Source organism: Mustela lutreola, chromosome 12 (assembly GCF_030435805.1).
Source record: "Mustela lutreola isolate mMusLut2 chromosome 12, mMusLut2.pri, whole genome shotgun sequence".
NCBI lineage: Eukaryota > Metazoa > Chordata > Mammalia > Carnivora > Mustelidae > Mustela > Mustela lutreola.
In genome coordinates this window covers 94,656,447-94,773,579 of record NC_081301.1, presented here as the reverse complement: position 1 = coordinate 94,773,579, position 117,133 = coordinate 94,656,447, and the positions used below count along the sequence as shown (strand labels likewise).

The window sequence follows — 117,133 nt, the reverse complement described above, 5'->3', positions numbered from 1 at the left end:
TCAGCTCAGCCCCACCGGAAACTTGTTTGTATCTGTCTATAAAAATCCTGCACCGACCCAGCTCTGGACCTCTCGGCGTTATCGGCAACGAGTGGCGCAGAGGTCCAGGTTCGAACCTGCAATAAACGACCCTTGCTGCTTGGCTTTGACTCACGTCTCTGGTGGTCTTTTAAGGTGGGGGTAATATTCAGTTGGCATTACAATGTGAACTGATTTGCCAATGAGGTACAAGCAAAGGTACAAGCAAAGGCTTGAATTTGGTGCATTTCAGGTTTATTCCTCCTCTTCTGCCTTGGCTACTTTAAGTTACCCTAGTCACCCCAGTAACCCGAAATGAAACCACCCTAGATCAGCCAACAGCCAGCCAGCTCCCAAATGTCATGCCCAACCTAGATCAGCAGAGGCACCGAGCCGACTCGCAGTTACCACAGATGTATAAGCATGCCTAGGCGAGATCAGGGGGACCCAGTCCAGGTCAGCTTAGCGCCACTGATTCCAAGCTAAGAAAAGATTTATTATTGTGTCAGTCCACTAGGTTTCTGTGATACAGATTCTTCACAGAAAGACTCAGGAGTGGGGCACCTGAGTGGCTCAGTTGGTTAAACACATGGCTCTTGGTTTTGGCTCAGGTCATGATCTCAGGGTCGTGAGATCAAGCCCTGTGTCACGCTGCCTGCTCAGCGTGGAGTCTGTTTGGGATTCTCTCTCTTCCTCCTCCTTCCTCCAACTCATGCCCCCCCCCCAAATAAATAAATAGATAGATAGATTTTTTTTTTTTTTTAAGAGAAAGACTCAGAAGCAACTGGTAAGTTTCTAAAATCAAATATATCGAGTCATTTACTTTAAGGAACATTTTACTTTCCTTCTTTTGTCATTTCTCATTGTCAGGAAAAGGCTCATTTATCTCTTGTAATAAAGTTACCCATGGGGGAGGCTATCAAGATTTGGGTAATTTTAGAACAAGTTAGTATTTTGCATCAGTTTTTCTGGAATTTGGGGCTAGACTCCACTCCATCTTGGGTGTGTATTAGAAAGGAATGCAGAGTTTGCCTTTTAACTACACCATGGTCGCATACAACCTTCTGCTGACATGGTGATTAATTCTGAGGTTCTCATCTTAGTAAAAGACATCACCTGGGATAGAGGATGAATCCAAGGCATTAAAAGCCCTTCTCGATGGGCTTGGGAGGGAGACAAACCATAAGTGACTCAATCTCACAAAACAAACTGAGGGTTGCTGGGGGGAGGGGGCTTGGGAGAAGGGGGGTGGGGTTATGGACATTGGCGGGGGGTGCTGTGGGGTGTGTGGACCTGGCGATGCACGGACCTGTACCCCTGGGGATAAAAATATATGTTTATAAAAAATAAAAAATTTTTAAATTAAAAAAAAAAAAGCACTTCTCTGTCTTTGTTCAAGCTCCTCCCTCTAACTCAAGAGATCATCACCAGCATCAACATCGTTACTACCACAACAACTCTCTATGTGTTTAGTACGTCCAGAGCACTCCGCTAAGAGGGCTTTACATACATATTGTATGCCCTGAGCGTCCTATCAGGCAGGCAGTATCAATCCTTTTGTGAAGAAGGAAACTGAGGCTCCATTTCCACCCTCCCACACACCGTCACCAATTCAAATTCTTCCCTTCAAGTTCGCCTCAGGCATCACTTCTGGAGTCATGCTCGGTCTCCAGCTGGAGTTCGTGGCACCTCTCAGTTCCATCTGATGGTGATACTCACCACACCGTAAAATCTGGGCGACATCTCTCTATGTCTAATGGCTGTTCCTACACTCAAAACTCCTTGAGGGGCTGGAGCACATCTTACTCATCTTAACATCCCCCCGGTGGCACACAGATCCTGGTCTAAAGTAGGTGCCGTACAGATGTAGAACTTGACGGAAAGAGATGACACGGAGACCCAGCAGGTCCAGAGCGGGGATGCACACATGCACAAAGCCACAAAATCCACGAAGGACCAACTTACACCTGCAGTCTGATGGCCTTTGGTTCTAGCAGCACAGCACAGACCTCCAGGGGCTGACCACTTCTGATCAGAAGCATCTAGATTTTATCAGAGTCAGTCTCTCTTGGTACCTGGCCATCACCTTACCCCCAGAAAACCGAAGGACACTACACTCCTCTAAAGAGACCCCCTTCACTGTACTTTGTAAATTCAAGAGCTCTTAATATCATGAGAAGTGGCCAGACTGTCCCTTTGTCACTGGAAAGGGGAAGGAATTTGAAGGCTGATTCTGCACCAGGCACTGTTTGACATATTTTGAACTCACTTAAAGACAAGAATTGCTATACTTCCTTGGAGGAAAAGCTGACTTCACTAATTGTAGAGAAAAGGAGTATGTTCAAATTTCTTATTAAAGCAATAGCTTGTTGAGCTTATAACAATGATAGTTCATGGGACAGGAATTCTTCCTCTGACTTCACTCTCATACTCAGTTTGTTTTTAATTCTATTTTTTTAAAAGATTTTATTTATTTATTTGAGAGAGAGAGAGAGCATGATCAGGAAGGGAGAAGCAGAACCCCGCTGAGCAGGGAGCACAACACGGAGCTCAATTCTGGGACTCCGGGATCATGACCCGATCTAAAGGCAGATCCTTAACCAACTGAACTACCCGGGTGCCCCTACATATTTTTTGAAATCAATATATTCTGTGCCAGTTTTTTCCAAATCTAAGTCATGGATAGCTTTACTTTGTATTTTAATTTGGGAAAAAGAGACTTTATGTATAGAAAAAGTCTAAATGACACAGATTTTTAGGATGACTTATCTGTATATCATTTTATGCTTCCTGGTTTAATTTCTCAAGGGCAAATTTACTTGGAACTAGTTGCACTTCCCAGATTGAAGTATTTCCCAATATCTCTCTGGTCCTTTAAAGTTTGTTTTTTCCTATAATCTTAGATCTTAGGTAACCTTCTCTTTTAGTTACCAAATCGGCACAAGAAAGTTCCGAAGTTGGGATCTTAAGTATATTAGGATCTAGCTAATTCCTTTGGCTAACTGGGTCCAAAGGTACCTTGACTCTTCCCTTTGTAACAGGAAACCACATGGTGTTAGACAAGACCAGTGATAATTCAATGGGAAATTAACCAAGAATATCTTCTGTTCTTTTCCTTAATATTTTTTCCCCTGGGATTTCTACATTTTCACTGTTTAGTAGATACGTAAAGATTGTGTGTCATGTTGGAGGAAGGGTGGTAATATCCAAAGAAATATGCCAAATTCATTATCCCTTCCCTCAGATGAAGAACTTAATCTTTTTTATTTTTAAGTTTTATTTGTTTATTTGAGTGAGAGACAGAGGGAGTGAGAACACAAGCACAAGGGAGGGGCAGAGGGAGACGCAGACTCCCCACTGCACACTCCCCATGTCCCCAGGATCATGACCTCAGCCAAAGGCAAACATTTATCCAACTTAGGCACCAGGCATCCCAGCTGAAAGAACTGTAAAAATTTAAAGTATCTGGCCATTACCAGGAATGAAGGTTAAACAGGGACAGATATCTGACGTCATCAATTTTCTTCCAAAGCAACACAAGAAAAGTCATCTTATCAAAAAATATAGAGAGAAAACAAATGAAACAAAGTTTTTTTTTTTTTTTTTTTTTTTTTAAAGATTTTTATTTATTGATTTGACAGAGAGAAATCACAAGTAGACGGAGAGGCATCCAGAGAGAGAGAGAGAGGGAAGCAGGCTCCCTGCTGAGCAGAGAGCCCGATGCGGGACTCGATCCCAGGACCCTGAGATCATGACCTGAGCCGAAGGCAGCGGCTTAACCCACTGAGCCACCCAGGCGCCCCTGAAACAAAGTTTTTATCTTCAAAAACTTCTAGTGAGATTCTCTATCACAGGCTATTTTTGTAAGCACAACAGTTAGAATTCTCAAGCAACGTAATCAGGGATAAAGAACCGATATTAGCCATGAAATGAGTAAGTAAAAGGGTTCTTTAATTAATTAATTAATTAATTAATTATAGAAAGTGGGGAAGTTTCAATGCTGGCTATATCCTACGGGTCAATACCAAGATTGACTACTTAACATTTTATATATTAATTACATATAACTCTTCCAAAGTGATGAGTGCTAACTGGATGTGGATACACTACAGAAAGAGCTCTCCAAGCTATGGATCAAAGTATGTTTATAAGATGGTGACCTCAAAGGTACCAGTTAGAACTTCAAACAGAATCTGACTCTTTTATTCTTTTTAAAAAAGATTTAAGGTAAAGGAGGGGCAGAGGGAGAGAGAGAATCTCCAGCAGATCCCCTGCTGAGCACAGAGCCAATCACAGGGCTCAATCCCACAACCCTGAGACGGTAACCTGAGCCGAATTAAGGAGTCTCCTACTTAACCGACTGAGCCACCAGGCAGCCCCGCCTCTTTGATTCTTAGAAAATTCAGCTGAAGTTTTTGCTTCTTGGGACAAAGAGACCAATACAATCCCCCCCACCAAAAAAAGACTATTAGATATTTTCACATAGGTACTGAAAATAAAGCTGAGAGTATAATCTTATTTTTCACAAAAAACATGGTGCATTTGCCAAACCTGAACAGAACGCTCTCCACCTCTGGATTCTCAAACTGTCTGGATTCAAACCCTACCTCTGCCACTTCCAAGCTGTCTCTCACCCTGCATGGTCCCGTGAAAAAAAATAAGACATCTACCTTGGAGGGAGGTAGTATGTGTCAAGCAGCTAGCATAAAGCTTTGTACATAGGAGGTTTGCAATAAATATTATTTTACAGTTGCCTGGTTCCAGGTGGGAGAAAAAGGAGCCATAGCTGTGGTTCAGAAAAAGGACAATTATGTAGTGTGCTCAGAGAGAAAAAAGAAGTAGTCGAAGATTCCAAGGGAAGAGGTCGAAACAAAGTGAGAACTCCGGGTCAGTTCTGGGTAACCTCGAGGAGAGACAGGAAAGCAGAACAGGAAATGTGACTTTGGGAAGGGCCGGGTGGACGAGCTGGAGCCCCTGCTGCAGGCTGAGGGCAGAGACGAAGGGGGATGGCGAGATAACAGTAAGTCACGTCTCAGGAGCCCCCGCGCAGTCAAGAGTGAAAGCTACGAGAAGGTGCCTAGAGAGACACCTGGGTGGCTCAGTGGGTTAAAGCCTCTGCCTTCGGCTCAGGTCATGATCCCAGAATCCTGGGATCGAGCCCCACGTTGGGCTCTCTGCTCTGCAGGGAGCCTGCTTCCTCCTCTCTCTCTCTCTGCCTGCCTCTCTGCCTACCTGTGATCTCTGTCTGTTAAATAAATAAAATCTTAATAAATAAATAAATAAATAAATAAATAAATAAAGAGAAGGTGCCTAGACAGCCTCCCCTCTGAGGCAGGTGCACTTTCTGCTGTTGAGAACACCAGACCCCCAGGGTGCCTGCCTGCGTAGCTCAGACAGTTGAGCGTCTGACTCTTGGTTTCGGCTCATATTATGATCTCAGGGTCATGTGATAGAGCCCCGTGTCCGGTTCCACACTCAGTGAGGAGTCTGCTTGGGATTTTCTCTGCCTCTGCCTCTGCCCCTCCCCGCTGCTCTCTCTTTCTCTCCAAAATAAATAAAACTTTAAAAAAATTTTAAAAACAAAGAAACAAACAAAAGCCACCAAACTCCACAAGCTCTGAGGACCTAATGATTTTTTACATTGAGGCATTTCTTTCATTGAAATGGCATAACTGGGTCAGAAAACATTTAGGGGAAAAAACCACCAAAATGAATCACAGCAAAATGATTAGACATCTTCAGTCTGCGTAAGAGATGAGAAAAATATAGCCATGTAGGTACCTATGAACAGGGTAAATAAACTTATTTACCAAATTGAGGATATCTGTATTGTGTCGATCAGGCTTCTCAAACTTTCTGTGACAAGGAGTCAGATTTCGTTTATCTGTGTGAGGCTTTGCTTTTCTCATCAGTTCTGGACTATGATGTAGCCCGACCATATGTGACCAGTAGGCTGGTCAGGCTTCATGCAAGTCACCAAGAGAATTCAGTAACTCTGAAAATAGTCTCCACTCTGTTCAAAAAGAAGAGTCCAGGGGCACCTGGGTGGCTCAGTTGGTTAAGTGCCTGCCTTCAGCTTAGTTCAAGGTCCGGGGGTCCTGGGGTTGAGCTCAGCATCGGGCTCCCTGCTCGGTAGGGAGCCTCTTTATCCCTCTGACTGCCACTCCCCCTAATTGTGCTCTCCCTCTCTCTGTCAGATAAATAAATAAAATCTTTAAAAATTTTGGGAAAAAATCATGTGCTTGATGCCTCAAACATGCCACATTCTAAATAACATTTTCTAAATGCTCATTCCAATCTTCCATATTTGCCTTGTGGTGGACTAGCAACCAATAGTGAACAGACCAGCAACAGTCTACAGACAACATGTCAATAAGCCCTACTATGGAGGGTTTGAAGTCAAATAATTGGGTGGGTAAGAGATAGGAAAATCTCAATAATTTAGAGGCATTTTGACCTCCAATATGGCTTGGGTTTCTTCTCACTCTAAATATCCTGTTAGAGGGGCACCTGGGTGGCTCAGTGGGTTAAGCCTCTGCCTTCGGCTCATGTCATGGTCTCAGGGTCCTGGGATCGAGCCCCGCATCTGGCTCTCTGCTCAGCAGGGAGCCTGCTTCCCCCCCCTTCTCTCTCTGCCTTTAAATAAAATCTTTAAAAAAATAAATATCCTGTTGAATGATAGAAGGAATGTAAACAGAAAAATAACTTCATGCAAACATGGAATGGAAAAGAAGGTATTGCAAGAGCCTCTGAAGAGTGAAAAATTATTGGAAATTATAGACACCCCCTCTCCCCCAAATGAGTTCCCCAGAAGAACTCTGGAATTACTCAAGATCAGAAAGAACAGGATGGGGGAGAAAACATGGACTCAGAGCCACCAGCTTGGACATTTCTTAACAGTCCAACATGAATCATACCGATTGCCAACCAGCACTCAGGTGCTCCTCCTTCCTGATGGAATCACAGTTCTGTTTCCCTCCTCCCCTAAGTAGAGCACAAGTATCTGGGAAGACTGATCCTCTCAGCTTCGAGGATGGGAGACGGCCTAAGTGCAACCCCATGTCCCTTGCTGGTGATTTGTTGAGGAAGAGGGATGTGACTCAGGACTTGCCAATAAGAAAGGTGAATATTTGCTGGGCAGAAATGAGAAAGTATGCAGGCCTGCTGTCAAAAACAGCCAACCTCCAATAGAGGGGAGCCAGCCAGAGGATGAAACCAACACCACCTACAGAAAATCTGAGAAACCAGCAGAATCTGGGCCTTTGACATGGTTGGACCTCTCAACCAGCCAGTTCTGGGGCACATCCTCTAGTTGCATTCACTCTTAGTGAGACAAGATACTTCTTTATTCTTTAAGCTGGTTTCATTTCCATGCTGCGTACTTGCAGCTAACATCATCTTAACCGATGTAGATGGGAATAGCTATCTCTTTTCTCTCAGAGTAATTATGGGCTTTGCTCCAGAGTTAAAGACTCAGAGTAGAGTGCCTGAAGATAGAAACTCCCAGAGAAGACACTGACTCCTGAGAAGTGAATGTACGACTCCAGTCAACCAATGGCGCCCACCTCTGCACCCAGAAGGGAAGGTATTACAAACCCCAGAGTGGAATATTGCCCTAATCAGGAGGAACTGGAAGAAATGCCTGCAAATCATAGATCTGATAAGGGATTCATATCCAGAGTATGTTTAAAAAAAAAAAAAAAAAAAAGCTTCTACAACTCAACCACAACAACAAAAACTGGCAAAGGACTTGAACAGACATTTCCCCAAAGATACACAAGTGGCCAATAAACAAATGAAAAGATGCTCAACATTACTAGTCACTGGGGAAATGCAAATCAAAAACACAATGAAACACTACTCACACACATGACGACTATAATGAAGACAATAAATTTAATGGGAAAGAACAAGTGTCAGTAAGGATGTGGAGAAACAGAAACTCTAGTGCATTGTAAAAGGGAATGTCAAATGGTCCAGCCCCTATAGAAGACAGTACAGCTGTTCTTTGAAAATTCAACCCGGAACTGTATGATCCAGCAATCCGACTTCTGTGTATACAGCCACAGGAAGTAAAAGCAGGAACTTGAACAAATACACACCAGTACGAACAACAGCATTACTCACAACAGCCAAAGATTGAAACAACCTCATGTCCATCAACAGATAAATGAATAAACAAAATGTGACCTACCCATATGACGGGATATTACTCAGCCTTAAAAAGGAACAAAATTCGGATATGTGCTATATCCTGGACAAATACTGGAAACATTACATTAAATGAAATGATCCAGGGGCTCCTGGGTGGCTCAGTGGGTTAAAGCCTCTGCCTTCAGCTCAGGTCATAATCCCAGGGTCCTGGGATCGAGCCCCACATCGGGCTCTCTGCTCGGCAGTGAGCCTGCTTCCCCCTCTCTCTGCCTGCCTCTCTGCCTACTTGTGATCTCTCTCTCTGTCAAATAAATAAATAAAATCTTTAAAAAAAAAAAAAAAGGACCTGAGCTGAAGTCAAGAGTCAGACGCTTAATCGACTGAGCCACCCAGGTGCCTGCTATAGGCTTCTTATTTCTTCCTTTCCCAGCTTCACAAATTCTCCAATACCCTTCACTCTTCCTTTGACCTCATCTAAGACCAGAAGGTTCTCTTTTCTCTTCCATGAAGCCCGGCGCAGAGGGAGGATGAGGAAGCCCTGGGTTTCATGTCTAACTCGGCTGTGTCCTCTGGAGTGTGGGAGTGAAGGGAGTCACAAGGATCAAACAGTGAACACTGAGGCACTAAAAAATATGTAGAGCATTTATTCCTAATGGTAAGTAACTGCAGCTCACTTGGAAAGGATCTTCAGTGAAGGCAGACACATTTTTTTCAGAACAGATATTCATTGTATCACTATTGCTATACTTATCCTCATTCTTCTGGTTTATAAAGGGGAGTGGGGAGCAAGCTGTACCATAGTGCTCTAAGAAAATGCTTTGCTTCCCTCTGTCCTCGTTCAGCCTTGATCATATCCAGTTTCAATGTTGGTGACCCTACTGCACTTTTAAGTAATAAAGAACACATTCTGGTCACTGCTGAGATATGTCATCAGTCTTCCTGTTAGTGTGAGTCATAACAGAGGAGAATTTGATGATTTGCAAGAAGAAACCACAGTTCACTAACAAGCACTCCAAGTCTTTAGGCCACAAAAGAATGGAATTAGCAACAAATTTTACTCTGGATTTTTTTTTTTTTTTTTGAGCACCTACTGTGTACTAGCACTGTCCCACGGTTTGTGAGTAGGTTCTTAAAAAAGAAAATGCAGGAGCACCTAGGTGGTTCAGTAGGTTTCGTGTCCAACTCTTGATCTCAGCTCAGGTCTTGATCTCAGGGTTAGGAGTTCAAGCCCTTTGCTGGGGTCCAGTTGGGCATGGAGCCTACTTAAAAACAAATAAGCAAAAGTCAGCACCTGGCTTTCTCATAGGAATCACCTGAGCCCCAGCTCTAGCCTAGCCCAGATGCTCTGTTACACCAACACTGGAACCATCACTACCATGTGAGTGATCATACATGATGGACCAATGTCATGGTAAGCACCATGAAAATGTAAAAAGCCTTCTTGGTGCAAATTGATATTTTCACCTAGCAGTTCCCCAGTTCAAGGCTATTAAAAGTGTTAGCTAGAAGCTTATTTAAACTGCCTAGAGCAAGAGAAATTAATATTAAATCCACAGAAAAATGTTTTAGATGCAGATTTCTTTTCTCAAAAACATTTAAAACCTTTTATTTCAGAATATTATGTGCTCAGGGATGCCTGGGGTGGCTCAGTCAGTTAAGCATCACGCTCTTGATTTTGGCTTAGGTCAGGATCTCAGGGTCATGAGATAGAGCCCCCCACATCAGGCTCCATGCTGAGTGTGGATTCTCTCTCCCTTTCCCTCCGACCCCACCCCCCAACCCTGCTCAGGCATATACATGCTCACTTTCTCCCTCTAAAAATAAGAAAAAGAGAATTTTCTGTGCCCAGGACCAGAAAGCAAGCTTGCAGCAACACATTTGAAATGATCTGCTTAAGGGATCTTAGAGATGGAGCATAGCAACTTGGACATAGTTCAGTTTCCAAAGCCTCGGAAAAAAGGTTGCCTTTCCTATGTGTCAAACATTGTGCTGAGTTATTTTCAGGCACTGTCTCATGTGGTCAATGCTTTGGGGTAGCTGCTATTATGATTTCCACCCTACAGAGAGGGAAACCAAGATTAAGAAAATGTTCCAAGATCCTGAACTACTAAGAGATACAACTGGTAAATGAACACCAGACATCTACCTCAGCCACCTGCGTGCTCCTGGCCCCCCGTTGGGCTCCACCAGGGGGTCTGGAGTCTGCGAAGTCTGGCTTCTAACCCCATTTGTCCTTCTAATGGGTCACTTACCCTCGCCACCTTGACTTTCAAATGGGGGAATAAAGTCTGGTGTGCAGGATGTGGTGAAGATTCTCTGAGCTAACATTACAAAGATCCCATGCACGGAGAGCAGAATTTGGCCCTCATGATAAGGATGGGGACACAGAGAACCCCGTCAGCTATGCGTAGGTGCATGTGAAGAGGGGGTGGCACGGTGGGGTGATGATGCAATTTGAGGCATGAAGAGAACTGGGGCACTCTAGTCACACTGCGGACCTCGCCATCACAACTTCTGAGAAAGGAGGTTCACACACACTGGTCTCATTTTAATTCCTACCCAGGCTATTTTTGCCTTTGTCCCAAACTGCTCCTGCTGGGAACACTGGAATTATCCGCTTCTATGATTGTCATGAAATGTGTGTCAGTGACCAAGGCGGAGCATTTTCCGCAGATGCAATCACGCTTCCCACCTCAGTGGGTCAGAGTGCTCTCGTCTGTACGGCCTGTCTTTTCTGGGCTCGCATTCTGCTTCCAGTGATAGAGATGCAGTGGGTCTGTGAAGCACCTATTCTGCCCCTGGACTTAAATCCTTACAGAAGGCTTGTGATTAGGTTGTCGATCTAGGTGTCCAGGTAGCCACTGGTGCAGTTTTGTGCTTGTCACGCCATGTCATGAGGTAAGGGGAAGAGAGGAAAGGACTGAGCCTTCCAGCCAGCTGATGTCCTGCTGTCGTTTGCACTGGAAGGCGACTACAACAGGAGAGACATCGGCTACCAGCTGCCTGTTTAAGAAAGCCCAATCTCTCTCTATATCCAGTCCATTCGGAGTTAAACACTGATACTGAAATTTGATCCCTGAGACCTTATATGCCAGCTCATAATTAAATCGATCCTTTATTAATTGAATGCTATTTTTCATTTCTATTATCAATTAGCATAGGAAATTTTCAGGTAAGGGTTTGTCAGTATCTTATACATGGGACCTGGAAATTGGTGGAAACCAAGTAGACTCCCCTCTTTTCATATCTAATTGCAGGCAGTCTCCATTGGTGTCTCCTGGGTCTTCAAGGTTCTGTCCACAGGACTGCCTCATGGTCCCTTGGACTAGACTTCCCTAATGGCCACCATCTTCATTATGTCAAAGTATATTGAATCCTTACCACGCCTGAGACGCTGTGTAACTAACACACACATACTTCATGTTTGATCTCTCCCAATCCATGCAACTCTGTACTTGGTACCCCATTTTACAGTTGAGGAAGTGGAGTCATAGGAAGGCTTCTTTCCCATAAATCACAAAACTAGACCGGGTTGGAGCTGAGATTTACAACCATGTCTACGTGCCTCCAAATCCTGGGCCCTCAACCATTCTGCCATACATACTCTCCCCTAACTACGACTTGAAAAAAAACTTCATTCCCATTGGTTTCATTAAATATGTGGGCCAAAAAATGGCAAGTTACAGACTATGCACCAAATTATAAGAACATGAATTCAGGGACGCCTGGGTGGCTCAGTTGGTTAAGCAGCTGCCTTCGGCTCAGGTCATGATCCCAGCGTCCTGGGATCGGGTCCCACTTCAGGCTCCTTGCTCCACGGGGAGCCTGCTTCTCCCTCTGACTCTGCCTGCCACTCTGTCTGCCTGTGCTCGCTCTCGCTCGCTCTCTCTCTGACAAATAAATAAATAAAATCTTAAAAAAAAAAAAAAAGAACATAAATTCAGTCTAAATGACAACTGTCTGAATGTGGTGAGTCCAAACTTCCTAATTAATCAGGTTCAGAAATAACTGAGCTGCATTTTGATGGAAGGCGGTAGGTGTAAGGGAATAGGGGTCTCCCTTTTTTTATTCTTTTCTGTGTGCCTTTAGGTAAGTAGCAGAGAAGCTTCTCTGTGCCTCTGTGCTTCTGGAGTTGTACCAGATACAATTTAAGGCGGTGTTTTTCAAAGTGCATCTCACAGGTCATTAATGGGTAATAAAATCAATTTAGTGAATCATAATAATTAAACTTTAAGAAATTAAATAGGATGTGGGATGACTGGGTGGCTCAGCTGATTAAGTGTCTGCCTTGGGCTCAGGTCGTGATCCCTGGGTCCTGGGATTGAGTCCCAGGACCTTGCTCAGCCAGGAGCCTGCTTCTCCCTCTGCTCCCCCTGCTTGTGCTTGCTTTCTCTCTCTCTTTTTTTCTCTCTTTCTGGCAAATAAATAAATAAAATCTTTTTTTAAAAAAAAATTAAATAGGATAGTAGAACATAAATATAAAGAATAAAAAAGTTACTCACATATAGTAAGAAGTATCTTTGATCAGTCTTTTGTTTCAGGGGTGTGTGTGTGTGTGTGTGTGTGTGTGTGTGTTAGATCATAATGTAAAATATATTTTCTTTTTTCTTTAGATTTATTTATTTGAGAGAGAGCACACAGAAGTGTGGGGAGGGCAGAGGGAGAGGGAGAGAGAGAATCTCAAGTAGACTCCCTGCTGAGTGCAGAGCCTGACTCAGGGCTTGATCCCAGGACTCTGAGATCATGACCTGAGCTGAAATCAAGAGTTGGACACCTAACCGACTGAGCCAACAGGCGCCCCTAAAATGTATTTCTTATGAAGGATCAGAGTCAAAAAAGTTTGAGTAACACTTGACTTCAAACTGAAGGATTTTATCTAAGAGTTATGTACTTTAGTCACACTCATATTTGCAGACATTAATTCTCTGTAGTTAGTGACCATCTCAATGGCAAAATTCAGCAGAAAAAAGAACGAGGGGAAAAAGAGAGTCAAATGGAATCTAATCATGTTCAGTGTCATCAGTAGGAAGTTAAACATACTCTGACTGTGAAATAGTTTTTCTTCTTTAATTCATGACTACTGTTGTGTTTCCACTGCTTTAACATATTCACAGAAAGACTTCTGTTCCTTTCTTTGCTCAGGAGGATTCCAAGGGTGATGAGAAACCAGAGTAACACAACTAATCTAATACTGGCTCTGCAGGTCATTTGTCAATAGGTAGGGAAAATCCTCATGAGACACTGGTATAGTCTTCTAATTCCAATGGCTTCACAACCGCACTCCTCTTGTTTGATCCGATACGACAGTTTGTTTTTTTTTAATATTTTATTTATTTATTTGACAGAGAGATATCACAAGTAGGCAGAGAGGCAGGCAGAGGCGGAGGGGGAATCAGGTTCCCTGCTGAGCAGAGAGCCCGATGTGGGGCTCGATCCGAGGACCCTGAGATCATGACCTGGGCTGAAGGCAGAGGCTTTAACCCACTGAGCCACCCAGGCGCCCCCCGTTATGACAATTTAATGTAAAAACATGGCAGTCTAGTCTCCTAAGTAAACTGGGCAACACCCACCTCTTGAGATCCATCCATGTCGTTACAGAGCTGAGAAGGGTCTGCTTTTTCTGAGCAGGTGCCAGATCAGGCCCAGGTGGTCAATGTTAGGAGGCTGCCAAGGAGCTCTCAGAGGCTCTCCATAATGAATCCCTAGGAAAATACCGGTCTCTGCAGAGATCCCTCCCCAGTACAAAGGAGATACAAGGTCTTGGGAAGGAGAATAAAATGCCTTCATAAAAGCAGTTCTCCAAAACTCAAATCTAAACACACCAGAATCCTCATGGAGCCTTTCAAACATAAATTCCTAAGCACCTTACATAGATAGGTTCATTAGGGCCATATTCTAATTTGATAAGCCTGAGATAAGGCTTAGAAATACATTTGTTTTTTTGTTTGTTTTTTGTTTTTTTAAGATTATTTATTTATTTATTTGTCAGAGAGAGACAGAGAGCACAGGCAGACAGAGTGGCAGGCAGAGGCAGAGGGAGAAGCAGGCTCCCCGCAGAGCAAGGAGCCCGATGCGGGACTCCATCCCAGGACGCTGGGATCATGACCTGAGCCGAAGGCAGCTGCTTAACCAACTGAGCCACCCAGGCGTCCCACATTTGTTTGTTTGTTTGTTTGTTTTTTAAGGATGAGCAGCACATATATGGAAAAATGTAAAAATCCTAACAGTGTGGTCTGAAGAGTTCTTTTATATAATGAACATACTGAGGTTCCTGATCATATCAAGAAACAGAACACTCGAGCATATTAGTGTCCCTTTCATGTTCTTTCTTGAGACTCTGCCTCTTGCCCTCAAGGTTGGCCAGTATCTTGACTTCCAACAGCATAAATTGTTCGGCTGGTTTTGACTTTTTTTGAACGTGCTATAAATGGAACTATACAACATTTACTTTTCTGTGCCTGGATTTCTTTGCCCAACCTTACACGAGTCTGTGAAATTTACGTTGTCAATGTATCTGTGGGTTGTTCATTGTCATCGCTGTTCTGATGGGAGACACTTAGGTTCTTTCCAATAGGAGCTGTTCCAAGCAGAGCTGCAATGAACATTCTCATATGTGGCCTTTGTTGCATGTACACAAGCACTTCTGTTGGCTCATATGTGGGTGGAAGATGAGCCATATGTTTACCTTTCACAGATACTGACAAACAGGTTTTCAATATGGTTGTATTGAATGTGAATATTTTAAACTATTTCCCAGTTGATTTAATGCCAGGTTTGGTAACCACTGAACAAAAGCACGAGTATTTGAAGGCAGCCACTACCCTGACTTCTTTCTACTGCCGCCAATGTACTGCACAGTACTTCACACACGGTAAGAGATCAACAAATACTGATTTAAATTGATTGAATTACATTTCCCCCAAGTATTAATCAATACATGAGGAATGACAACACTCTCGCTTCACTTTATAGTCTGGTCATCTTTTCTTAGAGTTTTACAGATTAGTGTTCCAGATAGAACAGTGAAAGGAGACATAAGCCCAGCCTGAGGTGTCATCTGTTTTCACTTTCCAGAGCCCCCCACCCCCGACCACCCTGAAACAACAGGGTCAAACTCCCTCAGATCTGTCTAGAAAAAAATCTTTAGGGCTACTCCTGGCTTAACTACAGATACATGCTGTTACGGACTGAATGTCTGTGTTCCCCTAGAACTCGTATGCTGAGGCTTTCACCTACAGTAAGCCATATTTGGAGAAAGCATCACTAAGGAAGTAACTAAGGTTAAATGAGGTCAGAAGGGGAGGGCCTGAACTGATAAGATTAGAGTCTTAATAAAGCCATTCCCTCCTGCCAGCCCACTCCCACCACACACACTGGCGCTTGACAAAGAGGTCACGTGAGGGCACAGTGAGAAGGCAGCCAACCGCCACCCGCAGGAGAGCTCTGAACAGAGACCGACCACCCAGACACCCTCATCACGGACGTCCTCCCCCAGGACTGTGAGAAAATCCATTTCTGCTATTGTGTCAGCCCCAGTTTGTGATATTTTGTTACGGGAGCCTGAGCAGACTAAGACACACCCCCATGCAATTTCACAAGCATTCAGTGAGCCTCCTGGGTTGTTAGGATGTCACCTGAAAATTTTAACTAGGTTCCAAAAGAAAAATGGAAGTTAACTTTCAGAGGCACTCTTTAGCAAAAAAATTCCAAAGCCGCCATCTCTTCACTGATTTCCAGGGAAACGGCATTCTCATTTCAGCCTCCATCCAGGAGACAGACCCTTCAGGGGCTGGTTTAGGTTGGTTCAACCAAATCCCCAAGTTGCAATACCCACCCAGAGTTGGCAATAAGAACAGATGATGCTGGCAAGAGCTCCCCAAAAGAACGATTCTATACAGAAAGTCTGAAAATGAGGACCAAATATGCTTATGTCTAAAATACTAACAGGTGATTTCAAAACAATACTCACAGTACAATCCCAGTTTTTTAAAGCCTATTATCTGTTGATGTAATTCCATACACTCATACCTGTAAATAGGGAGCAGAGAGATTCCTGTAGGTCAATAAGCCTGGAGATTGGTTAACCCTTTATGGAAGACAATTTGACCAGCAACTTTCAAATTTTAAAATATGCCCTTTGACCTAGTAATTCTGATTCTGGGATTCTTCTTACAGATGTATTAGCATCTAAGCTAACCCCAAATGTACAAAGATGCTTATTGCAGTACTACTGTTAATATATTTTTAAAAAAGAATGTAAATATTCATTGATAATGGGATGCTAAAAATAAATCAGGACAGACTCACACAGTGGAAGACTGCACAGTCTTCCGTGAGAATGCAGGAGGACACAGGACTGTGGAAAGCTGTCTATGATCTATTGTTCCATGAAAAAAGCAAGTAGCAGAGCAATATTTATAGTATGATCCCATTTGTATAAACCGTACAAACAAACTTCCTGTGGATGACTCTGTGTGGGCCAAAGCACAGGCTCTAAATCTGGAAGAACAGCGCCAGTCATGGTTACCTCTGGAGAGAACAGAGGGTTAAAGGGCAAAGGGCGTGTGTTAGCTGCCTGGAGCCACGGTCACGAAATACTGCAGGCTGGTGGCTGAACCAACAGTGACACACGTTCTCAGCTTCCGCAGCTGAAGGTCCAAGATCAAAGGGTCCAGGGGTTTCTTCTGAGACTCCTCTGCTTGGCGTGCAGATAGCTACCTCTTGCTGGGTCCTCACGTGGCTTTTTCTCTGTGCGTGTACCCCTGGGGTGCCTCTACTTTTCAAATCTCCGCTTCTTCTAGGGACACCAGTCAGACTGGATTAGGGCCCACTCTAACAGCCTCATTTTCACTCAGTCACCTTTTTAATAGACCCTATGTCCAAAGAGTCTCATTTTCACTCAGTCACCTTTTTAATAGACCCTATGTCCAAAGAGTCCCAGTCTGAGATACTGGGGGGTGAGGACTTCAACATAAGAATTCTGAGGGAGACAAAATTCAGCCCACAATAGGGAGATTGTCGATATTTTTGTCTATATTGTCTTCGATTTTGTTTTTGTTTTATGGTGAACACGTATTTCGTTGTAATTTTTTAAACAATAAAAAAGAAAAAAGCACCTGGGTAGCTCAGTGGGTTGGGGCCTCTGCCTTCGGCTCCGGTCATGATCTCAGGGTCCTGGGATCGAGCCCCTTGTCAGGGTCTCTGCTCCGCAGGGAGCCTGCTTCCTCCCCCCTCTCTCTCTGTCTGCCTCTCTGACTACTTGTGATCTCTCTCTGTCAAATAAATAAAATCTTAAAAAAAAAAAAAAGAAAGAAAGAAAGAAAAAAAATTGGCTGGAAGACAAACGTTAACAGCACGCTAATAATAGAAATTACCTCTAAGGATTGTGGGTAATCTTTATTTCTCCTGCCTGTGGTTTTTAACATTTCTCTTCTAACATTCTTCAATGAACATGTATGACTTTTTAATTAGGAAGTAGAATTAATGTTCTGTTTTATGAAATATCTTAATGAAATAAATAAACCCAACACCTTCCCCTTTGAAAGCCTGGAAATCAGACATACTCAGAGAAAATAACTACCTTTAGAACTGGCTAGTGATCTTTAATAATTTACAATGATGGTTTGGTTGAAATAAACTATTTGAAACACAGGTTCATTCAGGAATAGCGGGTTTTTAGGCTGTGCAAAGTGGCACACCCTCTCTCAATTTCCTTGGTCACAGAAGCAAGGTGAATCTTGTCTTCAGTTAGCCTTTTCAAGCAGTTATTCAAATCACTGATTTTCCAAGTGAGTACAGCATTCTGCTTAAGGTGGGAACTGCACACTCTTAAAAAAATTTTATTAAATTTCATTCAGTAATGAGTCTTAATCCCAACACCAACGACGGTCTCTTTTTTTCCCAAGACGTGTACAACACAGTCACAAATTAAATAACCCCATCCTGCTGTGAGATCACCTGTGGAGAAATGTGTCAAGAGTAAGAATACATAGCTGGTGGGTGCCTGGGTGGCTCAGTGGGTTGAACTGCTGCCTTCAGCTCAGGTCATGATCTCAGGGTCCTGGGATCGAGTCCCACATCGGGCTCTCTGCTCCGCGGGGAGTCTGCTTCCTCCTCTCTCTCTCTCTGCCTGCCTCTCTGCCTACTTGTGATCTCTCTCTGTCAAATAAATAAATAAAATCTTTAAAAAAAAAAAAAAGAATACATAGCTGGTAACTCCAGGACTAGCCGCTTAGCCTAAGGGCTTCGAGCTCCATCAGAAACACCCGTGGGATGTGCGGCCTTCTGAGTTCTGCTGCTTTTCCTCCTGGCCTACAGGAGCAACCTACCATCAGGTGATGGATCTGTCAGTCCAGCTCTCAGGGAGTTCCAGTCTTCAGGTAGAGAATCACAGGAGGCTTTGAACAGAATTTCCTAACAAGGAAATTGCTGCATGTCCCGTGTGGTTATCTGAAGGATGAAGCAATGATGTCTTCCAAAGTGGAGTCTGCTTTTTTTTTTTCTCATTTTTTCCTTAGAAGCCACCTCTAGTCCTGGTAAGAGTGGATTTCCCAGAGGTGGAAAGCAAGTCAAGGAACAAGTAACTGGAAATTTTGATATTTTTCTTTTTGTGGTCAGAAATACCAACAATTTCTTTCCCACTGGGGAACCACTCAGAATTCCCGACTATTCATTCATCCACTGGAATGGAGCAGAGTTGGAAATTCCCACCCTCCAGTGTTGTCTGGGATCAATCTGGAACCTTTCAGGATCAATATGGTCTTGTCAGCCACAGTGGTTCACAGCTACTCGAGCTTTTGGAAATGGGCAGGGTTTCCTTTCCCTTCACATTTTCAGGAGTGGTAAAGTCAAAACAAACATTTTGGAGAATTACTGTGGATGGAAGATGGAGTGAATAGCTTCCAGGATTACATCAGTGACTATGATGTTCCACAAACTCTTTGGCAATAGCAACATTATATTTACAAATACTTTCTTCCTGTAAAACGAAGCCAAAAAGTTGGCTTACATTAGCCACCTCCTAAAAGCCTATTCCAACCCTATCCCAACTCTATGCAAGCTGTGAAAATTAACCACGTTTGTCTACCTGCTGGGTAAAAAGAGTGGGACTGAGAGAAAAATGGCAGATAGCCAAGAGATTAAGAGCTACTGTTTGTGTGTTCTCTTTCATCTTTCAGGTGTAGAACTTGTGCCACTTTGTTCCTAGAGAATAAGAAGCAGACTCTGCTTCTTGGCTTCTTGCTTCTTGGCTGAGTTCTCTGACACTGGGAAGGTACCTTGTGCTTCTGGATTAGCAGAGCAGGTTCCATGTGGGGAGCTGTGCACCACAGTTCAAATGAAAGAAGACAAAGAGAGAGAAAGGAGAGAGGAGGCTGCTGAACAGGTGTGGACTAGACCTCGGATGCTCTTCCTTGTCCCAGGTTGGCAAGCAACGAGGTGAGCCCCTGCTCAGCAACACTAGTAGTTCTTTATAGTCTTCCAAGCACTTGCACATATAAGAACTCATCTGGTTTTCTCAACACCCCTGTGTTGAAGCGATGGCCAGTCCATTACAGTCAATACGATTTTGTATCCTATCCTATTAGGTTGTTAGGCTTTGGAGCCCCACCATTGGGCTTCAAATCTTAACTCAGCCACTCCCTGGCTATGTGAACTTAAGGAAGGTAATTAACTTTCCTGTGCCTGTTTTTGCTCATTCATAAAAGGGTGATAGCAACCATACCTACTTCAAAGGGTGAGGTGAGAATTAAATGAGATAACAGCCCATTTTGAAGATGGCAGAGGAGTAGGAGACTGAAATATCATTGGGTCCCAGGAGTTCAGCTAGATAGTTATCAAACCATTCTGAACACCTAGAAGAGAAAAAGAGCAGCAATTCTAGGAAAAGAAAATCGATCACTTTCTGGAAGGTGGGACTTGCGCAGAAGTGAATGCAAAGCTATGGGAAGATAGACTGTGTGGGGGAGGGGCTGGCTTCCAGCAAGTGGTAAAGAAGCAGAGCATAAAATCAGAACTTTTAGAAGCCTGCTCCCCTGAGGGACATCACTCCAGAGGGTAAGCGGGGGTGGGGTGGGGGGAGGTGAAGCCCTTGCAGGGACACTGTGGTCTCAGGACATGCAGGGTCACAGAAAGACCAGGGGTGTCTGAGTGTGGCAGAGCTCCCAGGTGTCAGGGCAAGAAAGCCAGCTGCAGAGACAGAGCTGAGGAGTGAGCATTCAGCTCAGAGTTACCTTAAACTGTGATCTGAGGCACAGTCAAGACACTGCTCATCGAGCAGGGATCCCACAAGTTGCAGACCCGGGAAGGCTCACCTTCCTCCTCTGGGAGAAGTGGCACGGGAGTGTGTGGCAGGAATCTGCTGGGTTTGAAGACTCCAAAGGGGGATGTACACCAGAGATAGAAATTCTGGGTCACAGGCTGGGTGAGTTCGGAGCTCGGCCGGAGACCAGGGAGAGGGAGGGATTGTCTACTTTTCTCCGATGGCGCACTGAGGAGTGGGGCCCCAAACTCTTGGCTCCTCTGGGTAGGGACTGGGAGGACACCACATTCACTCCCATCCTGCAAAGTGGTACAGAAAGCTTCAGGTAACAAAAGCGCCAGAGACTGAACCCAAGCAGATTTCTTAGCCTGGCCCCTGGCAAGATCAGTGCAATTCCTCCTTGGGAAAAGACATTTCAGAATCACAGGAACAGGCCCCTCCCCCAGAAGATCAGCAAGAACATCCATCAGGACCAAGTTCTGCTGTCACTGAGAACTGTGGAACTCTAGAGCTGGGGGAAAGCAAAACATAGAATTCATGGCTTTTTTCCCCATGATGCTTTAGCCTTGCAAAGTTAAATTTTTTGAATTTTATTTTTTTCTTATTCTAGTTTTATAAAATTTTCCTCTTTTAACCTTTTTAAACTATTTTATATTATGAATACCATTTTAAAAAATCATTTTAAGTTTTCATAGTTATGGATATATTTTAGCCCTTCATTGTATTTAACCTTATTTTTTGTATACATATAGTTTTTTTCTTCTTTAAAATTTTGGGATACAATTTCTGCTAATAGATCAAAATATACCCTAAGTCTGGGACGCCTGGGTGGCTCAGTTGGTTAAGCAGCTGCCTTCGGCTCAGGTCATGATCCCAGCATGCTGGGATCGAGTTCCACATCGGGTTCCTTGCTCGGCAGGGAGCCTGCTTCTCCCTCTGCCTCTAGCCTACCACTCTGTCTTCCTGTGCTTGCGCTCTGTATCTCTAACAAATAAATAAAAATCTTTAAAAAAAAAAAAAAAATATATATATATATATATATATATATATATATATACCCTAAGTCTAACTCCAGCCTGATCACATTCTCTCATCTTTTTTTTTTTCATTTTCCCAACCAACTTATCGATTCATTTTTTAGAATCTTTTTAAATTTTCATCTTTACAGTCATATTCCATCCCTTCATCGTGTTTACTTTTATTTTTGTATACATATATTTTTTCTTTCTTTAAAATTTTGGGAGGTAGTTTCCTCTAAGAGACCAGAATACACCCAAAATCAAGTGGGTGGCTCTGTTTTACTAATCAGTCTAATATATGTATTTTTTTTCTTCTTTCTTTTTTTGTTTTTTCCCCCCTTTCTTCTCATCCTGGTTTCAGGTCTCTTCTGATTTGTTAGCGTATATTTTTCTGGGGTCTTTGCCACACTTTTAGTATTTTGTTCTCTCACATTTGTTCTTATCTGAATAAAATGACAAGGCAGAAAAACACACCACAAAAAAAGAACAAGACGCAATACCAATGGCTAGGGACCTAATCAATATGGACATTGGTAATATGTCATAACTAGAGCTCATAATGACAATTAAGGTGCTAGCTGGGCATAAAAAAAGGCATGGAAGATATCAGAGAATCCCCTTCCAGAGAAATAAAATCCTGTCCCAAAGAAATAAAGGAACTAAAATTTAACCAAGTTGAAATTTTAAAAAGGTTATTAATGAGGTACAATACTGAGGTTCTTACTGCTAGGATAAATGAGGCAGAAGAGAGAATTATTGACAGAGAAGATTAAATGACAGAGAATAAAGAAGCTGAGCAAAAGAGACAAACTACTGGACCACAAGGGGGAAATCTGAGAGATAAGTGATACCATAAGATGAAAAAATATTAGAATAATTGAGACCCGAGAAGAAGAAGGAAGAGAGAGGGGGGCAGAAGGTATATTGGAGCAAATTATAATAGAGAATTTCCCTAATATGGCAAAGGAAACAAGCATCAAAATCCAGGAGGCACAGAGAACCCCTCTCAAAATCAATAAAATTAGGTCTACACCCCGTCATCTAATAGTAAACCTTACAAGTCTTAGTGACAAAGAGAAAATCCTGAAAGCAGCTGGGAATAAGAGGTCTATAACATACAATTGTAGAAATATTAGATTGGCAGCAGGCCTATCCACAGAGACCTGGGAGGCCAGAAAAGACTGGCATGATATATTCAGAGCACTAAACAAGAAAAATATGCAGCCAAGAATACTATATTCAGCTAGGCTGTCATTGAAAACAGAAAGAAAGATAAAAAGCTTCCAAGATAAACAAAAACTAAAAGAATTTGCAAACACCAAAATAGCCGTACAGGAAATATTGAAAGGTATTGAAAGGGGTCTTCCAAGTAAAGAGAGAGCCTAAAAATAATAGACCAGAAAGCAACAGAGACAATATACAGTAAAAGTCACCTTACAGGCAATAAACGGAACTAAATTCATATCTGTCAATACTTACCCTGAATCTGTCAATACTTACCCAATCAAAAGGGGCATTTAGCCCATTTACATCAAAAGACATGGGGTATAAGAATGGATTAAAAAAAAAAAAAACCAAGACCATCAATATGCTGTCTATAAGAAACTCATCTTAGCCCAAACACCTCCAGATTTAAAGAGAGGGGGCTGAAAACAACTTGCCATCCTAATGGACATCAAAAGAAAGCTGGGGTGGCAATCCTTCTATCAGATCAATTAGATTTTTAAGCCAAAGACTATAATAAGAAATGAAAAAGGACACTACATTCTACTCAAAAGGATACAAAAAGATCTAACAATTTTAAATATCTATACCCCTAACATGGAAGCAGCCAAACTATATAAACAAAATCAAAGAAACACATCGATAATAATACAATAATAGAAGAGGATTTTAACACCCCCTTCACTGAAATGGACAAATCATACAAACAAAAGATCAATAAGGAAATAAAGGCTTTAAATGACACACTGGACCAGATATATTCAGAATGTTCTATCCCAAAGCAACAGAATACACATTCTTTTTTATTTTTTAATTCTTTTTTATTTTTTTACTTGACACAGAGACCACAAGTAGGCTGAGAGGCAGGCAGAGAGAGAGAAGGAAGCAGGCTCGCCACTGAGCAGAGAGTCCAACATGGGGCTTGATCCCAGGACCCTGGGATCATGACCTAAGCCGAAGGCAGAGGCTTTAACCCACTAAGCAACCAGGTGCCCCTGAATACACATTCTTCTCTAGTGAACATGGAACATTCTCCAGAATAGATCATATCCTGGGTCACAAATCAGGTCTCAACTGGTACCAAAAGACTGAGATCATTCCCTGCATATTTCCAGACCACAATGCTCTGAACATAGAACTCAATCACAAGAGAAAAGTTGGAAAGAACTCAAATACATGGAGGCTAAAGAGCATCTTACTAAAGAATGAACAAGTCAACCAGGAAATTAAAGAAGAATTGAAAAAATTCATGGAAACAAATGATAATGAAAACACAATGGTTCAAACTCTGTGGAACACAACAAAGGCGGTCCTGAGAGGAAAGTATATAGCGATACAAGCATTTTTCAAGAAACAAGAAAGGTCTCAAATACACAACCTAACCTTATACTGAAAGGAGGTGGAGAAAGAAAAGCAATGAAAGCCTAAATCCAGTAGTAGAAGAGAAATAATAAAGACCAGAGCAGAAATCAATGAAATGCAAACCAAAAGAAGAGTAGAACAAATCAACAAAACTAGGAATAGGCTCTTTGGAAAAATTAATAAGATTGATAAATCCCTGGCCAGACTTATCAAAAAGAATTGAGAAAGGACCTACATTAATAAAATCACGAATGAAAGAAGAGCAATCACAACCAACACTAAAGAAATACAAACAATTTTAAGAACATATAATGAGCAACTATACGCCAGCAAATTTGACAATCTGGAAGAAATGAATGCATTCCTAGAGACACATACATTACCAAAACTGAACCACAAAGACACAGAAAACCTGAACAGAACCATAAACAGGAAGGAGATTAAAGCAGTCATCAAAAATCTCCCAACAGGGGCACCTGGGTGGCTCAGTGGGTTAAGCCGCTGCCTTCGGCTCAGGTCATGATCTCAGGGTCCTGGGATCGAGTCCCGCATCGGGCTCTCTGCTCAGCAGGGAGCTTGCTTCCTTCTCTCTCTCTCTCTCTCTGCCTGCCTCTCAGTGTACTTGTAATTTCTCTCTGTCAAATAAATAAATAAAATCTTTAAAAAAAAAAAAAAAATCTCCCAACAAACAAGAGCCCAGGGCCAGAGAGTTTCCCAGGTGAATTCTACCAAGCATTTAAAGAAGAATTAATTCCTATTCTCCCGAAACTGTTCCAAAATATAGAAATGGAAGGAAACTTCCATTTTTATGAGGCCAGCATCACCTTGATCCCAAAACAAGACAAAGACCCCATCAAAAATGAGAATTACAGGTCAATATCCTTGATGAATACGGATGTAAAAATTCTCACCAAAATACTATCCAATAGGATCCAACAGTACATTAAAAGGATTATTCACCAGAACTAAGTGTGATTTATTCCAGGGCTGCAAGGTTGGTTCAACATCTGCAAATCAATTAATGTGATACAATACATTAATAAAAGAAAGAACAAGAACCATATGATGCTCTCAATAAATGCTGAAAAAGTACAGCATCCCTTCTTGATCAAAACTCTTCAGAGTGTAGGGATAGAGGGCACATACCTCAATATTATCAAAGCCATCTATGAAAAACCCACTGCAAATATCATTCTCAATGGAGAAAAACAGAGAGCTTTTCCCCTAAGGTCAGGAACATGTTAGGGATGTCCATTATCACCACTGCTATTCAACATAGTACTGGAAGTCCTAGCCTCAGCAATCAGACAACAAAAAGAAATTAAATGCATCCAAATTGGTAAGAAAGTCAAACTATCACTCTTTGCAGATGATATGATACTTTATGTGGAAAACCCAAAGGACTCCACTCCAAATCTCCTAGAACTTATACAGGAATCCAGTAAAGTGTCAGGATATAAAATCAATGCACAGAAATCAGTTGCATTTGTATACACCAACAACAAGACAGAAGAAAGAGAAATTAAGGAGTTGATCCCACTTACAATTGTACCCAAAACCATAAGATACCTAGGAATAAACCTAACCAAAGAGGCAAAGAATCTGTACTCAGAAAACTATACTCATGAAAGAAATTGAGGAAGACAAAAAGAAATGGAAAAACATTCCATGCTCATGGATTGGAAGAACAAATATTGTGAAAATGTCTATGCTACCTAAAGCAATCTACACATTTAATGCAATCCCTATCAAAGTACCATCATTTTTTTTCAAAGAAATGGAACAAATAATCCTAAAATTTATATTTTAGGATATAAGGATATTTTAGGATTTTAGGATATTCGAAAAGACTTCAAATAGCCAGAGGAATATTGAAAAAGAAAGCCAAAGTTGGTAGCATCACAATTCCAGACTTCAATCTCTATTGCAACGCTATCATCAAGACAGTATGGTACTGGCACAAAAACAGACACATAGATCAATGGAACAGAATAGAGAGCCCAGAAATAGACCCTCAACTCTTTGGTCAACTAATTTTTGACAAGGCAGGAAAGAATGTTCAATGGATAAAGACAGCCTCTTCAACAAATGGTGTTGGGAAAACTGGACAGCCACATGCAAAAAATGAAATTGGACCATTTCCTTACATCACACATGAAAATAGACTCAAATGGATGAAGGACCTCAATGTGAAAAAGGAATCCATCAAAACCCTTGAGGAGAACACAGGCAGCAACCTCTTCGACCTCAGCTGCACAACTTCTTCCTAGGAACATTGACAAAGGCAAGGGAAGCAAGGGCAAAAATGAACTATTGGGACTTCATCATGATCAAAACCTTTCACGCAGCAAAGGAAACAGTCAACAAAGCCAAAAGACAATTGACAGAATGGGAGAAGACATTCGCAAACGACATATCAAATAAAGAGCTAGTATCCAAAATCTAGAAAGAACTTATCAAACTCAACACCCAAAGAATAAATCCAATCAAGAAATGGGCAGAAGACATGAACAGACATTTCTGCAAAGAAGACATCCAGATGGCTAAGAGAAACATGGAAAAGTGCTCCACATCACTCGTCATCAGGGAAATACAAATCAAAACCACAATGAGACACCACCTCACGCTAGTCAGAATGGCTAAAATTAACAAGTCAGGAAACGACAGTTGCTGGCGAGGATGCGGAGAAAGAGGAACCCTCCTACAGTGTTGGTGGGAATGCAAGCTGGTGCAACCACTCTGGAAAACAGTATGGAGGTTCCTCAAAAAGTTGAAAATAGAGCTACCTTACAAGCCAGCAATTTCACTACTGGGTATTTACCCTAAAGCTATAAATGTAGTGATCCAAAGGGGCATGTGCACCCGAATGTTTATAGCAGCAATGTCCACAATAGGCAAACTATGGAAAGAACCTAGATGTCCATCAACAGATGAATGGATAAAGATGATGTGGTATTCATCTACAATGGAATACTATGCAGCCATCAAAATAACTGACAAAGTGGATGGAACTAGAGGGTATTATGCTGAGCGAAATAAGTCAATTGGAGAAAGACAACTATCATATGATCTCCCTGATATGAGGAAGTGGAGATGCAACGTGGGGGTTTTAGGGGTAGGAAAACAATAAATGAAATAAGATGGGATCAGGAGGGAGACAAACAGTAAGAGACTCTTAGTGTCACAAAACAAACTGAGGGGGGCCAGGGGGAAGGGGTAGGGAGAGGGGGATGGGGTTATGGACACTGTGGACGGTATATGCTATTGTGAGTGCTGTGAAGTGTGTAAACCTGGTGATTCACAGACCTGTACCCCTGGGGCTAATAATACATTATATGTTTATAAAAAAATTTAAAAATTTTAAAAATTCAAAACAGTATTTAATCTCCTGTGTCTGGCTTCCTTCACTTAGTATAAAGTTCTTGACATTCATCCCTGTTGGTACATGGGTCAGGAACTCATTCCTTTTTATCACTGACTATTATTCCAGTTGTATGAATATTGCTATTTATTTTGTGTTTACCCTGTCTGTTGTACCTCTTTTCCTCTATTCTTGCCCTCTTTTATGTTCATTGAATACTTTCTAGAATTCCATTATGATTCATCTGTTGGCTTCTTACATATACTTCCTTGCATCACTTCCTAGTGATTGCCCTAGAAATCAGACTCTCAAACTTCTCTGAACTCTACTGAGACTGTGTGATTCTTATAACTCTACATTTCCACTTACCTCCTTTGTTCTTAATGTTATAGTTTTAATTTGTATACATCTATGTTGACTTCTCTTTTTCTTTCAGCACTTTACGAACACTGGCCCCCATGATTTCTAAGGATGTGTCCACAGTCACTGGAATCTTTGTTTCTCTGTATATAATGTATCATATTCTACTGAATGCTTTCAATATTTCCTTTTTATTTTTAGTTTTCACAAGTCTGACTATGATATAGCTAGACATGATTTTCTTCGTTTATCCTGATTGGAGTTCTTCTTGAATAAAGTCTTTTAGCAAATTTGGGGACATTTTTGCTATTTATTTCTTTAAATAAAAGTTAGGTCCTGTTTTCTTCTTATTCTCCTTCTGGGGCTCCAATCACCTATGTCAGACCTTTGGATATTGTTCCACAGATACCTGTGGACTAAATCATTTTAAAAATATTTTTCCTGGAGTGCTTGGGTGGCTCAGTGGGTTAGGCCTTCAGCAGAGGCCTAACCCACTCAGGGTCCTGGGATCAAGCCCCATATCAGGCTCTCTGCTTGGCAGGGAGCCTGCTTCCCCCTCTCTCTCCTTCTGCCTCTCTGCCTACTTGTGATCTCTCTCTGTCAAATAAATAAATAAAATCTTTTTAAAAATATATTTTTCCTTTCTTTCCTTCAAATTAGATAGTTTTGATTGCTGTGTCATCAAATCGATTTTTCAGCCATTTCTATTCTATTCAAGTTGTCCAATACATTTTAATTTACAGTAACATATTTTTTAGTTCAAGAAGTTCTATTTTATTTCATAATTTCTTATTTCTGCTGAGATTTTCCATCTACTGTTCTAAAGCGATGAGAACCTTTCCTTATCTCCATGAGTTACTACAATAGTTCTAATAGGTGTTTTAAATATTTATCAGCTAAATCCAACATGAGTCACTTTAAGGTTGGTGTATATTGATTCTCTTTTTTTCATAGTACAGAATCACATTTTCCTATTTCTTTGGAAGTCTAGAAATTTTTGATTTTATGTGGACACTATGAACCTTGTAGAAGCTCTTGATTTTGTTATATTCCTCTAGAGAGTGTTGATCTTTTTTGTTTGATCAGGCAATTAACTTAGCTGAGCTCCATGTCTAAACTCTGCCTTTCCTGCAAGGACAACAGCTAAAGTCTCTCTTCAATACTTCTAGACTCAGCTAGTCTTCTTGGAGTCTACCTCAAGTGAAGATGTCAAGTATGTGGTTAGTTAAATACATGGATCTAGATCTCAGAAGCAAAATTTGGACAAGAGATGAAATATTGAGAGGAATAAACGTATAGATGGTAGGTGAAGTCAAGAGCTGTCATAACACAGACTGGGTATCTTAAACCACAGAAATTTGTTTTCTCACAATTCTGGAGGCTAACAGTCTGACAGCAAGGTATTGAAAGCTTTGGTTTCTTCTGAAGTCTTTCTCCCTGTCTTGTAGATAGTCATCTGTGTCAAAATTTCCTCTTCTTATAAGGACACTAAATTTCCAGAGTCAGCATCAGACACCAGAGCTTAGGTCCGTCTGCCACCATTTCAGACACTAATCAAAGTCCTAGAGCTCCCATACCTCTGAGCTACCTGCTACAAATTGGTAGTTCCCACAACCCCTCCCTTGATAATTTGCTAGAATGGCTCACAGAACTCAAGAAAGCACTTTTCTCACTATCACTAATTTCTTATAAGGGATACAAATGGCCAACCAGATGAAGAGGTACACAGGGCAGGGTCCAAAAGGATCATAAGAAGAGGAATCTCTGTCCCCAGGGAGTTGGAAATAGAGCACACTCCTGAAATATATATGTGTTCACTAATCTGAAAGTTCTCCAAACACCATAGGTAGGGGATTTTATGGAGGCTTCATTACATAGGCATGATTGATTAAATCATAATCCATTGTTTATTAACTCAATCTCTATTCCCTCTCGCCTCCCTGGATGTCAGATGTAGACGGAGGGAGGCTGAAATTTCCAACCCTCTAATCATGCCTTGATCTTTCTGGCAACACATTCCCATTCTGAAGCTCTCCTAGGGTCCCTTGCCATCAATCATCTCACTGGCATACAAAAAGATACTCTTAGGACTCGGATAAGTTCTTATGGCAGGAACCAGCATGGACAAAGACCAAATAAATATTCATTATATCATAATAGCAAAACCATGTTCATAGATTGGAAAACTCAGCATTGTTAAGGCATTGGTCCTCAGCCAACAGATTCAGTGTAATCAGAATAGAAAAATCCGTTTAACAGGAGAATTTTTGTAGAAATTGACAATCTGGTTTTTAAAGTTTATATGCAAATGAAAAAGTTGTAGAATAGCCAAAATTATCTTGGGGGGGGGAAAAGCGAAACAAAGTTGTAAGACATGAAGTACTGCATTTTGAAACTGGCTGTAAAGAAACAGAACTATTTCCCTTATGTGCACCTGAGACTTGATATCGGTTCCCCACAAACCAAGGCATCTTTCGTGCAGGAAGAAAACAAACATCATTGAAACAACTTAAATCAAAGCCTTCCCAGAAATGCAAGCTGTGATGTTATTCTGTCATCCATAGCAGAGAGCGTAGCCAAAGCAATAAAAAGTTCTTGATCTCAGAAGAAAATAACTGGCCTATTGTAGATTGAGTTTCCAATTCTGTTTACTTTAATCCATTATTTCTCAAAGCCTATTACGTGGTAATGGTGTCTCACCAAAAAAAAAAAAAAAAAAAAAGGAAAAGAAAAGGGGAATTCTTTTTTAATTTTTAAGATTTTTTAAAAATTTATTTGTTTGATAGAGAAAGAGAGAGCACACAGTTGAGGGGGAGGGGCAGAGGAAGAAAGAGAAGCAGGCTCCCCACTCAGCGTGGAGCCTGACTAGGGACTTGATCCCAGGACTCCGGGATCATGACCTCAGCCAAAGGCAGATGCTTAACCGAATGAACCACCCAGGCGCCCCATAAAGAAGGGAATTCTTCTTCTTCTTCTTTTTTAAGATTTTATTTATTTATTTGAGGGAGAAAGCGAATGCAAGCACGAGCAGGGGAGAGACGGAGGGAGAAGAGTGCCCAGTGAGCAGGGACTCTGACTTGGGGGCTGCATCTCAGGACCCGAGCCCGGCAGACACTTAACCAGACTGCCACCCACGTGCCCCAAGAAGGGAATTCTTAACCAGATGAATTTGGAGAGTGCTGAGTGCAACAAATTTTGATTTACTGCCACAAAACTTCCCAGAACCTTTAATATGCTAATGTGAACTGTAAGTCTCCAAGATGACAGAGAGTGAGTAGACCTTTGTGTTTGAAACCCTTTTAAAAATTCACTAGTGTTCAGTGGAACAACATACTTTGACAAATGCTATCTCAGGTCAATGGGAAAATGCTGCAAATATAAATTTATTATTTATTTTCTGCCTCGAAAAGGAAGAGCTAATCCTCAAGCTTATTAAAGCAAGCCTTATATTTTAGGTGATATGAAGCATCTACTTTTTAACAACAACAATAAAAATCTATAGACTGAGCAGCAAGGAGACGTGCTTTCTTCTAAATATCTGTGTGAAGTTGAGCCAGTATTGCTTTAATCCCTTCTATAATCCAATTTGTTTCCTAATGTCGTAAAAGCAGAATTCCCCTAGGCACAGAGTTCTTTGTGGTGGCCAAACAGACGATAGTTGAATAACACAGAATTAAAGCGAATACAAATGTTAGGATGGAAATCCCCAGACTGTCTGGTTAGAAATTCCCTGCAACAGTCGTGGTTCCTGCTCTTTGAGTACTAACCACAGTATGACCTTGGGTCTGGCTCCAGCATCCGCTCAGGCAGAACAAGCTCAAAAGTGCATGTTGCTGGGCAAAGCCACCAGGGATGGGGCAAACCAGCAAAGCCAAAGAAGGGTCCGCTTCGCGGGCTTCCCACCCCCAGATGCACTCCCTCACATGTCCCCTCCTCAACCAGGCCTACAGGAAAAGCTGTGTGGAAAAAGAAGCAGGGAAGGATCTTTTAAGCACCTACAGTTATAAAACCACAAATAATCTAGATGGTTAGAGGGAGAATTTGAAGGAAGGCTGAAGAGTTGGTGAGAGTACACGTTCCAAAATCCCTTTCAAAATCTTTCACCATTTTTTTCATTTTATCTTGTTACCGTGACCCCCACTAATTAAAGACTCATTTAATGTACATTCGTTTTAGAACATAGGAAATATCTCTAGTAAGGCTAAACAGCTATTAAACATCTATCTGAAGTGTGAATTCACTCAACCGGGGCACTTCCCTCTTCACACTTGAAATCGCGTGCACTGGGACTAGGGCCGGGAATGGCAGTATCAAGAGGGTAAGACCCTGCATGTCGCTGGAGGACGGCGCGGTGAAGACCAGGTATGGAAGAGACACACAGGGACAGAGACGTACCAGAATGGAAGTGTGAAAAAGGAAGATGTGAAAGACAAATTATCCAATTCCCAAGGCCTCCTGAGGCCCATCTTTCTCCCATTTCTTCTTCCTCTCTCCTTCCTCTTATGCTGTCCTGCTCAAGGGAACCAGGCAACCTGGGACCATGGTTAGGCTAGATCCACGAGTTTAGTTTTTATAAGCTAGTCTGACAAGCCAAGAAGCACCTATGTTACGATGGCTAAGCACACTCCAAATTCCCAAAGGCCTCTTCATAAGAGAAACCTTCTGGAATATAATCCGTCCATGCGCTGGGAATCTCCAGTGACATCCTGTCAGTAAATACTGATGAGGTGCCTACGATATGCAGGCCTTGCTAAGTGCTGAAGGTACAATAGACAGTAAAAGACACCATCCCGATTCTCACAAAGTTAATCATCCTATTCCTATTTCAAAGGTTCCTCTGAGGGGCAGTGAGTAGGCTGGCGGGAAACAAGACTGGAGCCAGAAGATTAGTTAGGAGGCCCCTTCAGAAATGAAGAAAGGACTTGATCCTCAGCCTTCCTCGGGGTGGAAGGCATCAGCCAGACAGTAGGCTTATATATTTTTTAGTGGAATTTACACTTTGATGAGTGGAATAATGGGGACTCTGTGCCTCTAGGATTACAATGAATTATTGGTTTTACTATTCTGCACCAACACCTGTCAGTCTTTGGTTGAGGGCTGTTCCGTCTCTAGCCTTCAGGCAGAACGTCCAGGTGCTAGCCGTTGGAGGCCCTGCCCTGTAACCGCAGTGGCAAGGGCAGGACAGTATGGTTAGGGCATAGGTATCTGCTACGCTCCCCCAGTAGGGGTGGGCAGTGACTTCTAGATCCCTCCATAGGTTACAGGAAGACCACAAAACCAGGGACAGTGTCTTGGGCCCATCTACTTAGACACCTCTCTCCGCCATTTCTCACCACCTACACGGGTATTCCACATGCTCTGGTGACCCACATTTTGAGAAACAGTCCTTTGCATAGCACCTAGGGAAAGTAAAAACCAGCTGAAAGAACAGATGTAGAGTTCATTTGTGGAACAGCATATGCTCATATTCTCCATCATGTCAGTCTTTGTTTCAGTTCTTAATTTTCTCTCCTCTTAATCAAAGGACTTGGTTTCGGCCAATGGACATTAGCAAACATGATGCAAGTGGAGACCTGGTAAGGGCTTGAGCACTGCAGCTTTCTCTCTTGGAAAACTGCCACGGTCATGTGGGAAAGCCTGGTCCAAACTCCTCAAGGATGAGAGATCATGGAGAGAGCAGCCCAGCTAGCTGTCCCGGTCATCCCAGCTGAGGCCAGCATGCAGGAGACCTGCCAGCTGAGTGCAGCCTTATGAAAGAGCCCAGGCAAGACCAACAGAAGAATCACCCAGACCTGCCACAGGATCATAAGGAATAACTGTTGCGTAAGCCGAAGCTGGGCATGTTTTGTTATGCAGCAACTGGTAACTGAAAGGTATGACTTGTTTTCAAGGCCCTCCTCTGAATATCCTAGAAGAGCTCCATTCTAGTCCTGAAGGTCTTGGGCCAACTCTTCACACTGCCATGCTACCACGCGAGAAGGAAGAGCACCAGCTCTTGAATCCACCTTCTGCAACCAGAGCCTTCTGGACTATGTAGCTTTGGAAATTTACTTGACCTTTTCGGGCATCAGTTTTCAGCCTTAGAGCAGTTTCTCAAATTGGGGTCTGCTTGCATCACAATTACCTGGGGTTTTGTTAAACAGTCGGTTAAGCAGCTATTCTTATAAAAGCCCCGATCTGGAAATAATGTCAACATCCATGAACAGGTGAAAGGATATATATATTCATAGAGTGAAATACTTCCCAGCGATTAAAAAACCCACTATGAGGGGCGCCTGGGTGGCTCAGTGGGTTGGGCCTCTGCCTTCAGCTTGGATCATGATCTCAGGGTCCTGGGATCAAGCCCCAAATCCGGCTCTCTGCTCGGCAGGGAGCCTGCTTCCTCCTCTCTCTCTGTCTGCCTCTCTGCCTACTTGTGATCTCTGTCTGTAAAATAAATAAATAAAAACCTTAAAAAAAAACCCACTATGATATACTGAGCATGGTTAATTAATTGCTTGCGAATTTTAAACTGGGCTAGTTCCTTGAATGACGAAGATTAAAAACTGGGAGGGTGTAGGGAAACCACTTTCTTCCCACAGGGTAGACTAAGAAGCAAAGAAAGGGGGCTTTCAGAGAGAGGAGAACATAGCATCTCAGCAGAAAGAAGCTGCCTGGGCTTTGATTGCTTCAGGTTCCCTCCAGAGGCCCAGCTATAAGCCTGCCTTGCATTCTGTGAGACACCCCTGAATCCTTCTAATTCCCCTTTCTTCTTTAAACTGACTTGACTTATATAGGGGAGTGTAGCGTTATCGTGTCTAACACAGTGCTTCTCCACTCCCTTCTGCAGATTTCCCTGAGAAATCCTTGCTCCAATTTTCATGAGGTTCCAGTAGGACAACCCACCACGGACACTCCTCCCAAGGGTGAACACACAATCCAGGCTGGCCGAGCGGGGCACCCTAATTCCCTGGCCACAATGACTGGCTTGTGTATGGGCACAAGACCAAAGCAAGGCCAATCAGTGTCTTCCCCAAAAATGATACAGGGAGCTGGAAAGAAGTTTTTTCTGCTAACGTGGCTAAACTGAGACAATGTGAGCTTGGGACGCTGAACCACCATTTTACCCCCTTGTGAGGAGAGCTTGCCAGGAGGAAGAGAGTTAGAGAGAGACCGAGACAGAGACACCTCTGAAGACATGAAGACTTAGATTCCATCTTGCCTAAAGGCAGATCCATCCATTCCCAGAGTATCCTGTTATGTCAACCAATAGATTTCTCTTATGTCTTTGTTTAACTCAGCTGGAACTGGGTTTCCATTCCCTGCAACCAAAACGGCCCTGGCTTAAATAAGTTCATTTGTATTATTAGTCCACACCAAAATCCCCATGATGGAACAATAGTATACACATATGGGATCTTACAAAGTCTCAGAGTTTGGACAACTGTCCCTGTAGAATTAACAAGCCCACTGTTCTGGCAGGTCCTTCCAAGTAGCCCTCATAACCCCTCCGGGTCCACCTGGCTGAAGGTCCTTCAGTCTTTGGTCTCTCTTATGGGTTGAACTATGTCTCCTCCACCCCCAAAAAGAGAGAGATTAAAGTCGTCCTCTAGAACCTCAGAAGGTAAGCTTATTTGGAAATACGATTACTAAAGATGTGATCAGTTAAGATGAGGGTGGGTCCCTCATCCAATATGAGTCATGTCCCTCCACAAAGACAGCCACAGGAAGAAAGAGACCCAGGGACAATAGCATGTGAAGATGGAGGAAGCACCTCCAAGTGGGGAAAACCAAGGACCACCAAAGAGAGAGCTTTGTCTTGCAAAGGAGAGAGGCATCTGGAAGCGATTCTCCCTCAGAAGGAACCAAATCTGCCAAAACCTTGATTTTGGACTTCAGCCTCCAGAACTGTGAGTAAAGAATTTCCTGTTATCTGAAGCCACCCAGAGTGTAATATTTTGTTATGGCAGCCCGAGGCCACTAATACAGTCCCCAAACTGGGAAGTGCTGTCCGGGTGAAGGCTGCTGGTACAGAAGGTGCTGCCTTCGCTGCCTGAGAAGAGGGTTGTAGTTCTCTTTAGGTCAGAAAAACTCTCGTTAGACCACCTTCCTACTCCACTACTCCCCTTTCAGTTTGCTTTTTTCCTGCTCTAGGGTAACTGGAGACCTAGACGGAAACTCTGATAGGGTGGCCATAGTCAACCACAATGGAATTGAGCTCAGAGGCCAGTTTCCAAAGGACTCAAACATCTGAGGAAGAGCCATTCACGAGAAGCACATGCGTCAGCAGAGCCTGGGGCAAGATAGGAGCCCCAAGCCTGGCCTGGTGCCGAGGCCTTATTCCGCACCTGTGTTCAGGCAGTGTGTATGCTAACCACCCTGGAGAACGTGGGGCCCTCCTTCTCTCGGTCCCAACAGCCAGCTCCACAAACCCAACACTACCTCTGCACAGGAAAGGGAGGGACACGGTGGGCTGGACGAGAAGTGAAGCACGCACGGAGCACAGAGCCTGGTATCTCCGTCCCAAGGACAGACACACAGAAGACCCCAGGTGGGCTACCTGTTCTCTGCAGCAAACTCCCAGACGATGGGGATGACTCCGCTCAGAACTAGCACAGACGTAACCAGGCTAAGACTACACAGTCCTGCTGACAATGGAGTCTCAACGAGCTATAAGAGATTCAGAGGATGAGCTGGTAATTGTTACCCAATTATTCTCTCCTCTAGAGAGTTTCTTCTGCAAAGACCATAATCCCCTTTCAGCCAGCTCCTCACTCTGCCGGCTGGGAGACCCTTCCGCCCTGGACGCTCCTGCCCTCCAGCTAACCGTGGGAAGGGCTGCCCAGTGCATCTTCAGGCTCTGTCAAACGGTGGGGGAGGGGAGATGTTGGGGAGCCGTTTTCCTACAGACAAAGGATAACCTAAAGAGCAACAAGGAGCGAAGTGTGGTTTTAGGGGGAAAAAAAAAAAAAAAAAACTCCTCCCAGGAGATGTTAGATACCTGATTCCCAGCAATGGCTCCATTAAATTGGCATTTATTGATTCAATGTGCAAGTGAAGTCCGTGCCAAGGAGTCGAGCAAACTGTTCTTAACCTTTAGTCCACACGGGTTTTAGTCACCGAAAATCCACCGGCAAGCGAATCGAAGTCAGGCTTCTCGGTATGAGGCAAGCCTCGCCCAACCAGTAGCTTCATCGCCCCTCCCCCAAGCACGCCCCTCGCCCTGCCCCTGCCTCAGTGTCCTGCCTAGCCCCGACTCTTCCCTTCACTCACCTCAAGCCCAACCTGAGCTCTCAACTTCTGGCTATCTCTGGGTATCTGGATCTGGGGAAGCTGTGGAGTAGGATCAAACCACATCAAATTCCTCCCCAGCTTAAGAAAGGTTAGTATATGCGAGGCCATCAAAGATGGTTCTTCAGGGGAGACCATCATGGAGGAGAGAAATGAAATCCTGGGTTTGGAGCTGTTGGGTTTGTTGGGCTGTTTTGTTTTATTTTGTTTTGTTTTTGCATTGCTTTCAGCTTTGGACATGGCGCTTAAAAATGTGTCAGGCCTTGAGACTGGAATTATCCTTAAGGACAACCCACTCCCACACCATGCACATGCCAACATTGCTGTAGGCCCAGTGGAAATTCAGTCAAAAAACCCCAGGGGAACATACCACGGTTTTTGCCAGATGCTCTGTCCCCAGCTTTCTTCCGCACTCCTGTCCCCACTCCCTGACCCTCTGGGCTTCTCCTCCTAGAGTCCATCTTTTAATGGTTTAGAGTCTCGTCTTATTCCCAATACATCTCTTTTGCACTTTTCTAAAGGAAATAAGAAATAGGCAAGAAAAAAAGGACTCCAGTTCATCCCTCTCACTATCTCTTTTTTTCTTGCAGACTCTGTAAGAAAAAGCTCAGTGGCCCAGAACCTTCAGTGTCTTTAGTGGCCCAGGACTATAGTGGCCAGGTATGAACGATTCCGAAGTACACATCCACGGCCACGGTCAGTCTGCTCACTGTACATCTCACTCAGCACAAGAGAAAGAGAAAAAGGAAAGGAACCGCAGGACTAGAACCAGGCCCCTTCCGGGAAGCATCAGCAGAGAGAGAAAAGCAAGAATGGGAATTGCAAGAACGGGGGCCACCGGACATTCTCAGGTAAGTGCGGTGAAGGTCATCCCTGCTTATGCAAATGAACAGCATTGTCTTCCAAGTAATCACCTGGGAGGGCGATAACCTTATTTCAATAGAGAAACTCTTTGTCATAAATATTAGGAAGCTCTCTGTTGCCTTGAGAATTTACACGTCGTTATTTTAGACATTCTCAGCAACTACGAATACTTTCAGGTCATATTTGATGACAGGAACACGTCTCAAGTCATTTGGAGCAAAGCCTAACTAATAAGCTGGGCAATGACCTTTTAGGTCAACATCTAGGTGTGGCTGGTTTCGTCATTATTTTTCTCCTGTGCCCTGCAAAACTGTTCAGAAGGGAGGCCAAGCTGGTAGGTCAGCGATTACCATAGCCACTGCTAATGCGGCACTGACAGTGTTCAATCTGGTGTACTAAGTACTACTGACTAGCAGGGTCAGTGCCACTGGGAGGAAAAAGTCCTTATCCTCTGAAGACCTTGACTTTTCTGGGTGTGTGACAGCCCTGTGCTTGGGTCCTGAGTCTTTTCCTCCAATGCCCATCTGCCACCCAGTTCCCTCCCCATCAGAGGTACTTTGCCAGTCTCCTCAAACCTTGCAATCAACCACAAGAGTAATCCCCCCCAGATACCCCCTAGTGCCCCCTGCAGCTCAGAAACCCACCCCACCTTAAACCACTCCAACAACAGAAAACAGATAAAGCAAAAAATGAACATCCCCTCCCCAATCTCACATGCCTAGGCTACTCCTGTTAATGGCTTAGTGTTCCTTCTAGACGGTTTCTCTTGGGGGACTCTAGAGCATGCTCTTTTACCTAAATCAGTATACAGATCTGGAATGCTCGAGGGAGTCCCTTGCAGTAGCTCCCCTGGCACACCTCTGCAGAGACATAAGCAGGCTGGGAATGCCTCGGGCCAAACTGCCTTCAATCCAACATCTGGAGATCTCTCAGTCCAGCTCTAACCCAAACCAATCTCAGTTCTGGTGGGACCCGGGTGGGCTGTGGGACAAGCAAAGCTGTGCTGCTGGGCTTGCCCAAGAGCTAAGTGACAGAGTCAGCAGAGGTTGCTGGCTATCAGCCAGGAGTGCAGGGCCACGTTCTGTTCTGAACTCTGTCCTGGGCTGAGTCCCTCTGCTCTCCTACCTACTCACCTGGTGAAGACAGAGTTGGAGTAGGAGGGAGCCAGTTGGGAAGGTGCCCAGGGAACCAGTGCATAATGTAATGAAATGGGGAAAACTGTATGGATCAGCACTCTGCTCAGGGAGTGGCCTGAATGTTGTTTAAAGCAATATTTTGATTAACTGCAAGGTACCAGGGGGACACAAGGACATTTCTACAGTATGTCTCTGTTGGCTTGGTCTGCCCAGCATCCATTTCCTTATCTTTTGGCACATGAAATCAGTTTCCTTGGGGAGCCACCTCCCCATGTTCAGTGCATGTGGTTTGGGAGTGGGACTCTTCCAGGCTCTAGGTGTTGGGATGTGACCAAAGCATGGCCAATCACAGCAATCAATCTCTCTGGTTATAGTAATTGATTACTGTTTGGGCAAATAACCAAAGTCAATTCTATGATACTCAACTCTTTGGGGCGACAATTGAGAACTGTTAAGACTCTTTCCACCAGGGCAGCCAAGAACTCCTAACAGCCTCTCGCCACCAACAGTGAGGAAATCTTGGTAAGGAACAGGGCAGGAGAAGGACCAGAGATACAGGACAAAAGTGATGAGTCTGGATGACATCAGTTAAGCCTCAGGACCCAGAGAAGCCCAAAGAGAGATGTAGTAGCCCTGGCCTTTTCCTTTAAGACAGTCAATACATCCTCATTTTTGCTTAAGTCTGATTGTTTCCAGTCAATTATACTCAGGAAACACAAAACACCCTAGCTAGTATGACTACCGAAGTCGACAAAGATAATAAGCTTGGGCTCTAGTTCCATTGAGATGTGGAAATCTGGGGTGCTCCTTTTCTACCCTCCCCTCACAGAAGGTTCATCTGCCCATGTCTAAATAAATATTAAACAAATACTTAAATAATACTCATTTGAAAGAGCACCAAAGTACGGCCTGCTAGCGACCTTCACATATCATGGTTCAGAGCTAGGAACCGCAAGTTGTGTGTACACATTCCATCTCTCTACTCATTGCGTGGCCCTGAGGCCATCTCACAGCTTCCATAAGTCTGAATGTAAGTCCTGAGAGGCTGACATAATTTGAGGAAGTGTTTAGAAATCCGTATGGCAGTGACAACTGCAAATCAGGGCAAATCTGAACACTTGCCACCTTGGAAGGCTGAGGCTTTTGCAGAGGAAGACATCCTGAGGGAAGAAAGTAGCACCTGATCTCAGAGTGAGGAGGCTCAGCTTGGATAACATTTCAGCAGATCAGTGATGCCGAATGGAACTTCACCTGTTTGAATGACAACTGAGAATGACCCAATAACTGAACTGACCTCCAGTCTCCCCCACTTCTCTCTCTCCTCACCTACCCCAACACAAGCAAACATTCTGGAACATTCCAGAATAATCACATAATCAAAGTAGATAACCAATAAGAGACCACTACTGAAGATAATTATACAATGTAACAGTCTTTCCAGACTTCTCAAGAAAATATGGGAACCTCAGTTCTTTTAAACATCTAAAATTTTCACATACCTGTTTCTCCACAATATAATCTGTTGGTTGAGAAGGTATTCAATGGAACAAGAATGACTTCAGTAGGGACACCTGGGGGGTTCAGTGGGTTGAGCGTCTTGACTCTTGGTTTTAGCCGGGTCAGTCCGGGTCCTGGGATCTGGCCCCAAGTCATGTTTGCGCTCCCTGACAAATCTGCTGGGGAGTCACTCTCTCTCCCTTTCGATCTCCCTCAGCACCTCCCTGTCCCCCATCCCCAACTCTTGCGCATCTGCACCCAGGTGAGCTCGAGTCCCCGCTTCTCCCCCATGCGCTGGCGCTCTCTCAAAATAAATAAATAAAATCTTAAAAAAAAAAAAAAAAAAGAGTGAATTCAGGGGCACCTGGGTGGCTCAGTCATTAGGCATCTATCTGCCTTCCACTCAAGCCATGATCCCGGGGTCCTGGGATGGAACCCCACAACCGGCTCCCTGCTCCACGGGAAGCCTGCTTCTCCTTCTCCCACTCCCCCTGCTTGTGTTCCCCCCCGCCTCGCTGTCTCTGTGTCAAATAAATTTTTTAAGTCTTAAAAAAAAAAAAAATGAATTCAGTGATCCTTTACACAATGAATCTGTATATTACCCGTAACAACAGTAGTGCTTAACATGTGGAAAGAGAGTCAGACAGGCCTGCGCCAGTCCTATTATGTTCAGTGTTCAGGCTCCTCTTGGGGCCAAGGATTCCTGGGAAACGAATAAGACAAGTAGGACACCCCCTGAGGCACGGGGCCGCCTGCCCACTGCTGTCCTCCTGGTAGCCCCCCTGGTTTTGCCAAAGCTGTTTTCTTGGTATTGTTAAGAGGCGCTGGCCTCATGCTCCTTCAGTCTGAGGTTAGGCTGTCTGCCACTTCCCCTGGCACTCTGCTTCTTCAGGTAGGTGGACAGGAAGTTCAAGTGCTCTTCACTACCTCCTACTCTGTCAAATTCAGGGCTCTGATTGAAACTTCGCTGCTCTTTCTCCTTCAGTAAACCCCCAAAAGACAAAACTTGGGGCTGCGAACAGCACCCACTCAGGATGTCGGGAGCTGCAAAAGTTTATTGCTGACATATAGGACCAGCAGCTTCAGCAGGCACCCGCCTAAGTTCCTCACTTTAGAGAAGACCCTCAGGGAATACCTGTGCAGGCTCTTTCCTGGAGAGCCCACTAGCAGAGGAGCAGGGCTGGTGGGGCTTGTTTTAAGTGCGAGAGACTCCTTTTAATTTTCTTTTCTTTTTCTTTCTTTTTTTTTTTTGAAGAGTCTCCTTTTACAAACCCACTTAAAAAGCCCAAGACTTCTTCCACTTCCTAGGGCCTCCGCCTCAAAAACACGATCTTCACATCTGCTGGTAGGTGCTGCCACCATCAGAGTTCTTTGAATATCCAGATGTTTGGGAGCTCAGGCTGGCCTAAGAGTATAGTCAACCTCTTCTCTACCATCTCTGCTCCCTCACCAATGACCAAGACTTGAGCTAATCAGCCACAAGCCTCTGGTACTCTTCCTGGACCCCCAGTCAGAACTTCTACGCACATCTGCTGACCTCTTCTTCCTGAGAGCTCACGAGCTCTACTGCCATGTTATATGCCAAGGTTCTGAGCCAAGAAGTAAGGAACCGTCAATGCAAAGCTCAAGAAACCAGGGGCACCGTAATGATGCCATGATAGGAAAAGAATCTCCTCCTCTCCCCATACCCGACCCTTCTAATTCTTCGACCCCAGACAGGAAGAAAAGCTGGTACAGGGATGCGTGGGGCTGGTGGCCACTGCTTCGAAGCTCACGTGTGTGGGTGACTGACACAGTGAGGCTGGGGCAAGGGTTACACAGGACTCTATTCCCCACCAGGGACCCCAAACTGCTCAGCTTCTCACAAATACTCCAATCAAGAATGGAAGAGTTGGGGCGCCTGGGTGGCTCAGTGGGTTAAAGCCTCTGCCTTCGGCTCGGGTCATGATCTCAGGGTCCTGGGATCGAGCCCCATGTCGGGCTCTCTACTCAGCGGGGAGCCTGCTTCCCTTCCTCTCTCTCTGCCTACTTGTGATCTCTGTCTATCAAATAAATAAATAAAAATCTTTAAAAAAAAAAAAATGGAAGAGTTGATTTTTTCCTAAAAAATATCCCTAAAAATGTTCTACAATAATACCAGAAGACCAGGAACAGCCAAAGTATGATCTGCAGAATAAAAGCACTATATGTAATGCTCTCTCTCTCTTTTTTTTTTTTTTTGGCAGGTATGGAGTCCTGTGGTCAAGTCAGCTTGAAGAGTGGTAGCACGAACAAAGAGTTCCAACTGCAGGACTTCACAGAGCCTTTGCTAAATTAATGCACATTGTAATGCTTCAAACCCAGGATGGAGATTATAGCAATGTCTACACCTCTAATAATCCTTCCCAGGGGAAGCATGTCAGGATGCCAGTGTGCCACAGCAGACCAGTGGTCAGTCAAAGCATTCTTTAGTCAGCAGAGGGAAACAACTCTGAGGGAATTTTTTTTTTTAAATATTGGGCAGGGACAGTCTCTCTGTCCGTGAGAATGTGCAGCTCGGGGTGCATCATGGGATGGGGACCCTCTCGGCAACTGCTGAGGCTTTCGGTCTGAGGCGGCGGCTCAGGACAGGGGAGGGCTCCCTTAACTTTTACTTTATCGGCCTCTTAGGACAGCATTATCAAACCACACATATTAAAATGTAGCCGCATCCTAAATTTCTGAAGCTTTTTATAATTTTGTCTTTTAAGTTGCTTCGGAGCCCGGCAACTCACTTACTAGATGATTAGCTATGGTTCCTTGGCAGTCTTGAGTGCCTGTGAAGAAAGAAACTCTTGTCTATACAACATACATCTCAATATTTTAACAATTAAGGAAGGAAACGTTTCATTTTGTGGATATTTAATAATTCTTGCTCTTTTCCTTGCATAATTTGGAGCGAGGATTTTCTTTTTCCTGGCATTTTGCAAACATTTCCATTGGTTCTTCAAAGCTTACGGATCTTAGGCAAGAGGACTTTAGCTGCCAGCAGGTAGAAATAGCAGGAAGGTCAAATCAAAGCACGAGAACAAGAGAGGTCCAAACCAGAAGGTCTGAAACCAAGTGAATTCAGCATTTAAAACAGCCGGAGGTAAGCTGTCACAGCCTGAAGTTGGATCTGTCCCCACAGTATGCCAGGCACCATCTGAAAATATATAGTCCCCACCAGTGTCTTTCCTAAATGACATATGAAGATCCCTCTTCTTTTAGGGCATCATCTGCTCCCAAGACCAATTGCCCAAGGGGACAACACCAGCGAGTCCAGCAGCAAGGCCAATGTTTCTCATGGCCCCGGTGATAGGGTATTCAAGGAGTAGACATCCAGAGCTGTCCTGTGTCTCCTTGCTGGGCTGGTTCCTTATCCTTAAGCCAGTCTTTAGGCTGGCCTCTGATTTCCAGAAATTCATAGGCTTAAATATAATATTGCCCAAATGGTAGCAGAAATTATTAACAAATGAATCAATCTGAATATTTGGGGGTACAAGGCTCTTTAGAAGATTGGGAATAGGAAGGAAACAGAGTGTCCTGAGACCTCGGGGGAAAATATCTTGCTATTTATAAAACAAAAACAAAAACTCATGCCAACTCACCCAAATAAACATATATGAGAATGGGGGAGGGCTGGCGGGACAAGTTCATAATGGTGGGCATCTTTCTGATTTTTTTTTCTTGCACCATCTCACACATCGACTTCGGTTCCACAGAGGAAACCCAAGTGTGGGGAGGTAAATTAGTTCATGTCCTAACAGCTGGTCAGCAGCCAAGATGACCCAGAAAGCAAGCTGCACCACACTTACCTCCCGAGACGACCGTCGCTTCCCCTGCAGACCCAATGCAAGGGTCTCAGCAGAGTGGGATCCACATCGGCTACCACCAGCATCAAAAGGACCAGGAAGAGAGGGAGCAGCCCATCAGCCCAAATTCTGACCTGGGCTGGTCAAAAGGGCTGACCCCAAGCCTGTTCTCAGGCTTGGGGTCAGACTGTCTCACAGGTGTGGGCCAAATATGACAAGGAATCGGAGCAGCCCCAGACAAAATGAAGGCTTTTATTTGTTTGAGAAAATGAGCGATGTGGCTTGGCTTCTGTAAGAGGCCGAACACTGATAAATTATTCCACTCAAATGGCCTCTTAGATCTAGTCAACTCGAGTCCCAAAAGACCCCACTTGTCCGCTGACATTCCCATTAGCCATTAGTCCTTCTGAAGAACACGCTAGTGTGGTCTGACCGTGGATGCTCTGACTGAGCGGAAGCTGCTTCTTGTCCCCCCCAGAGTCCGTGAAGAACAACGGAGACGTGGGTGGGGCACCAGCCCGTGGGGATGCCTCCCTGTTCATCACGGACGGGCTCACATTGCCCACACTGGTCCAGACACAGCTCTCCAATGCAACCGGCAGAGCCAATGGGACCCCACATCCTCCTCCTCACGCCGTGACCAAAGCCCCCAGTAAACCCATTTCATCGGCCAGGCTTAGTCCCCGACCTCACCCGGGGGAATTTCCCCCCACTGTAGGCATGGCCAACCCTGTGAAATTCCTTACTTCCCTGGTGTTTCCTTCTCTCCATCTACCTTTGATCCTACCCACTTCTTCCAGGCTCCTCTACTCCAGCCAGCCTACTTCCGAAGGTTTCACTCAGCATACAACTATCTGCCAGCAGAGGCCCCGCTGAGGAGGCTCCCAAAACAAAAGACCTAGCAGGAAATGACCACCTCACGGGGTTTTGTGTTCCTGTAACAGTGAAAAGACAGGCACCATAATGCAAGATAAGCTTTTGGGTTTTCTTATTGGGTATGCAATAAGTTCTTACCAGAAAAGATTAAAAATAAATAAACCATGAGGTTTAGCTGGCCTCTGAGGGCAATTTGGACTTCCGCGGAGCCTCCTGCTGCTCTTTCCCCATCAGCACTCTATGCTGCAATATCCTGGCTTCCTCCCACCTCCTGTCAACTACCTTGACGAACATGGCAATACAATTATGACCAAGGAGGCTGGCTGGTGTTTACACAGAATGTAGTCTGAATGGTGCTGAAAGCTCTGCCAAAACCCCCAAAAAGGTCACAGGTGTATAGGTCCTTAAAATAAAAATCACCACCCTCAATGAATTCAGGATGCTCTGTTTCTGTCTGACAGACAGGAAACAGAAAAACTAAGAAAACCAAGGCTAAAAATGCTAGAATTTCTCTTCAAACTACCCCAGGGGCAGCTGGACCAACCAGGAGCAAATCTAAGAACAAGGAAGACACTGGAGGGGCCAGTGTCAAAGACGGACCAGCTACTGCACAGAATGGCTCCTGCTCAGTGAACGGTACTGCTTCTCTTGGGCATTTGAGAAGGGGCTGGGAGCGCGCAGTATGCATAAACACTACATTTCCCCTCCTTTGGCTGTATCTACACCACTACCAGATATTCCCACTGCAGAAGGAGCTACTCCAGGAGGAGGGCTGGAAACACTAGACGCTCCCATGTTCACAGCAGAGAGAAGCACACACCCTTCTACTGTTTGTAATGATCTGCCTGCAGTCCACACGCCACCAGTTTACTGGCCAACAGTACCATTTCTGGAGCTTGCTACAACACACAGAAAGCCCCTGAGGATAATATCTGTTGTGTCCAAAGCAACATGGCCCCTTAGTTCTAAATTTACTCATGGGCCGTTCTGGGTTCAAATAGCAGCAGCAGTAAACAGAGAGCAGCAGGTGTGGTAGGCAGAATTCTCAGACAACTGACCCTGATTCAAGCCCCTAGCTATTCAAACACAAATGTAGGTATTGTTGTGATCAGGGGACCTTAAAATAGAGAGATTATCCAGGTAAGACAGGAGACATTTAAAAGCAACTAAAGTAATGAGTCTTCTTCGGCTGGTGCCAGAAGAAAAAGACAGAGACAAAGCACGAGAAAGGCTGGATGCAACAGGATTCAATGTACCATCGCTGGCTTGAAGACAGAGAGAAGCAAGGTACAAGGAATCCAGGCCACCTCTCGAAGCTGAAAGATGTCCCCAGCTGACAGCCAGCCAGAAATAGGAATTCTAGTCCTAGAACCTGAATTCTGCCAACAATCTGAATGAGCTGGCTCATTCTTTGCCAGAGCCCAGCGGGCATCGGCCTTGTGAGACTCTAAGCAGAGAATCCAGCCAAGCCTATCAGCACCTCCAACCTAGTGAATGGAGAGGATACATGGGTATTGTTCTCAACGGCTAAGTTTGTGTTCTTTCTTTTTTTTTTTTTTTTTAAGACTTTATTTATTTATTTGACAGAGAGAGAGATCACAAGTAGGCAGAGAGGTAGGCAAAGACAGAGAGGGGGAAGCAGGCTCCCCACTGAGCAGAGAGCTCAATGTCGGGCTTGATCCCGGGACCCTGAGATCATGACCTGAGCCAAAGGCAAAAGCTTAACCCACTGAGCCACCCAGGTGCCCGTTTGTGTTCATTTCTTCTGCATAACAAAACCTAAGAGCTATGTAAAGTTCTCAGTAAGTGGAATGCCATCATTCCAAACGGCCTGGCTTTCTCCCATGTGAGGCTTACATCTCCCCATGTTCCCACACCCCCAGTCATGACAGCGCAGACTTTCTCTAGTCCCTTTCCCCCGAAAAAGAAAGGGTACAAAGATTGGGGAGAGAAAGATCTTTCCTTCCTTCGAACCACCTGCAGCCCCCAGGTGGAGAATACCACTTGGAATCCTCGTAGAAAGAATTAGATCTTTTCTTTCCTACCAACTGTGGCCCATACACCTACCAAATGTAGACTCTGTTAGTTGTCCGAGCGTTCCTGCATGTCCTTGCTCGGGAGGCCTTCCCCTGGGCCCTTTGTCCTAATGGTGCTCCCAGCAAGCAGTCCTGAGGGATGCAGTAATGTCCCCACCTGGAAGAAAGAGCAGGCCTGCTGGAAGAGGACGAGTCCCCGAGCGTGCAGACTCCCCTCGGCTGCGAGGCAAGCCCACTGCGGGCAGGGCATCACCCTGCTCCCCACCCCTGCCTCACGTCGTCACTGTGGGACTTCGGGGACAGGGGAATCCGATCCAAACGTGAGGTTCATGCTGCTTGCTGTGCTCCAGTTACAAAGTTCTCTATCTTGGACCTACGATCCGCAGGTCTTCCGCTGGCATCCATGGGGCAGTAACCATCGGACTTGGGAGCTTGCAAGTCGGGCCCAATTCCAGACTCTGACACTATTACATGCAGCACTTTAAAATCAGTACATCTACTGTCTTTACATTGTTAACTTCAAAGGGATAAAATACGCTCCGTGGGTTTTCTTAAGAATTTAATAAAATCCATATTGCAGAGCTACCATAAGGATAAAATAAGAAAATGTACCACACACCTTAGATAGAGAAAATATCCAATAACTTTAATGGACCCCTGCCCTCCCCAGGCACCCTTCACCCCACACACACATACAATGAGCCAGATGGGGGGGGGGGGGCGACACCTGCCTCCAAGATGTCAGTCCATTCAGAAGACGAGGCACCAATGAGCTTCACAGACCGATCCTGACACGCGCGAGCAGCGCACGTCGCCCTGTTATCTCAGTAACCCCTACCCGGAAACCAAGGCTCAGCACATCAGCCCTTGCAGGAAGAACGGTGACAGGCTCCACAGGCCGGAAGCCCAGGAATGCAGTGGGAGGTTGTTCTAGCGGCACAACTGTGTCCTGAAGGCATACTTGTCATCAGGTGAGCCAAGGGTGCACTTGCTGTGACTGGGCCTCCTGAGGAATGTCAGCGCCACCGCAAAAACAGCAAGAAGCCACATGATACAGAGATGTCTTTTCTTCGAATATACTGATTTTTTTTTTTTTTAAATGGAAAGTTAAGAAATCCTTAATGTAAGAGCATAACCTGTCCTGGATGAATTTGGACTTGGTCCTGATGGGTGTCCGTGGCAGTTTCTGCTTTGCTTGTAGGCGCTGGGGCCTTTTATCTGGTGAGAGTATCACTTGAGGGTCTTGCTAAGGTTGGAGAAACCGATGCCAACACAGGTCATCAGCACTTTATCCCCACCCTTGAGTTCTTCACCACATGGCTTGGTTTCAATTTTAAACATAATCTGGAAAAAGCTCTTCAAATGCCGCAAAAATTCTATCCTAAAAAGGAAAAAACAAACAAACAAAATACAAAAACAAAAAACGAGGGAGGGGTGAAAAAGGAATTCCATTTTCAAAAAAAAGTTCTCCTTCTCCCATCTAGAACCCAAGCCTTTACTTTTCACAGATCAAGAATATCTAAAATTAAGAACGTCTCAATCAAAGCTCATTAAACAGTATTTATTCACAGCCCGCCATTTTCCCAAAGTAGATTTGGACAGCCTATGGAGATGCAAACAATACAAGATAAACTATATTTTTAAAGGTCTGAGGTTAGTACACGACACGTAAGTCATCTGGCCCCGTGCCGTTCGAGCGGACATAAATACAGTGTTAGTCTTTGAGACTAACATCCAGAGAGATACACATGCACTCCCGTGACTCACAGCATCGCGCCGGACAACCACACAGAGGCCAAAACTGACAGTGTCTCTCTTCACTCCTCAACTTCAATATAACCCTTCCATTCACTCCACACACATTTACTGAGTGTGTATGTTGTACCAAGAACAGTCCTTGGTGCTAGGGATGTTGCAGTCAACAAAAAAGTCCCTTCTCTCAGGGAGTTGTCAATGTAGTGGGGTAGACAAGTTAAATACTCTCTAACTGTGGAAACTTAAAGAAAGGAAACAAGGCAAGCGGGTGGGAAGAAATGTGGGACAACATGTTTGCGTGTATACGGCTGGCCATATTAAACTAGGTGGCCAGGGAGGAGCTCACAGTAAATGTAACGCAGAGTTTCATAGGGCTGTTTCTTGTCATCTCCTTTAAGACAGAATGATGGCCGGGGAGCCTGGCTCAGTGGGTTAAGCCTCTACCTTCAGCTCGGGTCATGATCCCGGGTCCTGGGATTGAGCCTCACATCGGGCTGTCTGCTCAGCAGGGAGCCTGCCTCCTCCTCCTCTCTCTCTCTGCCTGCCTCTCTGCCTACTTGTGATCTGTCAAATAAATAAAAATCTTTTTTTTTTTTCTTCTAAAGATTTTATTTATTTATTTGTCAGAGAGAGAGGGAGAGAGAGCAAGCGCAGGCAGACAGAATGGCAGGCCGAGACAGAGGGAGAGGCACGCTCCCTGCCGAGCAAGGAGCTCGATATGGGACTCAATCCCAGGACGCCGGGATCATGACCTGAGCCGAAGGCAGCTACTTAACCAACTGAGCCACTCAGGTGTCCCAAATAAATAAAAATCTTAAAAAAAAAAAAAGAAAAGAAAAGAAAAGAAAAAAGACAGAATGATGGCCTCATCTCAACAGTACCCTGGGAACAGCAATCCCATGGAAAGGCCATGGGACAGGGAAGCAGGCTTCTACCGGTCTGCCCTAGCAGATGCAGCATCTTCCCAGCTGGCCTGACCATAAGACTCACCTGGAGGGTTCATTAAACACACAAGTTCCCGAAGGTTCTACTCAACTAACAACTGGTAGGGAGCAAGGGCCCACGTAGTAGAGCCTGGAAGCTCTACAACGACGTCAGCCCTTCGCCAACACGAAGTCAGCCCTTTCCCACCCCTTACAAGCCTTGTCTCCCTAATGCACAAGGGCCAGAAATCTCTGCTTAACAAGGACCCTGGTGATTTTTTTTTTAAAAAGATTTTATTTATTTATTTGACAGAAAAAGAGAAAGTGAACAAAAGCAGGGAGAGTGACAGAGGGAGAAGTAGGCAGGTAGCCTAATGCGGGGCCCCTTCCCAGGATCCCAGGATCATGACCTGAGCTGAAGGCAGATGCTTCACTGACGGAGCCAACCAGGTGCCCCTCCCTGGTGATTCTTAATCAGGCAGGTTTGGGGACACCGGTTTAGTTAAGAAGATATGGTCTGCATCTCAGTGATGAAGTATCCAGCAACCATGTGTCCTATGGCCTCCCGACGGAACCATCCAAACTCCTGAGCCGAGCCAGGTGGCTCTAACCCTGCCTGCACATGGAATTACCTGGGAAGCTTCCAAAGTACTGACTCTAGACATAAAGACCAACGGGAAAGAGTTGAGAGTCAAGAAATAAACCCACACATTTATGGTGAACTGATTTTCAAAAGGGATACGAAGATAATTCAAAGGTGAAATAATAGTGTTTCCAACAAATGCTGCTGGGACAGCCCCGCATGCAGAAAGATGAAGCTGGGCCCCTTCCTCACATCATACACAAAAATTAACTCAGGATGGATTTAGGGCCTCAATTTAACAGCTAACACATCAAACTCACAGAAGAAAACACAGGAGAAAATCCTCATGATCTTGGGCTGGACACTGGTTTCTTTCTTTTTTTTTTTTTTTTTTTTTTTTTTAAAGATTTATTTATTTATTTGACAGAGAGAGATCACAAGCAGGCAGAGAGGCAGGCAGAGAGAGAGAGGAGGAAGCAGGCTCCCTGCCGAGCAGAGAGCCCGATGCGGGACTCGATCCCAGGACCCTGAGATCATGACCTGAGCCGAAGGCAGCGGCTTAACCCACTGAGCCACCCAGGCGCCCTCTTTTTTTTTTTTTAAGATTATATTTATTTATTTGACACACAGAGATCACAGGTAGGCAGAGAGGCAGGCAGAGAGAGAAGAAAGCAGGCTCCCTGCTGAGCAGAGAGCCCGATGCGGGGCTTGATCCCAGGACCCTGGTATCATGACCTGAGCCGAAGGCAGATGCTTTAACCCACTGAGCCACCCAGGCGCCCCAGACACTGGTTTCTTACATACAACACCAAAAGCAGAGTGATAAAAGTAAAAACATAAATTGCACTTGATAAAAATTAAAATCTTATTTTTTTTTAAGATTTTATTTATTTATTTGACAGAGAGAGACACAGTGAGAGAGGGAATGCAAGCTAGGGGAGTGGGAGAGGGAGAAGTAGGCTTCCAGCAGAGCAGGGAGCCTGATGCTGGGCTCCATCCCAGCACCCTGGGACCATGACCTGAGCTGAAGGCAAACACTTAATGACTGAGCCACCCAGGCATCCCTTTCAAAATTAAAATCTTTTGTGCATCCAAGGACATTATCAAGAAAGTAAAAAGACAATTCCCAGGATGGAAAAAAATAGTATTTGCAAATCATGTATCTGATAAGGGTCTGGTATTGAGAATATAAAGAAATCTTACAACTCAGTAATAAAAAAAAACCCAAATAATCCAAGATGGGCAAAGGATCTGAAGAGACATTTCTCCAAAGACATACAAATAGCTAATAAGCACGTGAAAAGATGCTCAACATTGTTAGTCATTTTAGGGAAATGAAAACCAAAACGACCAGAAGATCCTATTTCACACCCCACAGGACGGCCACAATCAGAGAGCCCTCCCGTGTCTGGGTGAGGATGTGAAGCAGTCAGTCGCCTCGGCACTGCTGGCTGGAATGTTAATCCGGCGTGGCCCTGTGGACAACCGTCCGGCCGTCAAGTCTTCAGTAAGGACTTCCCACATGATCCAGTGACCCCCCCCTTGCAGATACAACCACAGAGAAGTGGAACACACCCACACAAGAGCTTGACAAGAATGCTGGTGATAGCATTATTCGTAACAGCCAAAACAGCAGGAACAACCCAAATGCCTGTCAACTGATAAATGGATGAACAAGAGGCGGGGTGTCTCTACAAGGGAGTATTATTTGGCCTTGAAAAGGAGCACAGTCCGGACACACGTCCCAGCATGGATGAACTCTGAAAACATCGTGCTCAAAGAAGCCAGTCACGAAAGACCACATATTGTATGAAATGGCCAGAGCAGGCAAACAACAGAGGCAAAAAGCAGATTAGTGGTTGCCCAGGGCTTGGGGGGAGCAGGAAGGATGGGGAACAACCGTGAATGGGCGAAGAGTTTCTTTCTGCGGTGGTACACATGTTCTAAAATTAGGGCTGTTCTGAAACTGTGGTTATGGTTACACAACTTTGGGAGTATATAGAAAGCCACTGAATTGTACACTTTAATTTTTTTTAGGATTTACTTATTTGTTTTAGAGAGAGAGCACACACGGACACGTGCACGCACCTGTGGGGGAGGGGCAGAGGAAGACAATCTTGAGCAGACTCCCTGCTAAGCGGGGAGCCCAATGTGGTGCTCAATCTCATGACCCTGAGATCACGACCTGAGCTAAAACCATGAGTCAGACACCTAACTGACTGAGCCATCTAGGCACCCCTGAACTGTGTACTTTAAATGGGTAAACTGTGTGGTAGGTGAATTATATCTCAGTATAGCTGTTCAAGGAGCACCTGGGTGGCTCAGTTGGTTAAGCGACTGCTTTTGGCTCAGGTCATGATCCTGGAGTCCCAGGATCAAGTCCTGTATCGGGCTCCCTGCTCAGCAGGGGAGTCTGCTTCTCCCTCTGACCCTCACTCCCATGCTCTCTCTCTCTCTCACTCATTCTCTATCTCAAATAAATAAAATCTTAAAAAAAAAAAAAAAAAAAAAAAAGCAGCTCTAAAAAAAAAAATACAGCTGTTCAAAAAAAAAAAAAAAAATACAATATTCATGAAATTCAGAAGTACTAGCCCAGTACTAGGCCCGGCTAACAGCCTCACACAGTATATATCCAAGTGAGCACAAACCCTACTGTGGTGAATTTCGCACTCCTCCTGTCTGTCTGTCCTTCAGTCTACAAACGAGGGAAAGGGGGTGGGACAACTCCTCAGCCAGTCTGGCCGACACGACCGGCACCTCAGGGACTAAGAGAAGAAACAGTTAAGTGCGCTGGGAAGCAGTTCCGGCGCGTGCGGCAAGTCCCCTGCTTCTCTGCTCTCTCTTCACCCCCATCTTGAAAGTAACCTCCCGTTTGGCAACTCTCCTACGAAAGCCTCCTCCAGCAGGCTCTCTGGTTTCCACGGTATGCCTGGCTCCACTCGTGGTGTCTAATTAATGCTTCTGCAGAGCTGTGTCGCCAGTGCCCGCTGAGCCTCTGGTAAAGCGGCCCCAGGGCACAGCCCGCATCTGTGGCGCCCTACCGGCTGCGTGAGGCCCGGAAGGGGGCTCGGGGGCCACGGCTGCCTTTGCCCGGCGGCGTCCTCGCTCTCAGCTTGAAGGGAAGCCTGGTTCTCCCCTGCGGGCGACCCCGTCCTCCTCACCAACTGCAATGGCCAGTTTCTTGCTCTCTGTCCCGGCCCCACCACGTCCCCCACCCTGTCCCAGGAGAGAAAACAAACACATCGAACCCACAGATAAACACGCGACATCTGCAGGCAGCAAGGCAAACAGCGGTAGCCAACTCACCACTTGTCTGTGTTCCGAGGAGCGCACGGCCTGTTCGGTTGCAGCCTGAGCCCCTGCTCCGGCCCAGTGCGCCCTCTGCTCCCACCGCCTCCCCAGCCTGCGGTGCGGTGAATTGCTGGACGGTGCTGGAAAACCCAGACACCCTCGGCAGCTGGCAGGACCCCCGAGGGGCCTCTGCGTGCCCCTGAGCTGCTGGTACAGGCCGGGGAAACACAGGCCAACATATTTGCAGCCTCAGGTGTTTGTAGCAAAAGCAAAGTCGGGTCCACGTCCTACAAGATGTTCCGCCAGCCCCTCTGCCTGTCTGAGGAGGCCTGCATGAAGGGGCCGCGGGGAGGCTTCAGAATGGCTTCCCCAGAAGCCGAGAAATAACCAGATGGTGTTAAATGCTAACCATCTCCTGTGGGAATTTAGCAAGTCACGTCCTCACAGACCTGCGCCCTTCACCACCCGTAGCTCTATGCAGTATGGCTGTGCCTCCCGGGGCAGGACACCCCCCCTCCCCTCTCTCCCCAGCAACACCCGGCAGACTCACACCTCTTGGACACAAGCAGACTCACACCCTTGGACACCTCTTGGGCCACACACAAGAGGGGCTGTGGCCCGCTGACAGCAGCTCGGCCGCTCGGTGAGGCACTGGGACCACCTGCAGTGTGTACCGGGCGGCTCTGCAGACCCACCGTTTTAGACAACTGGAATTCTCTCTACACGACTCCTTGTGTAAAGGTTTTGAACTCCTGACTTAGACAACTGTACAGCGGGCTTTTTGGTTGTTGCTCAGGAAAAAGTGAAGATTTATTTTCAGGAAAAAACAAAACCAAAAACAATAATACTTTTGTAGAAAAATGCTTTCCTATGAAAGCCTTTAGTCCATCTGACAAATACGTTTCAGAGACTACTGGTGCACAGAGATCATTTTTCCTGTGTATTTTCAAAGGGTGGCTTCCCACCACCTCTGTTGGTCAACAGGTGAAGTCCACTGGGCTCACGGGCACCTGCCCGTTGAACCCCAACTGCCTGCGACTTGCCACGCGGCCCACCCGACCCCTTAAACACCAACCCCCCTCACCAGGTCACCCTTCTGAAGACTGACACGGCGGGGGTGCCAGGATCCTGAGAGAGGCCTCTCTGTGGCAGCTCCACAGACACAAAACCTGACAGAGTCCTGCCTCCTGCATCACCAAGTCACTTAGAAATTAGGGTTACCTGCTTCTCAGGCCTAAGGTGTTGCTCTGGAAGTTGAGGGGAAAATTTCAGGGGTAGGAAGAGGATCTGTTCAATGGGACCCCACAGTCATGACAGACCAGCTTTTAAAAATATACACAGGTGGTGCTTTTTCTGCCCAACCGTGGCTTTCCCGAAACCTGTTGACCTCTATTTCAAGAACAAATGTTCAGAGCGAGTTCTCCGCCAAACACGGCGACCTCACATCTCCCCCAGCCCAACTCTCTGCTTCCTGCCACCTTTACAACTGAATTTAACTACTTCACTCTTTTCATCTGAAAAGTAAGGATATCCCTGGTTTTCCCCCTTGCCAAATACATTCTGGGGTACAAAGAGCATAAGAGAAGGGACGGGGCTTTGCAGGACTTCCTGCACTCCCCAGAGGTAAGGTCCAGCAGGCCGCACTAGCCTGCAGAGAGCAGCTAAGCAAATGAGCCCAGACCACCGGGGGCTCCCTCATTTGGTCTCCCGCAGCCGTGGGGCAGACTGGGGGAGCCGACGGCCCCAGTCAGCCGGTGTGAACAAGGACACTGGGCTCTCTCTCCCCAGCACTTCACAAGCAGAGGAAAGAGGTCATTTATTAAAGCGAGGGGGGGGGGGGAAACAAAGTGGCCTGGTTTATTTTAGACTTCTAACTAAAGATAGAAGGAGATCGTTTTACAGCAGAATTTGAAGCGAGGTCTCTGACAAGATGCAGCAGGGAGGTGCCTGGGGCCCAGCGATGTGGACGGAATCCCACTCTTACACAAGAGCACAGTGCGTCAGGGAAGCAGGGACTCTGGACGAGACTGTCTGGGTCAGAACCCCACTGATCCGTGCGTCCCAGGGCACAGGACTTGACCTCTCCAGCCTCAACCCCCTCACCCGGAAAATGGGAGCACGAGTTCCTTCCTGCCTTTATAGCCCCCACAGGGTCGATATGGGTCATGAAAACTGCATGAGTTCGTATTTTTAAAGCACCTAAACATCTGGACAACAGTACACACTGTAAGTGTTCATTAAATAAACCGAGCCTGCAGAATTCTTGGGAATCACATACACACACACAAAAAATGTGCAGTGTGTTTAGTAACATAACTGCAGGAGGCTTGTCACAATGAATACAGATTTAGAGGGAGCTGAGCAATTTACAGTGACTTCAGGTCCGAGAACACCCGAAACAAGTTTGCTAGGCCTCCTGGTGTCCACAGTGACCTTACCAGGAGGAGGCTGGACTTCCCAGGCTGAGGGGACGCCCAGGCACAGACCTTGGCTCCTGGCATCAACTGAGCTCCGTGAGGTCCACTGCACGGCTGGGAGTGCTGAGTGCTCAACCTCTTTCGAGCCTCCCTGTATCTCCACCAACCCATGACTTCAGGACCATCACCGTCTCTACTGAAGAGACAGAAGCTCAGGGTGCGCAGGGCCTGGTCCACACTGTGTCCCGAGCTCTGGGGCAGAGCTGCCCCTGAAACCCAGAGGACTGGATGCGTACACACAAGCAGAATGCAGCACGCTCTGGGACCGCAGCCTCTAGCTGTGAACAATTTCCCCAAGAGCTAATTAAGATGCTCATTAGTATTTATTCTTCTTGTTCACCCTGCCTTTAAATAAAGTGTAAATCCTTCCCTGAACTCTGAAGTTAAGCTTTTTGAAGGGAAGGCAGAACCACTTTCACCAACTATAACAATCTAAAACTCAATAAATTCAACAAAAAGAGATTATACACATACTAGCATGCCATTTAATATTATTTTATTCTACTGAAAAAAAAAAAATTCTCTGACCTTCCTGAAGAACTTCACAGAGATAGACTTACTTTCTCAAGGAACACAGAAAACCACCAACAGCAATCTCCTGAAATTAAACAGAGAGAGGAGGAAAGAAGGGAAGAACATAGAGACCCTTATTTTCCGGAAGGATCTGAAAGCAACACTGTACGGGGAAAAAAAAATCCTTAATCCCAGTGCTCTGTAAACAGATATTGGAAAAGCTATTTATAACACTCAAAATGTGCCAAGTGCCAGAATACACTTCTTTAAACCAAGGTTCTGGTTTTTGTCAGAAATCAGGTTTCAGAAAATAAATTTTTATGACTTTAATGGCTCATTAAAGTAAGCGTGACAGTTTGAACTCCAAAGCTCCTGAATCTGATTGCAATCAACTGCTCCCCCCAAGTATGATTGTCCTGATTATGGATTCTGTCCCTTTTCACCCTTAACTGTTCACAAATCCTATGTCAACTTCGCTTACCAGGTCCCTCAATAACATATACTTTGTCCTGCCTTTGCTTCTTCATCACTTGGGGCCACTGGAGCCTTTCCACGATGACAAAGGAAAGAGGGTCCCAATGAGATCCAGCTTCAAAAATAAACTCCCTGGCCCCCACCCTTGTGCTAGCTTACCAAAAAGAAGGTAGGCTGTCCCCTCCCTCACACGAAGCCTGGGAGGCAGGTAATCCAGAGGATCAATGTCCTGTAAAGCCCAGCCCCAAGCCTCAAAACACATAATTTTGCAATGTGTCCTACTCTTCTAAAGCTCCAGTCAGAGCAGACCACTTTGTTTTCCCAAGACATATTATAATTTAGGCCAGGTCTCTGGAGGCAGGACACTGTGATGAATGCTTGGTGTGGAGAGTCAAGGACCCAGAAACTTTTAAAAATGTTCAGTTACATCTTGACCGTCTCCACAGGGGCGGCTGACTTGAAAAGGTTACAAAGGCCTTGGAGCCAAACTGGGGAAAAAAAAATTATCTCCTAAAGCAAAAATGAAAAAAAAAAATGTCAAGGAAAAATAAAAATACACATTCCATTTTTCACATAATGTTCTGCCAAACCCCATGCCCCACGACCACACAGGTTTCTAGACACAGCCTCATGCTGTCGAGCAGTCAGGCCCTCGGAGGCCCCAGAGCAGAGGCCGGGAAGCCGCCGCCACGAGAGCCACTAACCAGCTAAAGAGGCCGCGGCGGGCCCAGACTATCGGCCACAGCCCGCAAACTCTCCACAGGAAGCCAGTCTCTGCACTCAGGGTGCTGTGCTCCCAGCCTTGGCCTCCCTCTCTAACTGCCCAAGTTACAAAGTCTATCTTAGCAGAGTTGACTCCTGGTGCCATTTACTCAATTTCCCGTCTCCCGTACTGTGAAATACTTTACACGAGCTATCAGGAGACAGTGTGGTCCTCACCACTCTCCTGCTTATCAGCCCTCCCCCTGTTAACAAACTGTACTCTCTTCCAGTTCCTTGTTCCAAAACAATATCCCACCACCAATCCAAAAAAAAAAAAACAAAAAAACGCCTCCATTACACTGTCCCCCAGTCCCCTGGTCTCCCAGCCATGGCGGGGCGCGCCCCTCTCCCAAGGTGATGGCACCACCATTCTTCAGTTATCACAGTACTGTACCTTTCAGATAGACAGCATCGGTACCATGATAACCGAAAAAGGACAGTTCAGTCTCAGATCTACCTGAAGATCGCCGCCCACACAAGGTCCACCCAGCCCACTCCCACCCACAGATGACCACGTAAGGGTGTTAGGTAAATACGCACGCACGCACATACACGCAGAGGTCAGTGCTCAGAGGCTGCTGCTATCAATGGGAAATGCTGCTTCTACTCGGCTGTGTGTCATTTAAGTCTAGTTTATCACTAGGTCGGAGCTGCTCTTTTCACAGAATGCTTGCTCTCATGCCTCAGCGGTCAACTTCGGACAACACCTTGACCTCAAACTCACCTCTCTAATTTCCCCGCTAGTCCAGCAGCAGGACTACGAACTTTGCCTCCTCCTTCATCTTTCCAGCCAGCTCACACCCTCTCATGTCGGACAAAAAGACAGTCCTCTTTGTCACAGTGAAGGAAAAGGGGGATTTAAAAAACTAACAACAAAATCCAACCTAGAACAGAACCAGGAGTTTACCTCCAAAATGGAAACAAAATCTAAAGCATACACAGGAGAACTGCCCAGTATTTGTCACGTAACAGATGACATGAGAATGACAATGACAGACGGGAATGGTGAAGCTACAAGAAAGAACGGAAGCAAAATCCTTGCTGAACACCAGGTTTAGGGTGACAGCCTCCGACTCTCTAACTATCAGGACAAGCAGAGACTAGCTATGTGAGGCCCAACACCTGGGTCGTTCTGAGCACCTGAAGTTTAAAGCGGACAGCGCGGTGAGGCTGGGGGAACCACTCACGTGTAGGGAGAGAGCGGTCCGAGGAGGACTTTGGAGACATCCTGCTGTCCAAGGGTCATAAGCAGCAGAGCGAGGCTCTGATTGGTCGAGTCCACACATCCACCCTGTAAACACAAACACTTGAAAGATTAATTGTTGTACCAACCAGAAAATGGAAAAGCCAACAAAACAGAGGGAAGGAACTAACTGCAGGGCCCAGAGCATCAGAACCACAGAAACACAGACTACAAAGTTCAAGCGGAAATAAAACAGAGGGCCGGTCCTTTAGCAGTAACCCTTATACCAACTAGCGTTAGGGCATGAAAGGAACAGCTTAATAAAAACACCGGTGGGGCGCCTGGGTGGCTCAGTGGGTTAAGCCGCTGCCTTCGGCTCAGGTCATGATCTCAGGGTCCTGGGATCGAGTCCCGCATCGGGCTCTCTGCTCAGCAGGGAGCCTGCTTCCTCCTCTCTCTCTGCCTTCCTCTCTGCCTACTTGTGATCTCTCTCTGTCGAATAAATAAATAAAATCTTAAAAAAAAAAAAAATAAAAAAATAAAAACACCGGTAATCACGGAGCCCATGCGTTTACTGAGCTGTATCCAGTGAAAAATGAGACGTTGTCTTTGTAAGGAAAGCAGTGGCAGGACATACAAGCAGAACCATGTAATCAGCTCTAGGCAGGGCTACGTGAATGCTGCCTGTCTTTATATGACCAGTCCTGGAGCTGATTTGGCATGAACGGACCATCACCTTCCAGGGGTCTCACCAACGCACACATTCTGTTACACTCAGAAACTGCTGGCCTCTTCCAGGAGCTTCTCATCTCTCTCCCCGTGCGCTTTAACACTGGAGAACTGCCACGCTCAGCCCCTCCGTGCGTACTGTTTGGCCATGCATTACTGCCCCCGCCTCCCCTTCCTTTTCCTTCTTATCAGAACACGACTGCTTTGACTGCCTTTCTTCTTTCGTTCCTGAATTTCTCCACCGCTTCTGCCATTTTGCTTCCACAGATGCATGCGTTATGGCTGTTGGCATTTGTGCCCTTCAAAGTGTCTTTATTTCTCATCACCCTTCCAGGGAGAACTTGACGGAAAACAATTCAAACATCGTGCACAGCGAAAGCAGGATGACCTCGGGTCTTCATGTATTTTGGAAGCATCACGGTGAGACACCCTGTTTCCGGACTGTGAGCGAACAGGTAGCCCCCCATTGCTGCTTCTGTGGCCATGCCTCGGTCCTTTGGGGTGCGTGCGAGGTAGAGAATAAGTCAGTGCTCAGGTGCAGACACCCCTTCTCTGCTGTTGGACTTCATTTGTGACAATGGAGTCAGAAAATGAGGGGGTTTACGCTACTGCCAGCCTTTATGAAAACCCACTGCTCCTCCCAAACTCCCGGAGATACTGCAGGACAATATTTATCTCATTTAGCAAATCTTAAGAAGAGTTACAGCTTATATATCTCCACCCTGACCCATGGAGAAGAGGAGGCTCCACAACACTAAGCCTGCCTTACACAACGTGCTTCCTTCCTCTCCTAACCGCCTAAAATCAAACTGTTCGCCTCCATCTCTCCTTCTTATCACTGGGGGCTTTTCTAGCATCCTCACTGCTTTCTCGTTTGTGCTGGGCCAGTATTTCAGTGCCATCGATTTGTTGGGGTCCGTGTACAGGCTGCCACAGAGGGAGCAGCGGAGGCACCGCCAAGGCACTGGGTGCAGTCCCTGTTCTAAGTGGCTTGGCTCTTACTGCGAAGATGAGACAGGAGCAGGCACAGAGACAATTCGGGAAGAACCAGCACGACACGGTCGTTGGGGGACATGGGCCCTGGGGCTGCCAAGGCGGCAGGAGCAGCCGGTCATTCAGCTGGCACCAGAGGGAGACTCTGGGGATGGTGGCCTGAGGGGTCCCCAGAGGGAAGGGCAGGAGGACGGGGTACACAGGGCCCAGGGCCAGCAAGGAGCAGCCAGGGCTCGTCGAAAACTGGCCGCATGCTGTGTGTGGAGGAGACGGATGAGAAACTGTCGGGAGAAAGAAGGACAGACTGAGGCAGGCATTTTCTAACCGGGCCACGGGTTTTGCCTTTGTCTTGGGGAAGTGAGAAGCCGGAGGTCTCTGAGCAGAGATCAGTGTCTCGGGGAGATCGGAACGGAAGAGATGTCCGAGAGGAGGGGGGGAGGGAGGAGCAGCAGACGGGGCAGCAGCAGACGGGGCAGCAGCAGACGGGTGAGAAAGGCAGCTGGAGAGAAGCTGCCGCAGAATCCAGGGGGCTCGGTAACTGGGGAGACGCCGATGGAACGAGGGGTCAGAGAAGACGACGAACCTTTGATAAAAAATAAGCCGTACCCTCAGAGGGACGGATCTTTATTACTCATTTAAACCGTGTCACATCGCACACCTAGGAAAAACGATTCACAGGGCTGCCTGGGGGGCTCAGTCGGTTGCGCATCTGACTCTATTTCAGCTCAGGTCGTGAGCTCAGGGTCGTGAGATCCAGCCCCACATGCGGGCTCCGTGCCCAGCAGGGGTCTGCTTGTCCCTCCCTCGCTCTCCCAGCCCTGCTTGCACACGCACTCGCTCTCTAATAAATAAAGCTTAAAAATAATTACTCATAAAAGCATAAAGCATTTTCATCCTTTTACAACTTAAAGATCATAGACATACAAAGGATGTTTTCTTAGTGATTAAAAACAAAGGCAGAAAAGCTGGTCCAGGCACAAGAAAATGGTATAAAACAGAACTTAACTGGAGTGTAAACAAAAATAAAACAACCTAATCCAGACTGCATGTTTTCTCTCTTGGGGATTGATGGGCCGTGGCTGCACTTTCACCCGGAGGCTTTTCATCCCCTCTTTACAGGGAGACCAAACTTGCACACCCCAGCTGTGCCCGTGGACTCCCACGGGGCTGTTCTGTGACGCAATGCTCCCAATGCCCCCAGGTCCGCTGGAAAGAGATAGAAGCACCCCCCAGTCAGGGAGAGGGCCTGCCAGCCACCACAGGACCTAGGAAGGGACACCTGCACACGTCAACAGGGACTGAGGGGTGCGCGTAAAACACGCAATCTTTCCTCATACAAACCTAGATGACTAACTTCCTGAACTGAGCAACGGGCAGCACGAGCTCTTGATCATTTACTCCCAGCTTCCGGTTACTGCCCGTCTTTCAAAAACCACCGAGTTTAGCACCATCGGGCTGACTGAGCACCCAAAGAGCTGAGGCCAGACAGGAGTGCACGCCTCTGACACGGTGGATTCTTCCTCACTAGTTCCCAGTTGAACGGGGAGTACAGCGGCTGAGGCACTCCGAGGAAGACACACCTACAGGTTCTCTGTCTTCATCTTTTTTTTTAAATTTTTTTATTTTTTATAAACATATATTTTTATTCTCTGTCTTCATCTTAATGAGAGGGACGTGAAATAAAGCCACTTAGGACCTGCAAATCCCAAGTAACTTGAAAACAGTTCATTCTTACTTGTTCCACCTTGAGACCAATCACAGGTTTTCAAGAATGCTGACTTGGACCAGGCGAGTAGACTGTTTACAAGCTGTCTTCCCCAGTACGGCCCGTCCAGGGATCCCATGACCCAGCCATCATCCTACCACAGTGATCAATGACAGTGGCAAAAGAAAGTGAATGAAAAAAAAAAAAAAATCACCACTGTACCCACCTTACTGGTTTATTTCACTGGGCTCCCATGTGATTTTTGTTGCCTTCACCAGGGCAAAACTTCCCTGGGGGACTCCAAGAAGGACCCACAGAATGGTCTATTAACCCAAAATGCACACAGAGACAAACGTGGAGATGAAAGGCTCTTGAGCTAGACAGAAAACAAATACCGTACACCATCCAGTAGCAAACCACCCAGAGGACAGCTCTCACCGGTACTCAGTTCGAGAACATGGGGCTGCATCTACACGGCAGAGAAGTGAACATCCCACAAAGCCTAAACTGGATTCTGCATGCCAAGGGCAAAGTTTCAGCTTCCAGATGTGGAGCCAAAGCAAAAGACAGTGCAGAATAACAGAAACCTTGGAGCTGCATCCGTGACGCTCATCTCTCCAAGCTTATGGACCTTAAAGAGTATTTTCAGGAAGCTTCCTCTTCTTTTCCCCAGCCATCATTTTACTTCCCTTCCAATTTCTTCCTTGCTTCTTTTAGGCCAGCTCAACTGCCTTTAGGACACAGTAAGCGTATGTGTGCGCACACACATGCTGCTTGCACGGACCAACAGAGAGAAGACCCTGGCAACTGGAAGATCAGGCTGGTCTAAGCAGGTCTAAGCCATTTCCCACAGCAGAGCTGCAGAAGCAAAATGGCAAGTGGTGAAGTCCTGTCTCTTACTGCTTTCAGATCTTCCCAAGACTCTACCGTGTGCCAATGCAGGACTGCCTTCCCCAGATGTTGTTCACTGCTCCAGAGCACATTGCAAAACCTAGCCTAGCAATATGCTTTTCTACAGTTCAAGTAGAAAAGCCATTTTTCTGGCTTCTCTTGGAAAAATCTGGAAACAGTGAGACTCCACTCCCCCACTGCAGGATCTTGGGGAGCTGAGAGATGGTGCCTCTGCTGATCAGGGCAGTGTGTGCTCTTTAACAGGCCAATCACCACCAAACCGGCTTCATTTTTTTACCCTCTCTCTCTTGTATGACCTACCTGCCCGTTTCTCAAACCAGTGTGTCTGTATCTCTCTGCTCTCGGACTAGCTTACCTAATCCACTCAAGTAGTTAATGCTAAACCGCCAAATGGGAAGGAACAAATTAACTCCTTGGCTTAAGCCCTTGGAAGGGAAGAAAGTTGCTAAGGGATAAAAGTGAGAGACAATGACTACTTCCTGATGGCTTCGCTCCCAAAGCTGCAGAGACTGAGTACATACCCTATAGATCTCCTCGAGCAGCAGCTTGGCACAGTTCCTGCCGAGGTCCTCTGGAAGCACTGCCGCGCCTTGGCCCTGGGGGTTGGAAGCCAGTTCAGCACTGAGGAAGGTGCCATTGGTGGTCTCGGCAACCAGTGACAACCCAAAGCCTGGAGACCTGGGGATTCAAAGGCACACACATGAGCAGGGTTCATAAAGCGGGGTCGGGGGGTGGGGGGTGTTCACATTCACCAGCAAAAGGAAGAGAAGACAAGTATCTTTTTGATGGCATTCTGTTTGGCCACACCAAGCCTTCTTAGAGTTCCTACTAGCTTCTACTAGAAAACAAGAAATGACTGAGTGAGAGAACCAAAGACTGAACCAAAGACTGAGCAAGTCTGCACGGCTCTTCCCCTCAGCCCTGCCTTCCTTCCCCCAATTCCTGGAAAGGTCCTACTGTGTGAGTTTGGAATGATCAACATATAAAGTAACATTAACAAGGGTTACCAGATACTGAGCACCTACTTATCGCCAGTTTCTGAGCTAGGGGCTTTGACACCACAACTCTGCAGAGTAAATATTCCCACCCTCGTTTTACAAATGAGAAATTAAGCAACCAGCACAAAGCCCACACAGCTAGAAAGTGACTGGGATGCATTTCAAACACAGGTCTTCCAGAGTTTCCAGTACTCCACCACAGTACCCAGCCATCAACCAGTCCAGAAGGCATGAGTGGCTGGAGGCCACCAATGACAGCTCTTCTTCCCAAATACTGGGCTGTTCCCCCGGCATAAAAGATACCACACAAGCCAGAAAAGGCCTAAAGACTTTTGTCTGAAGAATGTCTTCCATTCAGAATTCATTCCTCTAACCAGTGAGCTGGCACCACATTCTCTCCCGCTGGGTTCCTACCACCAACCAGCCAGAAGCTAACACCTTCTTGTCCACGATCACAGCCGACTCATTCACTCATGCATCCAACAAACATTTGGGGGAAAAAGTTTCCATGGCCAGGACCAGGACCACCACGGTTAACATGGGAGTTCCTGCTCTTACAGAGCTGAGTGACAACCTGACTGGCACAAAACAAAATCAGTTCACGACAATAAAAATCTCCTCTTCGTAACATTTCCAAGTTTGACATCTCAGACATCCACTTTGCCCAGTGCCTTTTAAAAAAATATGTACTTCCCAGCAGTAAACTCCATAAGTGATCACTATACACACGTGCCCCCTTTAACACAATTCAACACCCATGTTCCTAAAGCACTCCGTGTCCAAGACAAAACTAGCCAAAACACTAGTTTCAGAAAAACTATGTACAAAATCCATAATGTTTCAAAATGTACTGTATGAGCTACATTAGTCAGTCCTTAATTTCTTTAAAAAAAATAAAAATAAAAGTTGTTTATGCAACCAAGGGTTACAGACATCACCAAGAGAAGGGGGTGAGTGAGAACAAAGGTTCTGGGGGCTCCGAGTCGTGCTTTCCCACCTAACGCCCTGCCGCCCAGCCACCACACCAGGGGACAATCTCCAGTTGCCTTCGTTAGCTGACCAGGGGGGAGGAGGGCCTCCAGCTCCGCAGTCCAGATGGTGCCACGCAAACATGAAGAATGGAAAGCAAAGGGAGGCCGGACCAGGAGCCAGGCTGCCATCACTGCTTTCACCCGCTCACTTACAGTTCCCAAGAACTTCTGAATTTTTCCATCCATGTGAAATTTTTGAGGTGTGTGTAGTTGTTCTTACAATAAATTTTGTATTTAATCAAGACTCTTCCATTTAACATTGCATTTGTTTTAGGAAAAAAACAAAGAATACGAGAACACATAGTGCAAGAACACATGAAGCCCTATGTGCGTTACGCCAATTTTCTCCCTCCAGCCTGGGGTATGTGTGTTACCTGGCCTGTTTCAAGTTATGATGACAAAGCAGCTGGTCACCAGGTGACCTCATGAAGATCTGCTTTAGCAGTCTGCAAGTGACAGCCGCTAAAAGTTCCCAGTTGGTGGGCACGTGGGTTGCTTAGTCATTAAGCATCTGCCTTCGGCTCAGGTCATGATCCCAGGGTCCTGGGATCGAGCCCCTCATCGGGCTCCCTGTTCAGCAGGGAGCCTACTTCTTCCTCTCCCTCTGTCCCTCCCCCTGCTTATGTTCCTTCTCTCACTATCTTTGTCAAATATATAAAGATTTTACTTAAATCTTTAAAAACAAAAACAAAAACTTCCCAATTGATAAAGGACTAAATTTTTTTGGAAGTCTTAACTGTGAGAATCAAAGTGGGACAACAGGCAGCTGTGCGTATGGGTCAGAGTGGACACAGACCACCCAGAACTGCTGCTCCCAAATGTTCTAGGCTGTGGCCACAACACACACTCTCAGTCTAAGAGTTCACGACACCTCGTTACATGGATCCCCCACTGAGTGAGAAGAGGAAAATGCCCACGTGACTTCATCATTTCCGAACAGAGAAGAGCAAGCACCGTTTGTCCTTGTAACTTGCAGTTTAGAAAACACAAGCCTATGATCACACATTGCCTTCACGTGCCATTTTTTCTAAGTGGGGCTTGGAGCTGATGACCCACAACTCTCCATCACGCCCATGTCCTGATCCACGTATAAGCTTGCTACTCACCCCAGCAAGGACGGGGGCGGACTACACACCGGAGTCACTGGACTCGATGGCCTTGTGAAAAGCTGCACCACAGAGGGAGCAGCATGGCCTTCAGGCCAGCTCTGCTTCATGCCTGGACACCCCCACAGAGCCAGAGGCGAGACAGAGAAGGCCTGATGGAGACCAGGCCACTCAGTTGCCGCTGCGACTGCCTACACCCACCATGGCTCTGTAATCGCCTGTCCCCAGAGGAGACGGGAGAGAAGGGGAAGTGTGAGGAGCAGCATTAGCATCTCGGCGGTACCTACTGTGTGCCAGCCGCTGCGTGAGAGCGGTCACCTAACAACGCCAGCATTACGGCTCTCACCACATGAGCAAGGAAAACGCTGGCGAGATCTGAGCAGTGCACCAAAGGTTTGGGACCATCACCGACCTTTCTAAACCCGAGGGAGGGCCAGCTCAGCACACAGGTCCTTTCCCAACTGTGCCCTCTGACACTCCTAGTGCTCTGAACTACAAGCCACCACCACACTGCTGAAATCACCTTCATGTGTCCCCATGGACCACCTCAAGGTCAGAAATGCTTTAACACGCTCAGCCCTCCTGTGCCTCTCTCCTACTTTGGCTGAAGTCGAAGGAAAGCACAGACAGAAGGACTGTGAGAAAGGATGGGCTGTGCTACTACCTAGCTGAGCCCACACCAGTCAATCTGATGTTCTCATTTTTAGAAGACATGACCTGCAAGCTTCAGACTGTAAGTGCAATGATTCTGTCATTCGCACCGAAATGATTCAGCAAAAACAAAAACAAACACAGAAAATCCACACACAAGTAAATCTGGCAAAATAGTCACTGTTGACTACAAGTAGTAGGAACACACAGGTGTTCTCTGTGCTAGCCTTTCAACTTTCTATATATTTAACATCTTCATAATAAAAAAATTAGTTTTTAATTGCTTCCCCAACTTACTGGTTGCTAAATATATAAACGAAGCCTAAAGCAAGTATTTTCATTACACAGATCATCATTAACTTTTTATTTTCTAAAATGAGGTTTTCCACAAAGGCTTTAACTAATCCCAAGTTAAATGTGCAATAACAACTTTCTTTGGCTCTAGGGGTGTTGTTCCCATGATGGAGAGAGAAGCCAGCTGGCACAGACCAACAAAGGATATTTTTCCCCTAAACTGTTATTTACTCAGGGTGGAAGAACTTGTTTGCTTTAATTTTTTGTGGAAACAGATGGAATTTAAAGCTGGAAGCACCATTTATTATTAGCTGGGTTTGAATGCCCCCAGGCCAGGGTCTGGATGCCTTATCTCCAGCACGGGGCACTGGGATGCTTTCCATGTGAGAGGTGCTCAAGAGATGCCCACTGGTGACTACGGTAGTAAGTCGGGAGGAAATTAACTCTGAAATCACTCTTCTTCCGGCTGCCGACACAGAGCTGGCAGCTTTCATGGCAGTCAGGACAGAAGTGTGAAAAGGCTTGGTCAGCTGCAGAAATAAGCTCTAGAAATGCACACACACTTACTTCCCAGAGTTGACTCCTTTCATGTGGTCTGTGTAAATATAGATATCGGGGATAAACTTGTTGAGGATGCTCCTTGCGGAATCCACGACCCGGTTGGCCATCTGTGGTGACACGCGCACAGAGTACCTGTAGTCCGCAGTTAAGGGGTCTGTTCTGCGCAGATGCCAGAGAAAGGTCCATTCTGGTGCTAGAGGCTATTCGTGGAACTGAAATAAAATGCCATTCTAATGCCATTCTATTTTCCAACTGTGTTTAATTGTTTAACTTTGTAATACCTTAACTCGATTTTCAGGTCATTATTTTTATTATCGTATTACAATACAGTTTTTTTTTTTTTTTTTTTTTAAGATTTTATTTATTTATTTGACAGAGAGAGATCACAGCAGGCAGAGAGGCAGGCAGAGAGAGGGGAAGGGAAGGAAGCAGGCCCCTGCTGAGCAGAGAGCCCGATGCGGGACTCGATCCCAGGACCCTGAGATCATGACCTGAGCCGAAGGCAGCGGCTTAACCCACTGAGCCACCCAGGCACCCATACAATACAGTTTTTTAATATTATTGTTATAAACAATCACAACAAAAAACACACAGATGCAGAGAGTCGTAAAGTATGAAATAAGAGTTCCAAACCCTGCTCTAGAGTTCCTACCCAATCAAGGCTCCTCCCCTCTCCTAGGAATGCTTCCACTCAATTTCAGAACAAGAGGAGACATGGGCCTGCCTGTCTGGCATGAGCCAGGCTCCCTTTGAATTTCTCCGACCCTCCTCACGGCTGGATACAATGGGTCTTTCCCTTGTGGACCTAAGGCTGGAACAGACATCACACTGGGGCTCACCGGGGCCAATCCCAATCCACCCCTAGTCTGTTGAAGGGAAAAGCAGAAAGATTAGTGGAAGAGAGTACAGTAGCTGATTTATAAAGTTCTAAGCAGGTTTGCTGCAAACTCACAGAGCTTATCTTCAATTACTTAAGTGTCAATTACTGCATCTGTGGATAGTACAGGCTCCTGACAACTGCTCCCTTATAATCAAAATATTGATAATTAGCACTTTTGCACCAGGGAGGCACCCCCAGAAAGAAAAGGAGGATGATAGAAACAACTCATATGAAAAGGCTGCTGGGTTTTTCCCTCACACTCATGAGAATCTGCAGTTCCATTAGTCCAGAACCCCCCAGGCCCCCATGGTCAGTCTGGTCAGCATTCACCCCCGCCCGGGCACCGTCACCCCCTCCACTCACCCAGACTGTCCAAATTCTTCAACCTGACCAGCCTTCCTTCATCCTTCCTTCCTTCTCCCCGACACCCTCCAGCCCGCACCAGACCGTGGTCTCCACCGGCCTTACCGCACGTCTCTCTTCCCGTACACACGTTGTCCTTGCCCACCAACAAGACCACGCATTCCGTAAGAAGAGGGGCTCTGCTTCCACATGGAGCAGAACTCTCTCATGACTCTCATACCCTATCTTTATTCTCAGCAATACTCAATAAATATTTGACTTGACTCAAAGGACAAACCTGAAATGAGGAAAGAGCAAAGAGGGACTTTTCAACACACACGCAAGGCCCTGTTACATCACCGCCTCTCTGTCCAGAATGTACTTCTGACCACACAGCGTAGACAAACAGTCCTGGGTCTCGTACCCTTTGGACCGGGTGGGTGCTGTCCTTCTGAGCCTGATGCTGCCGACTGTCCTGAGGAGAGCACAGAGGTCACTAATCCGATATATAATCCCACAGCAACCACGGCTCCCAAAATTCCTTCAGGTACATTAGCAACTGATTTTACACTCAGAGTGACCCTGTGGGCCAGGGCCATGGATTCCTACTTCCAGGGCTTACACTGAGGACAACCAGGTCACAGAAGTGAGATACAAAATTAAACAGATCTGACTTCACAAAGACAACCTCCTCCCTCCAACGCCCACAGGCATGTGGAAACCAGGTAGGTAACTGTACCAACTCAGGGCCAGTGGAGCCCTACACCAGCATGCTGGCAGTGGAGACAGCCAGAGTCACTGTGGTACCGCCTGGCTCGGTGTGGAGGCCCTCCTGAGGAAGGGCTAAAACTTCTACAATCAGACCATCTGTGCTCAAGGGCCAGCTCCAACAAACTGCATCATTCTGGGTCTGGTGTGTGCCCACCTCCTCACCAGGAAGAGAAGGACTGTCATTCTCCTCCCGAGGTTTGGAGGCTCAAATGAAATAATGCATGTAAAGGGCTTGGTGGTGCCTGCTGTGGGGTAGGAGCCCAATGAACACCCTCTACTGCTTTTCTTGCAGGTTAGTCCAAGATTCAAGTTCCAAAGCAGAGGTCCCTATTCTTTCAGAAATCAGAGATCCCTCTGGGAATCTGATGAAAGCTATGGATACTCCCTCAAGAAACACACACACATCATTTTGCAGACCATTTCAGGGGACTGTGAATCTCCCAAAGCCCTTCTATGAATACCATATTGAGAACTCATATCCAAGAGAGACAATTTCACAGTTATAGACCATATAGAACTCCTACTCTTATCCCTCCCTGGTGATCCAGGTGATCCAGGTCAGAGAAAGCACACGCAAGTGAGCAAAAGAGTGTGTGTGTGTGTGTGTGTGTGTGTATGTAAAGAGACAAAGAGGCTGATTGTCTAAGTACCTACCCTACAGTCAGAGAAAGGAAACCAGTATGTCCTACAAATTCCAACTCCCTCCTATCTTCTGCCTCTACCCCAACTTCTTCAATTGACACTTGTGTCCTAGATCATGAGCTTCGGGGATAGTGCCACAAAGTGAAAAGCGCATGCTCCCTTCTCCCCACCACCCCTCCTCAGGCAGGGGAGAATGAGAGTGGGTGGCATTAAATAAAACATAACCACAGTGTCCAGTCACTGCCGCTGGCAGGAGCCAACACTGGCTCCCTCCCAGGCCCTGGACAGCCGGTCCAAGAGAAAAAAGATGCGCTCTGGGGGGTAACTCAGTTAAAGCCACAACCATCCACAAGAACAGGGCCAGTTCTCCCCACCCAAGCCCTCCTGTGGGGGATGCAACCTCCAAGCTCAGACCAACAGTCAACCAGACTTGCAAGTAAAAAAAAAAAAACAAAAACCCACAAAACCAACAAAAGCTTTTTTTCCCCAAAGGTGGCTCTTTTTTTTCCCAGGCTCCAAAACTGGCCAAGAAGGTGATCTCAATTCCAAACCAGCATTCCACTGAGGTGTTTGTGAAGGGGCAGCTCTGGAGACCAGTGGCTGGAATGTCTCGTTTGCAGACAAGAATCTGAGCATGACTACTTGCGTCTACTTTCCTGGGGAGCTGGGAGGAAGACTCCACAGGTCTGATGTGTTGGGAAGACTCAGGTGTCCGAGCCCCAGCCCCAAGCAAGGGGCTCTCCAGTGTCTTCCTGGCACCTAGTCTCTACAGGGAAGGCTGGAAGAACACCAGAGGGAGTAGCCAGGGAGGAAGAAAGTTACACTCCAGGGCTCAGGGCTCTTCCAGTTTTCATGTTCTCCCCCGTGCTACCCCCAAGGCTTCCCCGTTTCTCAGAGTCCTCATCAAAGGCTGACCCATGAGCCGTTTGCACACCCAATACTACGTGTACCGTGGGACCCCAGTGGGGCAATCTCTGTGGAACCCATGTAGTTACCACAAGACTGTGTCAAAACAAAAGCACACTCTGGAAATCACATTTCCAGACTACAGAGAATGGAATCCAAGCAGAGTTCGCCGTCACGATAGAGCACTTAAGGAAACAAATCTCAAATGAGTAAAAACAAACTAGAACTGTCCAGAGCGTGCGTAGGATTTCATGTGCAAAGCCGTCGACTACAGCATTCTCAGCAACGGAGGAAAACGGAAAGCAACTCAACGGCCACCCAGCAGGTTTCATTCTGGCCTCTTGGTATGATAAAATACAGTGCACCTGTTAGCCGGAAGGAGGCTGAGTCAGCAAGTGCGGGGAGTCAAGCAGAAAAGGCATATTTGGTTAAAAAAAAAAAAAAAAAAAAAACCTACCTACTTGCATTTCTTACGGAGAACATCACTTGAACCCACTGAGCCACCTAGGCGCCCCGTGGAGAACATCACTTGAGAAAGTCAGTTTAACTACATACATCAATCTCGGGGCTCCCAGCTGCCCACTCTCTCCTCATTTTTACTGGGCATGGCCCTAAGATATGCCCCTGGACAGCCAGGTCACGGCCCCAGAGTCCTGGGATCAAGTCCCACATCAGGCTCCCAGCTCCATTGGGAAGTTTGCTTCTCCCTCTGACCTCCCTTCTCATGTTCCCTCTCTCACTCTGTCTCTCTCTCCCTCTCTCAAAAATAATTAAATAAAGATATTTTAAAAAGAAAAAAACCTGTAAAATAAAAAAGAAGGGAGAGAATCTTCTCAACTCTCTCCCTGTGGCAAGTTCCCACCTCATCCTTCCTCCTGCTTCTCTTTCCTGTCAAGATTCTTGACAGAGGGCACCTGGGTGGCTCAGTGGGTTAAAGCCTCTGCTTTTGGCTCAGGTCATGATCCCAGGGTGCTGGGATCAAGCCCCACATCAGGCTCGCTGCTCAGCGGGGAGCCTGCTTTCCTTCCTCTCTCTCTGCCTGCCTCTCTGCCTACTTGTGAGCTCTGTATGTCAAATAAATTTAAAAAAAAAAAGATTCTTGACAGAGCAGCCCCCACGGTGCACCATTTCCCTGGAAATGGATGTCGGGGCTGATTCCTCCTTTCTGAAAGGAGCTCCTCCCAGCCGCGTGCTGTCCAGAGCGTCCTCCGTCCTGACTGACTCCTCGGGCCCCTCCGGCTACTGACCGGGGCAGCCAGGGCTTCTCAGTAGCCAAATTTTCTTTACTCTCTTCTCAGCGACCTGACTCTCCCTGGTCCCACTTCCTGGGAGCACTTTGCTTTTGCTTTCAAGTCTTAGCGGTGTCGAGGGATCCATCTGCCTCTCTCCACATTCTGTTCAGTCGCCAACTTGAAATCACCCACTTCTGGCTCTCACCTCGCCCCCAAATTACAGATGTGCATTTCTAATTTCCTTTCTAGACCCATTTCCCTACAGCCATTGTGAAGGGCCCTCAAACCCAGCAGGAATAAAACGGAACTTATCACCAGTGTCCCCACCCCGCCTTACACTGCCCCAAACATGCAGCTACTATCAGAACCTACATCTCTGTCCAGGTGCCAGGGGACACCTCATCCTCAGGGACTCCCTCTCCCTCTGTCACAGAGCCAGGTAGGGACGGCTTTCCACGCACGATGCCCCTAGGACCTCTGTAAACCAGCGGCCCTCACCTGTGCTCCAGCCACGACCCTCGCCATCCTCTTCACGGCACAACGACCCCCTGATGTCTTTGACTCTAAGTGATCACCCTTAGGTGGTAATTTTTTTTTTCTTTAATTTGTGCCTTCCAGAGTTTCTACAATGAGTCAAAAGGAGCCAAAAGTTCTTTCAGCCCCACTGAAGTTATCCTCTTAACATGGAAATTCTCTCTCTAGATAATTAAAGACTTCGGAATGAAAGCCAACTGGTCAGCATGGCCTTCAGTCGTCACTGGCTCCAGCCGTATCTGTCACATCCCGTCTTCCACTGCCGAACACACTGACGACCTGCACTCAAGCCACACCCACGGCCTGCCCCTCCCAGCACCAGTGTGCACCCCTGCGTCTGCACAGGCCCACACTCCTGCCTGAAGCACCCTTCCATGCTCCACTTCACAGGCCTCTCTACTCCTCTAGGCTCAATCCAAACGCCCTCCCCTCCTCTGAGAAAAAGCAGAGGTTCAAAAACTGGGATCAAAAACTCAAATCCCAGTCCTGCCATTATGAACACTGTGATGTGGATGCAAATTCCTTCAGCCTGTGAAGCCTCGGTTTTTCCCAACTGCAAAACGGAATGCAGGTAAACTCAGAGTCACCTGGAGGCTTAAAAATAAAGTATATAAAATGTAAATGGATTAAACTCCACAATCAAAAGAAACTAAAGTGGCTAAATGGGTAAAACAAGATCCGACTATATGCTGTCTATAAAAGACTCACTTTAGATATAAGGACATATATAAGCTGAAAGTGAGTATGTTCCATGCAAATGGGAACTAAAAGAGAGTAGGACTGCCTATAATTCCATCACACAAAACGGACAAAGTCCAAAAGGTCTTTAGAGTCACGGGAGATAAAGAAGTTAATTACAATGATAAGAGGGTCAATTCAACAGAAAGATACAACTATAAACATATATGCACTCAACATTAGATCACCTCAATATATAAAGCAAACAACAGCAGATCTGAATAGAGAGACAGCAATACAACAATAACAGGAGAATTCCTGCCCCACTGTTTTTTGTTTTTTGTTTTAATTTGACACAGAAAGAGAGATCACAAGCAGGCAGAGAGGCAGGCAGAGGTGGAGGGGGAACGCTGAGCCAAGAGCCTGATGTGGGGCTCGATCCCAGGACCCTGAGATCATGACCTGAGCTGAAGGCAGAGGCTTAACCCACTGAGCCATCCAAGCGCCTTTCTTTCTTTCTTTTTTTTTTTTTTTTAAAGATTTTATTTATTTATTTGAGAGAGAGAGAATGAGAGGGAGAGGGCATGACGGGGGGAGGGTCAGGGGGAGAAGCAGAGTCCCTGCTAAGTAGAGGCCCCCAAGTAGGACTCAATCCTGGGACTCCAGGATCATGACCTGAGCCAAAGGCAGTCACTTAACCAACTGAGCCACCCAGGACCCCCTTGCCCCACTTTCAATAATGGATAGAACACCCAGAAAGAAAATCAGTAAGGCAACAGGTGACTTGAACAACATCATAAACCTGGAGGAACTAACAGACTTCCACAGGACTCCACCTAACAGTAGTAGGGTACACATTCTTCTCATGTGCACAAGAACATTCTTTGGGATCACACAGTAGGTCACAAAACAGGTCGTAACAAGTTTAAGAAGGCTGAAATCACCTCAGGTACCCTTTCCAACCACAATGGAATGAAACTAAGTATCAATAACAGCAAGAAAATGGGAAAATTCACAATCAGATGAAAATGAATGTATTCTTAAAAAAAAAATGGGGCCAAAGAAGAAATCAAAGGGGAAATGGAAAATACCTAGAGACAACAAAAATGAAAACACAATACACCAAAACTTATGGGACAAAGAAAAGAAGTACTAAGAAGGAATTTTATAGTGAAAAGCACCTACATTCTTTCTACGGAAGAAGAAAAGATCTCAAATAAACAGCCTAACTTTACACTTCAAGGAACCAGAAAAAGAATAACCTAAAATTCAAAGTTAGCAGAAGGAAAGAAATAACAGAGAAAATATAAATGAAACAGCAAAGTGAAAACCAAGAGGAAAAAAAAAATCAACAAAACTATGAGTCAGTTTTTTGAAAAGATAAAAAAAATTTACAAACCCTTACCTAGACAAAGAAAAAAGAGAAAAGACTCAAATAAAATCAGAAATGAAAGACGAGACGTTACAACTAAAGTCACAGAAATTTTTTTTTAAATTATGAACAATTACATGCCAACAAAGTGGACAACCTAGAAGAAATGGATGAATTCTACCAAGTCTGCATCAGGACTAGAGCTTGAAAAGAACAGTAACAAGTAAGGAAACGGAATCAGTAATCAAAAAACCTCACAGGGACGCCTGGGTGGCTCAGTTGGTTAAACAGCTGCCTTCGGCTCAGGTCATGATCCCAGCGTCCTGGGATCGAGTCCCACATTGGGCTCCTTGCTCCACGGGGAGCCTGCTTCTCCCTCTGACTCTGCCTTCCACTCTGTCTGCCTGTGCTCGCTTTCGCTCGCGCTCTATCTCTGACAAATAAATAAATAAAATCTTTAAAAAAAAAAAAAAAAAAAAAAAAACCTCACAAAAAAAAAGCCCAAGACCAGATGACTTCCCCAGATTAATCAATTCACTGATGAATTCTACCAAACATGTCAAGAATGATTACTACCAATCCTCAAACTTCCAAAAACACTGAAGAGGGAACTCTTCCAAATTCATTTTATGAAGCCAACATCACCCTGATAGACACTACAAGACACAACAAGAAAAGAAAGACCTGAAAGATACTACAAGAAAAGAAAAGACCTGAAAGACACTACAAGAAAAGAAAACTATAGGCCAATATCCCTGATGAACACAGATGCAAAAATTATCAACAAATTTTAGCAAACTAAATTCAATGATACATTAAAAGGATCATATGACATAACCAAGTAGCATTTATCCCTGGGATGCAAGAATGGTTATATGCAAATCAATTAATGTGATAGACTATATTAACATATTAATGAAGGCCATAAATCATATGATTGTCTCAAGAGATGCAGAAAGAGCATCTGACAAAATTCAACACTTTCATAATTAAAGATTCTCAACAAATTAATTATAGAAGAAACTTACCTCAACACAATAAGGACCATACATGAAAAGCCCACAGCTAACATCTTCAATGGTGGAAAACTCAAAGCTTTTCCTCCACAATTTGGAACAAAGCATGGATGACCACTCTTGCCACTGCTAGTCATGGTACTATATATACATGTACAGTACTATTAGCTGGTACCATAAATCCTAGCCAGATCAATGAACCAAGAAAAAGAAATGAAAGGAATCCAAACTGGAAAGGAAGAAGTAAAATCATCTATCTGCAGATGACATGATCTTATATGTAGAAACCCCAAAGATATTCCCCTCCCCAAAAAAACCTACTGGAATAATGAATTTTTAAAAGTTACAGACTACAAAATCAACTTGCGCTTCTGTACACTAACAATAAACTATGTGAATAAGAATCAAGGAAATAATGCTATTTACAAGAGTATCCCCCAAAATTTAAATATTTAGGAATAAACTTAACCAAGAAGGTGAAAGACTTATATACTAAAAAGTATAAAACACTTGGGGCGACTGAGTGGCTCAGTGGGTTGGGGCCTCTGCCTTCGGCTTGGGTCGTGGTCCTGGGGTCCTGGGATCGAGCCCCGTGTCAGCCTCTCTGCTCGGTGGGGAGCCTGCTTCCCCCCCTGTCTCTGCCTGCTTCTCTGCCTACTTGTGGTCTCTCTCTGTCAAATGAATAGGTAAGGTCTTAAAAAAAAAGTATAAAACACTTATAAAAGACATTTTAAAAATCACACATAAATGGAAAGACAGCCCATATTAATGAACTGAGAGAATTAATATTCTTGAAATGTCCATACTATCCCAGGTGATCTACAGATTCAATGCAATTCTTATCGAAATTCTAATTTTTTAATAGAATAATAGATAGAGAAAATAACATACAGAAAAAACAATCCTAAAACTTATACGGAACTACAAAAGACTCCAGATAGCTAAAGTAATTATGAGCAAAAAGAATAAAGCTGGAAGCATTAGAGTTCCAGATTTCAAAATATATTACTAAGCTATAATAATCAAAAAGTACCACGGTACCAATATAAAAACATGAAAAGCAATGGAACAGAGAGCCTAGAAATATATTTGCACATATGTGCTCAACAGACAAACACCACAAAGAAAAATCAACTCAAAATGGATTAAAGATAAACTTAAGACCTAAACCTGTAAAACTCCAAGAAGAAAACACAGGAAAAGGTTTTTAGCACTGGCAATGCTTTCTTGGACGGAATACCAAAACAAGGGCAAAAGAAACAACAAAGTGAAAAGACAACCCACAGAATGAGAGAAAATGTCTGAAATTTATACCTCTGATTAATATAAAAAATACAAAAGAAAAAAATACATAAGAAACTCATACAACTCAAAAGCAAAAAGAAAATAAAAACAGAACAACGCAGGGGCACCTGGCTGGCTCAGCTGGTGGAGTGTGCGACTCTTGATCTCAAGGTTGGGAGTTCAAGCCCCACACTGGGTGTAGTGATTACTTAAAAATTAAATCTTAAAAATAAAATTAGAGGGTGCCTGGGTGGCTCAGTTGGTTGGGGGACTGCTTTCAGCTCAGATCATGTTCCTGGAGTCCTGGGGATCGAGTCCCACGTCAGGCTCCCTGCTCAGCAGAGAGTCTGCTTCTCCCTCTGACCCTCTCCGCTCTCATGCTCTCATGCGCTCTCTCTATCAAATAAATAAATAAAATCTTAAAAAATAAAATAAAATAAAATTGGGGCACCTGGGTGGCTCAGTGGGTTAAGCCTTTACTTTCAGCTTGGGTCATGATATCAGGTACCTGGGATGGAGCCCTGAGTTGGGCTCTCTGCTCAGCAGGAAGCCTACTTCTCCCTCTCTCTCTGCCTGCCTCTCTGCCTACTTGTGATCCCTCTCTCTCTGTCAAATGAACAAATAAAATCTTAAAAAAAAATAAGTAAAATAAAACCACCCAATTAAAAAATGGGCAAAGACCTGGGTAGATTATTCCTCCACAGAAGACCCAGAGATGTTCAAACATTTACATGGAAAAGTACTCAACATCACTCATGATCAGAGAAATACAAATCAAAACCATAATGAGCTATCACCTCGTGCCTGTTAAGAGTAGTGGCAATCAAAACAAACAAAAAGGTAAGTATTGCTGACACTGTGAAGAAAAGGGAAACCTTATACACTGATGATGGGAATGCAAACTGGACAGCCACTACAGAAAACAGTAGGGAGGTTCCCCAAGAAATTAAAAGGAGAGCTACCATTTGATCCCACGGTCCCGCTTCTGGGTACATAGTCACAGAAACTGACACACTCCTACATTCATCGCAGCTTTATTCACCTGAGCCAAGACATGACAGCTAGCTAAATGTCCAATGAAAGATGAATAAAGAAAATGTAACATTTACATACAATGGAAGATCATTCACCCTTAAGAACAAAGTAAATGCTGTCCTCTATGACATGGGTGAACAAGGAAAATAATGTGCTAAGTGAAATAAGCCAGACACAGAAGAACAAATACGCATAATTCCATCTATATAAGCAATCTAAAATAGTCACACTCACAGAAGCAGAGAGTAGCATGGTGGTGGCGAGGGGCTGGAGAGAAGGAGGGGGAAACGGGAGACATCAATCAAAGGGTACAAAGTTTCACTTATGCAAGATGACTAAGTCCCACAGATCTACTGTGTACCACAATGCCTGTATTATATACTTAAAAATTCACTAAGATAATTATGCTGGGGTTTAAAGATTTTTTTTTAAAGATTTTATTTATTTATTTATCTATTTGACAGACAGATCACAGGTAGGCAGAGAAGCAGGAGGGGGATGCGGCGGGGCGGTGGGGGGAAGCAGGGTCCTTGCTGAGCAGAGAGATGTGGGGCTCGATCCCAGGACCCTGAGATCATGACCTGAGCCGAAGGCAGACGCTTAACCCACTGAGCCACTCAGGTCCCCCATGATCATATTTATTTATTGAGAGAGAGAAAGAGAGAGAGCACGAGCACGTGAGCGAGCAGGGAGAGGGTCAAGAGAGAAGATATCCCAGGCAGACTCCACGCCAAGCATGAAGTACTGAGCCCCACGCAGGGCTCAAACGCGCAACCCTGAGATCAGGACCTGAGCCAAAATCAAGAGTCAGATGCTTGGGGCTCCTGGGTGATTCAGATGGCTAAGTGCCTGCCTTCAGCTCGGGACATGATCTCCGGGTCCTGAGGTCGAACCCCGCATTGGGCTCCCACATCAGTGGGCAGTCTTCTTCTCCCTCTGCCTCTCCGCTTGTGCGCGCGCTCTCTCTCAAATCAGTAAAATTGAGAAAAAAAAAAAAAAGCCAGATGCTCAACTGACTGAGCCACCAAGGCATCTCAATAAATTCTTTTGAAATTTGCTAATAGAGTAGATCTAGGTCAAGTATTATTATCACAAAAAATTAAAAGTGTAAAGATAAAACATAGAGGGCAGGAAGAAACTTGTGTAAGAGGTAGGTTTATGGTACTACTATGCTGCTGGTTTCACAGGTAGACACTCATCTGCAAACTCATCAAGCTGTATACACTGAATATGTATAGCTTTCTGCACGTAAATCATTTATCAGTAAAGTAGTTTTTTGGAAAGGAAAGAAGTATACAGTTTTTCTATCCCAGTGCATGCAGAGTAACCACGTAATGAGTAGATACCATCCCTGCTCTCCTACATCTTCCAGACAAAATGTGCCAGCTCCATCTCAACTCCCCCAGCCTCCTACGCGTCCATCTACACCATCTTACACGTTTGCCCATGCTTCCCTCATCAGACAGTGAGCTCTTCTCAGGGAGGGACTGCGGTGCATCGGTGGTCCCTAAACCAAAGCCCTCAGGAGAGCAGCCCACACCCGGGAGCTGTCTGCTTCAGCATTTACCAAAAAAACAAAAACAAAACAAAACAAAAACAAGGAATGGGTTAGTCTAGTCTTTAGTGAGACAAAAAATAAAACATCGTATCTCAGCCAACAATTACAATTTCACCGTGAAGATTTCTCCAAGACTGTTGTATACAAAGTAAATGACTGGAAAGAAGTAAACTGTTATGAGTCATTCTTATCTTCATGAGGCACGTAAAAGCTAAGAAATCTAAATCAAATGCAAAGGATACGCAATCCCTCGGATCCGCCTGATCTTCCCCGGGTCTGTGAGCTGGACGGGTCTCAGGACCTTCCTGACAGGACACGAGAAGAGCACTTCCCCTCCTCCTCCAGGAGGCATTCCCCGTCGCACCACCTGCGCAGGCAGCGAGAAAGCAGAGGTGAGCGTGCGGCAGAGTCGGGGACACTGACACCCAGTGCGGCTGGTTCAGGCCAAGGAGCTCATCCTTAGAACAGTGAGCTCTCTACAGTCAACACATCAACTCCCTCGAGATCATCAGCACCTCACGTTAGCACCGAGAGGGTGCGTGGGGAGCAGGGACCCAAACGACGTGACCGGAAGAGCAGCAGACACGGGGCCAGCCCGGCCCAGGCCCAGGCCAGCATGTCGCTTCACCACCAGCGCCTGCTCCCTCACGCTTACAGTGAGCGGCTTGGCCCCTTTCCTACCCATCAGGAACCACTTCTCCTCCCTATGCAATTAACTAATCTACCAAAACTCATTTTATTAAATAAAAATGCAGTCATTTCCCTTGTTTAAAACATTAGCTTAAGAAGTAGAGATGCAGGGCACCTGGGTGGCTCAGTGGGTTAAGCCTCTGCCTTTGGCTCAGGTCGTGATCCCAGGGTCCTGGGATCGAGCCCCACGTTGGGCTCTCTGCTCAGCAGGGAGCCTGCCTCCCCCGCCCCCCCCTCCGCCTCTCTATCTCTGCCTACTTGTGATTTCTGTGAAATAAATAAATAAAATCTTAAAAAAAAAAAAAGTAGCGATGCTAAACAGCTTAAGATAGCCAGTTAACTTACTGATGTAATAATTCCTTTCAACAGCAAACAAACAGTTGCTTAAATTACTTCTAGGTTTTGAAAACACTGAAAATTCTCTAGGGCATCCAGGTTGGGAGGCCTGAGACCCGAATGACATCTGGATGATCTCGATCAGAAAGGGTGTGTGGCCAGAAGCCCAGCTTGGCTGCTTCCCTGTGGAGCTGCTATGAGGAACAAGGAAGGCGGGGGGGGGGGGGGGGGGGGGGCAGCAAGCATGACTTCGCCCACCACAAAGTATGCGCAAGGGAACTGGCATAACCGTGATCACAGCTCGAGTCCCCTCTCAGCACAGTCTGCAATGTCTGTTCATGGCTCCTTGGGATCTCCTCAGTGGCGACTTCAATGTGACACACACGGACACACTGCATCTTCTGATGAGCTCGTCAGAGAATATTTTACATGCATGCACAGCCAATTACGTACATATTCTTACCTTTAGCTCAAACGATTCACCATCAATTCCAAACTGCTTCAACAGAGGAAGGGCTGTTGCCTTAAGAACATCAACCTGTAGAATTATTTTAGAAAGAAAAAAAAAAAGTTTAATGAAACTTTCAGGGGCACCTGGGTGGCTCAGCTGTTAAGCACCTGCCTCCGGCTCAGATCATGATCCCAGGGTCCTGGGATCGCCCCACATCAGGCTCCCTGCTCAGCAAGAAATCTGCTTCTTTCTCTCCCTCTGTTGCTCCCCCTGCTTGTGCTCTTCCTCTCTCTCAAATAAATAAATAAAATCTTAAAAAAAAAAAATTAAAAGTAGACCGTAAGAGGTGGAAAGAATAAAGAGCCCACGAAGCAGGATGAGCTTTAGTGACTAGGGAGATGATGCAGTCCTGAGACCAGAAAGCACGCCGGCTTACAACAGCAGGGGCCAGCTCTGCTCCCAAGTTAAGACTGCAATCCTACAAGCCGTGGGCTTCTGTGAGCTCCTCTTCCCTCACTTTATACCTTATACACCTACCCTATGTGTCATCTTGAGGCTCACATGCATCATGCAAAAAAGCATCAAGAAACTGCTGAGTTCATCTAGAAAACAAACTGGGACTTCTGCTCATTCTGTTCTTTTTTTTTTTCTTTTTAACTTATTTATTCGTTGCGGGGGGCTGCAAGGCAAGAAGGAGAACCCTCAAACAAGACTCCCTGCTAAGCTCAGAGCCCAACGTGTAGCTCGATCCCAGGACCCTAAGATCATGACCCGAGCCAAAAGCAAGAGTCAGACACTTAATTGACTAAACCACCCAGGGGCCCCAACTTCTGCTCATTCTTGTAGGTTTAAATGTTATAGAAGAAAATATCAGCCTTTTCTTCTTCAGACATGGTTGTTTAACATTTAAAGCTGTTGGCACGCCAAGCCAAAGCAAACCAAATGAACCTGAGCTGGGGCTACCTGGGACCCCGCTGATGCCCACCACGCAGGCAGGTGAAGGGGAGGTGGTGAGCCCACGGTGGGAGGTGTGGGGGGCGCAGACAGGGACGGGCTGCCACAAACTCCAGGAGCAGCACAGACCCAGACTCTGATGACAATACCCACAGTTAACGGCAAGGCTATGCCAAATGTTTCTGTTATGTCTCTTCCTTTGGGGCTACTGAGAAGCCTCAGGTCCTCTGCTTACTTATCTGCAGAGGGAGTAGGATGACATTCAAATCAGGCCAGCTAACCAATCAGTGAACATTGACTCAACAGCAACTTGGGAAGGAAAATTATTCCCTTATTTGCTGCCGACGCAACAGAGCTGCTCCTCGGTCTGCAGGGGCTGACCCCGTCCGCTGGCAGCGAGGACAGGCAGCGTGAGCATGGCACGGAAGGAACAGTCCAGTCGTGGTCCAGGCTCTGCCTCCAGTTAGCGGTGTGGCCTCGGGTCAGAAAATCCCAAACATCTGAACTTCCTTGTCTCTGAGGTAAGAGGCTCGGCCTGTCTACAAGCTGCTACCGACTCTAACAAGGTAAGATTTAGCAGAATGATATTCCAGGAAGGCTCCATAGCACAGAACAGGCCCCGACTACGTATTCTGATACCACAAAACGAACCAGAGGCAGAAATGACTATGAAGCCTAGAACATGTTCACAACGGCTCAGGTGGGGCAGAAGCAGCTACGAGGAAAACTCACTAAAGATTAGCTAATTTCATTAAATATTGCAGCTAAACACACATTAAAAACTTAAAATACGCATTTGGGGTTGCCAGAACAGAGAAGTCGGTGTAGACCAGAATGAAGGGAACTGGGGAGAAGGCCAAATCAGACTCTGGGAAAAGTGGGGGACGCACGGATATAGGCTGCTCTGATGGCACGACTCCCAGGAACCAGGCGCCCACCAGCCCTCCTCGGGGAAAGACAGGCGAGAAAAATGGTGCATCACTGCCAGGCTCAGCCTACTTGTGCTTGGAGTCAAAAGGACGAGGTCAAATGGACTCTGAAGGTCAGCGAGAAGCAGACCCAAGGTGTGGTCTGGTCTCCTGACTCACTCTCTGTTTGACACAAAGGACCAGCAACGTGGTCGTGGGACTAGGAAAAGCAGTCCCCCTCTGCCTCTTAAACCCGCTGTTTAAGTGACACCTGGACACTCCCCCACATCCCCAGGGCCTTGGGTGCTTTCTGCATAGTGAAGGGCTAGATAGGACATGCTCCCCTGGTTCCACACTAACGTTAGCAGAGAGGACAGTCTGCAAGTTCTGCTTAAGAAAAACGGAGCTGTAACTCTGTGACGACAGGCAAAAGTCCAACCCAGGTGGCTCCTGAGAGCAAAGGCCTTAATTATCCCTCGGTCCAATCAATCAGTCAACAGACAGAAATGTGACCAGGTCTAAGCCAAAAAGAATAAGGGCAGAAACTTGCTCCCAGCTACCTTGTCTGAAATGATGGTAAGAACATTCACCTCACAGGGCTGGTGTAAGAATTAAATAAGTAGGGATGCACACACACGAACACAGGTTCACCCAGAAGAGTGCCCAGCACACAGCACACGGACCTGAACTTTGTTTCCCCTCCCAGGAGGGGAAAGACTGGAATCTTCACTTGCCTATTGGCCCGCGGCTCTGATGCAGAATTACTGAGAATCAGAGGAGACCTCCTGAACTTTGCTCCTCCTCAAAATCTGTCCCCACTTCCCTTCCTTTTGTCCCCAGGGGAAAATGTCCCTCTTCTCGCACAAGGCTCACCCCATCACTTCCACTGTTGACCCTCACCCTCCAACTGTTGAAGTCAGCCTTACAAACACCCCCGCTCCTTTCATTTAATTGTTCCCTTCCCCACTACAGCATCACCTCTGCCCACAAACACAATCAAGCTTCCCCTCGTTCAGAAAACAAAAACCACACCAAACCAAACAAACTCCAAACAAAAACTCAGTTCTTAAAGAATCATCCTATCTAGGGGCACCTGGGTGGCTCAGTGGGTTAAGCCGCTGCCTTCGGCTCAGGTCATGATCTCAGAGTCCTGGGATCGAGTCCCGCATCGGGCTCTCTGCTCGACGGGGAGCCTGCTTCCCTCTCTCTCTCTCTCTGCCTGCCTCTCTGCCTACTTGTGATCTCTGTCAGATAAATAAATAAAATTAAAAAAAAAAAAAAAAAGAATCATCCTATCTAACCTTCTAGAAGAATCTCCCAGGTTTCCACAGTTCTATTTGCTACTCATTCCTCAACCATGCTTGTCCTTATAGTCCAATGACACCATTCTCTCAAAGGTCAGCACAACTCGCTGCCCAGTGAATCTCCTTGCCCAGCTCCAAGGGAGCTCCAGTCAAGTCTGAGTCTGTGAGTCATCGCCCACTTCTTAGAACTCAACCCCGATCTCCACGGTCACGGTCTCAGGCCTTCTTCTCCGACTCACACTTTAAACATTCATTTCCTCTTCTTCCTTTGTTCTCAGTCTCAGGAACCATGTGGCCCCCAAAGGCCAAAAAGGGAATTGTAATGAATCATGAGGTTCACTAAGATCTGTATCCATCCAGAGAGCTCACGATTTATCCGAAGAGGGCAGCACCAGGCAGGTCCCACTGATGGCCACTCAGAGCAGCCACATCAACTTATTATAACGTAAAATCTGGGGTCTCAAACATGAACCACTGATTCAAATACACACACCACCACCACACTGTCCAAGTCGGAGGGAGAACACCTGTAGGATTAATTCAAACAGCTACCACTGTTCAACGTTAGCACCGGTCAATGTCATTCTCCAGGGGACTTAACTATCAATGGGTAAGATCCTATGACCTACCTCTGAGGCGTAAGACAGTAATTTCTTTTTTTTTTTTTTTTTTTAAAGATTTTATTTTATTTATTTGACAGAGAGAAATCAAATCACAAGTAGACGGAGAGGCAGGCAGAGAGAGAGAGAGAGGGAAGCAGGCTCCCTGCCGAGCAGAGAGCCCGATGCGGGCCTCGATCCCAGGACCCTGAGATCATGACCTGAGCCGAAGGCAGCGGCTTAACCACTGAGCCACCCAGGCACCCAAGACAGTAATTTCTAACTGCCAACTGAACATGTCTATGTCAACTTCCTGCCAATATCCCAGGAAGAGGATCAAAATTAAACACATCACCCATCATCCTACCACAATTTTCCTCTTCCCTGTGTCAGAAGCTATCTGATCTCTACCCTTCCACACTATCCTTTCAGTGAAGAACAGACATCCTGGTGTAATTTATAACAACTTCCTTCTATCCCACCTCCGATCGGCTGTCAATCAAGAAGTGTCTCACTCCACAATGTCCATCAGATCTGTCCCCTCCTTTTCACGTCCATGCCCATAATGCTCAATCTAGTTGAAGCCTCTCAATTCATCCTTATCTTCCTAAAATCTGAGACTGACTCTGGCTTCCCTTCCCTAGAAAACCCTCCCTGGCCCTCAGCACTTTGCTTGTACCTGACAGGAGTGACCCTGTCATCTCCCTAACTGTCCACCTCACGAGATTGAGTTCCAGAAGGGAACTCTTCGAATTTGTCCTTGCGTGTGCAGAATGGACATGAATCAGGGGAGCCATATATTCAAGAGAAAGCTTGAAATGACGAAGCCATGGGCTTTAGAAGTTACTCTCATCCAGGATTAGGTGTATTTATTTTATCCTGGTCTGGAGCCAGGAACTAACCAAGGTCATTTCAGCAAAGCAGCTAGCGAAAGCAGAGAGCTCTGCAACATACAAAAATAGATTTTCTTTTAAATACTCTGCATGCAAGGGGCGCCTGGGGGCTCATTCGGTTAGGTGTCTACCTTTGTCTCGGGTCATGATCCCGGGATCCTGAGATCAAGCCTTGTGTTGGGCTCATGCTCAGCGGGGAATTTGCCTCTTCCTCTCCCTCTGCCCCTTCCCCTGCTTGTGCGTGCGCTCTCCCTGTCCAATAAATAAAATCTTAAAAAAAAAATAGTGGGGGTGCCTGGGTGGCTCAGTGGTTTAAGCCTCTGCCTTTGGCCCAGGTCATGGTCAGGGTCCTAGATCAAGCCCCACATTGGGCTCTCCTGCTCAGCAGGGAGCCTGCTTCCTCCTCTCTCTCTCTGCCTGCCTCTCTGCCTACTTGTGATCTTTCTCTCTGTGTCAAATAAATGAATAAAATCTTAAAAAAAAAAACAAAACCCAAAAACTTTTTTAATAATGCCAGTAAAAACAGCTTTTAAGATTATTAGCAATTATAGCAAAAAGAAAAAAAAAGTAGAAAACTAAGACATATAGTGTCCAAGTTTACTGCAGGCTTCAGAGCTTTTCCCCACATGCAAGGCTCTGCCGCCGCCACTCCATTCTATAAGTCCAGAGGCCTCCTCTCGCAGTTTTAACTGAAAGGTAGTTTCCTAGAATCTTCAGAAAATGCAGGGAAAAAACCAATCATCTGAAATTAGTTTAAAATTCTAACCAGTTTAAGTAAATAAATCCTTTTAAAAAGGGGGGGAGAGAGGGGCGCCTGGGTGGCTCGGCTCAGGTCATGGTCTCAGGGTCCTCTGATGGAGCCCCATATCGGACTCTGCTCAGCAGGGAACCTGCTTTCCTCTCTCTTTCTGCCTGCCTCTCTGCCTACTTGTGATCTCTGTCAAATAAATAAATAAAAATTAAAAAAAAAAAAAAGGGGCGGGGGAGGCACCTGGGTGAAACAGTCGGTTGAGCATCCCAACTCTTGGTGTTAGCTTAGGTCATGATCGCAGGGGAGTAAGATGGGGCCCCCATGTCAGGCTCTGCACTGAGCAAGGAGTCGGCTTGGGATTCTATCTCTCCCTCCCCCTCTGCTCCCCCCCCCCCATTCCTTTTCTAAAGTAAATAAATCAATCTTTAAATTCTAAACACTTGGGCGTCTGGGTGGTTCAGTGGGTTAAGCCGCTGCCTTTGGCTCAGGTCATGATCTCAGGGTCCTGGGATCGAGTCCCGCAAGGAGCTGCTTCTTCCTCTCCTCTCTCTGCCTGCCTCTCTGCCTACTTGTGATCTCTATCAAATAAATAAATAAATAAATAAATAAATAAAAGAAGCAGCAGCTGCTTGCCCACAAACTATCCAAGTTCACATATACCTTCCCTGCCCTTGCCCATTTTCTAAATCTGCAAACTCTTCTTGGAAGAAGCCCTAAAATTTATGATTAAAACCCAAGTTAAGTCAAGATTATGCTACAGCAATGCCAAGGAGATATTATTTTCTGTCTAAAATTCTGGTCTGCTGCCTTCCAGCCGCAGCCAACACATGACCTTAAGAAGATTCCACTCTCGAGCACTTGCGCCAATAGAGCCTATTTCATGTCAACTATGACGAGACTGCACTTCTGCTCTAACGGCTCTTAGACGTGACAACGAAAGGCACCTTGATGAATGCAAGCAGTCGTCACTGAATCTGGTCATTTCAAGTCTTGGCTCATCTGCTTCCTAGAGTCATTAGTGTTTAAATCTCCAGGTAAAGAACAAAACAAAGACACTCAGCAATAAACCTGTGCTTTACTGGGAACTTGTTTCTCTAACGCTGGGTTGCTGCGAGAGACAAAACTACTCACTACTCACCGAAGGGTCAACCTGGTCATTGGTTACTCCTCGCAGAACGATTCTTAACGGGTGCTTCATAAACGGAGCCAGGCAAAGAAGACTCTCTAGGTAGTAGCCGATGCTGCGAAGGACATTACAGTCATGTTCCACAGACCCACCATACAGGAGGCCAGGCTGGTAATACAAGGTCGTTCCTTGCACCGGAAGAAGAGCCACATTCAACAGAAAAAAACAAAAAAACAGAAAAACAAAAAAACCACTTAGGTGTCACAAAGGCAACAAAGGCAGTAAATCCCAAGGGGAAAGTCTGAGAAGGGCATCCAAGAAGTTCAAAATGCCATTCCTAAGAGCCCACACCTCACTCCAAAAGCTGACTCATTACTGTCAAGCCCCTGTAACAATAATAAACTGAGTGTAATTTAATAAACGGTAATAAATTAAACCCCTCCCTAAGCATCCGAGTTGCCAAAGTCATAGCAGGGTGCAGAGGACAGATCCTAACAGGCGCCCTGGTCTTCCAACAGCACACCCTGCCTGCAGGTAGGGGCTTTACGAATGACACACCGAAACCATCACACCAGCAACCAGCTTCTTCCGGACCCTTGAAATGAGATTTTCCATAAAGCATACTCCACCAGCAGGATTCCTAGAGAAGGCAAGTACTTGATGGCACTTAAACTCTGTTAATAGGAGCTATTTTTTAAAAAAAGAAAAGAAAAAAGTAGCTATTTTAAGTTAATAGCAACAAATGGAAAGATCTTAAAATTACTGAATCGCTTTAGTGGGAATCCTGTTATTCTTATTCACTCTTTCTCAAACTTGTAACATCCACAAAGTTTCTTACTGGGTATACGTATTAGGGGGAAAAGCAAAATAAAATATTCTCAATTACTGGGGGGTTCATAAACAGGTAGACAAGGGATTGTTGCTGCTCAAAACCTTTTGCCACTGTCTATTAACATAATTTACCAATAAATTTAACATTAGAGAAAAGAGACCTGGGTTTGGTCACTCAAAAGGAAAGCAGTTCTTTGGAGTTACATAACATTTTAAAATTTGGAGTTTCATTAAAAAAAAGAGGACTGTATTATCATAAAAGTCTGCAAATCTATGCCTACAAATTAACCAAGTGAGAAACTGGTCAGATCATCAGAATGAAGGCTCCTGCTCTGGTGGGACAGGGGGTAATGAGGCAGAAGCAGGATCATGTAAAATGTCTTACTTCCCGATTTAAACTGCAGATATGACCAGAAAAAAATTATGAACCCTCTGAACAGGGCACCTGGGTGGCTCAGTCGTTAAGCATCTGCCTTTGGCTCAGGTCACAGTCCCAGGGTCCTGGGATCTAGCCTCACATGGAGGTGGGGTATTGGGAGGGGGGAGGTCCCTGCTCAGCAGAGAGCCTGCTTTTCCCTCTCCAGGTTCCCTCTTCTTATGTTTCCTCTCTCACTGTCTCTGTCAAATAAATAAATTAAATCTTAAAAAATACAAAATCTTTAAAAATAAAAAAAATTAAAAATTAAAATTAAAATTAAAAAAAACAAAAACCAGAGGAGGTGCCTGGGTGGCTCAGTCGTTAACCATCTGCCTTTGGCTCAGGTCATGATCCCAGGATCCTGGGATGGACCCCCGAGCCAGGCTCCCTCCTCAGCGGAAGCCTGCTTCTCCCTCTCCCACTCCCCCTACTTATGTTCCCTCTCTCGTTGTCTTTCTGTCAAACAAATAAATAAAATGTTAAAAGAAAATTATGAACCTTCTGAATCACTGATAAAAATTGCTGAAAAAAAATTTTTTGATTTAAAATTTTTAAAAAATCTCCAGCAATTTCAAAGTCAGTCAATCAAGGAACACTCAAGGAATGAGAGGTCACAGAGGGCACCTGAAGTCTCGGGCCTGAAACTTGCTCTCCGTAGGGTAGGGCCATACGCAGCTATGGATCCGTAAATCTCACGTGATGGAGGGGCCCCGTAGAGAGCCAATGGATGAGAAAGTGCACAGTTTCCTTTGTGGACTACCCGTGCGAAGCGCAAGAGTTCATGGACCAGCCCAACAGTGTTTGCACGGTTTCCCACACAAGGTTGAGAAATGAGTTTCTAAGCGCTAACAAACAGCTACAAACAACCTAAACATTTACCAGTAGGGAGCAGTCAAATAAATTATCACGCCTCCATACAACAGAATAGTCTAGCAGGCCCACGGGAATATGAGATGGGCCTGCGTCTGCCTGGCAGGGGACGTTCTGTGACATGCACGGCAGTGAAGAAGCTGGCTGCGGCGCACCGGGAAGAGCTTGAGCTCCGGAAGCGCCCATGCAAGCAAAGGCCTGTGACGGAGACCAGAGCACACATCCCAGGCTAGGACCGCGGCTGTCCCTCAGAGGGAACGAAGAAGAATGAGAAGAGGAACAGGGGAAGGGATTTGCACATTTTTTACATATAATTGTGCTTTTTTTTAAGATTTTTTTTTTTTTCATTGGAGAGAGAGACAATGTGCATGTGGGCGCTGGGCAGGGGAAGGAGACGTAGAGGGCAAGAAGGCCAAGCAGACCGTGCGCTGAGCGTGGAGCGCGACCGCAGGGCTCGGTCTCACAGCCTCGAGATCATGACCTGAGCAGAAACCAAAAGCCAGATGCTCAACTGACTGAGCCACCCAGGCGCCCTGTGCATATTTATTTTAAAAGATAAATTAAAAAATAATAATAATAATTCAGCACATATGACTACCTCCCAGAGTATGCTATAAAATTTTATTGGAACAAAATAAATAAACGGACTCTGAAAAGCTGTGCATAAATTTTAGGTGTAAAGTATTTTTGTTGCTGAAAAGGGGAGGTGCTTATTTGTTGATCTGAATTTCCAGCCTCCTGACTTCAAGTGCACACCCCTTACATTTGGAGATTTCACATACATCTCCGGACAGCTGTATCACAGACAGAAAACTGGCTCTTCGCACCTGAGTATTTATACAGTCAAAAAGCATGAGAAGTAGAGGAATATTTAAGTAGTACATGTGGGTCCTTTCAGAAACTGGAAAAAAGAGAGCTTACCTGTTTGGTTTATTTCAATCCGAGAACCATTAGTTATTTTGTCCAACAGCCTTATGAAGCTGGCTTCAAAGTCTGTAGGGAAAAGAGAAAAACGGACCGGCTTCAGGTCAGGTCACCATTTCCAGAGCACACGTGTGATCCAGGAGCTGCGGCGGAAGGTACGTGACTCCCTGCCTCACGCCCAGGTTCTTGTCGGGACCGGGGTGGGACCACTGGTCGAGGTAACCAAAGCAGCAGGAAAGCACTGGCTGGCACACATATGGCTGGCAGAACCATTAGGAACAATTCAGCTGTCCTATTCCACAACAAACAACAACTCTACCACCAATCTGATGGGGTATTAATTTCAGCAGTCTGACACCCATAAAGACCAGCTCTTCTGACCTCAGGGATACGTGCCAAACAAGGGAGAAATAGCAGCATTTTAAAGTCAATTTCTTATTTGTTCCAGAAAACCTGAGAGGGCAGATGCAATTGGAGGTCACTCCTCAGTCTCAGAAGCAGCAAGAGGTCACTGTCTCCCCCCAACTCGGTCCCTTCTCCCTCCTGCCACCTTACTCATCTCGAGCTATCTGACCAGTTCAGCTTTTAATTTCGTTACAAAGGTCCTTGAATGTACAGTATTATTACCACCTTTTTTTTAATGCATAAAAACAGACTGGAAGAAAAAACACTGCGTGTTAATGAACAGATTTCTCTTCATGGCACTTTATGTGAATTTAATTTTCTTGCTTAAATTCTCATGTATAAAAGGAATTCAATACCTTTTACAGACAGATTGTTCTCCCAAACATAAAAGCTGGTCACTATTTAGAAGGGCGTGGGTAGAAAGGGAGGAAAATGATTTTAAATGTGAACTATGAGAGGAGGAAGAGAGGAGACTCAGGCAGGAGAATGTGCCCTGTGGCCTTCCCCTGAGCGGATCTCACACACACACTCACACACACACTCACGCTCATCCCTCCCCCCACAGCATCAACCTCTTGCCCGGGGAACAAGGGGAGGAAGACCAGCTCTTCTGCGCCGAAGGCAGTGTGACCACCTGGCAGTGTAGGCAGTTTCCACGCCTGTAACAAACCAGCAGAATGTTTCCCGCGCAGACCGCAGCAGTCACCTGAACTGATCCCACAGGGTGAGCACACTGACTGAGCAATGCTCCCCCCCACCGTCCCCCCCCCACCCCACCCCCGTTCCCTTACTGAACGCTGCCACCAACTGTCACGGTAGATGGTGCCCTCTGTACAGACAGCACTGGGCTAGCAGTCAGAGAAAACCCAGTAGTCCTGAAACAAGGAAGAGCGGCTGCTTTCACCAGGGGCGCTGTCAGGTTTCCCATACAGACATTCTCTCACCTAATCCTCAAAGCCCCAGGGTAGGGAGTGCCGTTCCCATTTTATAGAAAGTTGAGGCCCAAGCATGACACTGGCACCTCGACAGAGCTGAGGGCTGAGGCCAAGCCCGTGCTTCTGCAAACCCCGACACCAGTTTGCCGAACTCCATTTAATCTTCCAGCCTCAACCACCTCCTCTAGAAGATCATGGAACCTTTTAACTGCAGGCAGTGATCTACTGCAGGATCCTGCAGACCATTTAAAAGTATATTATTTTTAATGAAATTAGAACAGAATAAACCATGTCAGAGTTAACCATACATAGGGCACTGTTCCTGAAACCTCACTGGGTTTTATAATTCCCTGCATGTAAACTTGGTTGTGGTGTTAAGCATCACAAAACTTTGAAAATAACTCAACTACAAAACTGTTTCCATGGCCTCTTGATAAAGAATATTATGTTTAAAAAAAAAAAAAAATCGGGCAGGGGGAGGAGTCAAGATGGCAGAGGCGTAGCAGGCTGAGATGATATCAGGTCGCAAACCATTCTGAACACCAACAAATCCAACAGGAGATCAAAGAGAAGAAGAGCAGCAATTCTAGAAACAGAAATATCGACCACTTTCTGAAAGGAAGGACCGGTGGAGAAGTGAATCTGAAGTGTCGGGAAGATAAGACCGCAGGGTGGAGGGGCCGGCTCCCAGCAAGCGCAGAGCAACGGAGCACAAAATTCAAACATTTAAAAGTCTGCTCCACTGAGGGACATCACTCCAGGAGCTAAGCAGGGGTGGAGCCCTTATGGGGACAGCATGGCCTCAGGTCCCGTGGGGTCAACAGAAGGATCGGGGTGTCTGAGCGTCACAGAGTTCGCAGGTATTAGAGCGGGGAAGCTGGATACAGAGACAGAGCTCCCAGCTCAGGGTTACCCTAAACTGTGATCCCCGGCACAGTCTGGCCACTACTCTTTGAGCAGGGACCCCACAAGTGGGAGATCTGGGGAGACATCCTCCCCCCCGGAAGTGCAGAGCAGCAGGAATCTGCTGGGTTCGGAGACTCCAAACAGGGCTGTATGCCAGAGACAGAAACGCTTGGTCACAGGCGGGGTGAGTCGGAGTGCTGCCGGAAACCAGGGAGACAGGGACTGACAGCTTTTCTCCGAGGGTCCACTGAGCAGCGGGGCCCCGAGCTCTCGGCTCCTACAGATGGTGGGAGGCCACCATTTTCACTCCAGTCCTCCAGAGCTGGACAGAAAGTGACAAAAGCTCCTGAGAACCCAGCAGATTACTTAGCCTGGCCCCTGGCAGGGGGGTACAATTCTGTCTTGGGCAAAGACACTGGAGAATCACTACAACCAGCCCTTTCCCCAGAAGATCAGCAAAAACATCCAGCCAAGACCAAGCTCACTGATCAAGGAGAACATCGCAATTCCAGAGGAGGAGAAAGCAAAGCATCGAATTCATGGCTTTCTCCCCATGATTCTTTAGTCTTGCAAAGTTAAGTAAATCTTTTTAATTTTATTTTTCTCTTATACTAATTTTTTTTAACTTTTACTCTTTCCTCTTTTAACGTTTTTTTTTTTTTTTTTAGATTTTATTTATTTGTCAGAGAGAGAGAGAGGGAGAGAGCGAGCACAAGCAGACAGAATGGCAGGCAGAGACAGAGGGAGAAGCAGGCTCCCTGCCGAGCAAGGAGCCCGATGTGGGACTCGATCCCAGGACGCTGGGATCATGACCTGAGCCGAAGGCAGCTGCTTAACCAACTGAGCCACCCAGGCGTCCCATCTTTTAACGTTTTTTAACTAGTTTCTCTTAACAATATCTTTCTTAAAAAAATTTTTTGAACCTTTATTATTATAGTCATATTTTATCCTTCATTGTATCTAACTTAATTTTTTATATACATATAAGGTTTTTTCTTCTAAAAACTTTTGGGAGGGCACCTGGGTGGCTCAGTTGGTTGAGCAACTGCCTTCAGCTCAGGTCATGATCCGTGAGTCCCGGGATCAAGTCCAGGCTCCCAGGTCCAACGGGAGTCTGCTTCTCCCTCTGACCTTCTACGCTCTCATGCTCTTTCTCTCTCTCAAATAAATAAATAAAATCTAGGAAAAAAAAAATTTTTTTAACTTTTGGGATACAATTTCCTCTAATAGATCAAAATATACCCTAAATCTAGCACAGAGCTTTGTTCTAGTCTCCAGCCTGAGCAAATTCTCTCCACTATCTTTTTAATTCTTTTCCCAACCAACTTATTAACTCCTTTTTTAGAATTTTTTAAAATTTTCATCTTTATAGTCCTATTCCATCCCTTCATTGTGTTTACCCTTATTTTTGTATATATATATTAACTTTTTCTTTCCTTAAAATTTTGGGAGGTAGTTTCTTCTAAGAGACCAAAATACACCCAAAATCAAGGGGGTGGTTCTGTTCTATTCACCAGTCTAATTTATATTTTTCTTAAAATATAAATTTAAAATATAGTTTTGTTTTAAATTTTTTTTTTTTGGAACTTCTTTTTACCCCTATTTTCTCCCAACAATCTGGGGTTTCTTCTGATTTGGTTAACACAAATTTTTCTGGGGTCCTTGACATCCTTTTAGTATTTTATTCTCTTGTTCATATATTCTTACCTGGATAAAATGACAAGGTAGAAAAACTCAACACAAAAGAAAGAACAAGAGGCAGTACCAAAGGCTAGGGACCTAATCAATACGGACATTGGTAATATGTCAGATCTAGAGTTCAGAATGACGATTCTCAAGGTGCTAGCTGGGCTCAAAAAAGGCATGGAAGATATTAGAGAAACTGTCTGGAGAAATAAAAGCCCTTTCTGGAGAATAAAAGAACTAAAATCTAACAAAGCTGAAATCAAAATTATTAATGAGGTATAATAAAAAATGGAGGCTCTTACTGCTAGGATAAATAAGGCAGAAGAGAGAATTAGTGATATAGAAGACCAAATGACAGAGAATAAAGAAGCTGAGCAAAAGAGAGACAAACAACTACTGGACCACAAGGGGAGAACTCGAGAGATAAGTGATACCATAAAATGAAACAATATTAGAATTAGAAGAGGAGGAGGAAGAAGGTATATTGGAGTGAATTATTGTAGAGAATTATCCCAATATGGTAAAGGGAATGAGCATTAAAATCCAGGAGGCACAGAGAATCCCCCTCAAAATCAATAAAAATAGGTCCGCATCCTGTCATCTAATAGTAAAACTTACAAGTGTTCATGACAAAGAGAAAATCCTGCAAGCAGCCTAGGACAAGAAGTCTGTAACACACAATGGTAAAAATATTAAATTGGCAGCAGACATCCACAGAGACCTGGCAGGCCAGAAAGAACTAGCATGATATATTCAGAGCACTAAATGAAAAAACATGCAGCCAAGAATACTATATCCAGCTAGGCTATCATTGAAAATAGAAGGAGAGATAAAAAGCTTCCAGGACAAATCAGCTCTACAAAAAATATTGAAAGGGATCCTCTAGGCAAAGAGAGAGCCTAAAAGTAGTACACCAGAAAGGAACAGAGACAATATACAGTAACAGCCACCTTAGAGGCAATACAATGGCACTAAATTCATATCTCTCAATAGTATGTAAATTGAATGTAAATAGGCTAAATGCCCCAATCAAAAGACGTGGGGTATCCGAATGGATAAAAAAAACAAAACCCATCAATATGCTATCTACAAGAAACTTATTTCAGACCCAAAGACACCTCCAGATTTAAAGTGAGGGGGTGGAAAACAATGTACCATACTAATGGACATCAGAAGAAAGCTGGGGTGGCAATCCTTATATCGGATCAATTAGACTTTAAGCCAAAGACTATAATAAGAGATGAGGAAGGACACTATATCCCACTCAGAGGGTCTGTCCAACAAGAAGATCTAACACTTTTGGGACGCCTGGGTGGCTCAGTTTGTTAAGCGGCTGCCTTCGGCTCAGGTCATGATCCCAGCGTCCTGGGATCGAGTCCCACATCGGGCTCCTTGCTTGGCGGGGAGCCTGCTTCTCCCTCTGCCTCTGCCTGCCTCTCTGTCTGCCTGTGCTTGCTCTCGCTTCTCTCTCTTTGACAAATAAATAAATAAAATCTTTAAAAAAAAAAAAAAGAAGATCTAACACTTTTAAATATCTGTCGCTCTCGGCCCGCAAGAACGACCCGCAGACGAGGTGAGTGGCAAACTTCTTTTATTACTAATACTAATGTACTAATGCTAATGGCGGCCGCCCCGCACCAAGCACTTACAGCAGTATTTATCCACGAAGTTCACCCGTACTCGCCCCCCTATTTGGCCAATCATAACGCCGTGCACGCAGTGTCCTTGTGGACCCTTATGTAACCATACAGGACTCTATTGTTGTCTAGCGGTGATCATGCGTTTATCTCTTGGCTCCTGGAGCTGTGTGCGTCAGCCACGAGCGCATCCTCCTAGACTAATCATTCTCAGTTCCTCAATCTTCAGGCACTCCCGTCTACGTGACTCCTTGCATCTGCTGAATGGCTCTCCACAATATCTATGCCCCTAACATGGGCACAGCCAACTATATAAACCAATTAATAACAAAATCAAAGAAACACATAGACAATAATACAATAATTTTTATTGTATATTATATTGTGTAATAATAATTTAACACCCACCTCACTGAAATGACAGATCATCCAAGCAAAAGATCAACAAGGAAATAAAGGCTTTAAATGACACACTGGACCAGATAAACATCATAGATATATTCAGAACATTCCATCCCAAAGCAACAGAATACACATTCTTCTCTAGTGAACATGGAACATTCTCCAGAATAGATCATATCCTGGGTCACAAATCAGGTCTCAACCGGTATCAAAAGATTGGGATCATTCCCTGCATATTTTCAGACCACAATGCTCTGAAGCTAGAACTCAATCACAGGAGGAAATTTGGAAAGAACCCAAATACATGGAGACTAAATAGCATCTTTCTAAAAAATGAATGGGTCAACCAGGAAATTAAAGAAGAATTGGAAAAATTCATGGAAACAAATGATAATGAAAACACAAACTGTTCAAAATCTGTGGGACACAGCAAAGGCGGTCCTGAGAGGAAAGTATATAGTAATACAAGCCTTTCTCAAGAAACAAGAAAGGTCTCAAGTATACAGTCTAACCTTATATCTAAAGGAGCTGGAGAAAGAACAAAGAAAGCCTAAACCCAGCAGGAGAAGAGAAATTATAATAGAGATCAGAGAAGAACTCAATGAAATAGAAACAAAAACAAAACAAAACAAAAAACCAACAGAACAAATCAACAAAACTAGGAGCTGGTTCTTTGGAAGAATTAATAAGATTGATAAACCCCTGGCCAGACTTATCAAAAAGAAAAAAGAACGGACCCCAATAAATAAAATCATGAATGAAAGAGGAGAGATCACAACCAACACCAAAGAAATACAATTATAAGAATATATTATGAGCAACTATATGCCAGCAAATTTGACAATTTGGAAGAAATGGATGCATTTCTAGAGACATATAAACTACCAAAACTGAACCAGGAAGAAACAGAAAACCTAAACAGACCAATAACCAGTAAGGAGATTAAAGCAGTCATCAAAAACCTCCCAACAAACAAGAGCCCAGGGCAAGATGGCTTCCCAGGGGAATTCTAGTAAGCATTTACTTTTTTTTTTAAGATTTTTAAAATTTAGGGGCGCCTGGGTGGCTCAGTGGGTTAAGCTGCTGCCTTCGGCTCAGGTCATGATCCCAGGGACCTGGGATCGAGTCCCGCATCGGGCTCTCTGCTCAGCAGGGAGCCTGCTTCCTCCTCTCTCTCTGCCTGCCTCTCTGCCTACTTGTGATCTCTGTCTGTTAAATAAATAAATAAAATCTTTAAAAAAAAAAAAAAAAAAAAAAAAGATTTTTAAAATTTATATTTATTTATGTATTTGACAGAGAGAGAGAGAGAGGTCACAAGTAGCAGAGAGGCAGGCAGAGAGAGAAGGGGGGGGGAAGCAGCTCCCTGCCGAGCAGAAAGCCTGATGTAGGCCTCCATCCCAGGACTCTTGAGATCATGACCTGAGCCGAAAGCAGAGGCTTAACCGACTGAGCCACCCAGGCGCCCTCTACCAAGCATTTAAAGAAGAATTAATTCCTATTCTCCTGAAACAGTTCCCCCCCCCGACAAAAAAGAAATGGAAGGAAAACTTCCAAATTCATTTTATGAGGCCAGCATTACTTGATCCCAAAAACAGACAACGACCCCATCAAAAGCGAGAATTACAGATCAATATCCTTGATGAACACGGATACAAAAATGGTCACCAAAATACTAGCCAACAGGATCCAACAGTACATTAAAAGGATTATTCACCACAACCAAGTGGGATTTATTCCAGAGCTGCAAGGCTAGTTCAACATCTGCAAAAAAAAAAAAAAATCAATGTGATACAATACATTAATAAAAAGAAAGAACAAGAACCATATGATACTGTCAACAGATGCTGAGAAAGCATTTGACAAAGTACCCCATCCTTTCCTGATCAAAACTCTTGAAAGTGTAGGGATAGAGGGCACATACCTCAGTATCATCAAAGCCATCTATGAAAAACCCACAGCGAATATCAATCTCAACAGGGAAAAACTGAGAGCTTTTCCCCCAAGGTCAGGAATACAGAATGGATGTCCACTATCATCACTGCTATTCAACACAGTACTAGAAGTCCTAACCTCAGCAATCAGGATAACAAAACGAAATAAAAGGCATCCGAATCAGTAGAGAAGAAGTCAAACTCTCACTCTTTGCAGATGATATGATACCTTATGTGGAAGACCCCAAAGACTCCACTCCAAATCTGCTAGAACTCATGCAGGAATTCAATAAAGTGTCAGGATATAAAATCAATGCACAGAAATCAGTTGCATTTCTATAAACCAACAACAAGACAGAAGAAAGAGAAATTAAGGAGTCGATCCCATTTACAATTGCACTCAAAATCATAAGATACCTAGAAATAAACCTAGCCAAAGAGGGAAAGAATCTGTACTCAGGAAACTATAAAGTACTCGTGAAAGAAATTGAGGAAGACACAAAGAAATGGAAAAATGTTCTGTGCTCATGGATTGGAGGAACAAATATTGTGAAAATGTTTACACTACCTAAAGCAATGTACACATGTAATGCAATCCCTATCAAAATACCATCATTTTTTTTCAAAGAAATGGAACAAATAATCCTAAAATTTATATGGAACCAGAAAAGACCTCAAATAGCCAGAGGAATGTTGAAAAAGAAAGCCAAAGTTGGTGGCATCACAATTCCAGACTTCAAGCTCTATTTCAAAGCTGTGTCATCATTAAGACAGTATGGTACTGGCACAAAAACAGACGTATAGATCAATGGAACACATAGATCAGAGCCCAGAAATGGACCCTCAACACTATGGTCAACTAATCTTTCACAAAGCAGGAAAGAATGTCCAATGGAAAAAAAGTCTCTTCAACAAATGGTGTTGGGAAAATTGGACAACCACATGCAGAAAAATGAAACTGGACCATTTCCCTACACCACACACAAAAATGGACTCAAAATGGATGAAAGACCTCAACGTGAGAAAGGAATCCATCAAAATCCTTGAGAAAAACACAGGCAGCAATCTCTTCAATTTCAGCCACATCAACTTCTTCCTAGAAACATCGCCAAAGGCAAGGGAAGCAAGGGCAAAAATGAACTACTGGGATTCATCAAAATCAAAAGCTTTTGCACAGCAAAGGAAACAGTCAACAAAACCAAAAGACAACTGACAGAATGGGAGAAGATATTTGCAAACGAGATAACAGATAAAGGCAAATGAGATATCAGATAAAGGGCTAGTGTCCAAAATCTATAACAAACTTATCATACTCAACAACCAAAGAACAAACAATACAATCAAGAAATGGGCAGAAGACATGAACAGACATTTCTGCAAAGACATCCAGATGGCTATGGACAAATGAAAAAATGCTCCACATCACTCAGCATCAGGGAAATAACAAATCAAAACCACAGTGAGATACCACCTCACACCAGTCAGAATGGCTAAAATTAACAAGTCAGGAAACGACAGATGCTGGCGAGGATGTGGAGAAAGGGGAATCCCCCTACACTGTTGGTGGGAATGCAAGCTGGTGCAGCCACTCTGGAAAACAGTATGGAGGTTCCTCAAAAAGTTGAAAATAGAGCTACCCTACGGACAACCCAGCAATCACACCACTGGGTTATTTACCCTAAAGATATAAATGTAGTGAGTGATCCGAAGGGGCACATGCACCCAAATGTTTATAGCAGCAATGTCCACAATAGCCAAACTATGGAAAGAACCTAGATGTCCATCAACAGATGAATGGATAAAGAATACGTGTTGTGTGTATATACAGTGGAATACTATGCAGCCATCAAAAGAAATGAAATTTTGCCATTTGCAGTGACATGGATAGAACTAGAAGGTACTATGCTGAGCAAAATAAGTCCATCAGAGAGATAATTATCATATTATCTTCCTGATATGAGGAATTTGAGAGGCAACATGGGGGGTATGGGTGGTAGGGAAGGAAGAAATGAAACAAGATGCGATCCGGAGGGAGTCAAACCATAAGAGACTCTTAATCTCAGGATACAAACTGAAGGTTGCTGGGGGAAAGGGGCTAAGGAAAGGGTGGTAGGGTTACAGACACTGGGGAGGGCGTGTGCTATGGTGAGTGCTGTGAAGTGTGTAAACCTGGCGATTCACAGACCTGTATCCCTGGGGCTTATAATACATTATATGTTAATTAAAAAATAAAATTTTTTTAAAAAATCAGGCATGATCCAGACCACAATGCCACTTTCCACCTATCTTTCTAGCAAATGTAATGGGCTCTGCACAAAAAAAGGAAAACTCTCGATTTGCTCAAGCTTTTGAAGTGGCTAAAGGGAGAGAGGAACAGACATTTATGACTAAAGTCCATGATTAAACTCCATAACTTTTACATTTTAGGAAAGAAACAAAACAAAACAAAAAGAAAGAATCTTGGAATTTTTTTTCTTCTGCAATCCACAGGGGCACTTCAGCATGAACACAGTTAGTTAAAAATGCCTAGCAGAGGAACACGGCAGGAACGGAATGGACACATAAAGAGAACTCCAGGCTGGACCATCTCCTGGTCACAGCAAATGCTGATTCAGAAGCACTACTTCAAAGAGCCAACCGGAGCTAGTTCCAGAATCCTGGCAACAGTGAAGACACAGCTCCATCACGTGGTATGAAAAAGATTTCAAATTCACCTAATACAATAGTAAGACTGATGTCCCCAAACTTCATTAAGACAAGAGGTGTGGATTCCTTGCCCCTTCACTTCCTACACATCCTCTTGGACTCTTCCTCCTCAAGACCACTCTTGGGGATACAGAAGATCAGATTATCTAAAACCACCAGGGGAAAACACCCAAAACCAGGCACAATTTTACTGCACTGTTGAGGAACACATAATTGGGTCATAAAGCTATTAATACAATCAACACAAATACTGTACTGGTCAGGAAAGTGGCTACCAGCAGGGGCAGAGGAGGGAGTCATAGCCAGAGGAGGCCTCGTAGGTACAAGAGTATTCTACTTCCTAACTCGGATGGGGTCACACAGGTGTTCATTTTATAATCTTTTAAGCACTACTTTTATGTTTCATGCATTTTTTATGTCACTGTATTTATCATGTTTTAGCAGTTTATACTATTAGCCCCTTCAATCTGAGAATTCCTTAAAGGCTGCCTCCTTAAATGTCTAATGCACTTTCCTCCACAGCCCCCCAAGAAGTGAGCTCATCCCTTCTGTAACTCTGTAACACAACACCTGACCCACTCCTCACTAAGAAAGGCAAACTATGTCTCACACAAGGGCAGTGAAGGAAAGAATACAAGCTAAAGACCTACACTTTTTTTTTTTTTTTAAGATTTTATTTATTTATTTATTTGACAGAGACACAGCAGGAGAAGGAGTGGGAGGAGGGGGAGTGGGAGAGGGAGAAGCAGGCTTCCCGCTGGGCAGGGAGCCTGATGTGGGGCTCCATCTCAGGACCCTGGGATCATGACCTGAGCAGAAGGCAGACACTTAATGAATTAGCCACCCCGGTGCCCCAAGAGCTACACTTTTAATCAAGGAGCAAATCTCAATCAATACATTTTTAGCTTCAAAGTATCATAACAATTTCCGTATCTAGAAACAATAAGTGTGCTAAAATAAATTTCTAATATTACAAACATGTCACATATAAATGTTAGATGTACAGATATTGGATATACATCAGAACATACATACATATAATAACATACATACAGCCTTAAAATTAATGAGGAGAATTCTTATGTACTGATCTAAGTCACCTCCATGATATGTTGAGTGAAATTAAAAAGAAAAATGCACATGTATTTTTTTTTTTAAAGGATTTTATTTATTTGAGAGTAAGAGAGCAAGCAAAAGCAGCAGGAGGGGCAGAGGGAGAAGCAGATACCCTGCTGAGTGGGGTGCACGATGTGGGGCTTGATCCCGGAACTCCGGGATCATGACCTGAGCCAAAGGCAGACGCTTAACCAGCTAACCAACTTAGCCGCCCAGGCGCCCTGTATTTGCTTGTTTGTGGAAAAAAGAGTCCTGAGAAGAAACTCAACAAACTAGTAACACTGACTGCTTCATGGGAAAGGGAGGATGGGAAAGAGAAAGAGACGCAATTCGTAAACCCTTTCTGTTCCCTCTGATTTGCACACCATGGGTGTTTTTTTAAAATACATGAAACTTATATTAGAAAAAATACAAATAAAGGCACTGTAACAAATTTAAATAGCAAAGAAAATTGCTCTCATTAAAGAGCCTGTGAAAGATCCTTATGATACTATAAAGACATTAAAAATATTTTAAAATAGGGGCACCTGGGTGTTAAGTGTCTGCCTTCCGCTCAGGTCATGATCCCAAGGTCCTGGGATGGAGCCCTGCATTGGGCTCCCTGCTCATCCCTCTCCCTCTCCCACTGCTTGTGTTCCCTCTCTCGCTGTGTCTCTGTCAAATAAAAAAAACTTTTTTAAAAATTTAAATAATTATTTAATTTAATAAGGAAATGCTCATATTAAGGAAAAAATTTAAAATATACACAATGTGATTTTAATTTCTTTAGAGAAGTACCTAAGAAATAGGACAAAGAAGGAAATTTTCTCATTGATGAAAGCATCTGGAAAAAAACAAAAACAAAAACAACATACAGCTAACATTACACTTAGCACCAAAACATTGGACACCTTCTCCCTAAAAGAAGGAACAAGGCAAGGCAGTTTGCTTTCGTCTCATACTTAGCATGGTACTAGAAGTTCTAGCCAATGTGTCAAGGAGAAAGGAATACAAGATATAAAGTTTGGATAATAATAATACTAAATAATACTATTCCTTTTTACAGATGATGTTATTATCTACATAGAGAATCCCAAAGAATGTACAAAAAGACACCTAGAGCTATAAAGGATTCAGCATAGGTAGAGTATATTCAGCATAGGTAGAGGATAAACATGTTCCCAAAAATGAACCGTACTTCTATATACTAGCATTGGAGACTAACATTAAAAATACTATACCACTGACAATTGCTAGAAAAAGTAAAATATTTGCGTGTAAATCTAACAGTGTTTACAGGACTTGTATGCTGGAAACTACACAAAGCTGGTGAAAGAAAGTAAAGACAATCCAAATAAATGGAGATACGTACTATGTTCATGGCTTAGAGGACTCAGTACAGATGACAATTCTCCCCAAATTGACATATAGGTTTAACACAGTTCCTGTCAAAATCTTGGGAATTTTTGTGTCAATAAAGACAAGATATTCTAAAATTTATACAGGAAGGCAAAGTAATCAGGACAGCTAAAACAATCACGAAAAGTAAGAATAAAGCTGAAGGTATCAGTCTGCACAATTATAGGTACAATAATCAAGTCTGTGGTACCGGCAAGGGGACAAACATATGGATCAGGGGAACCAAAGAAAGGTCCCAGAAAAAGACCCCCACACAAATGTGTCCAGCTAACTTTTTACAAAGGTACAAAAGCAATTTGATGGAAGAAAGGGCCTTTCAAGAAATGGTGCTGGAGCAGTCATACGAAGTCAAATGTGAAACTCTAACACCTTCAGGAAACAACACCGAAAATCTTCAAAATCGAAAACTAGGCAAAGAGATCTTAGACTCAACACCAAAAGCACAAGCCATAAAAGACAAATTTGATAAATTATATTTCATTAAAAGTACAATCTTACTCTGCAAAAGACCATGTTAAGGGAACGACAAGACTGCGCCTGGCTGGCTCAGCTGGTAGAGCAGGTGACTCTTGATTTCAGAGTCATGAGTTCAAGCCCCATTGGGAATGGAGCTTACTTAAAAAAGAGAGAGAGAACACGAAAGGACAAGCTTTAGTGTGGAATACAGTATCAGCCACCCACACGTCTGACACGTAAGGACCGGAACACATAAAGAACTCTCAAAACTTAAGCTTAAAAACAATGCTAGTAGGCAATGATCAAAAGATGTCAGAGGAGGTGGTGCTGATGGCAAACGGAGAGGGAAGGATGTTGGCCTTCATCAACCATTAGGAATATGCAAATTAAACAAGACAGTACAATCAGGACAGCTAAAACTAGAAACCCTGAACACGGCGGTCGGAGGGCACGAGGAGCAGCCCAGGCATAGCACAAAGCACAGAGACTGCAAGCCGCGAGGAAGCACCCCCCAGCCTGGGACCGGTCCTCCATGGAGTTCTTCCTCCTGCCTCTCAACGTGAACATCCTACTCAAACTCCTCAGGCTCCTGCAGTGACTCCTCCGGTGACAGCCACCTGCTGCAGCCTGAGGCCTGCATCCCCCACCTGTGGCTTGTCTACGCTTCCTGCGCCCCCCGCCACCCTGCAGGGAGGCCTGGGTCAGGCCCAGGCTGCCGTGGGCACCGTCCCGGCATGGTCCCCGCCCCCAGCAGTGCTGGTGCCATGCGGCAGCTGCCTTGTCTGGCCTGCAGCTCCTTGCGTCATGTCAGGTGTGTGAGAAATGGCACTCAGAGCACAGTGGGCCGTGGGCTCCGTCCTCTCCTGGGGGGACAGGAGGGCACTCCTGAGTTTCCTGTTCCTTCACGTTGTTAGCATCACTCACCCCTGGCAACAACCAAGGAGATTTTAGCCCGTCCCCCCAAATCAGAGAACATCACGTTCTACAAGAAAGTGTTATCAAGATGGGGCTTTTCCAAAATGTGACATCTGGGGGGACAGGGGTGGGACAGTAACCTTGAGCTGCTGCCTGTTAGCCAATAACCTTGGGACTCATCCAGAAACAGCCCAGCAGACCCTGTAGCTGGTCCGCAGGGCCAGAGGCCAGGAGGGTGCCTCAGTGCCACCAGCTGCACAGACTTAGCCAAGTTATTAAAATGTTGATTTTAGAAAAAGTAACACATTTAAGCCCGTAGGGAAAAAGAAGTGACACCACCAAATGTTGGCAAGGGTGTAGAGAACCTTAATCACTTACACATTGCTGGTGGGAATATAAACTGGTAAGGCCACACTGGAGAACGCTTCGGCAGTTTCCTAAGTATTCGAACTCCATACAGCCCAGCGCCTATACTCCTGGGCATTTATCCCAAGGAAAGACTTATGTTCACATAAAAACCTGTACACAGATGTTTACAGCAGCTTTATTCATAATGGCAAAAAAAGATAAAAAAAGAAACAATCCAGATGTCTTTCAACAGGTGAATGGTTTAAAAAAAAAACTGTAATACTTTCATACCATAGGATACTGTTCAGCAATGAAAAGGAAAAACCTGAGAAAAACTGAGATCTTCAGAAGATCGTGCTGAATGAAAAACGTCCACTGCAAAAAATTATTTATTATATGATTCCATTTACATTCTTCGAGTGACAATATTAAAGGAATGGAAGACAGATTAGTGACTGCCAAGGGTTAAGGAGCTGGTGGTGTGAGGAAGACGATGGTGTGGCTGAGAAGGCAAACTGAGGAAGACTCGTGGTAATGGAGGCTCATACCTTCACTCTCATCCCTGTCCATTTCCTGGCTGTGACATTCTACTACAGTTTTTCCAGATGTTCCATGGGGAGAAGGGGATTGTGTGAAGTGTGTAGATTGGCTTTCTCAGTATTATTTATTACAAGTTCATGTGAATCCACAACTATCTCAAAAAAAAAAGCTTACTTTAAAAAAAAAAAAAAAAGGACGGAGCACGGTTCCATCTGGAATAGTATTTTATAGCTTCCAAACAACAGCAGATCTGAAAGTAGACAATTAGGATTCCTGGCAACTGTCTTTTAGAGGAGTATCTCATTTTGGGTACCCAATAATCAACATATGATAGCAAACTAACAGTCAACAGAGGCACAAGAGGGCAGGTTCCCAATCCACGAGACAATATTCAATCAACTATCCTTGATAGAGTCATCAGGCTTCCCCAACTCTAGTACTGATCAGTAAGTCTGAGTCTCAGGCCAGATTACAGGCGCATCCATGCAGCATAGTAAGAAATGTATTTGGCCCTTGTCCCCGACTTCTGGCACAGAGCTCCTAAAATCCTTGGAAGTTCTAAAATAATAGGAGGGTCTCCTAAAATTTATTCCTAAGAAGCCCCTTTCAATTACACTGGAATTTATGCTGATGAGGTGACGTCGGATGGGGTCCCTTCACAACGTCAGGATGGGGCTGGTCACAAGAAACACCGAGTCATTAGCGGGCTGGAACTTGAAGCCCTACCTGCTGACCTTAAGGGAAGGAGGCTGCCTGGAGATTAAACCCTATTAAAACTCTTGCACAAGGAGAGAACTTCCAGGCCAGTGAATGAACACATGTGCGGGAAGGGTGGTGCCCACCCTGGTTCCAGAGGACAGAAGCTTCTGCTTCAGGACCCTGCAGGACCTGGCCCTATATACCTCTGAGTATGTTCAACTGTACCCTCTGTAATATCCTTTACAATAAACTGGGAGATACAGGTGTTTCCCTGAGCTTCGTGAGTCATTCTAGCAAATTATCAGACTCGAGGAGGAGATGGTGGGAACCCCCGGTTTATATAACCAGCAGGTCAGAAGTACAAGAGGCCTGAACTTGCAACTGGGACTTGTCCGAAGCGGGCAGCAGTCTTGTGGGACTGAGCCCTTACCCAGTGGGATCTGCAGCCTCTCCATGTAGACAGCGTCAGAATGGAGTTCAGTCTGTAGTACACCCAGCCGGATCTCGCTGAGAAATGAAGAACTGCTCTGTAGGGGGAAAAATCCCACACGTCTGGGGTCAGAGGTATTGAGAGTAGAGGAGAAAGTTTTCCCTTACAATTCTCCCTCTAGAAGATGCAATTTGTGAACAGCTAGATTTAGCCCCAAAACAGCACATCAGTTCACCAAAAGATGTTTTCCTTTCAAAGGACCTCTACCTAGCATTTCCACCACACATTTTAAGGAATTCTTTCAATTAAAACTCCACTTACCCCACCCTTTTCAGAATCTCATCTGCTGAAGCCATGTGCGGCACTCCCGTGGGCCCACATAACCCGTCTCTCCAATTTCACAGGGGAAGACAGTGAGGCTTGGTCACCAGATTGGCTCAGGGACGGGCAAGAGCGTTCCAACCGCTGAACCAGTGCTCCTGCCCAAGTCCATCTTTCCCTAGTCCCACTTTAAACAATTACCCTCATGGAATTCTTCCCATGTGGACCTCACCTTACCCATAAACTGTGAACTCAAACTAACCCTGCAATACACAGTCCGCAGGAAATCCAGAGACCGAGGCGCTGCAGACAGCTGCTTTTTCCCGTACGACGAGGAACAGCCAAGTCCGTCGCGCAGTTAAATGGGAGAAGCAGCCCTCCGGGCGGGAGCGGGCTGCAGCGTCCTCCCAGCTCCGCCACTCCACGGACTTCAACTCCCCCAGCTACCTCACCTAACTAGGCCTTGTCTTTCTACCTGCAGGAACACAGAAGCAAAATAAAATATTTACTTCCTCCTCACGAACAGCAAGAGTAGAATGAAACATAATTGTTTGTGCTTCTCAGAATGGAGCAGAAACTACACATGTGGTTGTGTAATTAGTAAAAACCATTCTAGGATCATCTTTCTTACAGGTTCAAAATCTTCTCATTGTATACAATTGCTCTGCACTGGAAGGAAGCAGTTTTACTTAAGAGACCAGCTTGTCTGCCTGAAGTCACAGAGTGTGCCTTGTGTCTCATCCCCTTCTGAAACACTGTGCAACTTTCTTGGTCCATACACTATTCCCAATCACTAGAGATATGGGGAAAGAAAAGAAAACGCATAATAATTAAGTCTCATACGCCGGGGGTTTCAACATCCATGCTGTTGACGTTCCGGGCAGTAGTGTCTGTGCGAGGGAGTTGTCTGGTGCACTACAGGATGTTTAATGGTAACCCTGGGCTCTACCCACAAGATGCCAGGAGCAGCCTTCCAGTTGTAACAACCAAAAATATCTCCCACAACTGCCAAATGTCCCTGTGGGGAGCAGAACTGCCCCATTTGAAAACCACTACATTATACATAATACACACAAATATTTGGAAGACATCACTCAAAAGGAAAACTTTAGACTGAAAAGAGAGGACAGAAAGAAGGCATAATTTTCTTTAAATATGTGAGGTTTCCATATAAAAGCAGGAACTGGGGTGCCTGTGTGGCTCAGTCAGTTAAGCATCTGCTTTCAGCTCAGGTCATGATCCCAGGGTCCTGGGATTGAGTCCTGCATCAGGCTCCTTGTTCAGCGGGCAGCCTGCTTCTCCCTCTGCCTGCTCTGCCTGCTGCTTCCCCTGCTTGTGCTCGCTCTCTCTGAGAAATAAATAAAACCTTAAAAAAAAAGTTAAAATAATAATAAAACCAGTTAATAACATTATTTTTTAAAGATTTATTTGTTTTTTATATGAGAGAGTGCACAAGGAGGGCAGGAGAGGGAGAAAACCCCTGCTGAGCGCAGAGCCTGCCGAGGACTGAATCTCAGAACCCTGAGATCATGACCTGAGCCGAAAGCAAGAGCGAAACAGTTAACCAAATAGTTCACCCAGGCACTCCAAAATCAGCTAACATTTGTATTTCCCGCAAGCCCGCCACTGTTCTACGTACTTTAAGTATTATTTCATTTAATCTTTACAATAACCTAGTGAAGTTGGTAATGTTGTCCTCACTTTATAGACAAAAAAAAAAAAAAAAAAAAAAACACCAAAAAACTGAAGCTCAGAAATGTTAAAGAATTTGCCCAAGGTCCAAGAGCTAATAGCAAAAGCAGAATCAAGACTCAAACCGAGGTCTAACTCTGAGACGAAGCTCGGAACCACCAAGCTACTACAACCACAACAAATTAAGGATCAACATAATAAATAAAGAACTCTGACTCACAAGCTGTTCCTTTCAGCAACAGTCCACCAGGATATCTGTCCAGACCACAAGCAGACCCAGAAAGTCTTCCTTCCTAACCCCCAGAGAAGCCTCTGCCCCAAGTCTCTGGAGTCCCTCTGCAACATTCAGCTCTTCCTACCTGACGTTACTCAAGCTACTCTCTCAAGCACTTCCTACTCAGAAAGCTCCTCCAGAAGTGGGGCAACCGCTTCTCATGTTTACAGTCCCACAAAGGCTTGCACAAACTGGGGGCTCAGTAACCTTTTCTGAACAACTGCCCCTGAGGCAAAAGGCCTCCACATCCCCCACTCTCCAGATCCCACACCAGGAGGAATGATTAAGCAAGCACCTTGGAGAGATGCAATTTTTATACTCAAGCTGAAGATTTTATTGGATATGCTCCAAGTTTTTTCCAATTCTCAGAATCTGAGTCAGAAAGGGAGAGATAACTGGCAGCACACCCCCCGGCTACATCTTCAAACAAACTACCGAGGACTCACTTGACTATGACCACATACCATGTAGCAGGGGCCGCATGGATTTATACACATAAACATGTATGTGTGTTTATGTGTATGTGTACATACACATACATACATGTATGTATAACTATGAATGCATATATATGCATACAAATATCTGTTTGCTCTTGAAGAAATTTTTTTTTTAAGATTTTATTTGTCAGAGAGAGAGAGCGAGCGAGCACACAAGCAGGGGGAGGAGTGGCAGGCAGAGGGAGAAGCAGGTTCCCTGCTGAGCAGGGAGCCTACTGCAGGACTCGATCCCAGGACCCTGGGATCATGACCCAAGCCAAACGGAGACACTTAACCATCTGAGCCATCCAGGCTAGCCCTCTTGAAGAAATTAAGTGAACACCTACAAGATTTCTAAGGACTTAAAACCAGCACAAGAAGATTTAAATCAGGAACCTCTTTTTTTTCCCCTTGAAGTATTAATTTTTTTCCCCTTGATGTAATGCTTCACGTAGTGCTTCCCATAAAATACCAACACAATCTGCCAACGAGCACAACCTCCCCCAAGCAGTGGAGCCTGGCATCCTTTCAGGGAAGTGCCAAGCGGCCAAGCCCTCTTGGAAGAAATGAGAGTTTGCGTGTGTGGCAGTGAAGAGATGTCCACACACAGTGGATGGCGGGGGCGGGGGAGGGGTGGTGGTGAAGCATCCTTCAGAACACTAAATATTAGTCTGGAGACCACCTTCAAAAGACAACCACTAAATTGTATCTTACAAGCACTAGATTTCCCACAGAAATCCCAGGTTTCCAGGCCAATGTACTTACATTGCTTTAAAAAAACAAACAACCAAAAAAACCTATGCCCAGGGGCACCTGGGTGGCTCAGTGGGTTAAATGATCTGCTCAGGTCATGATCCCAGGATCCTGGGATGGAGCCCTGGGAGCCTGCTTCCCCCCCCCCCCCTCTCTCTCTCTGCCTCTCTGCCTGCTTGTGATCTCGGTCTGTCACATCAATCAATCAATCAATCAGTCAATCTTTAAAAAAAAGAAAACCAAAAACCTATGCCCACCGTTCGCAGAGGCAGAAGCCTGTCTTAACCGTATCTGGCGAATGGCAAATTCTCTACAGTAAACTGGAGGTAAAGGGGAGAGCTGGAGGAGAATGCCACAGAGCAGAGCGACCAAGCAACGGCTTTGCCCAGGCCCGTTGGGAATAAGGACAATGTGGAGAGCACCCGGCAGGCCGTGCTAGGCGTCCCTGCTTCCCTGCTTCCCTTCCTCGGTGCTTCTGAGAGGTGGGGAGAAGAATCGTGCACCTGCACAAGCCCTCCCCACGGTCACCCGGTATGGAGGGTCTTTCCTTCCTAACGGGCTATCTCCATCAATGACATAGCATTTTCCCTTCGTGGGCCACCAATCACCAAGCAGGGAGGCTGAGCTGCGACCCTCCGGAACACGCATTCAGACCAAGGACGAAATGGCCCGGCCACCGGGCTCAGAACTCGGGGCCAAAGTAAACACTTCAACAGGACCGACAAAGCTTCCAAGAGCAAGCACAGACCCTCTCCTTCCATTTGCAGGCAGGTCTTTCCTTATTTGCTTCGAGTGAAATCTCCCAACCTGGGATAACCAGACAGAAGCTTTCGAATGCGTGCGTCTTATTTCAGGGGCCAGTTTAAACCCGCACCACTGAACTCCATGTGAGTTTAAACAGGGCCGGTTTTCCCATCCATCCGCCTTTGTCGGGCAAAGCTTGGACAGCTGTGGTTTAACGCTTGTCCCCAAAGGTGACTAACGTCAAGGCAATCAGACCTATGATTTAAAGAAAAAAAAAAAAAATCATCACCAAGCTTCTGTCCTGAGCACATCCCAATTACGGCTAAAAACACAGAATTTTGATTCTTTTTTTTTTCTCTGTCTTCTTTACTCCACACCCAAGCAGAGGTGTGCAGGCAGCTGAGAAATCACGGCGACAGAGACCGCCGACGTCCGAGGGGGCAACGGCTTCCGAGACGTGTTTCGGGGCAGGGCACGGAACCAACCGGCGGCACTTTTCTCTCCAATTCTCTCTCCATCTTCTATCTGCCCAATCGCCACATTCGGGTCCAGCCAAGTGCCTTGACCCTCTGCGAGGCTCGCGGCGCGAGCGAGGGGGACTGCGGGCAGGCGAGGGGGCGATGCCCGGGGTGTGCCGCGACCCGTAGCGCCGGAAAGCGTGCAGCTGTTTACTAGCGGGGCCCCCGCGACGCCAGCGCAGCGCGCGGCCGAGCACGCCCCTCGGGCCGACCCCGCCTCCCCCCTCAGTCCCGGGCGCGCTCGGGCGTGGGGGCGGCGCGGCGCTCGGCCTCCGGGACGCGCCCGCGGGACGCGCAGGCTCCCCGCGCACCGCCCCCAGGGCATCGGCGCCGCACTCCCGCGGCCCCCGCGCCCGCCCCGCGCACCGCCCGCCCCGCGTTACCTCGGAGGCCTGGGTTGTCGTCTCTGGCCCGAATCTTCCGGATTTTGACGGGGCGCCCGCTCAGGGTGGACAGGACCAGGCGCTGGCGCAAGAAGTTGCAGCCCGCGTAGCTGAGGCAGTGCGCCTGAGTCGCCATGTGCGCGCCCTCCGCAGAAGCGCGGGCGGCCGGGGCGTGGCGACTTCGGACGGGCGCGGGGGTCGCGACCCCGGCGGCGGCGGCGGCGACAGCGGCGGGGGTGACCCGGGCTCCTCACCGTAGCCCTGCAGCCCCCGGCGCGTCCACGTGGTTTGGAACAGGAAGACAGAGAGACGAGACACCGGGTCAGAGGGGAGAGGGGCGGAGTCGGTAGCCGTCTCCCCGCCTCCCCACCCGACCGGGGACGGCTCCCGCGCCGGGTCTCGCCGCTATTGGTCCGCGCAGGATCAGGGCGGTGCCCGTGAGACGTCGTCATTGGCTCGCGCTGGAGCTGGGCGGTGCCCGGGCCGCGCTACCATTGGCCCGCGCTGGAGTGGGGCGGTGCTTGGGCCCCGGCAACAGCGCGCGGCGGGAGGGAGCGCGTGCGGGGGGCCGCTCGTTAGCCCAGCGCGGGAGCTCCGCTTCCCGGGTAGTCTCTGTGCGTTCTCTCCCCGCGTGGGGTCCGGGGGGCCGACGGGCTGGGGTTGGTGCTCACTACAGGCGCGATACTTAGCCTCAGTACTTACGGCAAACCCTGGATGTACCTAGTATTATCTCCCCGCCTTTTTCCTGCTGGAGGAGCTGGGATTAGCGCGTTACCCTGCTGCGGTCTCTGTGCGGAGCGCGCAGCCGGCGCGGTCCCCTCGCTCCCAGCTGCAACCCGCGAGGTGCACCCATTCCCGCCTTACACGGGAGGAAAGACGGGAGGAATATTGCACAGGTGGCGTGGCCCTATGCATGGGGACCGGAGTCTTGCGATACCAGGCCATTGCTTACTTTATTAGGAGATACCAAGATGTGCCCCTTTCCCTGTTCCCCCGTCCCTTTACGTGCACAGCGCTTCCGCCAAATCGGTTTCTCCCATCCCGCAGGCCTCAAAACGGATGGTTGTAATAACAACACGCACACACACACACACAGATTCTGCATTTGCCTCTTTGCTGTCTTTTAATCCTGCATACCAGAATCTTACCAAAGATTGGATTATATCACTCCTCTGCTCAAAACCTTCAGAGAGGGGCACCTGGGTGGCTCAGGCCATAAGCATCTGCCTTCTTCTCAGGTCATGATCCCAGAGTCCTGGGATCGAGACCCACATCAGGCTTCCTGCTCAGCGGGAAGCCTGCTTCTCCCTCTCCCACTTCCCCTGCTTGTGTTCCTTCTCCCTGTCTTTCCCTGTGTGTCAAATAAATAATAAAATCTTTAAAAAAAAAAAAAAAAAAGCTTCAGAGATGCACTGACATGTATCAAATGACTGCAAACTTATGAATCCAATACCGTTACAACCTGGGTTTGCAACGGTTCTTGGATAATGTCACCAGATCGTGAGTTCCAGAACATTTGCAGGGTAAGGGGCAGTGGTGATCTGCAAGGGTTGGAGATTGAGTAAGATAAGCCAAGGTGTGTGGGGCACCTGGGTGGCTCAACTGGTTGAGTGTCTGCCTTCAGCTCAGGTCATGATCCCAGGGAATGGGGATCCAGTCCCACATGGTGCTCCTTGCTCTGCGGGGAGCCTGCTTCTCCCTCTACCTGCAGCTCCCCTTGCTTGTGCTCTCTCGCTCTCTTTCTCCCTGACAAATAAGCAAATAAAAATCTTTAAAAAAAAAAAAAAAAGACTAGCCAAGGTAGCAAGCCTTGTGTAGATGACTCAGTTATAGGGAAACACTTGGGAGGTCTGCACTCCCATAGAGTGACATGTTATTAGCCCTGAAGTCTATTGAGAGTGGTGGGTAATCCACTGATATTATTGCCTTTTCCATTTCTTAAGACTGCCTTTCAGGAAATTGGCAGTGTCTCCTGATGTGAGTATTGAAAGCTCCTGGACCTCGGTGCCTCCATGCAATCCTGCAGTAGAATGTTCCAAAGCAAGAATGGGAACCATCGGGACGCCTGGGTGACTCAGTTGGTTAAGCCTTTGGCTCAGGTCATGATCCCAGGGTCCTAGGATAGAGTGCCAATCTGGCTCCTTGCTCGGCGGGGAGCCTGCTTCTCTCAAAGCCTCTGCCTGCCTCTCTGCCTGCTTGTGTGTACTCTTTCTCTCTGGCAAATAAATAAAATCTTAAAAAAAAAAAATGGGAACCATCATGCCAGGAGTGGACTTCTTTGTGTATCATCTCATTTTAATTACTCAGCAACCTATACTCTGTAGCAAACCTCGTGGGTGCCCTGTTCATATCCCTTAAGCTCTTATCATTTTTTTTTAAAGATTTTATTTATTTATTTGACAGAGAGAAATTACAAGTAAGCAGAGAGGCAGGCAGAGAGAGGAGGAAGCAGGCTCCCTGCTGAGCAGAGAGCCCGATGCGGGACTCGATCCCAGGACCCTGAGATCATGACCTGAGCCGAAGGCAGCGGCCCAACCCACTGAGCCACCCAGGCGCCCAAGCTCTTATCATTTTCAATGCAAACCTGTTGATTTTCCTCCAGTAGCACCTGTATCTCTTTGTCTGAGGGTTTTTCCCTCTTGCAGAGACCTCAGCAGATTAGAGGTGCTGAGGAATTAATGTTCCCCAGAGTCTTCAGCCAATGACTGATGGGACGTGATGTATCAATATCCCAGCTCCTCAACCCTTGGATGAGACAGCTCTGGGACATGGATTCCACAGTACTTCCCCAGGTTTCCCTAGAGGTTTTTAGCTCCAGCTGCCTGCAGTGGTAACATGCTTGATTAACTTTTACCAGCTTCCTTCCTTCCCTGTACACATCTCAGCTCCCTTCTGATATTTCCTGCCATTGACTCCCAAATTAACTACTTTCACTCAAATTATTGCCTCAGAGTCTTTTTCTGGGAAACCCCCAAATAAGTCCTGATTTTAAAAATTTGAGGGGTGCCTGGGTGGCTCAGCGGGTTAGGCCTCTGCCTTCAGCTCAGGTCATGATCTTGGGGTCCTGGGATCAAGCCCCACATGGGCTCTCTGCTTGGCAGAGAGTCTGCTTCTCCCCCCCACCGCCTGCCTTTCTGCCTACTTGTGATCTCTATCAAATAAATAAATAAAATCTTTTTTTAAAAAATTGAGAACTGAGGTTCAGAGAAAATAAATGACCCGCTTAAAGTGGCATAGCTAATAAATGACAACCAAAATAGAAATTCCATCTGCCTGTCTGTCTCTCTCACTCTCCCACTTGTCTCCCTCTCCCTCTCTCTTAAGTCCTATATCTTTGGAACCCTGAATCTCCAATTAAAAGCCTGGCTGTTTTGAAGCTGCCAGGCCAGAGAGACCCACACAGAGAGTGGATTATTCTAGCTGACAGCTAGCATCAATCATAGACATGGGGGTGATGGAGCCTTCAGGTGATTGCAGTCCCCAGCCAGCCTCTGAAGCCACTCTGGCTAACACCATTTAGAGCACAGATAAATGGTCCTCAGAGCCCCCCAGACTGCATGTTCCTGAGCTAAATAAATGTTTGTTACTGTTTTAAGCTATGGGTTTGGGGGTAGTTTGTTACACACTAACAAATAACTGAAACTACGTATCCCTGAATTCCCTTCCTTGCATAACTCTAGGTTAGCAAACCAGGAGAAGAAACATCTTGCATGAGATTTGAAAGATGTAAAGTCAAAGCCACATTGTTTGTGTCTGAAAGGTTCCAGGTTTTCTTGCAGTGGGAATACTTATTGGATGCTGATCTTGCCTAGTGGGCGGGAGCAACAGCTGGGCCCATAGCTGTTCCAGCTCTCACCTGATCCTGCTTTAGCAACTCCCAACCACTGAGCCAAAGTACATTTACCTCCATGATGAAGGACACCATCTTCTGCTGGTCGCTCACATCTTTGAGGTTGGAGACTCGC

General features: G+C 45.5%; 1 protein-coding gene across 3 annotated transcripts; it reads right to left on the bottom strand.

Annotated features, from left to right (window-relative positions):
- Nucleotides 1-47,873: 47,873 nt before the first annotated feature.
- RCL1 (RNA terminal phosphate cyclase like 1) lies at nt 47,874-113,483 on the bottom strand. Of its 3 annotated transcripts, none has more exons than XM_059141867.1 (9): nt 113,169-113,483; nt 91,492-91,563; nt 88,464-88,639; nt 81,929-82,003; nt 80,682-80,806; nt 68,196-68,321; nt 64,070-64,226; nt 59,214-59,317; nt 47,874-48,629 (listed from the first exon to the last, which is right to left on the bottom strand). In XM_059141867.1, exons 1-9 carry the CDS (start codon nt 113,302-113,304, stop codon nt 48,479-48,481), a joined length of 1,122 nt encoding a protein of 373 aa, XP_058997850.1. In that variant the 5' UTR covers nt 113,305-113,483; the 3' UTR covers nt 47,874-48,478. The 3 variants fall into 3 exon arrangements, with proteins under 3 accessions (XP_058997850.1, XP_058997851.1, XP_058997852.1); XM_059141868.1 differs by lacking the exon at nt 113,169-113,483 and adding an exon at nt 110,238-110,382; XM_059141869.1 differs by lacking the exons at nt 88,464-88,639; nt 113,169-113,483 and having other exon boundaries at nt 91,492-91,510.
- Nucleotides 113,484-117,133: the final 3,650 nt, after the last annotated feature.

Bases quoted from the DNA above. Each gene is read 5' to 3' on its own strand.
- RCL1 (XM_059141867.1), bottom strand. From the start codon at position 113,304: ATGGCGACTCAGGCGCACTGCCTCAGCTACGCGGGCTGCAACTTCTTG. The intron at 91,564-113,168 runs GTAACGCGGGGC...TTTTCCCTACAG, and splicing joins CGACAACCCAGGCCTCCGAG to ACTTTGAAGCCAGCTTCATA. The intron at 82,004-88,463 runs GTGAGTAGTGAG...ATAATTCTACAG, and splicing joins ATGACCAGGTTGACCCTTCG to GTTGATGTTCTTAAGGCAAC.